At 27.8% G+C, this 117,818-nt stretch overlaps 6 protein-coding genes across 10 annotated transcripts; 4 read left to right on the top strand and 2 right to left on the bottom strand.

Moving 5' to 3' along the window:
* The first annotated feature begins 10,055 nt into the window (after positions 1-10,055).
* On the top strand, positions 10,056-16,097 carry LOC132917718 (STE20/SPS1-related proline-alanine-rich protein kinase). 2 transcript variants are annotated; one of them, XM_060978598.1, is made up of 10 exons: positions 10,056-11,018; positions 13,515-13,627; positions 13,688-13,938; positions 14,015-14,180; positions 14,283-14,518; positions 14,587-14,701; positions 14,823-14,930; positions 15,031-15,131; positions 15,603-15,789; positions 15,849-16,097. In XM_060978598.1, exons 1-10 carry the CDS (start codon positions 10,862-10,864, stop codon positions 15,924-15,926), a joined length of 1,512 nt encoding a protein of 503 aa, XP_060834581.1. In that variant the 5' UTR covers positions 10,056-10,861; the 3' UTR covers positions 15,927-16,097. The 2 variants fall into 2 exon arrangements, with proteins under 2 accessions (XP_060834581.1, XP_060834580.1); XM_060978597.1 differs by having other exon boundaries at positions 10,066-11,018; positions 14,015-14,189.
* A 228-nt stretch (positions 16,098-16,325) lies between these two features.
* On the bottom strand, positions 16,326-18,421 carry LOC132917719 (O-glucosyltransferase rumi homolog). Its single transcript, XM_060978599.1, has 6 exons — positions 18,019-18,421; positions 17,746-17,902; positions 17,473-17,674; positions 17,097-17,375; positions 16,783-17,015; positions 16,326-16,719 (listed from the first exon to the last, which is right to left on the bottom strand). Exons 1-6 carry the CDS (start codon positions 18,107-18,109, stop codon positions 16,527-16,529), a joined length of 1,155 nt encoding a protein of 384 aa, XP_060834582.1. The 5' UTR covers positions 18,110-18,421; the 3' UTR covers positions 16,326-16,526.
* A 212-nt stretch (positions 18,422-18,633) lies between these two features.
* Positions 18,634-31,590, top strand: LOC132917717 (5'-3' exoribonuclease 1). The gene is given in 32 exon segments (XM_060978596.1): positions 18,634-18,989; positions 19,060-19,191; positions 19,267-19,740; positions 19,844-20,005; positions 21,760-21,880; positions 23,461-23,615; positions 23,674-23,736; positions 23,813-23,937; positions 24,001-24,367; positions 24,454-24,565; positions 24,644-24,822; positions 24,890-25,062; positions 25,125-25,250; positions 25,555-25,675; positions 25,737-26,013; positions 26,070-26,221; positions 26,282-26,454; positions 26,543-26,690; positions 26,692-26,736; positions 26,795-26,915; positions 26,979-27,193; positions 27,333-27,365; positions 28,518-28,604; positions 29,239-29,292; positions 29,413-29,481; positions 29,545-29,619; positions 29,679-29,843; positions 29,931-30,104; positions 30,186-30,667; positions 30,725-30,843; positions 30,907-31,016; positions 31,080-31,590. Coding segments are annotated over 32 exon segments (5,019 nt in total). The 5' UTR covers positions 18,634-18,914; the 3' UTR covers positions 31,215-31,590.
* A 3,959-nt stretch (positions 31,591-35,549) lies between these two features.
* LOC132918456 (uncharacterized protein CG43427) lies at positions 35,550-84,066 on the top strand. 4 transcript variants are annotated; one of them, XM_060979949.1, is made up of 15 exons: positions 56,453-56,477; positions 65,043-65,197; positions 65,886-66,031; positions 75,855-76,669; positions 77,110-77,624; positions 78,816-78,929; positions 79,009-79,120; positions 79,208-79,329; positions 79,761-79,914; positions 80,722-80,918; positions 82,040-82,095; positions 82,648-82,756; positions 82,841-83,046; positions 83,415-83,671; positions 83,772-84,066. In XM_060979949.1, exons 1-15 carry the CDS (start codon positions 56,468-56,470, stop codon positions 83,792-83,794), a joined length of 2,991 nt encoding a protein of 996 aa, XP_060835932.1. In that variant the 5' UTR covers positions 56,453-56,467; the 3' UTR covers positions 83,795-84,066. The 4 variants fall into 4 exon arrangements, with proteins under 4 accessions (XP_060835849.1, XP_060835932.1, XP_060835774.1 ...); XM_060979866.1 differs by lacking the exon at positions 56,453-56,477 and adding an exon at positions 35,550-36,007 and having other exon boundaries at positions 83,415-84,066; XM_060979791.1 differs by having other exon boundaries at positions 77,116-77,624; positions 83,415-84,066.
* Positions 83,847-87,113, bottom strand: LOC132918645 (CCR4-NOT transcription complex subunit 10). The gene is made up of 12 exons (XM_060980075.1): positions 86,656-87,113; positions 86,423-86,573; positions 86,164-86,357; positions 85,961-86,089; positions 85,782-85,885; positions 85,566-85,717; positions 85,284-85,489; positions 85,109-85,221; positions 84,778-85,041; positions 84,474-84,717; positions 84,265-84,343; positions 83,847-84,188 (listed from the first exon to the last, which is right to left on the bottom strand). The coding sequence occupies exons 1-12, from the start codon at positions 86,911-86,913 to the stop codon at positions 84,130-84,132; spliced, it is 1,953 nt and encodes a 650-aa protein (XP_060836058.1). The 5' UTR covers positions 86,914-87,113; the 3' UTR covers positions 83,847-84,129.
* A 10,298-nt stretch (positions 87,114-97,411) lies between these two features.
* LOC132917468 (dopamine beta-hydroxylase) lies at positions 97,412-112,534 on the top strand. The gene is made up of 9 exons (XM_060978217.1): positions 97,412-97,922; positions 101,629-101,781; positions 102,077-102,340; positions 102,808-103,005; positions 103,151-103,235; positions 103,324-103,490; positions 104,836-105,018; positions 107,831-108,018; positions 110,315-112,534. The coding sequence occupies exons 1-9, from the start codon at positions 97,575-97,577 to the stop codon at positions 110,556-110,558; spliced, it is 1,830 nt and encodes a 609-aa protein (XP_060834200.1). The 5' UTR covers positions 97,412-97,574; the 3' UTR covers positions 110,559-112,534.
* The last annotated feature ends 5,284 nt before the right edge of the window (positions 112,535-117,818 follow it).

Below are 117,818 nucleotides of genomic sequence, written 5' to 3'. Positions count from 1 at the left end.
TTTTTTTCATTATCACTGTACTATTTACTGACTACTTCCACAACTTGTTATACATAGACGAATACCGTCGTATTCCGTACAAGTGTATATCTAACTTACGTATGTAATATGAATTATACCCATAATTTATTATAGATTAAATAACACTAGTGTTTTTCTATAATCTATATTGGATTACAGTATAGGTAGCACTTATAATAGTTCAAGCTGTTTAATGTATTGTGAATACCAAATTAGGTACTCAAAAAGTCAAAAATGCTAAATAAATATTTTGAAAGTAATGTTAAATATAGTAAAGGCAACCTACTTATAATCATAAATAATATCCATGTAAAATAATAATATTGTTTAAATGCTTGGTGCAATTATAATATAATAACAAAATACTATCAAATATTTTTTTTATCATAATATTTATTTTAGAAATATTCAAATGCATTTGAATAAGATTTGAATTTAGTTATTAATCAATAGGTATTAGAATACGTTTCTGTTATTTGGGACTCTCCTGTACACCCGATACATGATTACTGCAGTACTTACTACAGACGATTTATACATTTTTTGTTAATATAATATTATTAAATAGTAAACTTAAAAAAAAATGGGGAAAATGTCCACATCAAAAATATCCGCGTTTCATAAAATGTACCAACTTTTACTTGACTCAATTTTTAAATAATCGCGATTATTAATAATAACGCGTTAAATTTATTTTTAGCTGTAAGACTAGTATTATAAAATACTGATTGCATTGTACTATAAGTGCCTCAATATGTTTTAGTTTGTTAATATTAAATATGTAATAATATTATTATAATTAATATTAACAAATATTATTTTATTTAATTTATTTTATTATTATATATTTTATTTTATACTGTAACCTATCGATTTTACCAATATATAATTTATATTTTTATAAGTTACTCCTTAACTTAATAATTATCAATTCATTAAAATTTAAAATACATTTATACTTGATAAAAGATTGCTAATAATATAATATCAAATGAAGGTCTAAATAAATAATACCGTAGTTATATAATATATTATTTTAAATAGCGTCTATGTCACGTTACTTAAAAACGAAAGATTAAATTTCATAACTTTTAATACGAGTATATTTTCCCAATACTTTCCCAATTTTGTAAAGTTACAATTTCAAATTGGTGAAATTGATAGCTTGTTTTATCGATTAATGGGAGGACAACACATCAATTAACCAAGTTTCCTACCTTAATAGGTAACAGCATAAGGATATGTAAAGAACATGTTTCACGGATAATAGGATATCCTTAGACATATATTACAGACATGATATTACTAGGACGTCAAAGATCCTAATCCTTTCCACCTATTTAGATCTTCGAGAAGTTCCACATGGGACGTTGTTTACACAGTATTAATTTCTAAAGCCTAAAATATTATATGTACGTCATGTAAAACTATATCATATAAAATACCTTCGTGCGGTCTATAACAAGATTATGTTATTTATTATCAAAAGTTGCAGATTATTTAATTCCACATTTAAAATGTTTGCCCTGCTTTTATATATGGAATTTTTTTTTGGTTACTTTATAATATTTACTGAAACATTTTAAAGCTATAGGCTATGGCCTATGGCGCCGCATAGCCGTAACAAACTCATTTGACGCCTGAGGCAAGTTTGAGTATATGCGCCCCCCTTCCGTCAAAAAAATCTAATTTTGAAAGTGTTAAACTATTATATATTTGTTTATTAGAGAAGTATTTATTTTAAAATTAATTTTAATTGACACATAAAAAATAAATCTCAAAATAATTTATACTCTTTTTGTGCAAACGTCGTTTGAAATTTATTTTTTTACTTATCTAGTATGCCTCTTCAGCAGTCTTGTAAAAAAGTATACTGCTGTAATACTAGTGTATTCGCATGAAAAAGTATTAAAAATACTTTTAAAATACTTATAAAATAATGTATTTTACGAATACTCACAAAGTATTTTTTTTTTAATTTTTACAAATCTACATACCTAAACCGTACATACCTATATAATACTGTACATTTTAAACATTTTACAATTAATTCTCTGAATACTTTTAAAGATAATAGCATGTTGGCCCAAAACAGTTAAAATATGTTCTTTTATAAAGTCAATTTTTTTCGAAATTTTTTATCTAAACTTTTTTTTTAATATTTAACATTTTACTATTTATTTTTATAAGAAATTGATAAAACTGATTTCTTTATAATATTTAAATACAAGTATTAAGTATAAAAATATTTCTAAAATGTATTCAGAATACTTAAAAATACTTTAAAAAATTGTATTTGGAATACCATAAAAATACTTCAAAATGTATTTAAATACTAGTTTCCAAATACCTGTATTTGAATACTTTACAAGACTGCTCTTAAGTGTTTTGTGCCTGGATGTAATAGGATTACATTTCGGTTATTGCAGAGTTATAGTAACTCTGGGTTACCCAAACAAAATAAAATAAATAAACAGCAGGGATTAAAGCTGCAGAAGACGTGAGCTTAAAGTAAGAATAAATGCTAAAATGCATTATGTGCCATACAAACTTTAGTATGTTATTTGAGCCCTCATCGGGTAGTTATAGCGGCTTAGCGCTCCCGGTGACAGTTACAAGTAGTGTAATTGAATAGTTAAATATTTTTTTTACGTAAAACATTTTTAAATGCTCCTTAAATACTATATATTGGTAGAATAATATTTTAATTTAAAAAATGTATCAAAGTTTAGCGCCCCCATTTCATTGGTGCCCGAGGCAAATGCCTCAGTCGCCTCACCCTTGCTACGGCTAATTACCATAGCCGCTATGGTAATTTTCCTTGATAGCAATAACATTTAATTTTCATTGTTGAATTAGCAATTATTTGGACTTATAGACCAGAGTAGCAAAAAATATATATTGATTTTACAATAGTGTGTTTTTTTTATCTGGAAACATTTTTTATTGCAATAGAAAAAAGTTATTAAATTATTATCATTCAATTTCAATTTAAGTAATAAGAACGTACATAATAATTTACTCAATGGCGAAAAATTATATTCAGCACTTACTATATAACAGAGCGTATACTTATTTTTATTTTTAAAATATACTGGTTTATGTATAGGATATATATATTATATTATATAACAAATCTAAATGATTAATTTTATCTATAAAAAAAAAATTAATTCTATTTATAGGGATAAAAAGGATATTCTCCTCGGGGGAGTATATTTTAATATAGCCAATATAGGTAAAGCGAATTCGAAGACCTGACGAGCGGCTGAGCTCTTACTGACGGAAAGTCCCTTGTGGATAATTTTAATAAACATATAGTGTAGAAATTATGGTTTACCTACCCTTGCCCGATGCAACATTGCAACATAGCATCGCAATTCGCAATAGTCATAGTACTCATAGTTATTTCATGTTTATATTTTTTTAATATTTTTATTCTATTGAAAATAATATATGATATAAATACATAATTTTTATTAATATGTTGTATTAATCTGTTTAGACGTAAGTACCTAATTTTTCGACATTAGTTATGTATGACAGCGTCTTTTACATTCATAATTTATGAACTCATCACAGCACAAAATACATTTATTTTCACTGGATCTGTGTAAAGTCAGTAAATATCCGTCGTGTGCAAGTAGTTTTTTACCTTTTTAGCCATTTAAAAAAATTAAATTCGACATTTTTCTATTATTCCATTTTTGATTCAATATAACAGTTGATAAGAAACACTAGAAACAGTCAAAGCACATGTGTAATGCCGTTATTACCTTATCGAAAGTTGCAACGGTCTGTTTTGACGTATTTTATCATTTTTATTATTTCATGAAAATTCAGGTATTCGTATTACAAGTACTAATATTGTAATCGATTACGTGTTTTAATATAAAGATAGCGAAAATAGGATAACCATTAACCATACATGACTATTATATTATAATCAGAATACGAGTATGTTAGTATAACTAACATATTATATAGTATATACGTTTAACACTAAAAATATATAGGTATAGGTAAGTTGAAATATACATTGCCAAAAACACCGAATTATTTATATTGTTAATCAATAAAAATTATATATTTATATCATGTACTATTTTCAATAGAATAAATAATAATAATATATAAATATGAAATAAGGGATAATATTACTGGAATATTTTTAATTAAGATATTTATGACGGAGTACGGAGATGCTTTTAACAAGGGATATTTTGATTCACGCGATATTTTAAGGGTGCACCCTTATCTAACTCGGTATAGAGCGTAAAAAAAATATTTTATCTATATGTGCACTTTTATCAAATGTAGGTGGTTCGGGAGAAGAAATCATACGAAGAGTGGGTATGGCTAAAACCGCGAGAATACAATGATATTCCCTATACAGTATACTGACATATTTCTTTCAATCATAGACCCTAAATTCACTGTACCTATCAACGAAGAATATAAGCATTTGAAATGACTGCATATAGAAGAATGACAAAAATCCTATATGGACTGACCGAATGCCACCGAATGAATCTATAATACAGAAACTTAATAACAAGCCTAAGACTGTCATCTTGATCATAATTCAGAGGAAAATTTTTAAAATTCTTTAGCCACATATAATAAGAATAAATGGTATTGAAAAAGATATAATAGGTACAAGGAAAAGTCGAAGAAAAGAGGAGCAGAGGCAGTTTTTCTATTCGTCTATTTCTCCTAATAGACCAAATTAATAAATCCCACATAAATATCAATATCAAAAAGCATCAAGAATACAGGAAATATAAAAAAAAATTGAATTAATTAAATTTAATGTATCATATCGGAATATACTTGTATGAAAGTCACGACGTTCAAAATCGAACAACGATCAGAAAAAGAAAAAAAGTATGTAGGTATAGCATTTAGATTATATACAATTTATTAATCAATTAAAAATTGAAAATTTGAAAATTTAAAGGTTGTGATAATCAATATAAGTACACACAAATAGGTATAGTTTAATAATAAACTAATGATTTACATTATTCATTAAAAAAGAAATACAATTGCTTATGTTTAGACAATATTTTATCAAATTCCAATTATGATAATTAGAAATAATTTGATAAATATTATCTTGTTTCCTTATTTTCTATGTCATATTAACATTTTTTTCTTATTTTATTCGTTAATTGAAATCATATATAAACTCATAATTTATAGGTACCTAATTATAAACTACAAGAAACAAAATTTAAAAAAAAATGCTGCAGAGGACAGAGGTATCGCATCTAATAATTTATATTATAGCATTTAAAATTAATACACCTATGAATTATTATGATTATAATTATTAAATTTATTATAACTTTTATATTACTGCAAGTCAGTTTCAAATTTCTAAATAATTTAAATTATTAATTATGATGCATATTATATTTCAAATTGACTAAAATAAATTAAATCAGAATTTATTACTGATTAATTATATTATATTTATAATAAAATGTATCTATTGCAATTTTTTAACCATTATGTTTAATGAATATGATTGAATGAAATTAGTGTAACATATGTTTAGTATTGATTATATACAATACGGTTTTTATTTGGTATAGGAATGGCTATATAATATAATATATACATTATACCTGTATAATTATTACGAATTTACAATATTAAAGTCATTAGTTTATTCTTTAAATTAACTATACAAAATATATATTGATTAAAATAGAATACCTAATATAGATTTAGCCTGTATTTTAAATTATCAAAACAAATAGGTACCAAACATTTAAATTTTCATGAAATGTGTCTGACTATTATTCAAGGTTAATTTGCTTGTATAATGCATGTAAAGGTAATTTACATGTAAAGTTCAGCTCGTGTTTTACTATTTTAAATGTTAAAAGCGCATTAATTATTTGGACTCAGTCACTTAGACAATATAGTGATGAAAATTGTACCTATAAATACTTGTTATATTTGTTATACTTATGACTTTATGAGTTATTAGGCATAAGTCATATGTATTATCAATAGTAGGTCAAATACGATAATATTACAAAATGTGTGAATAATAGTATATTTTTAGTCAATTGTGTATTGACTATTAAACATACATTATGGAATACAGACCTGTTGATTAGGTATAGGGTATAGACACAGAATAGACCATTATAAAATATTAATATGTTCTACACCAATAAGTATCTACAATATTTCTCTAAAATTCTAAATAATACATTTTGTCATAGTAATAGAAACTTTCTATAGTTTCTAAAACATATGATTTAGGATAAAACGTAAGGGAAAGTTATATATATATATGCTAATTAATACAAATAAAACTTATAATACCATTGTAGTTATAAATGTAGAGAAAACAGATACAAATAAATAGGTAATTATACGTACCTATAAATGTTAAAATGTATAATATTGTTTACCTGACAGCTATTATTTAATAATTATTAAAATAATATAGTAATATAGTACACTAACATGTGGATTATAAATCAAAAGTAAATAAACAATAAATTTTTATAATCTATAAAATATTATTATAATAGCCAAGGTATGCCACCGCGCGTAAGAATCATTATGCGCAAGTATTTTTAGAAAATATTATTTATTTCTCCTATTATAAATTATAAATCGAACGGGGTTGGAGGTTAGAGTTACAATATAATTCATAGATCATAGCTAATTTAATAATTTATATATACTGTAAATCAATAAATAATGCCATTATTCATAACGTAACTTTTTTTTTAATAGAATAATATCGTTATAAATGTGTAATTTACCAGACATACCTACTCATTATTCATCCCCATTTTTTCTTTTAATAATAAATTTATTAAAATTCTGATTTTTAGAATTTTTAAATACACTTATAAACCATATTTTAAAATTCTAAATATATTTGTACTACTTAGTACTAATAGCAATTAGGAATATACTGTGGTTAGAAAAACGTTTTGTTGTTAAATAAGAATACCCTTTTTTCTGTTAATTATTTAATTAATAATATTTTTGAAAATTCGAATGAACCTACTTGTAATAATGTAATTAAAAATTTGAACGAGTAGATTTTCAGCCATTAAGAGGTTTATACTAAGGGTAATAGACCATAGTCCTTCAAAAAGGTTTTAAAAAAATAGATAGATGTAATATTGGATGTATTATTAAATACTAGAAATTAAAAAAGAAAAAAAACTTCTTATAAGTAGTAAATAAATTCTTGATATTTTTAAATAAATGTATTTAATAATTTAAAAAAACTGCCTTGTTGAAAAAAAATAATGAGTGAGAAATGAGCTTGGTGAATTACTCTGTATAAATGTGGAACAACATGAGTAATCATCGCAACTCATTACTTTTAAATGACATTACAAATTCTTATCTACACTTCGTAGTAACGTAGATACATTCATAAATATTGTACCTTTACTACCTACATCGTACAAATGTACAATTCTAAAATTGTATTTTAGTTTTAATTTATTAATGTTATAAGTAACATCTGGACACAATAGAAATAGCATCAAAAAATGTAATCTATTATTAGTATTTTTATTTTTTCTAATTATTATAATTAATTCTAACGTCAATATATGTTACAATTGTTACAAACTTACACATTTGATCTATAAGGATTGGACATTATGTTATTATCAGTCAATAATTACAGTAATAATTTTTAATTCAACACTTTAGTAAAATTACCAAAATATGCACATTACTGATTATATTATAGTGATTACCTAATGATTATTCATATCGAAATAATCACACCAGCACGTGTCTTACAAGTATGTAACATAGCAAATTTATGTTCAGCAGTTGTCGTTTAGCTTAGCTAGTTTAAATATAAGAGTGAATTTACCTATCACTAAACTTAAGAGTAACAATATTTTCTACGTTGGAAATAATTTGTTCGAAATTTTAATTTTGAAGCGAATAATCTGTATTTTAAAATTGTAATATTTAGACATTGATAACTTTCTTCAAAATTAAAGTAGCGATAAGAAACTTACAATTAATCACATAAAATGTTATTACCTTTGTCCTTTAAGTTTAATAATAGATTAATTGAAAAATCATACCTATATCGGCTACATCAAAATGATTTATAAAGCTAAATAATAAAATGAACATTTTAAAGTTATAATATTTTACATAGGCACATAGCTATAGCCTATAAGCATTGATTTTAAAATATAATAAAGTATATTTTAAAATCAATGCTATAATTTATAACCCACTTTATCAAATGATAACATCAATAAAAGCATATGACATTTTCCCAGTAAACTTGGCAGTATAATCTACGTTTATATTAAGGATAACTTTAGTGTATGTATGTATATACTACGTAGTCACTAGTCCTTATTCGTATAATAATGGTATAATAATATAATATAATATTGTATAAGATAGATTTTACGTTGACAATACGTTTATACGTACCTATTCGTACATTTTTCGTGATAAAATTACGTTTATTCTACGTTGATCGTTCATTGATTATTGGTTGGTCGAACTTACATCGAATATCGAAATATAGGTAATGATTTGACAGGTATCACGTGTAATATTCGTGAAATATCTGTCTTGACACCACAATTAAACTATTCTTAAACTAAATATGTATTATGTACGTATAAATGTTTACTGGGTTCTAGAAAATATTCTTACCTTTAAATTTGATGATAGGTAAATTTAATATAACATTATAGCTAACCTCACAAGCTCACAAAATGTGTTCTGTTGAACGCAAATTTGCTATTATGTACGTTAGTAAGACAGACAACACATGCGGGTATAACGTCCTCTTAACGTACATTTTTTATGTTACGTACTAGCACTTGTGCGACTGAGATAATACGTCCTCCAAAATAAATGTAAAACGTAAATGCTCGCTTAGTGTTTACAAATTTACAATATTATAATAATATTATACTATAGTATTTATAATCAGTGATAATGTTTATATAATATTATATAATAGGTACAGACCATATGGGTACTGTAGCATAATTGCTACTGGCTATTTTATTATACCTATATAATATGTAATATTATTTTTCAATTTATACATAATTTCCCACATTCCACTTAATTAAAGGACGGTCGCCAATAGCCAATACACTCTGTGCATGCTATTGCTGTATACGTATTTAGTTGTCCACCTACTTTTGGAATCGAACACGCGTCACTATTAGAGTATTACTATTTACTAGTATTAGCACAACCTCCCAACGAAATAGTTGAGATTCAAATCAACTGTAAATTTAATGCGTTGTATACACCTACATTATAATAAACTATTATTACACAATAATATAATATATTACGCACACGCATACACAATAGTATACACATGAGGCCTTTATTTAGGTGTGTGTTTAGGAAAAAGTCGAAAAACGCACTATATAATCGAGATAATAAATGCTATTGTAAATAAAATATACATTGGGTATCTAATATCACGTGTAAATGTGTGCACTAACAGCAGTCGTAATAGATTATATTATAATTTATAAATAAAAAATAAGTAAATGATATTACTACGGCGCATTTCGTGTTAAACGAAATAATAAATTACACGCCCGTGGCCCGTTAAATTGGATTGGATTTGTCGAAAACACGAAAAAATTGTCAAAAAACCGCACCGTGCGTGCGCAAAACGAATTACGACAAATTGAACGTCATGATACATAAAAATAATTAAAACGCGCGTTGGCGGGGGTGCCGACGTCGCGTGGGAGTGCGCCAGGGCGGCGCGACACCAACTGCAGTGGACGGCGGATCGGACGGCATGCGTACATTATAATATATGTATTGTGTACACGATCACACGACCGGCCACCGGTACGACACGGCGACACGCTTTTTCGGTTTTTTACTTAGCGCCCGTCAATCGTCGTCACGTCCGCCTCTACTCGTGGTGCGGGTGACGGCGGCGGCGGTGCAACAACTGTGTGCGACGGCCGTCGGGCAACGAAAACGCACGCGCATCAATTGAGTATCGCACCGGCCGCCAATCGTATATTATAATTTATAATATGTTTTACTATTATAGTTATTAGTCCATTACTATTAGAGAATACTATTGTACACGCGTGCGCGCACGCCGTCCCGCGACACGTAATAATTATTCACATTTCACGGGCGGAGCGTTGTTGTTTTTTTTTATTCCATATCACACTCAACACTCCTCGCGCCACGCTTGACGCGCTACACGGCCGCATTCGAGTAGTGTTGTACGTCTGTTTGTTTGTGATCAGCAGCAGCGGAATAATAATATCCGAACGCGAAGTAACGACCAAACGACCGAGTTTAATGTTTCACGCGCGTATGACTGTTCGAGAATATATTGTATATAAATAATTCGCAAGCACCATCGTGTAATTTTATAATATATATATATATATATATACATACACACACAGCCCGGTTATCGTCTGTATATATATAAGTGTGCGTGTATATGTGTGTGTACATAAAATAATAATATCGTATTATTTATAAACGCGCGCGCGTCAACTGACGACGACGTCGCCGACGCCTGCATTGCGTGAGCGCTCCAACTGAGTTGGAACGACGTCGACCGCCGCCACCGCCGCCGCCGCCGTCGATATCACCGCAACCACACATGACCAAGCTGCGGCAGCCGCCGCCGCCACCAGTGCATTGTCGTCCGCACTCCGCCACCAGTATTTCGCCGTCCGCCGTACTGCAGACAGTGCAGTTGTAAAATGCCATTGCGCCTGTTCGGTCGGCGTCGTCACGGATCCTATCGGAATATCAACAGCACCGGCACGTCGTAGTGCCAGCTAGCGGTAAAATGGCGGCGCCGTCGTCGACGACCACAAGCACGACCAACGCCACCAACAACAATGCCACCGTCGCGGACAACGCGCCTTTGACGGCCGCCGCAGCGGCTGCGGCTACTAACGTGTGGCCAAACACCCGAGACAGTTACGAACTTCGCGAAGTCATTGGTAATCTTATATTCTTATCACATTCAGCTGTTGGTGGTGTCCGATTGCTCTCGTCCGTCCCGTAATCCCCAAATCCTAGCCGGTGCGTTTCCGGTGTGTCGTCCTACTCGTCCCATACCCGTTTCGTGTTCGCCCGATCGCCTCCCCAGTGCCCTCGAGGACCCGGTGCGCACTGCCCGTGTACAACACCTGGTCTGCTCCCCACTCGCCGACGCCGGTAGTCGTCATTATTTTGCATTTCAAAAGTTATTTTTTTTAGGTTATATCGTCACAATTTCTAAAACATATACAAATAATTGTTATTATTGTTTTGCGTTTTATTACCTCGGCAAACGGGTTCGATAGCACCGAACTCGATGATTTCTACAGATGTCTCGATAGTGTGTCTGCCGACTGCTCACTCTGTCCCGTCAACCCGAACCCGCGTCGTTACTTTGTCCTCCCCTCCTTCGTGATTTACCTCCACACGACCACATCGCTCTGCCATCGCACTTTTTTTGGCTTATTCAATTATCGACACTATAATTATCGAGTGGTATATCATATTATTATGATAATATCATTTCCGAATATTGATTACCGTTGACCACAATGTCCGGTGAGATATCAGATTTTTGTACCTGTTCAACGTGTCTTCAGTCTTGTTGAATTGCCAAAACGATAGAAGTAGAAAATCCGAAAACCGTTTTTTGATTTTTGCACATAGGTATAATACTCTTGTGTTGAATATTGTTTCTTATCTCGAGTATAAAACAAATAGGCACCGTGTACACTATCAAATCCCCGAATCCTCTCGTCAAACATTTCGCAATTTTTATTGTCTCATAGATAGATCGTGTTATATAATGCATTTGAAATACTAAGAATGAAATTTCGAATTGTGTAGGTAGATCAATAAACTTATTATATTTGCATTGAAGTCAAACATTATTTTCACCAGAATAATAATTATTATCAATATTGAATATAAATATAAATAAAAGTTTAAAACTAAAATCTATTTTTGTATTAATTCTAATTAAAAATGTACAAAGCAATATTATAAATCTATAATATATATCTACCATGAACTTATATTGTACAATATAATATGTTCTTATTAATCTTATTATCTCTAGGAGTATATATTAAAGTATTATTTACCATAATAATTCACTTTCATAAAATGAAAAAAAAAAATTAAGAAATAATTTATGTAATACACTATAGTATAGTAGGTACTTTAGAAATATTCTTATTTTTAAAATAAAAACTAATAAATTACTGAATTTACTAAACTTTAAGTCTTAGAATACAATATCCTTTTATATTAAACAAATTCAAGTAAACATATAAGATAATGAATTCAATTTTTAGTACTGTAAAAGTAAATAATGAATCATTTATACCATCATATTAATTTAATATTTTAGTATATTTGTTTGTTGTACATAAAATATCATTAGGTACCTTATACCTATATAACAATGCTACTTTTTGAGGCCAGAACAGATTAGCCATTATCTATGCAAATCATCATTTGAATTAGTATTCCCTGTATATTTGATTGGTCAATTTAAATCTAAATGTATTTCTTTCATTTCTATAAGATGTATACAACTACCAGTGCTGGTTAAATTTTAATAATATTCAATAAATATTGTAAAATCAGTGCATGATATTGATATATAACTAAATAGGTAAATAAATCAAACATATTTTGTTAAAAAATATAACCAGTTACAGTAAAAAAAAATAGTATTTTTATAATTGTATCATAGTATTTTATTCAATTCACAATAATTTATCAAATTAATGATTAAATAAGTCTTAAGTTGATTAGCATTTTAATCAAATTTTATGTAAATTATGAATAATATCTAATGACTAATTGTAATAAATTACATTTTTGTAATATTTATGCATAATAAATTGGGTTTTAATTAATGGATTTAACTCAAATTTTAGTTATATTGAAATAATTTTCATTTCAAATTAACTGAAAAGGAAAGTAAAATATTATTGAAATATTTTATAATTACAATATATTATTTTGCAAAATATATTTTATATATTTTTTGGAAATAGCTTTTAAATATTGGTGATACTTTTTAAAAATAACTTTTTCAAAATTTGTATAGAAAAATTGTTAGTTCTAATATTTAATACATACGTTGAAATAAATATAGTTTTATAGTTTGTATTAGTAATGTAACACACAAACTTATTAGATAATTATACAGTATTAATTTTTGTTATAAATATGCACAATTTAATATATTATAATACAAAGTTTATTATAATTTATAACCATGCCTCGTTTTCAACTTCCTAAAAATAATATACATTTCTTATATCAATTTTTTTAATATTATACAATTTCGTAATTTTAGTGTAGGTTAATATTTACGTATTTTCTGTCATGAAAATAATTAGTTAAATTAAAAATGAATTATACCTATTGTTATGTTTTGAGTATTTATAAATTATATTAATAAATAATTGCTTACATTTTAGGCGTTGGCGCTACAGCTACTGTTCATTGTGCTTTTTGTAAGCCTCGTCAAGAAAAATGTGCCATAAAGAAAATAAATTTAGAAAAATGGAACACCAGCATGGATGAATTAACAGTAATGATTTATTTTTATTTTATAATTAACAATTATTTTAATTTTTTTTATTCTATATAGAAAGAAATACAAGCCATGTCATGGTGCCAGCATGAAAATGTTGTAACATATCATACTAGTTTTGTAGTTGGTGATGAATTATGGTTAGTATTACGTTTGCTAGAAGGGGGGTCATTACTCGACATACTAAAACATAAAATGCGCACAAGTGATTGTCGTCATGGTGTTCTTGATGAAGCTACTATTGCAACTGTTTTAAGAGAAGTTTTGAAGGGCTTGGAATATTTCCATTCCAATAGTCAAATTCATAGGTACACTTTCATATTTGGCTATATATACACTATTCAAAAATAATTTAATAATAACTGTTTATTGCTATATTTATAGAGATATAAAGGCTGGCAACATTCTTTTGGGTGAAGATGGAACAGTTCAAATAGCTGATTTTGGAGTAAGTGCATGGTTAACAACTGGTTATGATACTAATCGTCAGAAGGTTCGACACACATTTGTTGGCACACCTTGCTGGATGGCTCCGGAAGTCATGGAACAGGTACACACGGTAAAAGCAAAACATTTAACTAAAATTAATGCAATCGGTAAACACCGACCGCTAAGCTCGAAACCCTAAACTGTCCGACAAAAAATACATTAGGACCACGGATATGACTTCAAAGCAGACATTTGGTCATTGGGAATTACAGCCATTGAGTTAGCGACTGGAACAGCTCCATATCACAAGTATCCACCAATGAAGGTTCTCATGTTGACACTTCAGAATGATCCACCAACATTAGATACTGGCGCTGATCAAAAAGATCAATACAAAGCTTATGGTAAAACTTTCAGAAAACTAATAACTGATTGTTTGCAGAAGGATCCTACTAAAAGGTAATTAACTTTTTTCTTTTTCCAACTTTACTCACTAGTTTAGTACTAATCAATGTGTTTTTATATAGGCCTACAGCTACTGAACTTCTCAAACATCCAATTTTTAAGAAAGCCAAAGATAAAAAATATCTCCAATCAACTTTAATTGCTATTGGTCCTAGTTTAGAAACCAGAGTTCAAAAGGTAAATTTTATATTATAAGATTAATCCTTTAATATATTTTTTGTCTTTAGGTTTTAAATAAAAACATTAATTTTTAAGTTCTAAATATAATATATTATATAATATAATCTATATGTAATAGGCATCAAAAAGACAACCGGGCACATCTGGCAGATTACATAGGACAATAACTGGAGAGTGGACTTGGTCATCTGAAGAAGAATGTGATGGACAGTCATCGGATGATGAGGTAAACATTTTGTTTTGTATTTATTATTATTATTAGATTAGTAATTTTATAGTGTAAATAATTTTACTAACTTTTCAACTGTTTTGTTCTATTATTTTAGTGTCAAGAAAAACCATTAAATAAATTAATTGAGGTCCCTCAATCATCTGATAGTGAACATGAAAGTGGTGATGAACACTTAAATCTTGTCCTACGTATGAGGTTTGTTTTGATTTTATTTTTTATAAATCTAAATTATTATTTGTAACAATATTTTTATTACAATTATTTGTAAATAAATATTTAATGATATATAATTATAGTTAGTTGAATTTAACTATTTAAGTGTCAAATTTGAATTATAACATATATAAAGTATAGGGCTACTCCTTTCTTTGAGTAATTTATGTCAAGTACTTATTGTAAAATTAGTCTACAGACTGTTAATTAGTGATAAATAAAAATAATAAAAAAATTAAATTAAATGAATTTGATTTAATATTTTAAATTTAATTTTGGACACTGGCTATATTAATCACCAAAAAAAATATTATCAAGTAATAAAAATGTTTATAGAAATATTGTGCCAAAATCTATATTTAATATTTAAATAAACAATTCTGTAAAATTCAACAGCTATATTAAATTTATAAGTATAAACTTAGATATTATTAATAGTTTTATGTTTTTTAGAAACTCCAATCGTGAACTAAATGATATTCGATTTGAGTTCTTATTGGGAAATGATACCCCTGATGGTATTTCTACTGAACTTGTGGGAGCTGGATTGGTAGATAGCAGGGATGCTGATGTGATAGCTATGAATTTGCGTGTGCTAATTGGTAATCAAACTCGCGATAGACCAGTTACTTTTGCTCTAGTAAGTATACATTTTATAGTTTGAGGCATGGAATTGTATTACAATTATTTATCACTTAGGTATCTGGCTGCAACAGTGATGAAATACCGGATGAGAAAATGCTAGTTGGTTATGCCCAGCTGTCTTATGCAGATTAAAAGCTTAGTTACTGAATGAGTTTTACATCTGTTGTGCCACTAAAAAATTTAACTCTGTATGTCTTAATAAAATTTTGTATGCATATATATATTAAAATAATATAATTTATTTTTGTACATAGAATCTTAGTTCAGATTTTGAATAAAAATATATATGCTTTAGCAACAACATACTCGTGTTTAGTAAATCGTGTTCAGTGTACCACATTTTCATAGTTGTTACTTAATTCCAAATAAATTGTTTCATTATTACGTCAGTTTATTATTATTATTACTTACATCATCTTTTTTTAAAAAAAAGTTTCTGTTTCAATGTTTGTTTCTGATGTTAGCATAATATAACAGTATCAAACATTTCTTAAATTATTAAAACCGAAGTCAGTAAAATAGCACTACAAATCATAATAAACTGTTTTTAATGAAATATTTTTGAATTTTTTTTTAAATTTAAATTAATAATACTTTTTTGTTATTTTTAAAATAAATACAATTTTGTTAAGTACAACAGTCTTTATAAATTTCAAAAATTGTTAAGTTATATATTTTTTTTTTCATACGGTATGAAAATTGAAAAACATTTATTTTATACCCTGTGGATGATCACCTATTAACTAGGTTAAGTTCATTGTCTAATTTTGGTTTGTATTTCAATAATTTGGCATATTCTTGCAGCAGTGTTTCCCAATACCATGTTATATCTTTCATTCTCAAATGGGTTCTGATAAATCTATAACCTCGTTCTGAAATTTCTTTGGCTAGATCATCATGTTCATTGAAAAACAGTAAAATATTTCTGCAATATAAGGATAGAATAAATTCTTGTAAAAGGTAATTATATATTAATAGAATAAATTACTTAATATCTTTTTCGGATGCATTTGGGTTTATTGGTACATAATGATACCAAGGTTTCATAAACTGATAGAAAAATTCCTTCCAATCTTCCCCAACATGAAAAACCAGACTTTTACATAAAAAAAGATGTTTAAAACGAAAACTAGCTGCCACACCTCGAAAATTAAACAAGTATTTGTATTGACAATGATTTTCTAATGATACTTCATCTGCCGGTGGAGCAAATAGTGTATCCTACAAATATTAAATGTTATTAAGATATTATAATTCATAATAAAATCATTATCATAAAGATATATTAAATAGATACTGTACCTTATCAGATTTCCAAGCTTGATTTTTTGTATATGCTGCATCAACTATTTCTGGTTCATTTCTCGATAAAAGTATGAGCGAATCACGTTGTTCACTGGTTCTAGAACCTCGAAAAAATCCTTTAGAACTTTTGTTTTTCCATGGCCACTGTTCAGATTCTTTCAGAATAGATTTTCTCAGAGAATCCCATCGGCCAAGTCCTGATGGATGTAATTTGATAGCTGGTCCTCCACTCCAAAAGGACCATGCAGGATACATTATATCAGCATAATCATCTGTCTAGGACACAAATTAATCAATTTATTAAAATATTTAATTGAGTAGTTATAAAACCTATAACGCATCAATTAAATAATAAAAAAATAAATACTCTCACCTTGCTAAAAGAAAAAACAGGTTTAGGGTCTCCGTAATGTTTTATTATTTGAGGCCAATCTCGTGTATTTAAAATGAACTCTACATCTGGAGTATTTAATTGAATTTTACTTAAAAAATGTTCAATGCCTTCGCAACGGGCTGGAAACATGCACTTTGTTTCTCTGTATAAGTCATGATTAAAGATCATATAACGAGTTCCTCTAAAAATAAAAATAATGATTGAGTATAAAAATTACAAATATAATTGACACTTGTACATTTTTATATTTACTTGTCTGCTGCTGCAGTTATCATTTCATGAGTAATACCATCTTTAAATGGCTCAAGATCTTTCAAGATGTTTGGAAAAAAACATGTTCCATTCTTCGTTTCACAGGGAGTGTATTCTTTTTTAGCTTTGTTAATTTTGCTAATAATTTGGTTGGATACTAAATAAATGTACAAGAACAGCAATTTCATAATAAATTAATGGCTATTTAAAAGAAACCACATTTTATTTATAAAGCAATAGAAATAAAACTATTGAAGATAAATTAATACTTACATTTGTCATACATTGATTTGGAATGGCCATGATCAAGTTGGCATACAATAACATTGAATAAATAAAATAAAACAATGTACACAGTGTACATAATTTAAATAATATATTCATTTAAACAAAAACGAGAAATTATATAAAATATTTAATTTTTTATTTACGACATATCCTTTTATGGATAATTTTTAAAGTCCTATTTTTAAAAAGTATTGTATTACTAAGGTCATTAAAATATTTTAGATGCGTTAAATTATAAAAACTATTATAAATTATACAGTAAATTTGTACTAGATGATAAATTACTAAAAGAAATAATTTAACTAGAATTTTATCTAATAAACAAAATGTAAATTTTAAACTTAAATTAAAAATAAAAACTTTCAAAAACCATTACACGGTACAAAACAAAAAATTCCAAAATAAAATAAATATTGTTATCATTATCCATTTGTTAGTTATCAGTTAAAAATAATATTTAAGGTTATGTTTACAGTTTGTCTAGTTGAACTACTCGTCCGTCGACTCACTGACTGTAATCCTACTTTGTGCTCTGTAGTCCAACCACGGTTGTAAATATATCTATAACCGAGAGTCCAACTTACTCCGAATTACTCCGACAGTCGTGTAATAGTAGATATTCTGAAATCTACTATCATGACAAATTAATTCAGTGTCATGCGTACTACAGTTAAGTCATACTCGTATTTTACTACTGTTTAGTGTTTAGTGTTTAATGTTTATATTTTTGCTATACACAAGTACACAATAACACAAGTCGATGAGCATTGAGAAACAATTTTTATTTACTCAATTTTGTTTTGACAAAATCAGTTTGTACTCATTTTTTATTTTTTAATGAAATAAGTTTTCGAATTAAGTTTTAATAGGTTTTATTCAGTATGGGTGTACCAAAGTTTTTCCGTTACATGAGTGAACGCTATCCTTGCCTCAGTGAACTTGTTAAAGATTATCAGGTATTAATGTCCTAAAATGAATGAACTACAAACTATAAATTACTTCTATTGACTGTTTAATGTGTTGCAGATTCCAGAGTTTGATAATCTTTACTTGGATATGAATGGTATTATTCATAATTGTTCACATCCAAATGACGATGACCCTCATTTTCGTATATCTGAAGAGACTATCGTTAAAAATATTTTCCACTATTTAGAGGTTTAATAATAATAATTATTTTAATTATAATATCTGTACTAACTTTTATTAACGTTTTTTTTGTTTTGTGTTTAGGTATTATTTCAAATGATTCAACCACAAAAATTATTCTTTATGGCTATTGATGGTGTTGCTCCTCGAGCAAAAATGAATCAACAACGTGGCCGACGTTTCCGATCAGCCCATACAGCTGCTGAACAAATGAAACAAGCGATTTCCAGAGGTGAAACGTTACCTTCAGAAGAACGCTTTGATTCTAATTGTATTACACCAGGTACCCCATTTATGGTACGCTTGCAAAATGAGCTTGAATATTTTGTCGCCGATAAAATGTCCAACGACCCATTATGGACTAAGGTTCAGGTGATATTATCTGGACACCAGGTTCCTGGTGAAGGAGAACATAAAATTATGGATTACATTAGATATATAAAGTCTCGTCCAGGGTATGACCCTCATACAAGACACTGTCTCTATGGTTTGGATGCAGATTTAATAATGTTGGGACTATGTACACATGAACCATATTTTTCATTGCTTAGGGAAGAGGTAATTTTTTTAATTGAAAAATAAAGTTATAAAGTACCAACTGATTATTTATATTATGCAGTAATAATATATACCATATTTATTGTATTGTATTGTACAATAGGTCAAATTTGGACGTAAAGCAAAAAAAGAAACATCTGTAGATGAAACACAATTTTTTCTTCTACATTTATCATTAATGAGAGAATATCTTGGATTAGAATTTCAAGAACTGAAAGAGACGTTACCTTTTGAATATGATTTGGAGTCTATTATTGATGATTGGGTAAATTTTGTATATTATTTATAATATTTACATGATTGTAGTAGATATAACCATAGCCGCAAATAAGAGGGAGCTTAGGGGGTATTAACCAATTTTAAAAGTAGCACCCTTCAAATACTTTTTTTATAATATTACAATCAGTAGCTATTCAACACTATGCCCGGAATATGTAGAGCTTAAGCACCCTCAGTTTTTATATTGAAATTGCACCTATGGATATAACCCCTTTTGTTCTCCATCAAAATAATCCTAACAATATATATATATATAAGTATATAAGTATTAATAATGAATTATTGTTCTATAAAAAGAATAACATACTTACAATTAAATAAACTATTAAGTGGACATAGTACCCACTTAAGTTTTAAAAATATCATAACTTACTTAAAAATAATAATATCAATAAAAGGCTATGTGGTGTCCTAGATAATAATCTTATCTTTAAATTTTATAATAGGTCAATAAACTCTAATATCTAAACTAACAGCAAAATATTGAAATTGGTGAACAAAAATTTGCTATGTCATATATGTATAAGACAGACAACATATGCGGGCACTACGTCTTCTTAAATATAACGCCAATAATTTTTATGAATGCAAGTTCCCACAAAATTTAGATTTCATATTTTTAACAATATTAAAAAGTACTTAAATATTTTTTCTTACTAAACTGACAGATGTTTTGGAGTATTTAAAAAAAGGACGCTATATATCTTCATCTCATAAAATACATAACTTAACAAATCGTACATTTTGAAGAATCTGTTCAACTCCTTTATGCTTAATATTACAGTGAATTTATTATAATATTAAGCATAATGGAGTTAAATGGATTCATTAGAATATATAATTTACTATAATATCTGTTTGTAAGATAGAGAAAATGCATGCAGGTACATTTGTAACTTAAATGGATATTAGTTTATTTGGTGGTTATATTTAATAGACCAATTCACCAATCATAGTTACCTCATATTTATACTTTAATTTAAACTGGTTTTTGGAATTAAATACACTTTAAGGACAAAGTTGAAAGACTATTTTCATATTATATTGTTAATTTTATAAGATGCTCCAAACTCATTATTTTTAAATCATTACTAACCATGTATTATAGTAAATCGTTAAACTGATCTTTTTTGTACATTTTAATGTAAATAAATTGAAATTTAAACAAGTAGTTTCTGAGTTACACTTTATGTTCTAATTATATATTCATGTTATTAAGTTTTTAAAGTTATTGATAGTTAATTAAATTTTAATAATGAATGTGATAACTACCAGAGAATAACAAATTTTAGTTAACATTTTACACCTATTTTATATTTGAAGTAAAACCGTGGTTAAGAATTATTATCATTGGAACATAAAGTTTAACAATTTAGAATTTATTCTTTAAATTTCAGTTTAGACCTATTATAATAAAATAAAAAACAATAAACTAAATAAATCCTTCAGGATTTAATTCAAACTGAAAGTGTCATCACTGAGTGGCTTCTTTCCCCAAATTATGCACTTCATGCTCTATTATTTTTTTTTGCTTTTTCTATCTTATAGCACATATACTTATTATTTCCATGTCATGATATAGATTGTATATTTTCTTGTAAAAAAAAAAAAATTCAATTTTATACATTGAGAAATGTATAAAAAAAAGTTATTATTAAGGGAAGGTAGTTCTGAACTTGAAAACCATTACCTTATAAACTAAAAATATATTTGCATTTATCTTAATTACTGTTTTTTTAGGTATTGATGGGTTTTCTAGTTGGTAATGATTTTATTCCACATCTACCTGATCTTCATATTTCAAAAGGAGCATTGCCAATATTATACAGAGTTTATATGGATGTTCTACCTAAAGTAGAAGGTAATTTTGTATGTTCAAATATTATTTTATCAACATTAGAGTTGACAAATGTATTATCCATTCAAGAGATTATACCAGTAGTTTTAAATCATTGTACCACAAACATCCTTGAAGTGTGCTGCATTGTTTTAAGGGTTTAAAACCACTGGGTTATACTATTTATTTTTTCATTTAATATGTCACCAAATAACCTTTTAAGGATATTTTTAAATATGCACTAAAAATTAAAAAAAAATCGTTGGACATTTTAATATTATTTTTAATTATTATAAATATACAAATTAAATTTCTTAAAAATTGGTTTTTGAATGTAAATATATATATAATATAGATAAATATTTTCTAAAAATTTGTTGTTAATAAAATTTATATCTACGATTGTATTGAACTATTAGATGTTTTCAAACATTTCAAATAGGAAAGCTCAACTAATATTGGCTAGAATAGACTTATAAGCTGAATATAAACTTTCCATGCTAATGAATGTAATAAAACCATAATTTCAGTAAACCAAATCGGATAATTACATCATTTTTGATCTTTTAAAATTGCTTTTGTTGAGTATTTATAGATCACATTAAATGTACAACATTTTTATGAGTTACGATAGATAGCTACTACAACTGCATGAATAGTATTACTATGCTCAAAACCATTTCTTGTGATTAATTGTTCAATATTTTAATTATTATATTTTGAACAATTATACTATTCATAAATTGTTAAAAATCATTAAATATGCATCAATATAGCAAAAAAATTTAAAATATGCAAAAATAAGTAAAATGAATTTTTTTATTTAAATTCTCTGTACTATTAAATGTATTTTTAAATCACTGCTATGTTTTACTACATGTATGATGGATATGCAAATGCTATAAGTCTCTAACTAGTCATTTGGTATTTATTTTAATTTTAAGTGAATTATTGTCCCCAGTTATTTTAAATACATTTTTAATTTAACATAGTCAAATTATTTCCTAAAAATGTTATTATATATTGTACGAACCATTTCATTTTATACTTGAGTATTTAAATTATAAATGGGAATCTCCAGTACATCAATATTAAGTGAAGAGATCTCTTATTCACTAATATGAAATCTCAACTAAAGATGTTACTATCTGTTAGATATTCAAATAAACTGATATCAAGTTTGGTTACTAAAAACACTAAAAACAAATTAATAATTGTATTGTAAAATTAATATTTTAACTGAACCGCTTTGAAATACCTCATATTTTGGTTCAAATTTATATTTGAATGTAAAATTATTCTATTAATTATTTATTTTAATAGTTTGATATTAAATTTACCTAATTAAAAGGTACCTAAAAAATCTCTAATGATTCATTAGTAACCTAACTGTTTTGACTTAAAATTAAAATAATTTTTTTTTTACTATGATTTGATATGAGGTACTCTATATAAACATTTTTATTTTTATTTTTGTTTAATAATAGTTGAACTTTTGTAACAATTTAATTGAACCACTGTTATATTAATAATATACATGTTATTTTTATATTTCCAAGAGTTATTATATTCATATTATTGTAAGTATAATTGAACATTTTCAGGCTATTTGAACGAAAAAGGTACATTAAACCTAAAGCGATTTCAAAAATTTATGGAAACTTTGGCTAATTTTGATTATGATCAATTCAGAGATACTTATGCTGATATAAAATTTTTAGAAGGCAAACGTTCTGCAAATACTACAACTTCTAATAAAGTTAGTTTATTTTATGCTAAAAAATTTAAGTTATATGTGTTAAAAACATTATTTTTAGATTAATAACGATCCTGCTTACAAAGATGAATTAGCTGCATTAATAAAAGACACAGATAGAATTGTAAGAATTTTTATCTTTTTTTTTTTTATTAATTGTAAGTAGTATAATCAAAAATTTTAATATAATTTAATGTTAGCTTTTGAGTGATGATGATGAAGAAGATGAGTTTGAAGAAACTGAAGATGAATCCATTATGGCTGAATTTACTTTGCATAAAGAAAATTATTATAAAAACAAACTTGATTACAATGTTGTTACAGAGTAAGATTATTTGATTTTTTTCTTTAAATCTAATTAAAAGTTAATTTTATTTATTTATTTAAGTGATGTAATGCGTTCACAAGCTGAAGGATATATTAGGGCATTGCAATGGAATCTAAATTATTATTATAATGGTTGTTGCTCATGGTCTTGGTATTATCCACATCATTATGCCCCATACATATCTGACATTAAGGCTTTTGAAAATCTTAAAATAGAATTTGACTTGGGTCAACCATTTTTGCCATATGAACAGCTGTTAGCAGTATTGCCATCACTTAGTAAAGAATTGTTACCTAAACCTTTTCAAGATTTAATGACTGAAGAAGCTAGTCCTATAAGATTATATTATCCTGAAAAATTTGAAACCGATCTTAATGGCAAACAACATGAATGGGAAGCAATTGTACTAATCCCTTTTATTGACGAAGTAAACATAAATTATTTTAGTATATAATGTATAACAATTATGTTTTACATGAATAATTTATTAAAAATTAATTATTCGTTATCTAGGAAATTTTAATCAAATCTATAAAAATGGTTGAACATAAATTAACAGCAGATGAGAAAAGTAGAAATACTCATGGTCCCATGCATCTTTTTATGTACTCAAAGAAAAATCTTGGTATGTGTATGATATTGTATATATATATGTATATTGATGAAATCTAATTTAATATATTCTTATGTAATATCTATTTAGGTACGGGTTCGATTTCAAAATATTTTCCATCAATTGAAGAGAGTCATGCTGAAAAAATAGCTATAAACCGTGAAGATATATTTGTTAACATAGGTGATCTAGTTAAAGGCTTATATCCAGGTTTACAAATGGATGTTTATCATGTTGGATTTCCATCACTTCATCTTATTCCAATTACAGTAAATTAAAATCAATATTTAATTTAAATAAAATTGTTGCTAATATAGTTTTATAATATAATATTAGGCACAATTACAAAGGCGTAATGTAAAAGTATTTCAATCGCCTAGTTTGGGTGAAAATATGATAATAAAAATTGATAATAAAGATGAAAATGATAATGAAAGTATACAACATATTGCTAAGGAATTGCTTGGAAATACTCTTTATGTTAATTGGCCTCATCTTGAAGAAATTAAGTAAGTTATATTTTATTAATTTTAAACCATATAAATAACTAATAAGTTTTAAACATTATTAGGGTTACCGCTGTTTCAAATACAACAGTAAAATTATCATTTAATGAGGATGAACAATTGATAGTACGAGAAATGAATGAATCAGATATACAAGAGTTTAATCTACTGGCCCAAGGCATTGCTAAGATGTTAGTAATTATATTAATTTGATTAATTCAACTATAGTGGATGTTATTAACTGTTCAATTTTTGAACTGAATCAAACCCCTATTAGTTTAATTTTATAAATAAATATTATATTTGAATATTTTAAATTGTATTCTGAAATTTATTTGAACTTAATTATTAATTTTTTTTTAACTAGCCTTGGGTTTATAAAAATTAATAAAGTTCTGTTTGACTTCTGTTTAATCTAAAAATTCAGAGTTCATGTCATTATTAGAGTTAACCAATAAAATAAAATTAAAATTGTTTATATTATAATTAAATCAGGTTTATTACAACACGTGGCATTGATATTGGTAAGACTCATGTATTATTGCGTGGTCAAACTTTAAAAGGAACCAAATATGTGCCAAGGCAAGATGGAAGTGGAGTTGATCTTATAAAAGTTGTATGTATTTTGTTATTACAAAATTTTTCCTGAATATTATATGTTTTAAATTTTTAAATAGTGGAATGATATCTCATCAACAATTGCCTATCAAACATCCATACCTGGCTTGGAAGTAATCGATCCTAGTTTGAAGGAAAGTTATTTCACTCTGGAAAAATACTTTCCTCTGGGTAGTAAAGTGTTTGTGCTGGATGCTCCGTTTTATGGTTGTCAAGCAGATGTTCTCGGAGGTTTTATTTCTTCACGGGTTAAGATTAATATAATACTTGAACCAGAACCCTACATTCATGATTTGAAAGAACGTCTAGAATCTGTTTCTACTGAACTTTTTTATGGTAAATTAAAAAGTGATTTTATTCTGAGACATTTAAAAAATATTTTTTTCCTCTAGCTAATACTGCAGCATCTAAACTTTCAATTAATTCACATTTACTTGCTAAAATTACTGGAACAATATTCTTATCAGTTGAAACATATGAAGACAGGAATGAAAAAAAAATAAATATTGGAATGAACCTTAAATCAAATAAACGAAATGAAGAAGTATTAATTATAATTAATATGTTTATAAATGTTTTATTTATTTAAATATTTATTTTATAGGTTGTTGGATTTACAAAAAAATTTGAGAATGTTTGGATGTATTCACAAAAAACAATAGATTTGTTAAGTGAGTATATTCGAAGATTCCCAGAGTTAATAAATGTTTTATTAAATACAGAAAGTGCCAAGGATACTTTTAAGTCTGAAGATATGTTTCCAGATCCAAGTACAAGGTTTGTTATTATTTTTAAAGGAGTCTGATGATTAACCTTATTTAATATGATGAAAATGGTACAGTTATAATTTTTAATTGTTAAACAGAAAACAAAAATTAGATGAACTAAAAAAATGGCTTGGTGAAATCCGTTCATTAACTAAAGATAAACAAACTTGTGGATCAATGGAACCATCTAAAATAGCTGCTGTGGTAAAATATATGGACGAATTTATGACAGAAAATTTAAAACACAAAAAAAACTGTGACATTAAGTGTGAAATCACAAAATCTTTTTAAAGTAAATTAATTGTAATTGGACATTGAAGAAATGTATTATCATTAAATTTATTTTATAGCCAATAACTAAACTAGACAAATTAAAAGCTGACGAAGGAGCAGACACACGCGTATTAGACCGTGTAGTATGTATTCGATCTTCATATCAAGTCCCTCTTGGTTTCAAAGGCACTGTAGTTGGTGAGTATTTTTAGTTTTAACTTATAAATAATGATACGCTGTAATAAACTGTATTTTATATAGGTATTTCTAAATCAAATATTGATACTGAGATTGTATATAGTGTTATATTTGATAAGGAATTTCCAAATGCTGTATCATTTGGAGGTTCTACTAATCGTGGCTATAAATTGTGTAGAATGTCGTTCATAAACTTATCACACGCTATACGTAATGGGTTATACAAACCTTTAGTTGTAAAAAAAACTGTTAATCAGACTCATAATTCAGAGAAACAGGTTTGTTTTTTTTTACATTTACATTTTTACTTTAAAAATGTATTAGTTATTTAGACTGTCTTACTATGTGCCTTTTAACAAAATAAAATTATTAAAAAATTAATTAATTTATAATATTAATTTTGTTTATTATTTTAAGAACACTCAACTGAGTATATGGGAACACTTGCAGGTTAGTTATATTCTTATATTTTTGGTAATATATTACATTCAAAAGAATATTCACGACATACCTACATATATTATCTGTATTTTACAAATGTACAACATTTATAATCATTATTGGCTTATTTTCACTTAATTGTAAGAATATTATATATGTTTTTATAATATTTTAAGTTTTAAGAAAGTATAAATGTAAAATATGGCAATTTAAAAATACTGATAATATTCTTACCTTTAAGTTTGATATTGGTTAATTCATTCTAATATTAAAATTAACTAATATTTCTACTGAACACAAATTCTCTATTTTGTAAATTTGTTGGAGACGCTGCTTAATGTTATATTATATTTTTTACCGTTTCAGTATACAGTGGCATCCAAAACATTTTTTTTTTTTTTAATGACCTAATTTTAACCGAGCTCTTAACCTTTAAGTTAAATTGAACTTTAATAATTTTTTTTATTCCATTTTTAATCTGATTTTGTCAATATTTGAAATTGTACCTATGTGAATAAAATTAATTATTAATATGTTGAATAAATTCAATCATTGATACTTGTGCAATATGCTACTTACCGCTACTTTATTGGTGTAGTATGTGCCTATCAAAAATTTTTATTAGAGTTAAGATAAAATATATTGGTAACATATTTTAATATTTATGTTTATTATTGACATCTTATTCCCAAACCATTAGTATCAGGAATTTTAATCTGTTATTAAACAAAGTAATAATTTTTATTTATCACTGCTTACTGTTATTTTAACAGTATACTTGCTTGCTATTATTACTAGTAATGGGTTTGGGTGCTGCTGTTAGTATAAACTATAAATGTATTGTTTTACATTTTTATATTAATATTCTTTTTCTTTAAACTTTTCAATTATATTATTATTCATACATAATGTATTTAATCTGTATTTATGTATAATTCGTAAACTGCACTCAATTTCCCAATACAACTAATATTTTATAGGAGATGAGTAACCTATTTAGTAGTTGACATGTTTACATATGTTATTTATTGCCTTATTGGATATAACAATAAAATATAAAAAAAACTACTGAACGATATTTGCAATGTAAAATGTTACTGTTTTTTTTTTTTTTAATATTTGTATGCATACATTTATTAATAATTACATTTTTAAAAATAGTCAAATAGTAATGGTTCTGAAATCAAACTTAAATCTCGGGAAGAAAAAATCACATTGGCTCCAAAAGAATCATGGCGACGTCAACAAGTAAAGTTTAATATACATTACACTTTTTTTTTACAAAAATTATTTAGAAATTAATCAATTCTAGAAAAATAAATGAAATAATGATGATTACTTTAATTATTACTTATACTTTTTAAATATGATTTATAAATTTAAATAAAAATCTATGGTATTTTTAGAAATAACTAAATTAAATTCTATTATGTAAAACCTTAGAATTTTTATTCATTATATTTGACTAAATATTTGCATTCATTTAAATTATTTAAAATAGCACAATCATATTATTTATGAATTTATTTAATTATTAGATTAGTAAAGGAGAATATGAACGTTTTCTGAGCAAGGTGTTTTATTTCATATTATTTTTTATTAAAACAAATTAATAAATTTGAAATTTGAAATTATTCAAGTACTTATAATTCATTATAAAATAAAAATTACAAAGAAATAAATCTTTGTTCAATTGTAGTATACAAATTTGCTATTATGTTAACTATAAATAAACTTAAGTTGATATCTAGTGTAAAGATTTATTATGTAACACTTTTGATAGAGAAAACTCACGCAGAAACAACATACTTAATTTAATAAATTATTCAGTTATTTAAGTAATTAATTTATTTAATGTACAAGCTTTTTTTATTTTTTTTAGAAAAAAGAATCTCAAGGTTTAAACAAGATTAACAAAATTCTCCAAGCACCTACTGTAAGATTTTTTTTTGTATATTTAATTTATTTTTATTGTAGAATAAAAAATATTTTAATTAGTTTGATGTAAAATTAAAATTTATTTGCCACATTTAATTATTGTTTTTATTAAATTTAGGAGACAGTTAATGATGGACAGCATATTAATAATAATTCCATCAAAATACAATTGAATGCTGAAGCATGTGTTAGTATTTAATTTTAAAACCCTTTAATAATAATTTTAATATTATTTTCTATGCTTAATTAGGAATTTAAAACAATTGCATTAAAGAAAATGTTAAAAATCCAATCAGAAGATAGTTTTGTTCCATCTTCAAATGAAGTAATGATATATTTAATATTCTTTATTTTTTTTTGCTAAATTAGTCATTTTTTTTCTAGAATGAACCAGAATATTATTCTAATAAATCAGTAAATTATATACCAGAAACATCTTTTCGTGATTTAAAAACAGTAGAACCTCAATGCTCTAATTACAATACTAATGAACAAATTAATGAAAATGTAATTCCAAAACTCAACAACCCGGTGGAAGGCATTGTTCAAGTAACTAACATGTGTTTTAATTCTATAATTTTATTGTAATATAACAATTTAAATATAAAACATATTTTAATTAAATAAATTTTCTAGGAAAAGCCAATGGTTATGGCATTGGAAAAGTATTATGTACAGAAAGGTTATAGTCTTCCTAAGTATAGTTTTATAAATTCAGTAGACGATAATGGTTTTAAAATGTATAACGCAGAAGTAATTTTACCAAGTGGTGTTACAATACGAGGAGAAGCAAAACATTCATATATTGAGGTTTGTGTTTTTTGTGTTATTTATAATTATTAAAAAAAAAATTATAAAAATATTTACTATTATGTATAATAATTTATCTAGGCATCTGAAGAAGTTGCTTCTCGTGCATTGGTTATTGTTCAACAAATGGATGCTAACAAAAATAATGAACACCATACACAGAAAAAGCCACCCAAGTCAGATCGAAGAGCTATGTCTCAACAAGCATCATCAAATGTGTTTATGAATTGGATTACATCTTTCAATTCTCAACCTTCTTATCAGCCACAACAACTTCATCAGCAGCAGCAGCAGCAACAACAACAGCAGCAGCAACAACAACTACAGCAGCAGCAGCAACAACAGCAGCAGCAACAGCAACAACAGCAGCAGCAACAGCATCAGCAACCCCAACAGCCATATCCACAAGTGCCCCAATATTTTGAGTATTCCTCACAACACTACCGACCACCATTTCAGCAGTTTCCACCTGGTTTTCCAGTTCCTGCTCAACAGTCATTTCAAGTACCTTTTCCACAACAAGTCTATAGACAACAAATTGGTTACCCACTTCAACAGCAACAGTATGTTTCCTAGTTTTAATGATTTATATTTTTTAAATCTAACCACATTTCTTAAAGGTTTTTGAACTATCAACAAGAATTGCAGTATTCTAAAGCAGTACCAGTTTTCACAAGTTTAGTAAATCCATCACAATTACCACAACCACCTGTCCATTGGCAACCCACAAACAGAAATTGTAAATTAATTTTAAATGTTATTTTAATATATATATATTGTTAATGATCTTATTTATTTTCAGTAATAAATAATGAATATCCAATGAATACTATCCCCAACGTCTACCATCAACCTCAACAAAATATGAATTATCAACAATATATGCCAACAACAACGAATGATATGCCAATGGTAATAATCAAAAAAATATAGCCACTTTAGTACATTCAATGTAAATATAAAATAATTTTTAAGAATGAACAGTACATGTCAAGTAACAGAGTAATGATTCCAAGTCCTTCGAGTGCATTTTCACCAGCAGCTAATGACCAGTCCACATCCAATCGTAAAGTAAAAGTAGCTGCAAATTTTAACTTTTCACAACCATAATTGCTCGTTCTTTACTTATTATACTAATCTTTATTTTCATATTCATTCATAAATTGGAAAATAATTTGAAATTGCAGTTTGTTTGTAGGTATAACATACATTAATTGGGTATTTTAAAATATTTATAAAATTTTAATTTTAAAAATTGACCCAGTCTATTCCTACCCTGAAATATTAGGTTGATACTTAGTGTTTTAATTTATGTATCTGTATTGATTATTTAATTTAAGATTGTATAATTGGGTTAAACATTATTTTAAACTTGATGTTTAATTTTAATTTATTCTTTTTTGTATTTTAAAAAAATTGTAAAACAGTGTTTTTATTTGTAAATATTAAAAATATAAAGTGTGAAATAAATCTCACATGAAATTAATTTAAAAAATATTTATTTTTACAACGTCGATATAAGATTTAAACTAACTAGCATTATTATTGCAAGCCTTAATTTTCAGTTAAATACTAAAATAAACAACCAATTTATGTTTCACACACACAAGAAAAAATCTACTCATATGTGTCAATTTATCTATTTAATTTCTAAATTTCAAATTCCTGTACGATTTAAGAATCTGGTTGTTTGTAGTTGCATTATACTGTTTCCTATTGTTTCAATATATAGAATTTAAAATTTAGTATAGTAAAAATGTAAAAGGTAGGAATTAACAAACAAAATTATTTTAATTTTATTAAAAGTTATTATTTTTCATTAGTTAAGTTGTGTACATGAGTACACATAAGACAAGTAAGGATGAAGTTATTGAAATGTATGATTTATTATTATCATGTATACTCATATACTATTACTTGTTACAGAATAGTAAAATATAAGGTTTAATTTTGTAAGTTTAGTCAGAATGAAGATTTAAAACTTAAGTTGAACTATCCAAATTTGACCAGACATTTGTAGAACCACACGTATTTAACCTGTTTTGTGAGATTTATTCTAGATTTAAAATTCAATTTTTTGGTTAATAGGTAGTAAATTATAGACTGGTTAAAATTTCAGTAGATTATTAAATAGTACTATTTATTATAAATACTAGTATTTATAATCAATAATACAACCAAATTAAATCAACTATATTTTAAATTTTATACCAGTGATATTAAGGCCATACATTTTGTGTTCCATGGCGGGTCATTTTTATGCTTTTAAAGTATAATGATAATTGATAATTTATATATAATAAACACACAAATTAATAAAATAATAAATATATTATATTATAAATATTAAAAAAAATGAATAAACTATTTTTTTATTTCAAAATAATTATTACTATAATAGACAATAGTAATTTTCTATTATGACTGATATAATAATAATTAATAAATCTTATAATAATATTACTACTAAAAGTATAATATAATCGATTATTGATTTATGATTACTATCTTCGACTGCATATATTAAAATATATGATTTTAGTAGGCAGTACCTATGAAAAAAATATTTTTGGTTCATTCCAGTGGTTTATAATAAGGTATTTTGTAAGTAATATTGTAAAATTGTTAGCGATTTTAAAATTTTCCTTTAACTGACGAAATTATCAGAAAACAAAACACTTTTTTAATTTTGTCCTCTCGGTGTGGCCATTCATAAAACCATTTATTAGTTATGAATGTTATGATTGTGTTAGAAAAAGACGCGTTTACTCCTTTGCTCTATCTAGTCTATCTAGTGGACCCATATAACCCATAGCCTTAATTTGATAATATAGTCTAAAAGTTATAATAATTGTGGCATCTGTGCAGAGATTTTGTTAATATAATAAGTATAGCCATATGTACCCATCTATATCAGTGGCGTAGCTAGAGGGGCTGCCCCCCCCCCCCCCAAAAAAAAAAAAATATCAAGACAATTTTAAAATTATTTAAATTTTTAATGGTTTATGAAAACCGCTACAAAAATCTTAAATTGTACTTTACAAAAATTAATCAGCCCTCCCCGAAAATAAATCCTGGCTATGCCACCGGGCTACTGATCTATATATTTATAACAATATGTGATGTTCTATATTATACAGCTATAGCCCGTTTATAGGTGTTTACGTAGGTATGTATTCTGCAGTCGGTGGAACTGTTATCGTACTAGCGTCGTGTAGGCGTAATTAACGAGTTGTTTCCAATAAATTATTAGTCTTTATATTGGCATTCGAATACCGATTATTGAGTAGATGCGTATTACGTATTCGTTCATAAATGAGCAAGTGTATTGGAGGTCGTCGTATCCTAATTGGTTACCGAGTTATTACGAAGGGTATATCATAGGGTATATTCGAATTGTTTCTCAGATTATTTTTTTCTATTTTTTTTCAAATCAAGTCAATCGACAACAGCGGTCAGTGAAACAATAAAAGAGGTCAATTTTGGATCTCTGGATCTCAGTCATACAGCACATTAGTGTACTGCGTAATACATTGTCACATCGCAACGAAATATATTTCTTACCTAATAGTAGCTGGTAGGTACAATGTTTAATAATTTTGATATTTAAATTTTGGATGAAGTGATCAAGTGAAAACTTTGGTGCGGACCACAATCCACATCTACTTATTTATTTGTACTGATATACGGACTACCGGAATATGTTTTATATTATATGGTTCTGTCGGTTTTGATGTAATATACATAAGGTAATGTAGTATCGACTACCGACCACATGGTTTGCAGATACTTTGGTTGCAATTACAATAATAAAAATAATATACTTGCAACTCGCGTAGCAACGCGATGCAAATGGACTATAGGTTGTATATTTTTACACAAGTGAGTGTGTGCCAGCCGCCATGAGACGGATCCAGAAATTCATCAAGAGGGGGGGGGGGTAATTAAAATATATCCATCAGATACTATTCATACCTACTTAATAACATACTTATTAATATAAACATTAATTACTTATATTATTTACTTATTATAATATTCACCATTTAGAATTTAAATATTTTAATTAGACAAATACCCAATACTTTCTCAGTCCCCAATGGTATCTATCTGACTTATATCTACTACCGTAATAAATATTTAGCAATAGCAATATTTAGAATTTGGGTCCTTTAAGTGGTATGCCATTGTTTTTTCTTTTCGTTCGAAATACATAGTGTTAAGTAGACATAATTATATTACCTATATTATATATTATATTATTTCACAAAAAATTGTTTTTTTTTTTTTATCAATAATTCTCAGTTTTTACGATTTACGATCATATAAATAATAATAATAATAATCAATTCATTTACCAAATGCTTATTTTCCAAATTTCCAATATACTTCGAAGTTCGAAAGACGTACCTACATAGTACATCCATTCATACTGACGCTTTTTCAAGCTCACCATAAACAATATTTGGTCGCGTTGCTTTAAAAAATCATATATAATAATATAATTATTATTCATATATGAATATTTTTTTTTTATATGTGCTTCAAATATTGTGTACTAGACAAAATTATATGATTAACTAAGTACTTGCTTACTGAAGATATGAAGGGGAATAAATGGTGCTCAAAAAATTATCTTTTTAAATTAATTTATCTAAAAGTAAGTACCTACCTACTTACGATAATTGATTACAAAAATATCATCAACAATTTAAAATATTTTACAATAGGTGAAGTACCTATTTTCTAGTATTATCGTTTTCAAGTTTTCAATATCATTCACTTCAGTTGTATTTTAACTTTAGTTGTAAAATAAAGAAAACTCGTCATCCGATTTATATATAAACATGCATATATATACATATTCCAATTCCATTTTTGGAATGTATTAATGCGTTGTTTGCGTAAAATGCGTCTTTATATTCATATTCATTTAATCCCTTCCAGTTATCACGTATCACCAATCACTTCCTATCATCTTAATTCATTAGTTAAATCAAAATTATACTAAATTTCAATATAATAGTCCATATAATATGACAAAGTTACTTTAATAAAATCATTAAAATCTTATTCTGGTTTTGGAAATATTGGCCAACTCGTGGTTATTATCTATACTTATACACAAATACACAATACACATTATTTAAATATATTTTTATAAATAACAAAATATGTTATACGTCATAATTATAGCAATTTTGTTAATAATTTTACTATGTTTTATCGTTTTATGTCGTACAAAAATTATTAACCAATAAACACTAACAAAGTGTTAATTTAAAATTATAAATTGTATTATTATAATAATAATATGGATGCTGTAGATGGACGTTGCCAAATCGTTTACCGCGCAACGTTCGGGCAATGTCCGCTAGATAGAGCTCGCCGTGTTCGTAACAAGTCGTGCCTGCGACCTGCATTTGCGTGCGCCACTCCGAGAATCTTGTGGTCTTTCCTCCGGGCGGCACACCGGTGCGTCGTGCATGTTTGTTTTTGTTGTTTGTTGTGGCGCAGTGTCTCGACGAATGCGTCGCTGGTCGTTGTATCGTCGTCGCCGTCATGTAAAATCTTTTTTTTCTTCGTTTCATTCGCGATTTTTAGTTTTCTTTCAGTCATTTTCACACCGATCTTTGTCGCCGTTTACTTAATTGTTTGTTATATTAAAATTATATTTTCTTACACTTTTTACATACTGAAAATATATTACACACACATTTCGCGCACGCATAATATCGTATTGAATATCCGTTGTAGACTCGCACACAGTGTGGTTCAGCCGAATGCGAATTGTACAAGAACTGACGAAGATCAGAACAGACGACATCAAACCGTGTGTATAGTGTAGCACTCAGCATCACCTGTCGGCCGAGGAATTTAAATGCTGGGCGATTGATCATAAGGTATTATCATAGGTTTTATTTCAATATTTCATCATAATTTATATACTTGGAACATAGATATAAGCATACGTTATTATTAGTAGGTACGCTAAATCTGCACAATTTTAACTACGATTTTTTGCTATGTGCCATCTCACAGTATCATATAATTTATATTGTATTGTCGTAAACTCGTAATGTCGCTAGCTCGTTCTAGTGTCCAAAATGGCTTGGTTTATAAAATGCTTAGTATAATTTGAAGAAAAGATCCAACCCTTGATTCGCAACCCTTTTTGAAAAATCGTCTCCAATTTTTTTCACCGATATCATCAGTTAGGCGTTAAAATGACGGAGGTAAAATGCACATTTACATTTCTTAGTTTGGCTAATAGTATTGACGCCAGTATAAAAATCAGAACTAACGGTTGAGTCTTCAAAGGACGAAGGTTTGAACTGAAAAATCACTGTCATTGTTTTGTAATCAACCGAGAGGCGAAGAATGGTAAATTGAGTATATGGTTAGCAAATTATTATCATAGAACAATAAACAATAAACGGAAAGGGTTGTAGAGTTAATAGTGCAAAACCTATGCGTAGAAAGTTATTAGTGGAAAACCAATTTGGAATTTACTTCAATCTTTGTCCGTACAATTTTGTATTATAGATTAATTAAAATACAGTAAGTACTTATATAGTTACATTTGCACATTCCTTCTGTGTTTTATAAAAATCAAAATCATTTATACCACAGTTGTCCCTTGTTACAATTATAAAAAAAATATTTGTTAATACCTACACAAATTAATTTATTGTAACAATAATATTTATTAAATTTTAGAAATCCCGGAATTTTTCTACTCATTATAAGAAATTTTCTATTTATATGCACATTTTCACTATCTAATTATATTGTGATAAATGAAAATAACAAAAAAAAAAAATAAATAAAATTATATTTAATTCAAAAAAATAAAAATAGTTTGTTATTCGGATTGTTTAAAGGATTTTTATATGGTTTCTTAAATTGTATTATAAGCTTGAAAAATAATAAACATTGCGTCATTGCCACATTGGTAATAATATGAATCTATTTTAAACACGTACTTTCGTCTTTCACGAGTACTTGTAATTTACATTATAAAATTTGAACTTAACAGATTTAGAATTGTTAAAAACATGTTATTATTTTTTGTTTCAATAAGTAAATAACATTTGCAAAGTTCAGTTATACGTGTCTTATAGTATTATTTATTTGTAGAATTTATGTACGCTTCAGAATAAAGTGTACTTTGTTTCGTTTAAAAATCGTTATTTAGAATTGAATGCTATTAAAATTATCAAGAAATTAAAAATTACATTTAAGAAGTAATAAGGGGATTTTATTTTTTATTAATCTGCTGCCTTTACCTTTAGTAGATATTAATATTTGGTTCAGAATCTCACGAAGAATGGAAAGTTTTTGACATTATTGTTATTGACAATAATTGTCTTCCAATTATGTATTTGGTGTTTGTCCAAAAGTATATTGTTAATGGTGAGAGTTTAGTTTGAAAACAATTATGCGCCAAAAAGTTAGAAAGCGGACATCAAAAATATTTTTATTTAATTACTTATCTATAATATTTATATAAATAATAATCTATAAGCATCTATTATGACTTTATGAGCGATTTATTCGTGTTTGATTACTCCAAAAAATGATAAATATAATAGTATTCTATTCGTAGATGCACAGCTATTAGTCATTGTATTTTAAAATTTTAAAAAATACGAATCAACGGTTTAGAAATAAGAATGAAAACAAATAGTCATTATAAATACATTAATATTCTACTAGTTTAAGAAGTCAGTATAATATTATCCCTAGGTATCTTCTTTAATTGACTAATTTTCAGTGTTATAATGATGACTGATACATTTTGTTATTATTATTTATTATCACTTATATAAAATAGCTTATATCATCCACTAGATCCTTTATAGTGCTTTTCTAAAAAGAGTTCTATAAAAAAATATATTATATCAGTTAACAGTTTGGTTCAAAATAAGAAATTATGTTTAAAGTTTAAACTAAAATATTGTATTTTTACTTGGTTAGTTAACTTATAGTAAAATTAAAGGTAAATATAGGTAAATTATTTAAATATTTATACTGTTATTATAATATGTATATTATTTAAATAGAAAGTCATGTGGAGTTATTAAAACATGAATTTCTTAATATTTTCACGAGCAATATGAAACTTTTTAATTTTTTTTTTATATAAACAGATATTTATTTTGTAATATTATTCAATTACTTTATTAAATTTATTTTCCATATTAATATTAATGAGGTATGTACCTTACCATTTAAATGTTTTTTATAATAAATATATATTATATAACGTAGTATCGTTTTTATTAAGTATTTTTTTTTTTATGGACATTTTCTACCTAATTGAAATTATATTTTAAAAATTTCAAGTTCTTGACTTTAAGAATGTCAACAGATTAAATGTTAGATAATGAGAGATTGGTTGATATTGCCGCATTTGCAAAGAATTTTCAAACCATAACATAATTATGAGAAAATTAACGTAATCATTACCACACATAATTTGTTGTTGTTATTGTAATTCAAATTGAAATAATCGTAGTATATACGTGGAATTTTTATCAAATATTTATATTAGCACTTTATATACATACCTAATAAAATGTTCAAATTATTTTGAACTTATTAAATTATTTATAGACAAAAAAATAGTCAAAAGCTCATTATTTTATACAAGGTTCTTTTAAGGTGGTGTTAAATGCAGTTAAAACATTGAAAATACAGTCATCTTGTTGTTTTAAACTTTTGAAGTTCAAATTTTAACAAAACTTGTCAGTTATCAGTATTTCACCTTGTATTTTATAAGTAGTAACAAAAAAATTTCACGTACATGTATTTCACAGTAAGATTTTTTAGTAATTTTAGTAATTTCGAATATCTAAATTATACCGATACCTCTATCTATATTTTTTGATATAATAAACATGTACGTATATACTACCGTATATTATTCATACATTTTTTACGGAGGAAGTGTACAAAACTCTTATACTGTCCAAAAATAGGTGTTTTAATGTATTTATAATGCCTGTTTAAAAAAAAGTTCATAATATATGAAATGAAAATTTCAAGTTTGACTCAATCCTCTTAATTCGAGGGTTGATACTATAAAATTTATAGTGACGCTTTTGATGCCTTGTGTATACAGTTACTATAGCCTATAGGTACTATCAAATTTAAGGTGTCACGATTTAAACTATGAACTATCACATTTTACAACTAATAATTAATATTAAAAAAAACACCGATAGGGTTGTTTATTAAGAATTTTTCTATATAATATATAATACGTACTTTATATAATCAGTGTTTGATGTTGTTTTGTTTGTTTTTCGTGGACTGAAAATAATCGGTTTAAGGTATAAAAATAGTGCATAATAATATGTGACATATTTTGTGAAATATAATATCCTTATCCTAATATACATAAAACAGGCCTTTCTTTAATTTATTTAGTATTTGAAGACACTATTGAAATTTTTTCACGATTTTTTTTTAAATGAGATGATGGGAATATTGTATTTAAATGTAATGATATTTTGGCGAGACTCTTGTTTAATTGTACGATGTTTTTTTCACAAAGTTGTTAAATTATAAAATGTATTGTACCTATATACTACTTATATACTCTGTGATGCTAAACTGGTCCGCTTATGACTGGGTGTTATTTGGGAATGCACAGAAAAATTGATTTTGGTGGGTCTCTCGCTGGACAGAGTATATAGTTTATTATTATACAAATAATTGCATTTTAGTTCAAAACTGCGCACTGGGAAATTCAACTAATGTTATATATATATATATATATATATATATATATATATATATATATATATATATACATATATTATTATAATTTGTATGAATATAAACTTTTTATAATATTGAACTGCAATATTATATTTAAAAGATTTTTATAAAAAAAAATTATTCCATAATATCCCTTTTTTACAAAGACCGTAAAGGTCCGAATTTATCCAAGTATACTTATGGATTTGTTGACTAGTTATTTCTAGCTACCACTTATCAATTTCTAACTAAAAAATTTCATTGTGAATCATTTTTCATTTAATTATTATAATAGGTACATATACATATTATTCACATTTATAATATTAACAAATAAATTACCTCGAATTATACCCACTGCTCCACCTTAATTAGGTAATTTCAATTATCATCTTCACCATGCCACTACTTATATTATACCAATACATCATTGCAGTATTAAAATGTCACATTAGTATATTCATATTTTATTATTAAACATTTCCGAGAATCTACTTTATTTAAATTTTATACTTCGTTTTTATTTAATTTTATGTTAATGTGTATAGTGTTTTCTTATGGTAGATAAAGTAAAACAGAACAATTATTTGTCTCATTACTTTAAATAAATAAATTAAAAATATATAATATAACATTAATACTTAAATACTTCATTATTTTTTTAAGTACTTTTAGTAATCATAAATATGATATTATGATAAATTATTTAAATAAAATAGTAAATTAAGGAAACCAGCATAAGTAAATAATCTATTTTATCCGTTTTATTTCGTAGACTGTACCTACATTTTATGCGAGCTAAATATGAGCAATTATTTAGCTTATATATACACTATTTAATTTATCTTTTGTGGTGTATCAAATCTTAAGTCTTTTGAGTATGGTAATTTTATCTAACTGTTTAGTTTATAATAAAATACCTTAGTAAATAATGCTTCCTACTTAATACTTAATACTTAATACGTGTTGATGCTTACTTATATGAAATTCGTGATCTTATCAGTTTTTTTTTAAATAATTAATCATTTTCTAATAATTCTAGTGTTAATAAAAAGATTAGATCACTCAATTCATAAACACTAGCTTAAGCTGCATTTTAACAATAATATATTGTATACATTTACTATAATCTAAGTTTATTGAACATTACTTATAACTTATAAGTCAATACTGAAATTTACTCGAGAATGGTGTGAAATTGTGAATAGATTCGTGGTATAAATAACCCAAAATTAGTTTGAATATTTTAAAAATATTATTGCGCTTCAGCCCCAAAGACCCCATCCATGGATGCGCCACTGAGAAGCTCACGTGTTATTATAGATTTACTTATAATTAAATAATAATAATAAATTAGTAAAAATAAAACAATTACGCAAATAATAGCCAATAGGTCCATCGTCCATCAATATGATATTATATTATGTATTATGTATTATTATATTTTGCTATATATTTCTATATGATGTCAAATGTTGAACAGTTGTTTATAGTGTATATTATCATCGTTTTACAGGCAGGTGTTATTTTGTGCTAGTTTCTCTGAGGATTTCCGCAATAGGTCATTACTGTCATAATCTAGTTGGTTTTATCATTAATTATTTAGTAAAATAGGTACTTTAATAGTTTAATATGTTATAATTTGCTGGAATCTTGTAAGTAGACAATTATTATAATACAATTTTATATTTCAATAAAATTAACAAATTCAAAAATTTAAATATCTGAATGCTAATTTTATTTAGAATAATACTTAGGGTAATCGTCATAGAAAATAAAATTTAATTATTAATCTTAAGTATTCACTACTTAATAGTATTAGTAACTATATAGTATTAGTATTTATAACTTATATTGTTAAATAATTGTGGTTAACCCTAGATTTATGATTTATTTTAGTAAAAGAAATATTTTAAAACGAAAAAGAATATAATATTTGTTGATAATGTTAATTATCATTATCTTTAAATAAACGTTTATTGTTTTCAAATAATAAATGTATAATATTACATTTAAAATTAAAATGTATGTTTATAGGTTTATAAATTGTAAGCATATTAAAACAATAATAGTAGGTACTAACATTCTGGAGAACTGGTTAAAATGTTGACATTTATTGGGAATTATACGTAATTCACTACTACTTATTGTGCATTTGAATCGATATGAATTTTGTTCGTTTTAATAAATACGTAGTTTTAAATAAAAAAAAGTTATAACTAAAATTTTACATGACTTGTATATAGCCAGGTTGTATTGGTGAAAGTATTTTTCGGAGCTTTTTCATTGTTTTAATGTCCCTATTGTTACTCATGACGATCGTCTAGAGATTGCTTATCCGTATTCTTATTTCTTTAGTTTATTTGTTTCTTGATAATAAAATAAATATTTTGTAATTTCTCAACGTCTGCGTATAACGTTACCGTTGACTGTAGCTTAATATCGTTTAAACTTTAATGATGTGCTAGTAGGTACAAAATAATATGATACATAATATAATATACTTTCTTAACATCTTGGTGGCTTAGCCACATTGGTCGAATTATTGTAATTAAAATCAGGTATAATATTATGTTCACAAGTAATGTTGCAGTTTTATCACCCGTCATCGTGATATTATTTATTATTATAATAATAAATTAATATCCAACATATAAACCACCTCTACCTCTCTCTAGTACCTACTAGAGAGATGGTATTGTGTGCCATATCATATCTATACCGAGATTAACTAAACTTTGAGTACATAGTACCGTGAGCGGCTTGGTATATAACAACAAGAACTACAATGACAACAGCAATAACAATAATAAAAATATCAGAAATAAAAACGACAACAGTAATTATTAATGAGTGGCGATCTGTGTGCCGCGTATTAGAGTGCAAACCTTATCGTCATACAGACACCAACTATGTATACCACCCGTAAAATAAACAGGATAATTATTATTAAATCGCACCGTGTGGCGGTGGCTGCGACGTTCGTGTGGTGTTGTGTAATACAATCCCGATGGCATTTGGGAAACAAAGACTGTCGGGAAACATTCAGGTCGTACGTTCGACGAAAGACGGAGGTGAGAGAGAGAGAGAGAGAGAGTGAGCGAGCGAGAGAGCGCCGCTGGTCGGATAAAATAGGTGCTCTCCGGTCGGTCTAATCTTTGGCGTGCGCGAGTGCGAGTGTAAGTGTGTGTATCTACGTGTACGGGTGCGTGTGTTGCTGATGGAAAAGAGGGAGTTAAAAATAAAAATAAAAGAGGAAAAAAAAATACCAATCCAGTTTTAATAATACCGTCGCGCGCGGTGCCGTTTGCGTGTGCCGTGTTCCGCGCGTCTACTTTAAGTATATACAATAAAAGTGTGTATAGTTAAATTGTCGCTGCGGCTGGACGTCGTCGTATAGCCGACACCGCCGCCGCGCGCTGACATCTGGCAAGCTACTTTTCCCCCCTATAGTTATGTCACAATGCCGTGAGAACGATTGTGGGCGGAGGGAGGTCTGTGTATAAAAAATTAAAATCACATAATTGTAGCGAAACGTACAAATAGCGTAATGATATACCCGTGGTTGTGTATTTGTATATTATATCACTATTATAATATTATACTCTGCAGTATTTCGATTTAAACTCAATAATATAATATAATTCTATTTTGGCACATGAGGTATCCTAATGGCTAATACCTATATTAAGCGTCAAAGAAGTATGCAGTGCATGGCGTCGACCTTGAATGACAAATTATCGTTTATTGGGACAGGTCGAAATAAACGTCAGTACGTATAATGTTATGTACACAGCCACACGACTACAGGTTTATATTATCATCCGTGTATACGACAAAAATTGTTCATGGCGCAAAAACTCGCGATTTTCATCACGTCGACCTCGCCCCCATCTGACCGCCAAACGTTTGAGCATAATAGTAATATAATATTATAATTAAATGTCGAGATAACCGTTGACAGATCTGATTTGTCGCCTATGTCCTTCCAGCAATGTTCCCCCGCGCTTATAACATCAGACACCCGCGTAACAGTAATTATATAATATTATACGGATTGGCCTTTGTCGAATAAGATGCCATAAAAGTTATATTTATCTATATGCAATTTAGAATCAAGACGACAGGGAAAGAAGCGAGATTCCGTTTTTACTTCTTTAATTCTTTAAGCCAATCAAAATATTTAAATACCTATTACAAATATATTTTCTAAGTCATTGAAGGTGTTTAATGATCATAAAATATCTTTGTATGCAAATTAAAATGTATAAAACTTTAAAAGTAAAACCTCTAATATATAGCATTCACATTATCTAGCTGAATATATGCAAATATTATATACATCATATGTATTGCAATTTTATTTAATACTCAAATTAATTATAACCATTATCAACTACTGCGTTGACAAAACACTGCTGATAACCCTGATGTTGTGATTTATTATACATATACATTGTACAGTGTCGTGAATATTTGGTTAGGATAGTTGTAGGTACCTACATCAGTTTTCAGCGGTGGAAAGATATATATTAAGTTCACTGTATATCGCGTACGAGGATAATAAGAGCGGAACGAAAGGCGTCAATGACTTATCCGGTCTTGTGGAGTTTTATTATTATTACCATATTATTATCATTTCGGTTTGGCGTTTCGGCCGTGTTTACTCTATACCATTAGGCACTGACTTACTGTTAACGTTGATGTCGTGAACATTATGTTTATACTCTACTTATATAGTATTATTACTATAGAAACACGGAATATAATCTTTCATTTGTCCAAAACGGATTATGGAACTACCATAATACGCGCGGTATGTATCAGCGCGCTCGAATAGCTGTAAACATAGTTGGGTACACAATACCTACCTACTAAAAAAATTTTCCGGGCTGGCGGTTGATTGCGTGGTGGTTTTTGAGTTCAGCAATTTATATTGCGTAAGTTATCATCATAGTAAACGGAGTTAGTAATATATTATATTGTGTAGATATGTTTTATGTATTACGTTATCATTGCGGCTAACAAATAACTGATGCTCTGTCTCTAAGATTTAAAAATTTCTAACTTATGTTGGCTAAACTATAGTTTTGATTGAAAACGATTTAGTTGATTACGTTTTCATCATATTTGAATGGAATGAGTTTTTGGTGTACCTATCATTTTATTTTCCATTTTACAATTATAATTACTTTTTACAACTTATTGATATTTTTAGTAAATATTTTTTATAGGTACACAATTTATTTGTGTTTATGTATCATATAATAATATAATACAATATTATTATGTAGTTACTTAATACTTATTTGTAAACAGTTCTAAAAAGTATAATATGGTATACTATAGTTATCGGAGATGTATTAAAAAGATCTGCCATACCTGGTACCTCACAAACAAAATTGATTTGAAAAAAATAATAATTAGTGGGTACCGAATACCGGTTTTGTATATCTAATAAAGCATCTATTTAATAACGATGCTCGATAGTTTAATACACATTAAGAAAAAACGTCATCTTTCGTATCTGTATGATTTACTATATTTTTTAGTATTTTATATAATAAGAATACTGAATTAATAAATTAGAAAATCTAAATTAATTAGAAATAGTATAGGTACACTGGTACACATGGATATAATATTTATATTAGAATATAGGAGTATATACTAATTTAATGAATTTAGTGTTTGGTTAATATAAGTACACTGAATTATGTTCTCTGTACCTACTACCTTTTTACCAAATACTACTATAGAAGATTATACTATAGAACTATAGAAGTATTGAATATTATATTATATATTGTGACCAAATATAATAAAATATTTATTTTTTAATATTATTTAATTATATTCATCTTTTGTAATTACAGCTTTTCTAAAATAAATAATGAAAGTTAACTATATTCTATGAGCATAATATAATATAATATTTTTGAATATGAAATAGTTTTGCTTTGAAGTAAAAAAAAATGTTTAAAAAATGTTTTCCCGTTTTTTTTTTGGGATATTCTGTGTAAGTACTAAAATAAGAGAACGAGAGTTAAATTTTGCTTAGGTTTATTTTGCCAGAATTCTGTCAATCTATGTTTGTGTTACAATTAGGAACTTAAGACCATAACATTTTAAATAGATACCTATGATATTATTTGCATAGTAATTTATTTTTAATTTTTTTATTTTGACCAATGAGTCATAATATGGATTATACTAATATAGTCACTTATTCATTACTATGAGTTATGTACTTGTGCCACCCACAGACTACCACATGAAAAAATAATAATATTTACTAAACCCGGATTCAATATTATAATTTATTAAAATATACAACTTATTTTATTTCTCGTCATTAAAGCTATATTTATTTTTATTGTGGGATATTGTTCATTATATTTTTATACTGAAATGTATGATTATAATGAATTACATTATAATGTGTAAATATATATATTTTTTGTATATATATATATTTAAGATTAGTGATTAAAATTTAATATCATTTTTAATTTAATTGAGTGTATTTTTATTCAAAATAAAAATAAAGTATTAATGTGTTGGGATTGCGTCTAAAGTATGTATAAGAACTTACTTGAGAAATATAAACGCTATTACTATTTTCTTCATGAAATTTAAACATCTATTAATACTATATAGTATATTCATTATAGTGCTTTAAAATTTCCTAATTAGGTATTTTTAAAGTAATATTTATTAGTCATAACTTATTATTCATTAAATTAATAGAAATAATAGAATTAATAATAGAATTTTTATATAATTGAAGCAGTCTAGATATACTTGTCACGAGGTCATAATGCATTTTTTTCGTCAACAAACTTTTGTCATATTATTCAATATTGTCGATCTAATTGGTAAATAGAACAATAGTTGTAATGATGTGAAAAATGCATTTACGGTATCCATCTTTATAGAATATGCTTGAAGCATAATAATAATTACTCATACAATAAAATATATAATAATAATATAATATTCTCAGAAATATACTTTGTGTGGTATATTAAAAATAAATAAATATTTATGTATTATGATTTTTAAATACGTTTGCGTTAGTGGCACACCTTTTATTTGGGCGTGATTAAACTTTCCGTGTATGCCTCAGTGTATGCTTTGTTAACGTGTACCCAGGCTCCGATTTACCTATTCATGGACCTAGTAAAATTAAAAATTTTAAAATATTGGGCCCCTTAATCATTAAATAAAATTTTATTGTTTAAAATATAATTATTTAATATACAAGAAAATTTTATATTTTTAAGTATACTTAAATATATACGCTTAATAACATAATATTTAAATTATAATTACACAAACTAATAAGCATTTTTTTTAAAAAACAATTTATACTTACTTTTGATTTTAATAATTTTTTTATAAAACTATATTTTTTAAGTTAAACTTTATTGAAGTGTTTACAAACATTTTCTGGCTTTTTGTTCCGAAAACTTTTCAATAATATTGACAAAACATATTATGTTGACTGCTAAAAATATAGTTAGAAATAAAATTAATTTTATTTGCTTGTTGACGGACTTCTTTTGGGTTCAGTGCAAATATTTTTGCATAATATGGCCCTGTATATTATAATGCCATTTAAGCTTCTTGAAAATATTCTTATGTATTTATATATTATATTATGTCTTGCAGTTCCGTCGAACGAATGCATTTTTTTCTATAACTGTTCCGTGCCATCATTTGATACATTCAGCAGCATCGGAGTTTTAGAATTATTTATTAGTTCTTCGGTAGCGGCGACAGCAATACGAATAAAAAAAAAAAAATGAAAAATAAAGTACAGGAGAATCCATCGTCGTCATATGACAAACAACAACAACAATAATAATAATAATCACGTTTTGTGCCTTACAAAATATTTTTTGGCCACGTCCCGAACAAAGTATTCGTTATGGAGGAGAACACAGTTTTAATAACGAAATAATACGCGTGTATACCAGTAGAATATAGTGTATATATAAGTATATAATATTTGAAAGAGAGAAAAAGACCAATAACCGGAGGAGGATTATTTCGACGGAACGCAGAGCACATGTCACGTTCACATCACGGCACATTATCGCGGAGACGGGTCGACGGCCAATTGACATGGCTACTAATCGAAAATATCGATCTACGTATATCATATCTATCATCGCCTTCGTTGAAATTATTATTATTATTATCATCATCGTCATCACTATTATCATTGTTGTGGTGTAGTACGTTGTTGTCGCCCTTGTTATATGCGTGCGTGTGTGTATTGTGTATTCGATATATTCTGTATCTTAAAATATATTATATGGTAGCGACGACGGTGGCGACTTCGACGATTATAGAGGCGCCAAATATATCGAAAAAAGCTTCTTATTTATATACACACCATTGATCGTCCTCAGTACCTATATGATTGCATTCCAAAGCTTTTGAAGGAATTGGACCTGGACGGTTTCGGGTTCATTATATTTGGGGCTATATATAATTGTATATTATTACGTATCTTTTTGATTAGCTATGCCATTACCATCGACCTTTGTCTATACTTAATGTATATTAAATATTGATACACTTAATACGTTGTCCGAATAAACCTAAATGAGGACAATAAATAACGTAGTTATTATATACATAGCATATAAATAGGTACACGTGATGTACCGGTTTAATTTTTTTCTAGGCGGTGAAATTTGTCGTTTTTCATATTCGAATGCGTGGTTATAAATACATGAAATTCGAGTAGAATTGAAACATAACAGCAATGTAGTTTATTTAAATAAAATCCATTTGCGGGAAGAAGTTAATGTTGCAGTTGTCAACTGACGCGATGCTGGTTGACGTTCGTATTTAAACTACATTTTTCGTGATGAAAATTTAGACTAGGGTTACTCGCCGTTATGATTATGTACATAAAGTTAGGCGTTGGCCACCGATTTTCATGTACTCGTAGAAACTAGTTGAATGAATTGTAAATTGTTCGTTTATAACAAATGTGTTAAAATTAGTCTGTATAAAACGGCCGTTCTATCTAGATTCTAGGAGTTAGATCTGCTGATTTATATATTAACTTAATTTTGATTTACGCTTATGTTCAATTTATTCTCTGAGTAGAATATATATAGTTGAATAAGCTATTAAAGTTACAATACGAACGTACTTATATATTTTATGCATTAGTCATTGGCTCCTTAGGAGTTATGTTGGTCATAGTGCTTTTGTACTTCGAAAGTTTCATAATTCATTGTATTAATCTAAATTTTAATATAAATCAATACATATATGTTATCATTTTTTTATTTAATAAAAAAATATGATGACTTTATTAGTTCAAAATCTATTAGTTAACAATAGTAATATTACTTGTGTAACGAATATAGTTTTAAAATTGGACTTGCACAATAGTTTTTATTTTGTCTTTTTATCATAATTTAATAATATAGTTAAACTATTATCTATATAATATCATTATCATACACTCTCTAATATTGCAGTACGTATTCATTTAAGATCATTTTATCATTTATTTAAATTAAAAATATAATAAATTTAAATAGTTTACGTAGTAACCAATTATTTAAAGTTTTGTTTAGACCTATTTCAAGCTAAATATTTAAATCATTAGTTTAAAATGTTTTTTTTTTAAATAAAATACTAAAACATTTGCTACATAAACTGTTATTTAAATTATTAATAAAACTAGAATAATATTATCATTGATACGTGGAATCAAATTAAATAATATAATAGTAGGTATATATTTACACATCTGTGTATGTTAAAAAATATCAATGTATTCATTTACACTTGAAACATGATAATAATACATTGAGAATATTAATATTATAATAAATATGATACTAAAAATGTGTTATTGTTTTTAGATAAAGAATGCATTTGAATGTCTCAAGTTGTATTTGTTTCTCTACTGCATAATTATATAATATAATCTTTTTGGAGGTACCAATAATTATTTAGTTTTGTGTTGAATTTATAATGATTAATAAAGGTGGAAGGGGGATTTCAATGAAAGTCGCATCTTTTACTAAATTTCTTAGAACATTATTCATGTCTAAGCAAACAAATTATTTTGTACATCAAAGAACTTAATAATAAACTTTTTTTAAAATACATTTTTCATATTTTGAGGATATTTTTGTAAGTTTTATAAGACAATTCTATAACAATTTAGCTTATGTACACATACCCTTATCCAAAAAAGAAACAAAATAAGTACCTATCTAGAAAGAATATTATCATTTTAGGTTTTTATATTTTTCTTGACATACGGTGGAAATAGTATATGTAATATTATATTTATTATAATAAATAAAAAATTATTATTACATAATTAGAATATATAAATTATAAATATAAAATGTAAAAAAAAATGTTAAGCAGGTAATCGCTTTTTTTGCTGTACAATTAGTGTTGAGATTCAATTTACTACCAGACACCACTCTCAAAGTTAAAGAGACACAACAATTAATAAAATAATACACATCATTGCAACATTAATAAATTAATTGCCCCGCTTAGAATCTAAAATATATATAACTATAGATTTAAATTTATTTATAAAGGAAATATGCGAGGAAATATGTATTTAAAAATATAAATGCTTATTATCAGAGAAAATTTTGTTTTTTTAATAAAATTCACATAGTTAGGAATCTAATAAAAACTGATGTGTTTCTGAGCGATTTGTATTCCGTCATTTACTGGAATCTGGCTCTTTTCGCCATAAACGATAAACATTCAATATTTTGAATTAATTGAATCTACATTATATTTGTGATTTACCTTTATAATATGACAAAATAAATATCAAACAGTTAGTCCAATAATGAAATCGAGATTTCTATTTAGGTACTCCATTAATATAAAAATGATAAGTTTTCTTTTTTAAATATTTGATATGAATGAATTTAGGCTTTCGTATTATTTTATAGATTGATCTAATGTTCCAATAAAATTAAGATTTAGATTAAACAATTATAATTTATTATTATATGGAATAAAATACTAATGACTTTTAGACTTAATACTATAATATATTTATTTTTTAATGATGTTGTTGATAAAAAAAGTCAATGAATATTAATGGTTCTGTCGGCCTACACTCTATTTATGGATAGACTGAAGAGAACAAAGCGAAACGATTTTCAACTAAATCCGTGACCTTCCGTAAGTGTGATTTATCTAATGAAGTGGCAAACTCTGGTGAAATAATTAAATTTATCATTTGTCATTTTAACTTATATATTTATATATCTTAATGGATTTTATTGTCGGCTATTGTTAGTTTATACTTCATTGATTACCATTAGATTGTTATATTTTATTCAATAATTGTTTATAAGTACTATAGAAGTATTGATTAATTTTATACAGACATATAGTAATGTAGTGTAATATTGTTTTAATATGATGTACATAAACATATTTTGTTTTTGTGAGATAAACACGACTGGGGGGGGGGGGGGAGAGAGAGATACCGGTCGAAATTTTTTCTTGTGGGGCATTTATGTATGGTTACTTGATCACCCATTAATTTTATACCATATTTTCAAAAAATTATTGCTAAAAATATTTTGGGTATAATATGTAGTTATATTTCTAAATAAATAATCAAAAAAATATACCTAGTTTATTATTATCATAATAATTGTAATACAGTGAAACTTCAAATTTCCTCCATTTAAAATCTAACAATACATAACTTTTTATTTTTTAAAGTATGAAATTTTATGAAATTGTGCAGTTAGTATTAAGTCTATTAAGTTCATTTATTTCTCAATGTGCAAAAAAAGCATATTTAATTTGAATATAACAGTCAAACATAATATAACTTAAATCTAAAAATCCTTTAAAGTAATTTATACTATTTTATATATTTATAATGATTTACAATTTATTTATTTCTTTATATATTTTTAACATTAAAGTATAAGGGGGTAGTGGAGGAGCAAAATCTAATGTTGCGGGGGGGGGGGACTTGCCCATCCTGGCCCCCGTGCATGTAGCGCCGCCCTTGACCCCAGCTTTTATTATTTAATGTGCCGTTTATTAGTATATAATTATATTGTAATGTTATAACTTACAACTCATGTAGATACTATACTATTCTATACTATGTACGGAACGGAAAATGAATTAGTTGATGATTTGTATTCGCGATATTGCAGTAAAAAGTTTAAACGTTAGATTTAGACGACGCGTATGGCATGCACACGATACACATTAATCTCGTGATCGTCAAGGTATATATATATGTACCTATATATTATGTGACGTAAAAGATTTACTTTTGAAGATCGGGGAAAAAAATGATATGTAATTTTTCACGTATGCTGCGAGAACTGTCATCGCGTGAAAGCCACTTGTTGCATTTTAATCTGTATATGTACACATTATACGAAGTCGATGATGAAAATTGCGTAAATACGTTACGCGGATAAGTCGAAGTATTATTTGTTTTTTTTTCATATGTACATCGTTGTCCATGATCAGGGACGTGATTGACTTGTGTGTAACTATATACATATATATATATTATTTTCCTTATAAAGTTCACATACACACGACTTGGTGGCGGGTAGATTGTATATATATACGTAACGAACGCGAATATGGTGCACGGCACGCCGTTACCCGAGAAATATGTGTGACAGTACGAACGACATCCTCGTCTGGTGGCCTCGAAACGAAACCGGTTGTGCCGTATATGTGACCCGGCGCGCGTTCGTTCGCTGGCTCTATAGCTCGCGAGTTTGCCGGCGTGGTAACGGTAGTGCTGCTCCGTTACCGGTCCATGCAAATATCTCGAACGCATTTTCTCCCCGTCGCAACGGTAGCCACCGTTTTAACGCCATACATTACACAAATTTTGTAAGATGATCGATTTTTTACTTTGTTTTTATTACGTTTCTCGTTATTGTGTGTAGTGTATACACATATTCACGTGGAATATTATAGTGTTCTACACAAATCGGTATATATAAGTACAAAATAGTAATTCTACCCCTTTTTACCACAAACTCTTGAAAAAAATAGGATCTCTCGTCATAGAACGTGACATAATTGTGTATAAAGCACTCCGCCAATTAAGATTTCAAGCTAAAAAAAATAAGCAAATGCTTAAAGTTCCGAACTGTTGTGGACCGGCTGGACTTGTGTAACTAATAACTATACATATATATTATATATATATATATATACATGATTTATGGATTATTATATGTAAGTAGGTACTTTTTAATATATATTATAAACTATAAAGACAATAATATTATACCGTAACGTATCGGGTGGCATAAAATACGTACATTATAATATTATAATATATAGTGTATTGTGTGTATAGTGGAACAATGAGGACGAAAAATGATCAAGAACCGGAACGTCGCGAATTATATGCGTGATCACTGATCGCGGCTGGAAGTGGTGGCGCGGGTGTATTATATATATATGGGTATGGAATAACATTAAGCAATGTACGACGGAGGTGACCGATTTTTCTGGTTTAAACGCTGACAAAATAATAATAAATAATAATAACTGCAATAGTAATAAATAATATTTGGCATTGTATTCCTATCGTGTCGTGTTGTCGCCACCATCAACACTATCTTTACTTGTCGGACGAACGGGTGCGAGAAATCGTAAATATTTTTTCGGCTTACAGACTGTAGTACATGCGTTTTACTGTACATCGCAGCCATCGCCACTGGACCGCGGAATGCGGGTCAAACCGTTCGACGTGTTTCCGTCATTCCTACAACCGATTATTAGCATTTATTATTACGGACTGTAGTCTACTGGACGACTCCGCGTGCGTATATAATATCATACACGTTTGTATATATTATTATTATTTAGTTGGTAATATTATTATAATAATAATAATAATTATTATTATTACTATAGACTCCGGGACTCAGCTGGAGCGATGCACACCTCCCTAGTCGGTATGCTATATTATGCATATAATGGGGATTTGTACATGGTCGAAACGGCATTTTTATGGAGTCGTTTATCGTAATTCGTATTACTATCTACAGACTGCTGATGATGGTAGGTAAACATATTATGCCGGGGGGACTAGCACCGGTACAGCGAGGGCACACTGTTGTTTCATAGGAGTCGTCTCCCGGTAGAGAAACAGCGGTAATCTTCACGATACCGGGCAGAGTGCCGCCATAGCCCCCCTCTTCTATAGCAATGTTAACAATTCGTTGTCCTGCAGTGCGCGCCCGTAAATTATTGGTAATATTCGCGTGAAATGGTAATTTTTTTGGTGTTTTTATGCGTGAATTACGCGAGAGAGAGATTACAAACGCCCCATAAAAAATCACTATATGCTTATAGAATAATAATAGTATCGAAGAATATATTTGCTTCTCTTTGCAAATTACCGCGTTGTATAATATCTTTATACAATATACATTGCACATCACTGCTGTGATATGTGATATACTGCAAACGTTGTTTATTATATAAGGACAATAAGTCGATGATAATTGTGTTTAAATAATTTGATTTCCTTATTAAGTTATTAAATGATTTATAATCCTGAGCTATATTATCAGCCAACACTAATAAATTAATATAATAAAATAATATGTCCAATCGTTCCTGGGACGAGTTTAAGGAAGAATTTCTGCAGGTTAAGGTTGCTGAACTTTTTGTGACTAAAAAATTAATCGTATTGTAACTTACAGGTTACTATATTATACATATATCAATATGTATATTACTATATTAGTAAATCACGATAATCATGACATCATATTTCAATACTTACCAATGTCCGTAGTACAGAGAGTTTATCTATTACTTTGGAGATTTATTTACTAAATAATTTATCTTGTTATGGATTAACCTATAGATGGTTTTGAAAGAATGAAATGTATATTTAATATTTATATTATATATCTTATATATTTTTACGTATCGCACTTCAATGTTGTGGTTATTTGCAATTATTTTTTCAAGTATTAGTTACACAATACATCATGTATTTATTTATTTAATTTGTATATACACTTAGCTACGACGTTGTCTTGTTATTCATAAGTTATTATAACCGTGTATAAATATTATAGTACCGTTGAACTCAATACCTGCACAGATGTATATATTTATACTTTAAATAATACCTATATTATGTTAAAAAATATTACATTTCATGTTACATCATGTTATGATTATTTTAATGACTTGTTGTGATGATGGGTCTTCGGTCTTCACGGTTTTCCTATTCAAACAAACTGTATATATTTTAAAAAGTAAAAAAAAATAACTATCGCAGAGCCAAACACGCATTGATTTATAATGCACGCATGTATTTTAAATATTCATAATTTCTGGCGAATGGCACACACGAAATGTACAGTGTTCATCGCTGACCGATATATTTAACGATTCTGATTTTTAAGTAAGGGCCCCGCCATGCCGTTTGTTCGTGAGCGGTGTTATTATTATTGTGTATAGGTAATAACGGAAATAAATTCGTGCAGTTATTTCCTTACGAGATTGGTGGTGGGGACCCCCGTAAGTTATATTATTATATTTGGTTATAATCATACGGATATAGACAAGTCATCTGCGAATAATGCCGGACTGTATTTATATTTTTTTCCACCTCTTGGCATACAAATGCCTCTTGGCTCTTGCACATCTTATCTCGTGTGTGTTTTCTTCAAAACATCCTTGTTTCTTGCTTAAATATTGGCAAAATAGTGGTTTTTTTATTTTATTGATCAAATTATGAAAAAATTTTAAATAAATATTTTTCTTCCTCCAGGCTTGATGTTCCTAACTGACTATCCGAGCCTCGTACTAAGTTAGGTATATTATATATCAGTAGGTATTGTACATGCCATAGCATCATAATATATTTCCGTGTTATTTGCTCGGACGACTGCTGTTGCAGTTTTACGCCTCTTCGAAACTCTTGTATGTCCGATGGTGATACTTGAATTGCCATAATTCCATTCTGACTCCAAATCGCCATTTCCCTATGAGTTTGACAAAAAGTGACGCGTCAGCATTTGGGATACGTAAAAAACGGTTAGTAAAGGTCAACTATATACACGAATAACAGAATTAGTTTCACCGTAGCTACAGTATTGAATTATCGCGTCTCCCTTCGCACACTAATAATTATGTGTATTAAATTCGAATAATGTAATGATATAGCGCTTGGTCGTTATAAAAACTAGTTTTTAATTCTGATGTTATTAGTTGAAAATGAATAGTTACGACGAGGAGTAGAAGTAATAATGTATAGATAGATGATAGATTGTATACCAATATCAAATGAAATTCTTCGTACATATATGAAGGACGATTTGTGATATATGTACCTATACTTGTAGGTATATTATATTATTAATAATGTACATTGTAGTTACAACTTGTATAGGAAAATAAACTTTTTCATATATTTACTGAATTTTTTTCTATGAAATTCTGAATGTTATCATTAACTTCTTTTTACGCATTTTATTTCCCGTTAGGTTTTTTTTTACCTTCTACGGAGAATGATCGATGTATGACGAACAAAATTAGAAACAATGAACGCAGGTCAGTATATAATATATAAAGACAAAATAGCGGAATATGAGTGTCAGTTTGTCATCACACGTAAGATATGCGTATTGTAAGTACGATGATCGATGTGTATGCAACAAATTTGAAAAATAAGACTAGCTTATTCGTATTAATGTGGTTACACGAGTTTATATTACATATTATATAAAAAAAATAATGACCGAGTCAATATTTAATACCTAGAATCCAAGACGCGACTATTATTTATAACATCTATTTTTTTGCCATAGTTATATTTTACGGATGATATGTGTTTATAAAAATCGTCTCGAAGGTAATTAATGTTTTGATCTACGGTTTCTAAAAACGTGATTACTTTTGTGTTCATCGCAAATTTTGATAGTCATTCATATTAAGTAATCGAATTCGATGACTGAAAAAAAAACAATTCAACCGTTACAAATTAAATTTTACTCATCATATATTAAATAAAAAGAATAAATAAACAAAATAAAATTTAGTATAAGAACTCATTTAATAATAAACGTGAGGTTAATGTTTTGCAAAGTTGTAATTCAAGTACGTTCAAGCACAGTAAAGTGAAGCATATTACAAAAATAAAAATGCAAGTAGAATTTTTATTTCAATAGTTTATTATATTAATATATTGAAATTATTTACATACTAAAACATTGTCATTACAAAAATCATTAGGAAAAAAATCCTTTGACTAGATGATTGATGTTAGATTATGATGTAATACTAATTTATTCTAATATATGTATGTAGAGGTACTGACTAATACAGTTGTATCTATATGCATTATATGTTTACAATTCTAAGTTATTCTGTTTTCTACGAACAGTTGACAACTTAAATCAAACATTATTATTATACACATATCTATACTCATTATAATTATTTATTGCGTTTTTATATTTCTGGACGTTGTAGTTGCAATATAGTTAATGCAAAAATGTAAAATAAAATGATATTCAACAGATGTGACTATTAATATGATGAGCACATTAGCTAATGAACTTAATGTATAGCAAGTATGTAAATATTGTTATTAAGTATAAATCTAGTAATTTTATTAATAATAAACTACCAAATCGATTTTATATCAGTTGAATAGGTACTAATGTTTGACATAGGTGGATTTTAATAAAAAAGAGAGAACAGATATAAATGATTACAGACTTATGGACTACAATCTATCGACTAATTCTTTGGTTTGCATCCTTATTAATAATCATACTTGATTTAATATTTTATCACATCTGTAAACTATGAATAATAATTATTCATATTATGTGTCGATGTATAGACATATGGTACTTAGTTATTTCATTTATCATAATATTATTAGATATGTCCTAAGCTCTGTTATTATTATTATTATTATTATTATATTGCGGAAGCGTGAATTAAGCTACCTATATATATATATATTTTTATCGTGTTTGACGTCTTTTAAAACAGGTGAACTGCTGTTATTATATTAGCCGGATTATATTATGTTTGTTGTGTTTAATCTTGTTAAACGGATTTAATTCTTTATCTATGACTACATCTTTTTCTACGATAAACCATTCTAAATTTAATAATACATTACGTATTTGTATAAATTAAATTTTAACTAATATATTAATAAAATGTTTCTCAATGAGTGAGCTTTAATATTTTATTTGGCTCAATTACAAAAAAAAAAAAAAGAAAAGTTTATCGTAATTAATAATGTTACAATTACATACTCATAATTCATATATTATGTATAGTTATTTAATTATTTATTATACTAGTAAAATTTATTTTATTGATATTAATATTATGCTAGACTAAACTATTTACTAAATTATAAGTAGGCACATAGCTCAATGGCACCTTAAATTATGAAAAGTGTCTCAGGAAAGTATCTGATTGGAAATGTTTATTACAAAAAGCTGCCTTTATGCATTGTGTAATATTGTACCCGTTTGCAACCCGATAGATCATTTTTGTTATTTCAGTTTTTTTTTTGTTTCGATCAATAATTGAAAATGAAAAATATAACTGTAACCAAGGTCTGTATGCCTATATTACCTACTTACCGACGAGCTTGAATCGTGTCGTCAATAAAACCCTCGACGGTTTTATTTTATATGCCCTCGAATAGAATTCATATAATTGCGTCGATGGTCAGTGAAAATTCGACTTTGACCTGTTATTATTTATTACTAGCAAAAGTACAGCCGTTCGTTTTCCGACGGACCTTGAACGACACTTCTAACGTCACAGTCATTATGTCGGCTTGGGCGATGTAATTTTTAAAGAAATGGATCGACTTCCTCTAATTTTCTATCAAAAAACCTTACATCGGGCCACCGCTTTGGAGAAGACCAACTGCGACGCACTATTGCTCTTATTCATGTAACGACTGTAACGGGATAATGTCCGCGTACGCTAAATCGTTCGGTTGCCAAGTGTTTATGTATAATGTACAGTAATAATACACAATTGGGAAATTCAAATTTTATACTTATGTACGCATATTATTTTATTGTTGTTTTGACAAGGATGCCTCGAAAAACGATGACGACGGTACACACGCTGATTCCGTTTTTCTTCGATAGTTTTGTGTTTTTTCTTTTTCCATTCCTTTCTCGTACTATCATTACAATTATTATTATTATATGTATCCGTATACATAGACCTACGGGGCTTCACGTCCTATACCTACGTCCTACCTATTGGCGAACACCCGAAAACCCATCGCACCGGAACGGAACGGTAGCACTGACAGGGTTTCTCATTTTGTCGTCGACAAGGTCAACTACACGGCAACAAATATGTATTATAAGTAATACACGTCCGATTGCATTGAACTCTTATACACGCACACATTTAATAATTTATATGTATACAGTACACACACACACACGTTCATCGCATGTCATTCGTATAATGTGTTCCACGAGTTTATGATGTATTATTATATTATATTATTGTTATTTTCATTATTTATTGCGTTTGCCGTTTCACGTATAAAACCTATTATTTTGTTTTTTATTTATTTATTTTTTTTTACATAATTTTTTTCCCGGTGGAAATCGACTTCCGGATTTGACAATGACGAATATAACGACTAATGCGTTCAGTAGTAACATTGAACATTCACACTCTGGATTTTCGTTTAGATTCGTTCATTTAAATTGGATTTTGCTTTTCTTGTTCCTCGCCTCTTTCTTTGTATTATATTAGACTACAGTGTTTGCCATCATCGTTATGACTTAACAACGTGTGTCACGATGCAGCAGTCGTTGTAAGACCACGAATCCGATAATAAAAAAATTAATAATAATAATAATAATAATCAACTGGAAACGGTTTGTATAGTTGGAAACGAGGCTATGTTATAAAATCTGTTGCATGTAGCCTACAGTTGGATTGGTTTTAAACGGGCCGTTTAATATAATTTCACGGGCACGCCGTCTTCAAGAAAAATGTGAATATTTTCTTTTTTTCGTACATTTCCTTAAAAATTCGGAATTGAGGTCGATTATTGTTAGAAATAATAAAACGACCTGGTAAGCAGTCTTCATTATATGAATTATTTGTATACATTTCAACATTTGTACGTTTTAAACAAACTTCGACCACATTATACATTTGTTCAAAATACAACACCTAATTTGTACATACATCATTATTTGTACAGTATATATTAGTATAGTTACCTCTACTAATATAAGTATTATTTTTGTTTTTGTGATCTTTGTAATGTATTGTGTTCCTTGATTGTAACAATTAGTTTTAAAATTTGTTCAATAGCACAGGCATAAGTTCATAATGGCTCGAGTAATACGGAAAATGTTGAATTAAATCGGATATTGAATAAACTGAAATACAGTTTTGTCATTGCTGTTGGTTCATTATGGTTTTAAAAAGCGAAAGTTAATGTAATAGTATAATCATTATATGCCATTATTATCGTATCATAAAAAAAGACAAAACAATTTCTCACATTATTTTTCGAAAACGATTACAAATCATATTTAAAGCATCTATTAAAATATGAAATGTATACAAAATTATATAGAACAATATTTAAATGTTTTCTAAAAAATATCTTCTGTAATTTAATAATACTCGTATTAATATTATGAACTAATGATGTGTTCCATAAAGTATTTACATTGAAGTATTATTACTGAAGTTAAATTATTATTATTATAATATAGGTATATAAATTTTAGGTACAGATTAAAATAAAAATTATTACGTTATCTTTTAAATTTTATAATGCTTCATAAATCAATTTTAACAGAGATTTGTACATTCTATTTGTATTTTGTATATTATTATCTTTTCATTTCATTTTATATATTATACAAACAATATATATATTGTATCTATAATTATAATAGTAATAAGTTAACATTTTTATTTATTTTTTTATTATGGCCAACACGAATTATTGTCATGATATTATTAGTTGTATACATTATTACGAACTATTGTTTGGATTAGGTGCATTTAATTTGCGTGCATGAAACTTACCTATCTATAAGTATATTAATACAATGTTATAAAAAAATATAAGTACGTAGATTTTTATTCATGAAAAACGTCTTATTAATATTATAAGCTTACATGATGCATTTTTGAGTTTTTATTATAGTTAGATAATGTACATGATGCACTATATGACGTGCAAAATAGGTAAAACTCGAAGAAAAAGAAACACTCAACCGTGGTAATGTCGTCGTATATACCTATTAATTATATAACGCATCTCATTAAGAAGTTATTAAAAGATAAATATTTAAATGTTAATAGTGGTCGCATAATGAATTAATAGAGAAAGCAAAAAAATACTACAGTAGAATACATTTTACATCATATATTTTCCTGGATTTAATATCTTTTCTTAGATTAATTAATATTACTAAAATAGCTTGTTTTAAGGTTTTTCAATTTTTAAGAGGACGTTAAACACCTGATTTTTGAGCTTATAGGTGTATAAATATAAAATTAATTTTAATAACATTTAGAGAAAAATTTATACCATAATTTTTAAATACTAATTTAAAGTACTTAACTTACAAGCGGTTCCATTTCCATGACAGTATTATTGTTAGCTGTTGCGAAATTATATGGAAAAATAGTTACTCGTGTAACAGAACCAGTCTTATAGTCTAGAAACTAAATTAATAAACAATAAATAAAATTACAATATTTAATGTGTCGTAGAATTTTATTTTTTTTTGATATTATAATTTGATAAAATTTTTATTGTATCAAAACCAGTTATTTTTATGTGTATTAAACTTAGAAATGTTATTGTATTTATTATATTAAATAAATAACAATACTATTCAACACAGCAAATATTGTCTTTTATATCACGTAAAAATTTAGTTTCTCAATAATGATTGTAGCTTGAGTGGTTCATTTTTAAGCGAAATTGTTTTTACAAACAATTTAAGGGCATGCGGCATCTTCTTATAGAAAATTAATTCATATCTATAAAACAATATTTAAATATAGTTCCGGTATTCATTTAACAGTCTGTTTTTGAGATAATTAATTTCTAAAATTTGAAATGGCCCAAAATTAAATCCAACGATTACTAATAATAAATTATAATATCTTAAAATGTAATCATATAAAATTAATATTATGATTGTCGAAACTCATTTTTATGGCAGTTATGTGACTATGACGTGTATACATTATATTATAGCAAAAAATTACATTTAAGATATAATGTTAAAAAAAAAAATAAGAAATTACTGTACATTTTTATACTGTTTTTGAATTGTTTAAAATTATGATTGCATAAAAAAAAATATTATTTTCTAAAATAATTGTATTAATCTGTTTCATCACGCGTTAGATTTAAATTTTAGATCATCTGTATTCAATCAAGCATACAATTTAGTATTTACTATATAATATAAGATATTTCATTAAGCAAGATTGAAGGATACAAATAAAAGAAAATATATGAACATAATACAGTGATTGGGTGTTAGGCACTTTAGTTTTGTCTCGCTTCGCTCATCTTGGCAATCAGCATAGTGTTTTAGACTTTATTTACTGTTTATATGTTTTAATATATAGTTTGAAAACAAGAATAAGTCATCGCATTCCAGAAAGATTTTAAAACGTCAAGAATACAATAAAACGTATTCGTCAATATTTATTTTTAATATTAATTGTAAATAATATAGAAACAACTTTATAAAATAGAATATTGTAAAGTAAACTACACCCACCATGCGTATTGCTATAATTAGACACAATTTACTATTCTCTACATAATGTATAGTTATTTGTCGAAAAATACATATTAAATAGTGTCAAATAAAAATAAATAATATTATATAGTAATATATTGTAATTATGAAATAAATGTACAGTTAAGTCAATAATTTCAAATCTTTGGATTAAATAAATGTAGTTGTAAAATAATGCAATAAGTTTTTCTTAATCGCTGCGAGGTATGGTATAAATGTTCATAGATACCTAATACAGTTATTTAGTGTTTGATTATTTTCTTAAAAATTTTCTAATTACTAAAATTATAATAACGTTGCAAAATATACATACTTAATAAGAGATTTAAAGTTTTGCTATACTTACTACTACTACTACGTGGATTACTTTGAGTGACAATTGCATTACATTACCTAATATATTTTGGTTTGAACATAGCAATGTTAGGTTGTGATCACCTCTCCAATACGCTCATATTATGTGTAATTTCGGTGCGTATATTGAAAAAAAAGAACGCGATCAATGCATTGCAGTTTACAGAGCGCTTATACATATATATAATATATTATACTGTATCTACATGAACAGCTGAATCCAATTAATCAAGACACTACGCGAGGTCTTATATTATGTTCGTATAGCGTATATATAAATATGATATGCATGCGTGCGGCAAATAAAACCTTATATATACCTATAGCAACATTCACGTTTTTACACCCACCGAATGTGTTAATGTGTTAAACTGTGGTAATTTATTTATTTTTTTCAATATAAAGAACTACATAATATGACGTACCTACATCATAATAATATAATATAAGTGGTTTGAAAAAAAAAAATCGTTTAATTCATATATCATCCAGACTCCGTAGTATATTTATATATCACCTCCGTGTGCATGGCACCTACGTCTCGACGGTGTGAAAAAAAGTCGTCTAGATGATAATTGTAATAACTGTGTGTAATTATAATAAATAAAAAAAATAGTTGAATGTGCATGTAAACGACGTACATTTATACTGTATATAAGTATTTGCTATATATTATATAATGTATATCCACCCGCAGCACTGGTTGACTGTACGACATACACAAGGTTGTCGATTCGATGGCCCTCGAGGCTGCAAACGAAATTTATCGAGTGGTCTTATACGTCACGGTATATATACCGTTTATATACCTATACATGTAGGGCCAACGTGTCGAGTGTCCCGAAGCAAATGACATGTACGCGTCGTGTGCAGGGTATATCTAGCGTTCTAGCTCATATGCAATATATGTATATATATATTATCTACACATGGAATGACCTGGAAAAAAATAATTCAGAAGTGCGTAAATATAGACAATGCATTTAATGTGTGTTATGTATTATGTATATGCTTACGCGGAATAGAGAAAGGCTTTGGACTTGGTGTAATGAGTTTTTGCTGCAGTCAGTACCTATAACTGGCTACCGGCTACATATAATATACCTAGTGTATAGGTAGGTACCACTAATATGGTAATGTATTCGGCGGCCCTATAGGACGGGTTTTATGAATTTCAAATACAGGGTGGCTCTCTAAGTCTGATCACTTCCATTTTTTCTTTCGATAATTTATTGACTTATTCAAAACATTATTTTTAAAATTTTCAAGTATAATTCTTCAGGACTATATTTTAAAGTACTTGGATTCCTTATTTCATGATTTAAGGTGTGTCCTTTGATAACACATACTTAATTTTTCATTCGAGTACTATCTTTTTTACTTAAATTTGTCTTGTATAAACCAATTTTTTTTGAAAATTTTGATGTAGATTATTCCTAAATCGAGTTTTTAATAAGTTGTTTTTTAAGTCATCAAATGATTATAATATAGTCATTAAAGAGGGGGATGCTCTCAAGCATGCTGTGTGAATCACCATGTACAGCATTGCTGTGTGCAGATCTCGTCCGGGATCGACGTTGAATTATTTAATATGATGCAGTGAATGTTTTAAATTATTCTTGTTTGTTATGCTATCTGCTCACTTTGAAAATGATATCTCGTGACAAAATCTACATAGTTGTTTGTTATTAATATTATAAGTTATAACCATATCTGAAGTATTACGCGTGTAAGAACGCGTAGTACACAGAACGGACTAATATTTTTTATTTGCTTCTCAGTATTGATATTTGATTTATCCAATTTTTTTGTTGTATGTTCTCAGTTTGCGTAATTATTTCAATGTTTATAATGTAGTATAAATGTATCATGTCGTATGTGTTTATTTAGAGATTACAAATTATTGCAATTTCAACTATATAATAAATTGTTAATGTATGGTTGTATTATGTGTTTACAGGTGATCAGATGATGTCGTCCATGAAACCGGCTCCACTGCAGTTTGTCAAGCTGGCACCGTCCGATCTCTATCGTTCGGCGCAAGACCAGCTGAACAAAACGGCTGCAGTGGTCGTCAAGCCAAAACCAAAAGAATTTGATGCCGACTGGCAATCGGTGAGCTTCTGTTATAATAATAATAATGCATTATTATGTAATATAAACTGCTTACAATTTAATATACTACTATGGCTTAAAAAATTATAAAAATAAAAATAAATTCTTACGAAACTCGTTAAATTTATATTTTATTAAATAATATATTATATAATATTATGTCTTAATGATTCAAACATTTTTTAGTTAATTAGTAATTTATAAATACTTATTAGTTATATTAAACTCGATTATTGTTTATATTATACGACCTCATTCGTAATTTAAACATATCAAACAAAAATCAAGAATATCTGGTTAGTATTAAAAAAGACACTGAAATAAATATTAAGATAATATTGGCTTAAAAAAAAAATAATTGGTAAATTATTTGAATTTTATTATTCTAAAATAATGATTTAATTTATAGTTATAATATGATCGCTAGAGTAGGGCGTATATTGTAAGTATTCTAATTTGTTGTAGAATGATAATACTGTATGATGTATTATAGATTTATAAATTTATGAACCTTTTTTATATTATGAAAGTAATAAAATCACTATTCAGTAGCTCTGCAGTATAATAATAGCGGTAATATGACAACTAGTATTGTAATAATTATCATCGCTGCGTGAATTATAACTGACGCATATATATATATACATTATATATATAAAGATTACACTAATATTATGTTTATTCGTAGGACTTGGACAATTGGAAAAGTAATAGGAGAAAACAACAGGAGCATATCATTGAGCGACTGGTAGAGGTGAAGAAATTTGAAACGGATAGGTTGGATGATGGGTTCCGGAAAAGGAGCAAAACGTTTAACGAGATGATACAAGAAAGGTAAGGGTAACCATAACTGGTCACATAATTTCACGGGTCTACGACACTTTTGAACGTAGCTATTTCATATTTTCCATTCGATTTTATGAATGATTTTACTTTTTATGTGACATTTAAAACAAAAAATGAATTTGTACAAAAAAAAAAAATATTGTTAAATTAAATCTATTGATATTTACATTATTATTGTGTGTACATACAATACACAATATATAATATAAGTATAGTCATTCAAATATCTATACCACTGTAGTCATCCTAAATTGACGTTTTTGTTTCGTAATATTTTCTATCTGTAATCGAAGTCATCATATTTATAAATAAGATTGCATTTAATATCCTTAGAATTTAAAATGAGGAAATCATTGAACTATAAAAAAAAATTATGATTGATGTAATAAAAAAATCTAAAATAATTGTATGCATAAAAAATGTATAAAATCTATCCTTCGAAAATAAGTTTTATGTGCTTAAACCATATAAATGTATGCAGTAACGTACTTTATTTCATAATTTTTTTTTTGTTTAATATTATATGTCCTAGCCGCAGTGAAAGTATTCTAAAATTGTCTTGTAGGTTTATTTATCTTTGATGACTTATTTCATGATTGTATATTAATATTATTTTATACAATGAATTGTAAAAGTAAATTGGCTTTTAAATGGCTTAAATGGCTATTCGGTATAATATATGTATAAATTATATTTATGTATATATGAATTATGTTATATTTATTCAATGATTGTTTTAACCATATATTATTTGGAACTCCGTGCAGGTAAAAAATAACTACATTTCAACATAATATTTTCTAATTACTATATTTATTAAATTTTTTATTTTAAACAATACATGACTTTCCCAAGATATAAAACTAACATGATAAATTATTCATTTTCATATTAAATTAATTCTACAGTTATATGTGGTCAAATAATAGAATAATAGTTGTAGATTACGTCGATTGTGTGATTTAAAAACTATTATTCTTCAAATCTTTATAACTGAAAATACAAATATTTTACGTTTAATGAGATTTGGTTAGATAATATAATAAATTATTATTTAATGTCTAATAATTAAAATATATAGTGTTAAATGTTAATGCAGGTTATGATGATTATTATTGTTTAGATATTATTGCTAAAAATATTAAATGATTGTTTATTTTTAAAAATTCTTAAGCATTGATAATGTATTAAATGTATGATTTATTTAAAATAATAAAAATAATAAAGGAACTTAAAATTTTGAAAATACAAAAATTAATTTTGAATTTATAAGATTTCTTTTCTAGAATTGTATAATACAAATATACAATGACTCATTAAATGTATTGCTATTACATAAACATAAATAATTATAACTAATGAATATTGTGGTGTCTCATAAGCGCTGCAGGTTAGTAAATAATTATGTTCAAATCATTTTGTTAAAAACAAAAATAATAATAACCGAAAAACTGAAAGCAAAAATTTTTTAATGAAACTATTTTTAGTCCATTGTTTGTTAAGTTTTCCTAGACCCTTTGCTAATGCAGACTGTAATACGAAATAGCATTTATGCTGTACGTTATATAAAATACACGTAGGTAAACTATAAATATATACATATCTTTCGAAAATGGCTGACTTACTAAAACCTATATGTACTATGTAGTAGTAGTTATCGTCCAACGATATACAAACGTTGTTTTTCAGGTCGAAAAACGATCCATTGACGTTCTCTTTCTATTCATTTTAAAAAGTGTGAAAAATAACGTCATATTATATCTCCGAGGACATGAAACGCATATTATGTATTTACAATTAATTCACAATACACATGCCTGAAAAGAAGAATATTATATGATATATGTGTAATATAACCACCGTGCGGTTGATATATCTAACTATCGGATATAAGAGTCAAATGTCGACATGATGCTGGTAGGTCCGGTAGGAAATAATATTATTAAACGTCAAATTCAAACGAGGAAAACCGTTTCTCGTTTAGATTCTGCATTATTAACACAAATATCAAAATAAAAGCAGTAGCTATAATTTACCTTCTAAATTCACGGGAATATAATATAATATATGTATGTAATCGTGAGGATAGTAAAATATCCATGTGTAATACGCCATATTTTACTATGCGTGTAATATTCCGTTTGATATAACATATAATATTATATAGGTACTGAGTTTTAGAATAATTTCCAAATAATTTGTTTTCCTTGTTATTCGAAAACCCAAAGCCTAAGGGCAGCGTGTATCTGTTGACTGTTTACAGATATACTCGTACATTATTTAGGTATTTTACGTCGTTCAGTTTTGGGCACGAGTTAATCATTTTGCATGATTATTATTATATTATGATGTAATATGGACAGACTAACGGTATTTTGCTGTATCTTTATTCTATAGTTGTATACAATAACAAAACCTGGGTAAGACGCTTTGCAGTATAGGTTTTAAGTGAACATCATCAACGAATAGGTCACTGTAATTGATACGTTAAATTTCAATTCAAATTTTAATGATAAATATTACACAAATAAAACATTTTTGAGAGAATACAGCGTGTCAGTATTTAATTAAATCTATAATTGTATATATTTATAGCTACAAAATAATTTTCAAGTTTTTACGACTTTTCAAAATTTAAACTTCAAATTTTGTAAAAACAATTTATGAGGAACGAATTTAATTTTAAAAATGTTTGAATTGCAAACAAATATTTTATTATATATTTATTAAGAAACATTACAAGTCTAGTAAATTTTAAATGTCTAAATAGCTCCAAAAGACTCAAAATAATTTTAAAAAATATAATAAAATACTTTAATCATTATCAAAAAATGTTAATATTAACGTTTGGTGAAATTTTCAAGTTTCTATAGTTATTTTTTAAATTACAACAAACGAAAAATAAAATAAATTTCATCGAAAACTAATTTTTCTCAAATATTTTTGTTTTCCGTAATTGTTTTTTCCAATTATTTTAAAAAAGATTGGAAACTTTTTCTTTTGACTCCTATAAAGTGACTAACCTAGGTACCCTAGATATCATTTAAAAATGATACTTAAGAATACTACTAAAAATCACGCTTAAAGTTAAAGTTTGAAGATATACTGGCCCTAAAAGTGATACCACACAAAATTAAATACACATCATTGTACATCATTGTAAAACTAATGCATTCATGGTCTTGAATTTTGTCAGAATTTAAAATCCAATACTAATTTTCTTAATATCAATTTTTATTTTCTGTTAGTATTTTTCTAATTTTTAGTTGGTCGATGTGTGATAATAATATTATCATTGTCATATTTAAAAATGTATCTATTGCTATTATGTTTATGTTCGTGTAATACTAGTGCACAACAGCAATGTTGGTGTCACATGTGTATATTTCCTAAAGGTCGACGGTTGCTACCGTGTTCATATTAAATTATTATCATACAATTATATTGATCGTAAATGCATTTTGAATATTTTATGAACAATTTTTCATTCGGACACGGTATATTGTGCTTTAATACATAGTTTGAATATAGGCAAAGTGATGGATAAAAAAATAAAACTTTTGTCGTAGTTGTTTTCGTATATATTGTGTTCCAGGTTATAATTTATACACACCTAATACCTTTATCGTAACGCTATTGATTATCAGTGTAAAAATATGTGCATATAGGTATTTTATTCGAGGTCGTTTTTTTTCTTATTTACTTATCACTATCAACTCAGACGGTTTTTTTCAGATTGGTTTATAATATTATTTACCAGATTTTCTCGCACGAGTGTATACTATTAATTTATCCATTACAAGTATCTGCTGCTGCAGGCTGTAACTATACTGTATCTGTTTTTTACTCGGTTATCGAAATAATAATTTTTTAATATTATTAGCATTATAATATAATTAATTCAATAATTAGGCATAATATTTTGTTTTATCGCTATGTTTTAATTATTGTTTAATAATATTTTGTTTAATTTCCATTGTAGTTGTTAACTTTGAGTTATGGTTTTTGATGAAGATGCTCCTAACTGCCTATATACCTAATATTATATAAATAATAATTATCTATAGTTTATTATACATTATGATTATAGTGTGAAATGCAAAAATATTACATTTCATTGATATAACTTATATATAATTGAACGGGTACAATCGAATGTGTGATTTTTGTTAACTGGGACAATGTACAGCTAATGACGACTAGGAAAAAAACTCCGTTCTAGGTATAAAAAAATGTATAGGTATGTTTTTTTTTGTTTTGGAAATTTACGCAAAAAACCGGTTGAGTAGACTCTCGTGAGAATCTCTACACTATATGGTTGTGTTGTACAACGATAACGCACTATGCATGTTAAATTACTGTAACAGCAGTAAAGCTATAAGTGCAGCGGTTATAGAAGCAAACAAACATTTACCTACAATGTATACTTTACCAAAAATCAAGATTGGAATTTTTTTTCGATTTTTAAATATTATTGCGTCATTCGATGAGAATTTCTTATATTTATTTATTTATTGACGCAGTATTGCATATACATTACATATTATATCAGTCATTACTCATTATTATTACATTTTATAAACAAATATATGTACATACCATTACCATTACCATTGCTCTATGGTAAATACCCATAATATTGATTATAATATAAATGTTTGGTTTTGATATTTGAGTTATTTAACGTGAATCTTAATCGTATTAGATTGTACAAACATCGATATTTTCATTACCGAATCATTAGAATACATGTAATTTATAATTTCTATTGCTTTAAATTATTTAGTTAAATTTCGGTGTTTTTAATTGCATTATTTGTTGAAATGTGTTTTAGATTTATTATTCTCAAAATTATGTAGGTCGAATGGAATGATAATAATTGATTTTTAGGTCGTTAAAACTTTAAAACTCGATTGGCGGTAGCTATATTTATGTAAGTATATGTGTACACCTGTTCAGTCGTACCTATATAATAGTGGACGTGATTGATAAATTAATTAAACTAGCATAATATATCTGGTTGATTGGTAACACAGTTATTATATTACATTCGTGCAAAAATTTGATCTATTTGTATCTTTATTCTTTACCCTCGCGTGGATAGTAATTTTGTTAAAAAAATAATAATAATTATTGTTTGGAGTTCAACGAACGCGTTTAACCTATCGGCGATACCTATAAAATAAATGTATATACTGCTTGTATAAGTATTATTGGTCTTGAAAGTTTTCAGCAAAATCGGACGTGTGTGCGACCTTGGATTGTCTAGAGGAAAATGTATTATACATCTAGTCTTGCACACAAAGTATTTAAATTAAAATTGAACTTTTTATTCACAGTATACCTTTGCTTTAGTTTTACTATGGTTTGAAAAAAATATCTAAAAAGTTTCAACAATTTTTCGGTCTTTTAAAACATTTTTAAATTATGGTTACTCAATTTCCAATTAACACATAATGTAAACTGGCGTGCAGCGTTATGCGCCACGCAAGTGTTAAACCCCTCATAAATATGTGGAAGATAATTTGCTTACGATAAATCGAGTAGTATAAAATTCATAATTTTATTTTTAAGAGTTAAAATTTAAACTGTATTAAAATAATTATAGTGCTTTAATTTTTTAAGAATCAATTTTTTCCAATTTTTTTTTTTTTTTGTTAACCGTAAAAAATTATAAATGTATGTTTTAAGTACAAACTTAGATGAAAATATAAATATTAGTAATTTAAACAAACTGTGATACAATTATAGATATATTAATTATAGATACGGAATTTGGATACAATTATAATATCTTTTATCGTACCATTCGTACCTATATTGCATTGATGTAGTATGCAAAATGCATTCCGCCTTATTATATCTAGTGAAATCAGTTTTTATACAAACAGTGACAAAAATACATAGATAATCAAATTTAAATATGTAAATTTATTAAAATAATATGTTTTAAAAACAACGAAATAATATTAAATTTTATACAACTTGGCTTTTTATAATTACTTTTTAAACTGTTTTGGTTATCATAACTTTATTAATTATTTATTGAAGATGTTTAACATTATGTAATATTAATGTTAGTAAATTAATATATTATCAAAGTTTATAAGTATTGTATTAAATAATTTTTACCCATTTTTAATTTTATTACAGTCTTGCGCATTAGTATATATTTATAATTTTGTTGCAGTTTATATCATGTACATTTTAAAAAAAGAATATTTTTATTACAAGTTTACACATGGCCTTTAAAATTCTCTCTATCTATATACATTTTTAAGATAGAACTATATACATCTTACCTAGTTAGTAGTTACCTAGTACCTACCTATATCTACCTATCTACTTGTAGTGTGATTGGAACCTTTCAATATAGGTAACGAAAGATGTCCGTGGTCTTGGCCGATGCGTGATTATGTAATAATTCCGCTGATATATTTCCGTCGCATAATAGGTATAATATTTTATGGCCGTTTATGGCAATCATCCTTGTATGGTGTATAATATTGTCTTTCTCCGTTTTATATTATCGTCTGATTGAATCCGCGAACACGCGGGCTAGCCTAATAATTTTTTTGCCACCACTTATAGTTATGTGTTTGCGCGTGATATTTTAGTTATATCCGGTATATGTACCAATATGGCAGTGTATACACATACTTGCTGCACGCGTGCATAATATAATATCTAAATTGAAATCGCGGCGATAGAGGCGTGGAAAAATTACTATATACACACCCGACATGCAAATAATATATATATATATATTCATATAATACTTCAACTTTCGGGGATAAATATTACGTATATCTATGTATTTCTATAATATACATTATACATACCTATGGTACCTGTACATTTTTTCCGTCCACAATGCTATTATGAAATTCTACACAAATTATATAGGTACATTCATCCGGTCATTCACCACTCTGCTGATCAAATAACAGGTATAGATTATCGCAGAGCACTGAAAAATCGTTGTACGATATGTTATGTTGAATATTGTTGATGATCTCAACAAAAAAAGGGCGTAATTTTGTTTTTCAAGTACCCAATTATGATAATTATTGCAAAATCCGTCAAAATTAACCAATAATATAAGGGGAAAAAAATTCAAATCCAGAATTTAACTTTGAAAACTTTATATTAATGTGTCATTTATTATTTTAATCCTGGACATTTGCGTGTGCAGGTACGCTGCAGCTTCTGTGTCAGTATCATACATAAGTTTTGGGTTATAACCGGATAGAAAATTGAAAAAAAAAACAATAATTTCAGTTACATGTGTATAGTATTATATAATGTTACTTATATTATATTAAATCCGTCGAGTTTGAATGACGGCTAAAATACACATAATACATATATTAAACAGATATCTCGGAGATCGTTGCTACAACTGACGTAGTCTGTATACCGAGTACCGACCACCTATAATGATTATGATCTTTGAGGCCTGCATGCGTTAATGTAATATAATATATGTATATTATAATATACGGTCAATTGCGTGTGGTTCTACACGCCATCGTCTCTTTTCTGATTTTCTGCGTTCTTACGTCTCTTAATTAGCATTATATATTTTTTTAGTTCTCACTCATTGTGTTTTCGTAGTTTTTTCTTGTCGAAAACCGTCGGCCCGTGCATACACACGCATTGCGGCTATGTAAACTTATGGCGAAATGGTCGTTGTGCAGTGGTTTTGATTAGATCGGCTATTCGATTATTGCAGTGCGCAACAACGAAAATCGAACGAGAACGGCTAGATGTAATATAGCCTTGTTTTTAATTTTCAATCCCATTCGAATGTATATATTATTATTATAAATGTTCGTTATTATGTCGACGCGTATATACATAATAAACAATACCGCAACTCCAAGCTTTACACATCCTATTCTCGTTACCGAATGATTATTCGAATAGAGTTAATCCTATTGGTCCGCCCTCTGGCCGTGACACTTTCCACCAGTATAGGACATATTATTACTAATCCAATTTCATAGAAAAATCGATCAAAACGCGACTAAATATTGTAGCGGCGATGACTTGTTTGGATACAGCTAGTCTATATAGTTTAGTCCATTAGTAGTTATAAATGTATATTTTTTATTGGGCTAGATGTATGTATTTTTTCGTTTCACACGATTTCAATGTGTTAAAATATCACTCGAAGATAACTTTTCAAAATCAAGTAATTTCAAGGATGGCGTAAATAAGCTGTTGAGTTAATACTTATTATTTTCTTTCATTGTCACTGCATATATATTGACTAAATGTTCGTAAAAACCAGTTTAAAAAACAATGTGTCCACATAATACATATTGCAGTGAAAAATAACTTGTCAAGTCACTTAGTTAACAAATTATAGTCATATGTAAAAAGTTTTGAAAACAATTAACTTTAAATTTATTATCAAATTGTCATTGTCCAGACATGTCTTTATATTCAATATAGTTTTGGATATACTGGAAACTAAAGTATAAACAAAATAATTGTCTCACGTACACATTAAGTACTAAAATCTTTTAAAATATCATAAAGAAAGAATTGCGTTTTAGTTTGAAAAGTTTCTATTAAGTTTGTGAAAACATGAAATTTAATATCTCCGGTTGTGATATTCCAATAATACATAGGTACATCGATAAGAGAGATTAATTAAACGTCTTCACGTCTTAATTCTGCGGTAGTTGTTGCATATAGTCGAACGCCGGTAGCTGTTTTTATGCGTTAACTATCTGTAGATAATGTCAATAAGTTCAATTAGCACGTTCGGTGTTTTCTATATATATATGTATATATTATATACAATACATTTTCTTTGTATATAATACATCTGAAATCGCTATTATTCGCGACTATTTGCTCTCGGCAGGAGATGCTGTAGATAGGTATATATTTCATTATTACCGAATATTTTCACATCTTTATACCATCTTAGTCATTGTTACTAATGTGTCTATTGATTGGCGAATTTCGTCGTCTTTACGCACGGTAGGTATACCTTTATATTATTAATATAATAATATATTGCTCATGTACATGAATGACCCCGCTTTCTTTCCGTGTGATCAATTATATACATATTTTATATATAGGAGCTGTTATATTGTATAGGCGCCTCGTGCGTATAGATCGGTCGGTGGCAAATTACTTTTGAGCTGACGTGACAATCAATAGATAGTGGAAGTGGGAGAGCAAAGAAGCAATTTTTTTTAATTTAATATAAAAGCATCGCGGCTGCGACGGCGATATTCAGGCTAACGAAAACGATAATGGGAATTAAATTATGTAAAGTTGCATTACTACATCAGGGCATATGCACTGCAGTGCAGTATACAATAGGATGCCAATTAAAGTGGCTAGGTGAAAGTTGTATTATGATATATCCAGGATTATGAGAGAACTACAGTTCACAAACGAAAACGACTCACGTTCTAATAATAATAATAACAACGACTCACGACGATACGTAGACATACACACATAATAATATTAAATATAACAGTATACATAATGTAATATACTATAAATATAAATCGGTCAGTGCGTTGAGCGCAAAACGACGAATGTTAACATATTACAATAATGTGCTGTCGGGCCAATGTGAGTTTCCAAAACGAGTTTATGCCGCCACTGTTATTACCTAAATGTTTTTTGGGATCACGACTCCACTTAAACACGTTAACGCCCTGATTAGTCTTCGTAGACATTTTTGTATATTTTTTCTGTTGACTTGTCTGAATTAAAAAATACATAAACAATTGATGAATCATATATTACTTATATTTGCATGTTGTTTCCACAGGGGTAGGAGCGGTCGATTGAGGAGTTTACCCGCACTGTACCAGGACGACGACGACGGTAATGATCTCAGCGACCTTGGCCTGAGTACGAGCAAGAAGAACTGCGTCGACGACTATGATGAAGATGAGATACTACGGAATCACACGACAGAAGACCAACGTAGTCGTTCGAATGAGAGTAATGCCGAGGAACGAGTGCAGCATCAATTCGATTGCCGAACCGAAGACCTGGCTGAAGAGGATCGCGAGGACGAAGACGTATTCCGTGGAGCCAAAGAACCCGCTGCTGTAGCCGTCAAAATGGCAACAGTGCAGACGGTTGCCGCTGTCATGGTGGCGGCGACCGAACCGACTGTAGCCGAGAACGGATACGACAGGGCCATTAAAGACTACGTTGATTTCGCTGAGTCCAAGCGGACTTCTGTGGCCAAGTGTGAAGAACAGCCGCTGCCGTCTCGTAAGCCCGTCGTGGCCGAGATAAGGCGTCGGATGTCAGCGCCCAAAATCGAAGAGAAAGTCATGTTGCTCAAGACGCGATCGCAGTCCACAAAAGACTTGAACTCCGCCGCCAACAATGAACTGCCCAAGGTAGACATTGTTAAGCGCCGCGAGATATTCGAGAAGATTTGTTCGGAGACTAAAGCCACCGATGTGCAGCACAATATTGTGGCTAGACAACCGTCACTCGCAAAAAAGAAATCTCTCAAAGCACCGCCGACACCATCGCCACCGGCAAGTGTTGCTGCTACTGTCGCTGATGATTTTCCGGAACAAATGGTCGAAGACATCATATATCCACCCGAATCGCCGTTGCCAGGTAAAATTTTCAAACGTACGCTATACCTATTTAACCGTAGCTTTTTTCTACCAATATAAAAAAACATATGAATTTTAATAAGTACCTATATTTTAATAAACTGTATATTGCCTTTGTATAAGTAATATTTTTTGAGTAAAAAATAAACAGTAATAATAAATATAATATAAATAATTGGTATACCTATACACTTTTTTATAAAACTGTTCGCAATGATATTAAAAAATTGGAAATGGTTTATTTTACTTGTATGATTAGTTATGGCTTGTTTAATTTTTAGTGTCATTGCAATAATTTTTTTATAAGTACACACACCACATATTACACTAAAAAATGTATACTTATACTAATAGGGCATTTTTTACGATTATTTAGAATTTTAGAATATTAAAATTTCAACCCTCATAATAATATATTTATAACGGTATTTTCGTTTTTAGCAACAGATCCATCTAAGGTCGTTGAGCCGCAAAGTGAACAGCAAATGACGTACAGTACCGAGGAAGAAATACTGCAACATCGCGATATAGCCGTTGACTCAGAAATTGAAGACGAAATAACCGCAGCGGTGACGGAGGAAGAGATGATGGCCGAAGAAGAAAAACCCATAGTAGCACTGGAGAAAGAACGTGTTTGCATGGTGGAGGACGAGTACCACCATCACCTGCAGCATATTCGTCATAATCAACAGCTTTCGTCCCTTTCCGATCTAGTCAGCCGGCACTCGATCGACAGTTTGGACCAGGAATGTGGTCACACAGCTGAAGACCCGGATGACGGTAATTATCCGGGTTCGTGTCTAAGCGCCGAAGACAGTGGCGTGCACACCGAGGACATGTCGAGTTGCGTGAGCCAAGCCGATGACGAAGAACGATCCAACTTGCAGCCCAGTCCTGTGCTGCTGCAGCAGCCATCGAACGTCGTCCAACAACACGTCGACGACACGTACAACATGGTATATATATATAAGAATACTATACACACATAATATCGTATGAGTTACATGTGACTGTTTTATATTGTATAACATTATTAGTACATATTGCACTATAGTGAGTTGTATACGGAGCTGTCTTATATATTGCGTTTATACTAATTATGGACTGGACGAAAAATTATATAGGAATGACCTGTGTATGCTTGATATAGTTTTAAAAAAATATCATTTTATATTTTAAAGTATAGGATATTGAGAGAATCCTATAAAAATACCAAATACTAATATTTAGGACATGTTACATTTTTTTTTTAAAAAATTTTTATAATATTTGTGACGAGTGGATCCACTTAGAATGGAAAGTCACAGATACTTATTATATATTAAACGACAAACAATTATACATAAGAATTAAACTTGCTCCGGTATTTCTATACTGCAGCTTGTAGGATAGATTAGGTTAGGTATAAAATCAGCGATATTCATCTCAAAGAAAAAACAGATTTACAACACCATGTAATATATACATACCCATACTATTATGCACTTTGTTATTTCAATTTATGCGACGTATAACAAGAATATCAATATTATTTTTTATTATTGTTAGCCTGTATAGCATACAGAGTATATACCTGTATATTTTACTATACTTATACATTTTTTTTACCTTTTCGATGCAAATAATTGTATTATTGGCAGATGTGGACCATGTTATTTCTATAATAAGGAAACCGCGAATCACAGGAGCTTGGAAACTGCTAGTTTAACATTTTAATATAGGTACCTATCTAATGACGCACGTGCTTTGTAACTACATATATAATATAGGAACTATCTATGTTTAACCAAAACCTCCACTCGAGTTTCTTATATATTTCAATACTTTATGCGGTGAATAATATTATAATACACCGCATCACGCGGTTTAACGGAACGATTACACGATTTGATCGCAAACCGTAATGTCCCTCGATCGTTTGGATTATATTATTTTAACCACAAATTTATAAGGCTTAGCATATTTTGTAGATCAGTAATAATTTGAAATTATATACATAATAGGTTCGCTCGAATTGTGCTCTCACAATAGACTGTAGTGATTTATTATTTTTCTTTTTTTTTTTATGATTGAGTGAATTCTTAACCACTTTTTTATTTAGCGTATTTAAACCGACTTTTGACTAATATCGATGATGTCTTTTTCAGGTACTTGAATTGACTCCCGTCAATGCACTGGAACCACCCAAAGAGAAACCACCTCCACCACCTGTAGACGCATATCCTGACGATGATAGTCAGGTACAACTTCCGCTGGAACCCGTAAGTATTAATTATTATTTATTACCTATAATTAATATATATGGTACTGAATGCGATATGTTATTATTGCGACACATAGGCCATGGACATCTTGGAGTCAGCCAAACGCATAAAGAAAGAAATGTGGATGAAACGTTCCAGTTTCCTTGGTCTGGAAGAATACACGAACGGTAATGCCAGCTACGAGCATGGTAAGTCTTCGATAAAACGATTTAGATATAAACAATCACACTTACAATTCCACAACTTATGCTTATGCTGTATATTATGTATTATAGATTTGGAAAATTTGAAGTCCAAACCCCCCGATTTATCGTTGTTTCTGGAAGAGGAGCGTCGACTAGAAAAACTTTTGTACAACCAGAACAAACCCGAACGGCAACCACATGATACCACCAGGGTTAGTGAAATTTGCTGTATTCAATACTTTATATCATACCATAAACGATAATATTCAATACACAATATGCAGAATGTTTCAAGGTTTTCCGTGCAACATTACAATAAAACCAAAAATAAAACCATAGAATCCATTTTTTAATAAAATAAAAATTCAAGGACTTATTAATTAAATATCTAATTTAAAGGTATCGTACGTAACTACTTTTAAAAATCCCGCATTTGAAAAACGTTAAATTGGTTTTTGATTTCCACTTACTAGCATGTGCAGTTCTTTCTCGAAGTTTATAACGAAAACGTGAAACCTTCAGGAAATATCCTTTATAGTGCCGTGCATATTATGTCGTAATCGTGGTTATCTTGACATTCATGTTTGCCATATATATTATATACTATAACATTTTGTCTGAGTAGAAAATTACGACGTTGCAGATTTACGAGAACGTCAACAATATTCCGTCACAGAACGTGTATGTAGACGACGGTGGCGACAGCGAGAGTAGTCAATATATGAGAGACATATTACAAGTAGAAGAACAGAGTCGATGTAATCAGTTGAAGAATAAAGCAGCTCAAAATAATATAGGTAAACGATGGTTTAAACACTTTAAACGACTTCACCCGTATATTACAACTCTTCCGATATCATCTGGTATTGACAACAAAATATTTTTTGTACTTACTATAATAACCCCCCGGGATTAAAAACGCAACGGATAGGACAATATTAAATACAATTAATACAAAATTACAAATAGCCTGTTTAGAAAAAGATAAGTAATATTAGCATTATTTTTTTATAAATTGTAATAAAATGTCATTACTTGACAATGATTGCCAAGTGCCACGAGTCAATAATAAATAATAATATATGTAGGTAGAAGGAGTAATTTTGTCTGAAAAAATGTACTCTATTAGAATAATTATCTCGTCTTATAAAATTTATTTTGATTTTTTTTTTAAGTATAGAGAGAAATATTTTATAGCCCTAATTGAACTCTGTTCACCAATCTTATAACCTTAAATTTTAAACTATTATTTAAAATAAAATAAAACTATCGGAGTTCGATGTCAAAAGTCTTCTTCTTTCGCATAAAAAACATTTATCATAATCCGAAAATTCTACGAAACCTGAGTTCCTGTGTAATCATTTTAATATAATATACCATACCTACCCCCCCCCCCAACCACAACCCAATCGTCTCGGGCAGTATATTAGTGGACAATTATCATAATTAAAATGGCAATGGTAATAATTTTTTAAACTGGCCGTTATTCAATTTTTTTTTTTTTTAATTGTATCTGTGTGCTATCTGTTGGTTTTTAACCCAAGATTTTTTATAAATATAATATTCGACATGATGAAACATATTAATTGTTTGGTTTGTTGTAGGTGAAAAATTAGTGAAAAAATTAAAAGAACTCGAAGAGGACCTAAATAATCAAGAGTGCGCTCGGGTAGGATCGGCTCACTGGTTGCCGCCGCCCACCCGCCACTCAATGCAAGACATCTCATCATCTGCTTCTGTCACGAACGCCGGACCACAGCCACCGACACTGGACCATACTCAGTCCATGCCAAACTTGGAGGTGAGCTTCGTTTGATAATATTTTAGTTTGCTCTGAACTTTTTTCGCCCGTCTATAAATTACTCCTAATCGCTTAGAGAGTCAGAGTTTTCCATAGAATTATAATTCTTATAACGACTGTTGGCTTGTTAATTAACACCCTAAAAAGTATACATATTATACAAAGGTAATATGTTCATGTCCTCATGTTTATTTAACATTTACTCCTCTAGTCCTCTACCAGTCTTTTACCATGTTGAACTTTATAACTAACTCAAAACCATTTAAATATTTGATGAAAATGAAAAATAAGGTGCTATACATTAATCTATTACAGTTTTCTAAAATTATATGTATAATAAAACTTATTACTATATTAGTTGTAAAGAATATTTATGTCTGAGACATACCACTGTGTAATATAGATACGTAATATACTAATATCATAACAATTAATAATTATATGAGTTATAGAGTAGGTATAGAGTTATATAATAATAACCTAACTGCATTTTTTAAGTTGATACACATTTTCAGTGTCGTTGAAATTATTTTTTTATTTTGAATTTACTAACTAAAGCTGACCCACCCAAGTTAGGTTAGGTTTATCGGCTTAGGTTATTTAATAAAAAAGTCTCTGTGCAATTATTATGATTTAAAAAATGTAATTTAATGACATATAATATGTATGTACACAAATATATACAGTAAAGTATAAATATTTCATGATAAATTACTTATCTACATATTATAATATTACTATATAATATATTAAGTACATTGGAGCCCCCACAAAAATACATTTTTAAATTTCCACCTTGTAACGTATAATAACTTACTATACCTAGCGTTTAAAAATTTGTTTTATTTTTCAAATATTTATAAATTGGATTCTATTTTGGGAGAAAATAATTTTTATCCTTTACCTTCTATTTCAACCACGAAAAAATTAAATATATTTTTTTTTGAAGATATTCAATAAATGAAACAACTTAAGTAAGTATACTCTGAGGATTTATTCCACTTACTTGTGTAGTTATGTAACTTTGTATTTTATCTATGATAATGGATATAAATATGTTAATTGCTTAAAAAATATTAAATACTTAATCATTAATCGTTGTCACGTTTGTGCATTTTCAGCAACAGCAGCCTGTTCATAGCACCAGTCAACACCATCAACCCGAAGATTTTACATGGTGTGTATCATTTTCGTATTATTTTAAGTTTTATACCTATTGATTAATTTAATACCTAAATGCATCTCATAACTTAATACTTATACAACGTGAACACGATACGTGTGTGTAAAAAAAGGTAGGTAGGAATACTAATTTCTTCTCTCTTTTGGCTATTTTCACGTCGAGTATTTCACATATTATTTACACGATATTCAACACCTACCTTTGACAAATTTTGTTTGGTTCTTACCTCGCAATAAAAAGCAAACAACCCACGGTGCCACAGTGGTGACGAATTAAACGAAAAAAAAAAATATATAAAATAAATATATCATATGCGCGCTGTAGTCGTGCGTTGTCTTGTTCGAATACTTCTAGTTGAAGTGCGGTGGGTGTTTGTTAATTTATTAATCACAATTTGGTGATCACACTTGTGGCGCGTTGCAATCATATAGGACCAGGACCACGCTCACACGCATGAAATTAAATATTCATAATAATAAACGTACACTATTCATTATACTGTTTAAATCGAATCCGTGTGTTTAACAAATTATGATCATATTTTAGGTCTTCTCAGAACGGTTGTCCTAGACCAGTCCAGCAGAACGTCTACGCCAAAAGAAAGCCGATTAATAGTCAGTCAGAAAAATATAATTACCAACATTGGCTTATTCAAGTAAGTCGAATCAAATTTTGTAACATAAACTATCTGCAGTGTTCGTACGATTTATATTGTTATGCATTATAACTTTGCTTTTAGGAAGCAGAACACCGTCGTCTAGTCGACCGGTGTAATCGTCAAGTGCCGCCCGGCGCAATTGCATCAAACCAACCACGATCGCGTACCAGGCCGGCTCTGCCGCCTCCACCACCGCCGGCACACAACAAAAAACCTTTGCCCGACTCAGTCATTAATACCTTGACTCAGCGCGTGCAAGACCGTCTATCATTCAACGATTTTCATAGGTGATTATTCACTAAAATTCCGTTTAATGTTATTAAAAATGTATTTTATCAAGCTCCATCTGAATTTCTAGAATTTTTATAACTTTCTTGAATGTTTGATACTAAATTTAAGTATTTAAATATTATGTAAAAAGTTAGAACAAAAGAATTTAAAAAAACATTCCTTGTCCAATGTTGTTCATCATTCTTGAGTTATTAAGCTTTAAAAATGTATCTTAATTTCTAAGTTTATATTCGGAAATACGCACACACACACATAATTGAAATTCAGAAGGGGTCAGCATAATGTACATATTCTAATTTTGTCTCTAAAATGACATGAGAACACTTGATTTGATAATGGATTCTGTCGGGTGTAACTTTTATAGACACGATCACATCACCAGTGATGCTGCTCCACAAGAATCGATGTTGAGCGTCAGTGGCAAGAAGAAGTGTTCGCACTGCGCAGTGGAACTTGGCCGAGGCGCCGCCATGATCATTGAGAGCCTGCAGTTGTTTTATCACATTGAGTGCTTTAAGTGTTGCGTTTGCTGCGTGCAGTTGGGCGACGGCTTAATGGGAACTGACGTACGGGTCAGGAACAAAAAGTTGCATTGTCACAATTGTTTTTCGAGTGATGATGGTACGTCTTGTTTGTTAAATGTTAATCACACCTACTTTTAATAAATCAGTAATCAAGTGGTCGCCGTGATTATAATATTTTGCCATTGATGTGTTTGCAGGAGTAAAATTCAGTTGCGTATAGGAAGTACGTTAAGTGAAATAGTATTAAAACATATAAAATACGAATTCAAGTGTTAAATTTTTAAAAATATTTTATTTAATATGTATAATGTAATATTATATAATATTATAAAGAGAACGAAGGAGAGAGAGAGAGTAAAATTGTATTTTGTTGTTGTTGTGTTTTTTTTTTTTTTTTTTAATTAATGTAAACAATTTATTTTTTAAATTTTTATTGATATCTATACTATCATATACTTACATATATAAAATAAAATATAATACATGCAAGTATGTTATTGTTGTTATAAGTATTAATATAATGTAATTTTATAGTAACTTAACATTTTATTTTACCTATCGTTTTGCTTGTGGACAATTTTGTTTTATTAAGGTTATTGCAATTTCTTTTTGGCCTGGAACAGATATTAAGAAAATATTTAAGAAAAAATTTAAATGAAATTTACCTTGAATAGTTTTATATTTTCTTACCTAATCGTAAGTGAATATATAGAGCCAAAATGACAACATGAACTGGTACTGAAACATGTTCGATTTTTGACAGCCATATCTAAAAGGGTCACAATGTTATACTTATTAATAAAATAATAATCTTCAAACAAGTTATACTCAAAATATTTTTAAAATAAGAAAAAGTTGATTTTTATATTTGTTTGAATTAAATTTAATACTGATCTTACTTGTTTAAGTAATTCTCCAGCTTTATCAAGGTCACCCCTTAGTGTTAACGCTACCGCTAAGTTATAATAAAGAACAGCCTTGGCAGATTTCTGTTTGTCCGGCTTCCATTGTTCAGTTTTAAGCTGTTCGTGTATTTCTGGTTCAATATCATCAAAAGCATTGGACTCTTTCAACATATCTATTGCTTCATTTGGTTTATCTGACAATATTAGTGCTTCAGCTGCATATAAATGACCTAAAAATCTATAAATAAAAAACATAATAGTTTGTAAGATAACAAACAATAATATTATACTGACTTACTTATGAACTTTGTTAATTTTGTCAGACTTAAGTAACTCTTGTGAATATTTCAATGCAACCACTGGATCTCCTAGACATAAGGCTATATATGCTCCAGCTGATTGAATACAGCCAAAAAGATAGTCTTTGTGAGGTGTGTTTATGGGTGTGTGAGAAGGTGAACAGTCAATAGTATCGTTTTGAATTAATAAAACTGCATTACGAACACACAGTGAGCCAAATTCAAGACTTGGCATTGGAATGGATGCCGAAACTGCTTCACAACTATAACATTTGAAAATAATTAAGGTTAAAAATGTTGAAACATACAACAATTTGTTTGTAAGCTAACCTGTATTTTGTGTCTGGAAACAACTGTGACTTCAAAATAATTTTTCTGTGTTTACCAGAGCCAACAACACCTTCAATATAAGGTTTCTTGAAATCAAAATCTCTGTCATTGCTCTAAAATCAAAGAATATACGTGGCATTTCCATACTTTATGGTTTAATTTAACGCCAACTAACTTTTTTATGAGTCATAATACAACATTCCGCTAATCTTAACCAAAGCCTAGGATTCATGTGATAAGTTTGTACAGCTTCAATTAGACAGTCAAATGCTTCTTCGGGTTTTCGAGCATGTAATAGACTTATGCCCAAATTGAACATAAGCTCAGTTTTAATACTTGCACCAATTATATGAAGTGGTTGACCTGATAAACTACCTTCAGCTACTCAAGATCAAATATTTATTATTGAATAAATAATTTAACGATTACAATATTTATTATTGGTTTTGCTTCATACCTTGAATAGGCTTTGTAACATCAACGATATTTTTTTGGTGTTGGACAATTGCTTTGTAAATAGATGTGAATGACAAGGTAGGTTTTTTAGCATAATGGTACAAACAAGCTACATTATTATTTATTAAAACTGAAGAACACTCTCCAGTCTCTCTGTAATAGAAATGTTGATGAACAATAAAATTACACTTAAATTTATAATGTAAGAAATTCTTACATAAAATCGTCTTTCACAGGAATTTCTTTTAAAATGTTAAGTGCTTCTTTATGATTGCCACGAAGATATTCTAATTTTCCTATTAAAAACATTGTAATTGAGTCCTGAAAAGGTATATAAAATAATTTGTTAATAAATTTTTTTTATTTATTTATAAAAATAATAAATTAATACACTACTTGTTTTTCTTTGATTGTATTTAATTGTTGACAACATTCATCAAATAAATTTAGCTCCATAAGAGACCTAACTCGATACTGAATAAGACTGACTCGAAATGCATCAGTAGCAGCATCTAAATTGGCTTTCTACAGAATTGGAATAATTAATTAACCTTTGGAAATTTGAGTTATTTATAACTCAGTCATATTATATATTATACTTTTTCTGTTTTCTCTGCTTCGGTATGAATTGGACCTCCTTGATCTGCACTACCAGTTAATATGTTAGTGGCATTATCTGTTGATACAAATTGACTTTCAATATAAGTAATCAATTTCAGTGCTTCTGCAGGTTTATTAGTGTCTATATGTAACTGGACTATCAGCAGGCATACTTTATGAGCCAAACTTTCCTCTATAACAAGTTAAATATTGATTACATGTGAACATAATTTAATATCGTATACAATAAATGATTACCTAGTGATTCAATAAATGAGTAAACTTTATTTATCATAGCCAGTGCTTTGGTATAATGTTTCAAGTGGTATAAAAATACAGCATAGTTGTAATAGTAAATGCAGTTTTCAACGTCTTCTAAAGAATCCAATAGTTCTAGATTTAATTCCACCTATAAACAATGACATTATTGAAAAACAAATTAAAAGACGAGGTACCTCATATAATTAAATGGTAATATTATAACAAGTTACCTGCTTACAGACATCTATAAATGACTTCTGAAATTTGTCAGCAGTACATAGACCGCTTTCGTAGAACTCAACGATGGCCTTGTTGAGCAGTACTTTGGGGTCATTGGGCCTCGAATCTTCGATTCGTTGCAGATGTTCTAAGCAAGATTTGTAATTTTTTTTTTCATACTCGGCCAATGCTTGCTGAGCCCAATCGCGTTCTTGATCTGTTATATTGGCAGCAGTCCCTTTGCCGTTCGATTCTTGTTTGTCGGACATTCTTTTCGCTTGTCGTGTTATTTGGTACTGTGTAAAACAAATTATACACTTACGATATAGACTTCAAAGCAGTAGAACAGTCGTGTTATGAACCTTATTTAAATATCAGTATTTATTTTAACGTTTCAAACGTTTCAAATTATGATCACAATCTATTACTATTTACTATTAGATTGACAATATTGTTTTGTCTTTAATCAAACAACATTGTTATCATAACAATATAAACAACTTTATTATTGAAATCATGGTCGAAGATAGTACAGTTGTACGGTTAGGGTTTTAACCAAGGTTTAAACCACAGAACAATAACAATGTTGTTTCTATTAGCGTAGTACGTGGCGCGCTCTAACCGTTTTCATAGAAAAGAGAATGTGATTCCTCTTCGGCTCATCCATAATGTTTCAATACCACAAAAACTACAAAGTAGAATATTTAGGTAGGTAATCTGTTCTGTTCAAAAACACTACAATGGAATCTCGATAAATCGAAAACCTTGATAAATCAAATCGCAAAATAAATGCCATTTTCTTGCGAAAACCACTCGAAAGAAAAACTGTAGATAACTTGAACATTCTGAGGTTTAATCTCTTTTCTGTAATTCTGAGCACGATCATTGCAATTCGTGTGTGCCGCGGCAATATTATGTTATATTATCTAGATGAGTCTTATTTTAATTGTGATTAGCGTAGGCGCGCGTACACCGTGGACCAGTGTTTCTCAACCGGTGTGTCACCGGGTAAGTCCAAACGTGTCGCGGGAAGAACTAATATTAAATGAAACAAAATGTACACGAAGTATGAACAATTTTAATAGTGTGTCGCCATAATAAAAAGGTTGAGAAACACTGCCGTAGACGCACAGAAACGCAGGGTAAATTACCGAAAAAAAATTGAACCAACTTACCGTAATAATTATGGTAAAATAAATTTATTTTATAACAATATCAATAGGTATACCATGAAACATAGGTACTTAATAACATAAGTGCTGACGACAAGTCGTCACCGCTCAGCATCGTTTTTCGTATATATTGAGAAATCATTAAATTCAAATTTGACGAGTGTCAACTAAAAAATAAAATTTAACTTTTAAAATATAATGTTATAAGTTATAACCAATATATGTTATATATCTGTGTTTATAAAACTTATAAGCTTTATAAGTATAATCTATGTAAACATCATTTGTTTCATAGCAATACGAGTGTATATTTAAAATATATTGGTGCATATTTTGCATATTTGATAATTTTTCATTTTTAAGTGCTTACCTATTTGACAATTATTTATATAAAAGTGTAAGTTTTATCATTTTATAAATATAAACTTAATTTAAAATAGATTTTCTGAACCTGAAAAATTATTATTTAGTAGGTAGGTATAATGGGTTTTATTTATATAAAATAAATATTCTAAAATTAGTGTTTGTGTTTTTCTCACTGATCACTTGAATTGTTACTTATCCGTTATCGGTACACAGCAAGTGTGATTCGAAGAAAATAAATCGGAAAATAAAAATAATAATAAACAATTTCTAATTTTGGCAATTTTGCAAATATTATCTAGATATTAATAAAATAAAAAGATTTTATTCAATACTATGATTTTGATTTTTTTTCAATGCATATTTGAATAGCATATTTAGTGGTTCTTTAGAGCCATTTTAAGGTTTTTTAGAAAATGAAGGTTATAATAATAATACACATAATATCTGTTTAATTCGTCCATTTATTTTAGATTCTGAACGGAGTGATGAATGTATTGATTTTACAATGATGTGTGTTTTTATTTTATTTTTATTTTTATGTCTGTCATCATGTTTTGGAGTAGTAATAATGCTTCGATTTTTGACTTCAGCCTCTCTTTGAATAGGAAAATTCATCTAGTTGGTACTTTGGGGGGTCAAATATTTCCAGTAGTTTTTAAAAGCGTCGGGAAAAATCCTAAAAAAATAACGGAAAAACGGGAATTTTTACGCATAACCATTTTTTGACAAAATCGATTTTTTGATTTTGCTGTTACTCAAAAACGAATCATTGTAAATACTTGAAATTTTCACCAAATGTTTATATAGTTATCTATTTATGATTAAATTTTCAAAATATTTTGACCTTTTTTAAGCTACTTATAGACAATTTAAATTTTCGACTTTTCTAAGTTTTTTTTCTTAAAATGCCAATAAAAAAAATTTGGCTATCCAAAAAATCTTTAAAATTTAATACAATGTTTATTATAAGTTGTACCTATCGTAGTAAAAAATCAAAAATCGTTAGTCACAATTTTTGTTTATAACTTTTTAAAGTTCAAATGTTTACGAAATATATCAAAATTGAGAAAATTTGCAAGGAATTTTGAAGTTGAAAATTCATAAAATTTTTGTGATTTATACTTAAGGTTCAAAAATCCAATACAAGGTTATGCATAAGTTTTCCTACAAGTAACTGTAAAAAAAACTTCCAGCGTCAATATAGAAAACATTTTATGAGCGTATGCAATTTAATTTTTTACGAAATCGCGTAAAATAACGATATATTACAATTTAAATATAGGTAATAATATAATATATCCAACTAATTATCATTGACTGACAAATCATATCCGTTCAGAATCGTTTTTCGTATACAATGATACCCGTCATTGCATTCAAATTTAACACATCCATTATGGTGATCAGTGACCTACATCTCTACTATACAGCAGAGCGATACCCACTTGCCCACTTTTTTTTTTATAAGTATTGTGTATTAACTATTATTGAAGTAAAAATGTATAACAAATTTTTTTATATAAACTAATCTATTTATTTCATTACTTTTATTTTTGTCCATTTCTGTTTTTATGTATAATATATTTCCTTATTTTAGATTTAAGATTTTGTAGTTTCTCTGTACTTCAAAATTTTACATATGTTTGAATTTGTACTTCTTTTAATACATTCATGAATTGAAAGATGTTTGGAAGTGCGGAATAGAAGCAATTATTTCACTTGCTGTTATTATTATTTATTATAAATATTATTATATTGTATTTCGTCTTTTTCGAAAGTGTATTATCTAGAATATCGGGAAACGATTCGGATGATGTGTGTTGCTTGGAGTGTCGGGAACCAATTCGGATGCACCGCATTATTAGCATTTATTTTAAATTATAATATAAAATATGAAAAAATAGTTTACGTTTTATCATTGATTATTAAAACTTAGTATTTATAATCAATGGTTTTATATTATGTCTATAGCCAACAATCAACATACGTTAATAAGAAATAATGCAAATTACTGAAATACTATAAGTATAAGGGTATATAGCCAGTGGCGTAGCAAGGGTATGACAAAAGGTGCCTACAAGTATTTTTATTTTACCTTCAAAACGACAATTTTTTCATTATATGCATTTTTAAATGTGTATGGTTTCATTTATTTATACACACTACGTGTGAATTTAATAATATTATGCAAATAGCATAAGGGAAATCCCAAATTATTTCATCAATGTTTTATTAAATATTGTTATTAATGAGTACACTGTGTACATTTGTCAGTTTGATTAATTGGTAAAAAGGCACTTTTTTCTAAGATACCAAGGGCGCTAACGAGTCTTCCTACGCCACTGCTAGTCTGCCAATATGTTATACCTATAATAAATTAATCACTCGAATATGATTTAAATTTTTTTTACTCGTGTTGATGTTATCCATCTAAAATAGATAACGATGAAATAGGTGTATGAATTGAAGAATGTGTGGCCGAGTAGTCCCAATTAGAAGTAGGCATTTTATAAAACTTTAGTTTGGATAATTAAGCGACGGTCCATTGAAGGCTTGAACATTGTGTATCACATTACTCGGCTTGTCCGGCGTACTGTACAGACAATTTGACTACATTTATGCGTAGAGGGTAGAGCAACACATTAATGATAATAATATATTATAATGTCCTGGGCTCAGTACTTATAGCATTTAAAATCAATAAAATCAACTTTAATTTGAACAAAAATATTTAATCAAAAAATAAAAAAACTTATTTTTACATGATAAAATAGATACTAGACATATTTTATAACTGTGCTAAAAACTAAAGTAGAAATAAGCAAAAATAATAAGAAAAACATATGTTAAATTTAATTAGATATTAAAAAAAAAAAAAATAGTGTACCTATATAAATAATTACCCATTTACCTCAGAAAATTGTTTTCAGGTACCTATTTTAGTTGTGTAGCTATTTTATACTTGTTGCAAAACGATATGTAAATGTTTTTATGACTAGGTACTTTGTTCTTTTTCTTAGGCAATTTGTTTTGGGAATTTTAGTATTGTCCACTACCTACTCATAAAAAGCTGGAAATATTTCTAAGTTTTTTTTATTTTAAACCAATTGAAATAACTCCAAGTTCCTAGGATATTCAACCAACCTAGTATTTTTAAGTTTTGGTAAATATGATTTATTGATAAATATTCTAAGTCCAATTACAGTTTCTGGTTCTGACTAGTATCAAGAAAGTGCGCGCACTAAATTTGAAGTACCTATTATGGTGTAACTACTAACTACCATTCGGTAAAAATTAAGAATCCCTGATAGCACATGTTGCCGTACTCTGATAATGTATGTCCCATGACTAATTCCTTTTGTCTGCATTATATGCAGCTGCATTTGTTTTGTTAAAGGTATTCTTTTAACGCATTTTGTTGTATAATTTATGCTGTTGATATTTAAATTACAAATATATGTGTATATATTTTGATAGTAATACCTACGTCCTATATGTTACAATAGAAAAAAAAATAATCTACATACATATTTATTCAATATCTTAAATAATCATTATTGTTTTTGGTATTAAAAACTGTAAAATTCATTATATAATTGACGTAAATTTAAATCCATATTTTGATAAAAATTATTTTGGACATAAGATTGTGCCATTTCCCCGTTCCAGTGAAAAAATATAGTTGGGATACACAAAAAAAATAAATAGTAGAGAAGCTTCGTCCCCCTGCCCACTCCCCCTAATAATTCGACCACTGAATTATATGATAGACATGTTAAAGGATAAAAACACATTAATATTATAATTAAATGATATGTTATATAAACATTATAAACTTATATATTATGATTGTCGACTGTCGTTATATTATTAAACGAGCAGCGATAATGTTTTATTTTTTATGCGGTAATACTGTATCTATAGGTATTTATAATCAATATATGGTATTATTAGACAGTAGACATGTCTTAAAATGGTGATTATTAATCGAGCACAACTCAGATACAACACATAGTAGTATAGTACCTAACATAAAGTAGCTAGAAATCGTTGTATTTTTAAAAATTGTAAAAATTTGATGTACCACAGAATAGATTAAATACCGGTAAATAGTGGTAGCCCGTAGGGATAATCTAAGTATAATTTTATTGATCGCGTTTAAGACAGAATATATATTAAATAAGTTTCGTGATCGTATAGGTAATATATATAAATATGATTTTTTCGAAATAAAATTACTCGATTATTATATTATCATTTATAATAGAACCTTTCATTTTCACGATGCCAAAAGTTTTATGCGGCGAACAATATCGTAGTTTCACGGTCTTTCGTCGTCATAGCACGCGTCAGGAATGCGAACGAAATAACTGCATCGACCGATGAAGATATGAAGATCTGTAATGAAATTCTTCTCGGGATTCCGACGCGTTTTATATTTTACCATTACAATACAATATATATATATACAGCAGCCACGTTTTCTCATCACTTAATATAATTTATGGACAGTTCGCATACAGCATAAAATATATAATATTTTGTACACCAAACTAATCGTTGATCTCACTATCTCTCTCGGTATATAATTCCACATACCTACTTTAGAGTGACGCAAATTGTTCGTAAACTTTTTTTTTTATTATTTCTGAATTTAGTGTGTTTATAACAACTATTAAACATTGAACATCGTACGAATGGTTAAAATAATTGACGAGCATTATATTATTAATTATCATACATCAATTAGTGGCTATAAATGCTATAACTGTGCCTATTTTTAGTAATTATATCTGCTTTTATGGAGTTGTATTGCATAATCATATACAATAAAAAAAGATCTACTATTTTTGACATAGAATTAGCAAATATCATGTGGAAATTTGTGAACTATGATTTTCAAATTTTGTCTGCAGACTGCAGAGCAAAAAATGATGTAATAATTTTAAAATCTATTTTCAAATCTAAAATATTGTTTAGGTTATTTTTCTAACCAGAAAAGACGACATTAAAGTTGAAAATACAAGTATACTTAATAGTTAATGCTCCAAAATGTGATGCCAGAAAAAAAAGTAGGTAATGTGTCATGTTATGGGTGTGTTAAATTTAAATTCAATGATATATCGTTTTATGCGAAAAACTATTCTGAGTGGAGACGGTCTGCCAGCCTATATCGCTAAGCATATAGGCGTAGAATAGAGAGGGCTAAGGGGGCTACATAGGGCCACTGCTACAGTACAAGTTTAATAAAATTAGTTAATTTTATTTGTCCAGTATTAATGATTATTTTACATTTGAGTGTGTATTATTTTTGTATATAATACATAACTATACATCATATATTATAAACCTATACTATGCATTTATTAGCTGTTATTCATATTATACTCACTAATCGGGATTTAAGGGTCACAAAGTGATTTATGTCCGACCGATTCGAACGTGGTGTTAATCATTTTCATCTGACAGTTTATAGCTAAGCCCAATGTCATAAAAATAATATAGAACATGAGGAATTATATTGCCAGAGAGATGGTGACAAAGGCCTTAAACCAAGTACCTAATATACGTATCGTAGTGCGCATTGTATACGTTTCGTCGGATGCGATTAGATACAAATTGGATTACGTTTTGTCGGTAACGGCTGACTAAACCGTCGTGATTTTTAATCATTATTATAGTATCATCATGGAATGCCGGGATACGTCCCTCGAAAAATGTCAGTGATATCAAATACATGCTGGTTACCGTGGTCATGATCTACATCGAACGTGTTCGCTAATAATCCAAAATATGTCTGTTCCAGAAGCTTTACGCGATACAAAACCGTACCTCGTGATCGACAAACAGTTTCATATAATAATATGTAGTTCGAGTGGTAGACGATGATCCATATCTTGAACGTCACGAACAACGAGGCTACTTCTTTCCAGATATAATTTATGTTTATATGAATACTACCTATCCGTCCAACAGTGCAGACCACTGACGTTCAATATCATCGAAATGGCGCACACGTACCATACGCAATAAATATCATCGCAATGTGGCAGACGTTTTGGCCACAATATTCAATAGTTCCGGGATCCAATATCTGATACATAAACCTGTAAGTTTTATTAATCTAATGTTGAAACATGGTTCTTCTTGTCCCAAATAATAATAGTACTATATTAAAATGTATAACTTTCGGTCGTTTGTTGACAAATATATAGGTACGCATCACATGCAATCCAATTTTCGTAATATTATACACAATATAGGAGGTACCCAGGTAAACTTTTAAAGAAAATTATGTTATCTTTGTTTCGTGTACATTTTACATACATTATAGTGGTATGTGTAACAATGTTATAAACAAACACTTATTTTTCACAGTTTACAATTTGTAACTTAAAAGTGATTTATAATACTTTTAGTCGATGATTTTTCACCGTTAATATTTATATTCCACATGGGTATGATTTTTTCAAATAAAATTTATTATAAAATACTTACAGGCGATTGATGGCAAAATACTGTGCACCACTTCAATCATTTGAATTTTGAATAGCTAATAGCCTGCTAATCGTATGAAATAAACTAAAATATATCACGTCATTGATTTATACAGGTTGTCTCCTCGACCTATTTTTGCATGTTGGTTAAAGGTTTAAAGTAATTATTTCTAAGAAATTGTATATCTATCAATTATTCCGTATTATTTTTACCTTAGATTTTCAGTATTGCTTATATGTTATTATGCCATATAGAAAACATTGTATTATGCAACTATAATTTTAATAATTATATACATATATGAACTATTTTACATTTGTGTAATATTAATAGGAATGAACTACTTTTGAACGGTTGATAAAGTTTTTAAAAATTCAACAAATCAAAAAAGGGATGCATGACATTTGCACCTGCAAATCGATTTTGGATTTTACGAGCTATGGTAGGTAGGGTATCGGTGTACATTTTGGAATTGTGGTTAAAAATGTGTACAAATTGTATAATAAATAATAATAAATATAATAATAAATTACTGATGTGGTTTTCGAGTTGAATTTCAAATTTGCTGGTGCCAGCGTCATGCACCTCCCAACCAAAAAACCTACCAAAAAGGGTTAACTAAAAAATAAATGGTCAATGTTGATGGATATAGTATCGTTATATACATGATATTTATTAGACCATAAATTATAATTTTAATTTTGTCAATAAAGTTGGTAAATAGAAAAATTAGAAAAACCAGCAGTCCGCTTAGAATCTAAGCCTTAGATAGATGATGTTTTTTATTTATTTATTATTTGTTCGGGCAAAGAGTATGAAATAATGTTACAAACGCGTAATTAGCTAGTTTATACTAATGGTTACTGGTAACCCTATTTATAAACAAAAAATGATTCAATTTTTGTGAAAACTAAATTCATGTGTGAGTAACTTGATATCAACTTATTGAAAAAATAAATTTAAAATACCACTAGTTTCAAGGAATCTATTGATATAACTTTAATTAAAATTGGTCTAATAGTTTCTAAGATTCTAAGATTTTCTAAGATTCAAACACACAAAATCTTACAATACACTGTAATATATACTGTATACACTCATGTGCTAGTATTCTGATTTAGTGTAAAATATTTATATTATTGCTTATTAGTGATGATATAAATTATACTTTTGTGTTTAGTGATAATAGTGATATTGAAAAGTATAATAATATCATATAATATCAATATTACTAGTTATATTACTCATCTATATGAATAATGTATGAATTTTTCAGTTTCTTGTTGTTTATTATATACATTTCTGTAGAAAATTCAATAAGAGTATATCGTCCAAAACTGAAAGTTAAGAAATTATTCAATGCATCATTATTAATAATATACTATACTATAGTATCAATATTCACGATGACAGAGTTTTATAATTTATAATAATATTTATAAAAAACAATCATATGTATATACATCGAGTTTGGTATTTAGCTGCAGTGTTTGTAGAATACCACAATAAGTTTATCTTTTAAATAACAGAATATAATTAATTATTTAAGTTTATGAACAGTTTATGTGTTTGAAATTAGTTAAACTAAATACAGTTGCAAAATACAATATGTGATGATAATACAAAAATGTATTGTGTATAGTTGATGAAAACTTTACTTTTGAAATTTATTGAATAATAATATTATGTTAACGATAGTTTGCCGTTTGATCCTTATATATATAGATTATGACTATAATTATATAATTTCTAAGATGATTGATAAATCGAAAATGTTTAAAGAATTAACTTTAAATATATATAGCCATATAGGTAATTGTAAGAGTGAATGTCAGCTGTAGGTTTGTTATGATCTATGTATAATTTATAATAGACTTTATCATTATGTTAGAAAATTGCAAAAAAAAAATAGTCTTAAAAGTTAAAACTATAAAAAGTATAGAAATAATTAAACAAATATTTTGACTTGCAAAAAAATTTTAAAGTGATCCCTGTAATCCTAAATTAAACGATAACTTATTAATAAAATTGCATATTTTTAAATTAATAATAAGGAAGTTAGAACTAATAAATTAGTAATGATAATCTATAAAACGCTATTGAGTCTCGTAGATCCTGTGGGGTATAAATTGTTTGTAATTGACATGCTGGGAAAGAAATTGGCTGAGAATTCAAGTAGTGTAAAAAATTACGAGTTAAATTTATGTAAAAATATTTCTTCTAATAGATTATTTTCATATATTATAAAAATAATAAATAACACGGTTTCGATAAAACAACAATTACATTTTTAAAACATATTATTGAACTTATAATTTTATTAATAATTAATTTATAGTTTAACAGCTAGTTTATATTGATAATTTTTATTTTCAGCAAAGTATATCTTTATAATTATATTCATAATTCTCCATTTGTAAATAAAATATAATTTTTAATACATATTCATTGATTTATATATAATACTTTACTAATTATTTATATATTTTCTAAGCAATTCCCGTGTTGCCTATATTAAAATGCATATACATCACACAGGTAGTTAATGCTATTCCATCGAGTATTTCTCTTGTAATAATGGCGATGTTATCTCATAAAGGTACACAGTGCACCCTACTATTTTTATTAACGTCGAGGTGGTGTACCGCCGCCGGTCAAGACGTGACGCGTTTCACTCAGAGACGACGCCGCTGCCGCCTAAAATCCCACACTCTCTTGGTCCAGCCGGCAGAGCGTCGCCGTTGACGAGTCGAACTTCGCGTGACAGAGCGTCACGTCGTCGTCTGCGGGTCGCGAGCGTGCCGCTTATCGTTTATCGCGCATCAGTCGCACCGTCGACACGGCACAGAGTCGTATATGTACGCATAGTATATATTTGCTTAATCAAACAAATCATGTCCATCATGAAACAGCGGTCCTCTTCACAGCGACCACGGCGGTGGTGCCATCGGTGGACGACCGTCGCAGCGGTCATCGTCGTCTTTCTGTCGGCCACAGGTTGTGACCCTGCCGGGGCCGAGGGACGTCGCGTGTACACCGCACCGTTGGACGATACGGGCCGGACGGCCGTCTACTGGACGGTCGACTATGGATCGCGGACCGTAAAGTTCGAAGCGCACTTCGCGGCCAGCGATGGCAGCCCGTTCGATTGGTTCGCGGTTGGCTTCTCGGGCCGGGGCAACCACTCTGGAGCCGATTTCTGTATCATGTGGGTCGACTGGAAAGGCGTCACTGGCATGTTGGTAAGTGTTCGGATAGGAACAGTAGGAACACGTAGTATGATGAGCAATGATGGTGTATACTCCTACGAGTCCTACGGAAGTAGGCAATCATCTATTGGCTAATCCTACATTACGGTAGTGATGACTTTTTTGTCACATTAAATTATGATTATAGCTCCAATATAAGCGTTTATAAAATGAAAGAAATTTTGAAAATAAAATAATTATTGCTATTATATAAACATATTATTATTTAAAAATAATAATCTTATTATGTGATTATCATAAATAATATAATTACATAATCAAAAACAAATACAGCAAAATAAAACAAAAAGTACAGGTAATAATTTATAATAGTATAAATAATGATAAAGTTAGCAAAAATCAGTGATAAAGAATTGTATTTGTGACTATATATTTTTATATTTTTATAAATTGTGTAAAATACAATAGTTATTTGTAAAAAAAAATTATCAACATAAACTGAAAAAAGTTTGTAAATAGTACAATAAAAAAAAAATATTATAAAAATTATAATATGCCAAGAAAATACTAATACATACAGGTATAAATATGTATATATATATATATATATATATATGTATTTTGTAAAATTTATTTCGACGGTTTTCATTAGTTTAAGTACTGTATAGTATCAGTACATAAGGGTAACAATGTAAAAAAATATGTAGCATTGAAAGGGTGATTTAATCATAATATTTACTCAATGTTAGTTAAAATTGATCAAATATTTAATGTTTATAAAATCTCTTACAAATATGCATAAAATTAAACGTTATATTTTTTTTACTAAAGGCAGAGCTCGTAAAATTGTGCATAAATGTCATGTTTATAAAGTGTGAAATGCTGAACATTTTAATTTGTTTAGTTTATTAAACTACCTATTACAAGGAGTTAATAAATTGGACATTTTACTTCCCGTAAAAATATTCTCCTCTTTTCGGTAAAAAAAAAAAATATGTTAAAGTATATTAAGTGAAAGGCTAGAAAAGAGAGTTAAACTAAAGCTCTTCAAATTTTCATGAGTCAATTATTTTATATTTTATTATTATTAATTGCAAAATGAATTAATTTTATGGTATATTGACATTATATACACATTGTAGTTCTACAACTTTGTACTTTATTTTTATAATGCTAAAAAAATTATTATGTAGGTACCTTTTAATATTTAACTTCAGGATTAGAAGTTTTTTTTAAATAATACAAAACAAACTTTTTAAAACGTTGTCTTTTGTTTTAAACATATTTTAAATGTTTTTTTTTTATTATGTTCTAAGCAATTTATAAGAAAACATTTTTAACTTATATCAATGCTTTGTTTCAAGTTTAATATAAAGTAACATCATTCTAATATTATCTACAATTTGATTGTATATTATATTATGATTTACATATAAGATATATACTTCATAGAAAAATTATGGTACAATGTTATATACATATTTAAAATTTTTTTTTAGATAAAACCATTGGTTTAAAATTTATAACACGTCATGTTTAAAATACATTCCAACTCTGGTTATGGGTACAACGTACAAACATACCTTCATCACGGTAGTTTGGCTATCAACTACTTTGTAATGCTTATTTTTTTAGTTATATACGTTTATATATGTATAATATACCTAAGTAGCTAAGTAATTAAAATGAAAGTGACAAACTAAGAATTGATTTTTTAGAAATTCGTAAATGAATATAATAATGTATGAGAATTATTGACGAGCGCATTCACAATCTTTATCATACGTTGATTAACTTACAGAAAGTAAATAAAAACCAGGTGAGGTGAGCACTATAGCTTTTCACCATCAAATACTTATTATATAACAATGGGAGTAAATAAAAATAAAAATTAAACACGAATTGTAGTTTTAACATAATTTCGTAAAATTCAATAGACAGCTTATATTTATATTTATTTGTGTGAATACTTCTACCTATATAATATTATAGTATAAATATTTTTTTTTAAATTTATTTTTGCCTGTGATTGATTAGTTATTCTTGAAACTTCCCAAATATTTTAATTAAAAAAATGATTACAATGGTCAATGATATGGGCCAAAAATATTTTTTGAAAACGTCTTTCTTGCATCATCTAATTGTATTATATGAAACCACTGTATGTATGTTTGATGAAGATTTATGAACAAGCGTCTTGGGTTTCGAATGACTTTATTGGTGCTAAATTTAACATTAATTAATTTATATCGTATAAAATCGAATGTTGAACTGTAAAATTTAAATTATTTTGTTTTCTCATTGAAATCTTGCTGTTTGGATTTCACGGCGATATGTATAGATAATATCACTGCACATATGTCGTTAGAAGTTAATGGTGGTGTTTCGTGTATTTATTCTTATAGGTAGAGGTAGGATTTTTATTTTTTTAATGTTTAAATATTATGTTTTCATATCGTTTAAAATAGGTAATACATTCTATTAAAATACCAGATATATGATGTTTTATGTGCTTAAAAATGAAAAATATTCTTTTAATATCCAGTATATTATATAAAAAAAATATATAAAAATTATTCAGTTTAATTTTTTTTTTAATTTGTATACAATAAATATTAATCGATGCATAAATGTAGACAAATAATATGTAATATAATTATTAATTATTTTTTTTGGAAAAATATTTACAAAAATAAAGATTATGTTTTTTATTTTTAAATATTCTTCAAATTTTCTAACGTACTGGATATTATCTAACTCTTAAAATGATTTTTATGCAAAATAAATTTTTTCTATGAATTCTTGTTTCAGGACTCGTAAATTAATCTTACTTTCATTTAACGACATACTCTAAAAACAGTAAAAACAAATATTTAAAATCATGAAAATACAACTTCAACTTATAGGTACATTTTTTTATAATTTAGTTATTAATATATTTAAGTGATTGTGTATGGTAGATGTGTATTACTGTGATACTATCATACATAAATTGTATGCTATGATATTAAGAAGATTTAGAGTATTTAGACCCAAAAAAGGTTTAAAAAAAAACGGGATTATATTTTTAAGTTTATAATATATTTTTCTTCGAAAGAGACTTATCTATAAGAAAATAACTTCAAACGTATTTTTTAGTGTAATAAAACCTTATAGTAATTAAAAATATTTTCAGAATAAATATAGGATTATTCAAACTATGCAGAATATTATTCATACTACGTGGAATTTACAGATTAGAATGAAATAATTATATTTTTATAATATAGGACTATAAATTATATTTAAATTGCACCGTCCACATGTGCATGCGAAATGTGTGTATACAAGAAATTTTATTGTTCTGAAATTCCACTACGATCGTTAACAAATTATTTTTCTTTTGTAAATCATTTGTTGCAACGAATTGCTGATAATCTATAAATGGTGATATTGTTCTATCACGCGTATTTACAATTTAAAATATATTTTTATATTAATTGAATGAAATATTTTTTTTTACTTATAAGTGGCCTTTTTTATGTAACATTGTATATTTTTTTTTTTAAACAGCGCTATATTATAACCCGAACAATATTGGTAATTTAAAGTTTAAGTTCATTTTGTCATAAAATAAAATTAAAAGTATTTAAGAAGATCAATTCAATAATTAAAAAAAAATATTATAATTGTTTAATTTTAATATAAGTAATGTGTGGCTATAATTTAATAAAATACACAATTATAATTTCTTATAAAGGATACATGGACTGACAATACTGGAAGAATTTCTGTGGATGAGCGACAGGATTGTGAAGAGTTTGATGTGGCGCGATTTCACGGAGGTGGGACTGCTTTGACATTTACTCGAAGATTTGATACATGTGATGACGACCGCGATTATTTAATCCAAGCAAGTGATAATTACATACGCAATTAATTTTATATTAATATATCGAATACTATACTTTTAAAAAGTTTTTTTTTAATTTATAATGTCATATAAAATATTAAGTTTAAATCTGAAACTTAAATGTACTTACTTTAAACAGTTTAAACCAAGAAAATATTTTTTTGAAAAATTAAAAAATTAATTGAGGTTATAACCATGAGTTTACACAATTTAAATAAAATTGGACTATATTTATAATATAGAATAATATTATAATATAAAAATAAATAATATGAAAATTAATAATTATACATAGGATGGTACTACTCACATTGTGTGGATGGTGGGCGGTGGTCCATTATTTGCAGTAGAAGGACTGTTGGTGTCGCAGGCCAGAGAGAAGGGTATGCAAAGAGTTCAGTTGTTAAAACCGGAAACACCACAAGTCCGATTGCCGGATAAAGTGTCCAAAATAGATGTGTTGACATCCAAGGTAAATGTTCCTGAGGATGAGACGACGTATTGGTGTCACGTGATGAAAATTCCTCTGGATTTATCGTTCAAACATCATATCGTCAGAGTAAGCATCATTATGTTAACGTACTGTTAATAATAAATATATAATTAATATTAAATAATTCACTTTTCCAAAATTTTAAACACTATTCCAAACTTTAGCCGTTGATGTGTTTATAATACCATTTACAATAAGGGATGTGTACCTTTTATTTTCTCGGATCCAGTAATAAATTATTTTATTAATTACTTAAAATAATAAGTTTTCGAAATATTATAATATTAATTAAGGCTCTCTACCTAATTACTTTATTATTCATTATTAACATATATCATAAAATAAATAGGTAAAAACGACATATTAGGTATCTGATATTTGATCCAAAATGTTGTCTACCAACCTTTTTTAATTGTATAGGTAATATATACTAATATCTAAATGTTTTAGCTTTAAAATCGCACTATAGAAGCAGTAATTCGTAATAGACGATCTTCGGCGTTTACTTATTTTACATTTTTATTCGAAAACAGTTCGAGTCGGTTATTGAAGAAAGCAGTCGAGGTGTAGTGCATCACATGGAGGTGTTCCATTGCGAATCCAGTGCTGACAATCGGATACCACTGTACAGCGGTCCTTGTTTTTCGGAAAAACGGCCGTATAAGACGCAAGTGTGCAAAAAAGTGATGGCTGCCTGGGCTATGGGTGCAGCTCCTTTCGTGTATCCCGAGGTAATGAACCAACAAATTTACTTATTCATTTTTAGAAGTACTCACGCTCAAATCCGTTCCCGTGAGACTATTTTATATTTTCGAATATCGATGTCGACAGTAAGTTATTATAATATGCTCTGTATTATGTATTTTACCATGACAGGAGGCCGGACTACCCATCGGAGGTCCTGATTTCAATAGCTATATCATGTTGGAAGTACACTACAATAATCCCGGGCTAAGAAAAGGCAACGTTTCTCGTCAAGATTTTGTTTAATTTTTTCCACCGCTCCGAAAGTACCGGTTTTATTGTAAATTATTGCTGTGATGTTGCAGGTATGGTAGACAGTTCTGGCATACGGTTGTACGTAACGCCGGATGTGAGAAAATACGACGCAGGAGTGATCGAACTGGGCTTAGAGTATACAGACAAAATGGCGATACCGCCTAAACTAGAGGATTTCACGTTGAGTGGCTATTGTATTGCTGAATGCACGGCTGTGGTAATAATAATATATTACCTCTACTATGCAGTTATGTTGCCATTTCGCTTGTTTTAAAGCATTTTAATCTTAATGTAACATCAAATTATTATATCAATATATTGTGTAGTGGGTATATTTAACATTTTACATGATAAAAATGGCAGGGGGGTGGCATAATTTCCACCATTTTTTTCACTTATAATTTGGGATAACTTGTATAATATATTATACGTGACGAAAATATGAGAGTAATGATGGTTATTATTTCACATACATGTGTTGGTTATAGATCAATTAAATATTATAATGTTAACTAGTTAAAAATTTAAGTGAGTGTTGTATTATCAATCGTACAACATAATGAGTTTTAATAAAATTGTTTTTAAATGTATAAATAATGAGAGGTTATCAGAACTTTCTAATGAGATACAAGTAGATGGATATTATTTTTGAATGAATATTTTAAATTAGTTTTTATTTATCTAGCGCAATCTAGTTGTTAAATGTTGCCGTATAAAGGTGGCTTATAATTATTATATCTGAGAAATTCCGCTTACCAGTGTAGGTATAACAATTATTAAAAAACGATATTTAATTTTCAAACAAACAAGTCTACATATTATAGTAAATGATTATATGATATAAAATTACTTTGTTATGTTTTGTCAAAAAATTTTAGGTGGCTATAATCATTAATACTCGAATATTATATATTTTTATATTATTCTTATGATTCATTTTTTTTGTAGTTATAAAATATTCATGATTAAAAATATGATTTTTTGCTTTAAATTAAAAAAAAAAAAAAATTAAAGGTTTTTATTAATAACAACTATTTTATTAATTTAAGTAAAAAAAATAATAGGTAATAAATGATAAATAATTTAGGTTATATTGGTCTTAACTTGTTTGAAAAATAACGTAAATTATAAACTGTTATAGTTGTGTAATAAAATAAAAATAACAACATTGATACAAACAAAGTAATATTTTTTAGATATAAATAAATTATTTTTCATTTTTGTAACTTTAAAATGGAATACATAATGAAAGTAATAAAAAATTACTTTTTCTCTATAGAATCCATAGAATTTTATAGTTTTATAGTTAGAGATAAAACCACTAGATGTCGTTCGTAAATATATTAGTAGGTTTTAACAGATAGAATTATGAATCATTTGATGAAATTGAACATTCTTAATCTCAATACTAGGTATAATAGTCAAGAAAGTTCGATGCTTTGTAATAATATTATTTCTTTTACTTGAAAATTTTTGACACGTTACAATTAAATAAAGCTACTCAGTATTTATTTCCAACGATAAAAAAAATTGTTTAGCACTAAATCTTTTTAAACTTTTAGAGTATCCCTTCGGCTGGGATTGAGATCTTTGGTTCACAATTGCACACTCATCTTACTGGCACCAAGATTTATACAAAACATGTACGGGACGGACAAGAATTGCCGGAACTTAACAGGGACAATCATTACAGTACGCATTTCCAGGAAATTCGTTTACTTCATAAACCGGTGCGAGTGCTTCCTGTAAGTCATGATTTTCATATTAAATACGATATCATAAGCGTGCGTACAGGGAAGGCAAATATCTTTCCTGAAAGGTTATCTGCACTCTCTCCTGGGATTTTCCATCAAAGTATTTAATATTTAAAAAAAATGTTTAACATTATGCATTATGTGAACAAAATACTAAAACAATATCATATAATTATGTATAATTTTATATTTTCTAATAATAATTAATAAAACAGCCTTATAAAATTGTTATACAAAAAACTATATTATATCCTACACATAGGTAATGGGCATGTATAATAATGTCAGATAAAAAAATGCACATAATACAATATGTACCTAAGTATAGGCGTACTTGTATTTATTTTCAATACCTAATCATTATTGGCAGCGGTCGTTCGTAGGTAGCAATACTAATATAATATTATCTAACTATATAGTTGTACAGGTACCTATACTATTATATTGCATATTTGTTACTATTGTCTATCTTTAAATTGTCTTACAGGTTAGTTACTCTATAAATTAATAATAATTAATAAATACGATATAATAATAATGATAATAATGTATATCGTTACTGCGATGTAGCTGCTGCGGACGTCTATCGTCGACGTCGCGAGAAGAAAACACAATGGCGGACTCTCATCTTATAGATAGGAATTTCGGCGGCGGCCGGGGTAAATGTGCAGTGCCTATAATACCGACCAAGGCGCTGGAAAATATTATAACAGTGTGATAAATAATAATAATAATAAAGTACAAATATAGGATAAAGCGCCCAGCGCAAACACCCTCGGGTTTCGCCGGTGTGCGATCCAATCAACCAACGACAGAATGGCGTAATATATAATTATTAATTATATTATGTTATACACATAGATGAGTACATACTGCATAGTCTATTCGAAGAATTTTTTCCGTTTTAATTAATTATTAACAATGTCTCAGCGATCAATAAACCGAAATCAATCGGTCGTCGGCGGGTTATCCTCATCGCTCATATATACATTACTACATATAGTAATATAAATATTTTATAGTATATTATATTTAGGCATAGTATAATAGACACAGAGGGATTTTCAGCATTATAGAATTATTTGGATAGCATAATTGATATAATATAAGATGGGTACATATTGGTTGATTCACCAAATATATACGATAAAAATTTAATTTTTTTTCAAAAGAGAAATAACATTTTTACTGAAGATTGTTAAGCAAATTATTTTTTTATAAAATGTTATTTATTTATATATTGTATTTAATTTAAAATCCAAACGAGTACTTTTTGAGCTATTAAAATGCACCTACATACTATAAGGTCTAATATTTAAAAATAGTATTACAAAAATTAATATACGAGTATAGTCCTCATGGCTTCATATTCACCAAACCTAACCTCGTATTATCATGGATCTACTATTATCTTTATTATTACACAAATATGTTAAATATCCAACTTAAAAATTACTCATCGTTCGGATTTTGAATAAAACCATCAATATTTATAAAAAATATACCTGCTTAACAATTTACAATTTACAAAAAAACAAGGTGATTATTATTTATTATTAACTAGTATCAAGTTAGTATAATCACAGGTCACTCAATGGTACCTATACACATCTAAATATTTTAAAATAAACGATTTCCAATACTTGAATATCCCAAAAATTATAACTTAAATAAACTTATTTTTAATGGAAAAAAATGGTGAATTACTCTATACAATGTATACTAACATTAGACAGCGGTGTGTTTGAAATTTAACTAAAGGAAGAAGGATTACAATTGTTTAATATACAATATTATGATATATATATATATATATATAATCATAAATATTAACTTCTTGAATTTTTCTAACAATTATTTATTACCATTTGTAATGGTATAAGTTTGTATAGTTGCATTATAATTTCCGGTATGAATTAGTAAAATTATTTTATACATACATATAACAATATTGTATTTACTAGATATTATATTAAACTGACGTGGTTATATAATATAATACCACCGCTAATGGAAATGTTTTACAAAACAAAGTTATAATGATTACACATTTAACGAGCTATGAGAATTAGGACGATAAATAAAAAAAAACAATAATCCTTATGGTGTTTGAAACACGAAATGTCATCAAATACCTAATTGAGTTCATGCAGGTATATTATTAAATGTAAAGTGTAACGATGGTTGGCTTATTAATGAGCTTTATAAAAAATTGTAGTTAAAAATGAATACCTATAATAAAGCCATGAAGGCACAATATATCAATAAGTTGAAAACTAAAAGTCAATAAAATGATTTCGTGTAATAAAATAATAATTAATAATACCTATATTTATTTTTTATTTATTGGTAATTTGTGATGCGTGTACAATAGTTGATTACTGTTGTAAATATTAATGAAATATATTTAATAGGGTTCTATATAGGTTATATTAGTAATAATTCAAAGACTATTTTTTGTTGGTTATTTAGTTTCTATTTAAAAACAATTAATCTACACTTTACAATTTCAATAATCAACAATTTATATTTAAAGACCAAATAATGACTTTAAACTATGATAAAATAAATATATAAAATATTATTATTACTATTTAAATAATGTATGTTATTAGTTATTACTAATTTATTGATTATTATTAAGTTAATCATTAAATGGAAAAGATAGAAGTATTAAACTTAGTGTATTAAAATTAATGTTGGTAAGAAAACAGATTTATGAATGAAATAAATATTTTTTATCATTAGTGTACTTAAAAAGTATAAATATTGATCTAAATACAATAATGAATATAATTTATAGGGGGATGCATTAATAACTACGTGCCATTATAACACCGAAAACAGGCAAAATATTACACTCGGTGGTTTTAGCATAACCGACGAAATGTGCGTCAACTACGTGTATTACTATCCAAAGATAGAGTTAGAAGTGTGCAAAAGTTCAATAAGTGATCAGAACCTCAAGAGCTATTTCAAATTTCTGAACGAGTAAGTATTCAGTTTCAGTATACTATTCTCAATAATAATAAACTATTGAATTTATACGTTCTAAATTTTAATACATGCGGTTATTTTTTCGATAAAATACATTTTTAGTTATGTAGTATAATTATATTAATGCAGGTAATATAATATTATATGATGTTTAATAAGTTTTGAAACGATTATTAAACTGATTGGGACTGATAAACGTTAATATGATATAATTGAAAAGGTTATTAAATATTTTAAATTATAAATGTACAGCAGAGTTATTTACTATTGTTCTATGTAGGTATTAAATATGGATACAGTAATAATTAAGAGTTTCCAAACTCATTGAACACTTGATATAATGTGCATAGGATTATTACATATTTGTACTGTGATTGGTCGCTTTAATATGAACGTCTTCGTTACATGTAATACATATCTGTTTTGTCTTACATTTTAATATTTCATTATGTACCTAATAATAATCTATAAATACAAATAAAATGTTAATGTATTATTAATGACAGTTTCGTGTCAAGAACCATGGGCATTTATGAAAATTATACTTGGAATAACAATATGTACGACTATGAAAATAATATGGACATTTTACGAGTAGTAGGTCGATTTTCTTACATTCAAACTGTAGATATTAATTTCACTTGGTATAAGTTGTTCAATAATTGGAAAGTCAATGATCGTATTTCAAGACATTTTCTCTGTAATCGAGTGTGGTTTTATCGTGTGAATCAATAATAATAAAAAAATACACGTACTTATATTATAGTATAAGTAGGCAATAATGATATATATTCTAGAATTCAGCTGTTTTATTAAATGAAAAAACACTGATAAAAACATAATTTTTTTGCTAGACATGAACTATTAGTATCTAATACACTCGATCTAACGATTTTCAATATGTACGTAGGTATACAATACAGAGTGTTAGGTAGATTTCTAACTTTCTATGTGGATTTGAATTTTTTATTTATCATGAAAGTTTGGTGTATTATATTATAATTATTTTAGATATACTGTTATAATTAAATATAAATTGTAAATATCTATAGAATACTTTATTGTTAAACGATGATCTATCAAGCACTACTATATTATTATGACATGTATATTGTACATTAGTATGGTTATAATATAATATAAATAAAATTTAATTATTATATAATAATGTACCTAACATAGTATAATATATTGCTGTTAATGCATCAGTATCTATAATATATGATATACAGTACATATGCACCAGTTTGTTTCAAGAAGTTATTATTTTTAAGTTTTTTATTTGATTTTTATTGATTTGACCCATGTAATAGTTGTTATTCAACGATGATTATAATTATGAACAAAACTTCTCACTGCAGTTTTAAATATATACGGCCGTCTCTGCTTATTGGAATTTATAGTTAATTATTTAATTGATTCATTCATCGACTGGATTTAAACAGGTTAGAATATTTAAGAGTATATCATACAATAGTTAATCCATTTCATTTATTAATTTTTTTATTGTATACAATCAGTATACAAACCTCATAACTGTTTTCATTCTTGGCACTTTCGTTTTATTAATTTATTTGGTAAATGATTCAAATGGGTTGGTCCCAAAGCTAGTCTAAATGTGGTGGTTACAACTGTATAGTACAATTTTTTTTATATTTTTATTATTCAATAACGTGTTAAAATCCCATTTCGATTGATTCCAAATAATATCATAAAATTTATATGATGCATGCAAATAAACACTGAGAAAATTAATATTTACTATAGTTATTTTGACAAAAAAAATGTATAAATAATGAGTAAAAATAAATATTAAGTTTTACCTATAAAGATGCGCTATCTAGGGTTGTTGATAATATTAAAGAGTAAACTGACGTTCGGTTAGTCGAAGTTGTACTTCTAAATTTATAACTTCTAAGTTAAAATTAAATATTATTGTATTTTTGTGCCGTTGAAGAATTGAATGCAATTATTATAATAACGGTTGAAAACAAACTGAAATATTTTAATTTATTCCCATTTTCTCCCAATTATAATTTATTTATAGTTTTAAATAATGTAATATAATAATAATACTCATTACACAACAGTTTATACTTTAGCCTTTATAGTCATGTACCTATCATGCATTTAATAATTATTAACAATTACTAGATTGTATATTATTTATAATTTACATTTGTCCTTTGTTGCACCCACTTAATTTTATAAGATGATAAATAGTAAAATAATAATGAGATTAGATGTTAGCATATTATACAACACAACAATATTCGTTACATGTTCGCAGGTGGGAGCGACAGCGGACGTCGCCCGAACAGGCGGTGAGTGTCAACTACAACGAGCCCGAGTGGACACCGATGCGGAGTCGGGTGTTGCACCAAGTATACGAACAGAGTACGCTGTCCATGCAATGCAATAGAAGCACAGGCGAACGGTTCCCAGGTGACTGGGAGAACAGGCCGTCTACTAAAGTGCTGTACACGCTGCCGCCGCCAGCCAGGAGCTGCAGTAGAGTGCCGCCATCCTCATAATTTCGGTGTCTTATACTCCTGTATTATTACATAAGTAGATACTTGAAAAACCCCTTTCTAGGGGCAGCACCCTCCTCGTTGACGACCTCGAACGATTGGTGTGCCCATTCAACGCAATCCATTTAGTGGCTACTAATTGAATAATTTTTATCGTTCATAGCATTTAATAGTATATACAAAGAACAGTATTCTGCTTCCAATTAGGTATATAATAATTAAAAATGCGTAGATATGTTGTCGTTATAAATATTCAAATACTTAAAAAAATATTGAAATGTTAGGTTTTTTTGTTAGGATTCAGTGTCATAAATAAAAACGAAGTCTAAACAATAATATTAAATAATACAATTTTTAATTCCGAAATCATGAAAATCGACAAAGAAAATTACAGTGTCTCTGGTTATTATAAATCAATCATCATCTCAAATAATATTATATACCTGCATACGTTTCATAACTTGATGTTTATTAATTATAATATTATGTTGTTACCATTAACTATATTTTAACACCTGTGACGTCTTATATAATAAAGACTATATATTATTATTATTACACTATATAAGATATAAGGTAGTACCTACATCATCATCTTCATCACCCTTTTGCGCTTACAATGGACTTTTTCAAGAATACGAAATATATTTTATGGATGTGTGCCCTACGTGTAATACCTATTATATACCTATATCTACTTATTTCACCTATTTCTTAATCACCATAACATTGTATAACTGTTTAATAAATGAAGAAAACATCATAAAATATTTTGATACCATGCATAGAAATTACAACAAATTTATTTTTCAAACTATCATGATTCGTAACACTATTTCGTTTTTCGTCAGTTCAAAATTTCTTGAAAATTTTTCTTTACCCCTTTCGATTTTTAGTGTTACCGATAATTGTAGTGTGTAATTTAATATAAATTAAGTTTTAAAAATTTTGATTCTGATGCAAAGCTTTAAAGACTACAATGCAGTGTTAATATTATGTCTTAGGCTGAGATTTAGATAATGAGCAATGAATTCATTTTTTCGTCCTTTAAATTTAATAAAAACTGTGTGAATATATTATTTCAAGTAAGTAACATATTATTAAACACATAGTTTATATATATATATATATATATATATATATAAAATATATTCAATAGATTTCCATACTTTTCTTTAAATGTTATGATTAAATGCGCAAATAAACGTATTTAATAAAATACAATTTTTAATCAATATTATAAACAATACCTACAATCGGGAGTAGTGAATAAGGGCATTTTGGTTGCTAACCACGATAATTAAATTGTTCTGAACTACATATAGCCCAGAGTTATAATATATAAAAATATTAATCGTTAATTATTAAACAAATAATATTTGAATAATATTACTTAGATCTAAATATTTATTTTATTTAATCTATAAGATTGATGGAACATTATAAAAGTCCATAAATATTAAATTATTTAAAAATTTGATTTAATATTTTATAGTCTGAAAACATTTTAAAAATATTCTTGAAATGATAAATAAATAAATTGAAACTTCTAAAAGCTTATTTATTTTAAATATGAACGTAAATTTTGCCAAACATAAAATTGCCTAATATTGAATAAAAAATGCATTTTCCGTCGAATTTAAAAGCCCATATAATATATAGTTATGAAACTATTGATCTTTTTAGCAATATATTATCGGAAAAGAAATTATCAAGCTTGTATCGTTCAATTGCAAAATATAATAAAAGTATTAAAATACCTATTGTTTTTACCACGCTAGTGGCTATATTAATAAAAAAAAAAAACTATGTAGCTTATAATATTGATATGCACCTTTGTACGCTTATCTATATCATAATAATATTTAATGTGAATAATCATAATACGTGTATACAATTATTTTATTCACAAATATTTTATAAACGGAAACTGAATATTTGATTGATGATTTTAATAAATAATAACATAGCGTATGTTATTTGTTATTACAAATTTTTTTCCTGTGTTTAAAATGTATTATGACATAATATAATGTGTGAAGTGCAATGTATAAAAAGAAATACAATTTTTTATGGAATTAAATTTTGTTGTAAGACATAACGTCTTAAGGAATAATTTTGAGTACGTACGTAACCGTGAAAATAAAGTATTTATAATTCTGCTTTGATAATAATTCTTCCTCCTTAAGTGATGGTTTTGTTTATTGTTTTGTAAGTTTTTAAGGCATTAAATCATATATGTGTAGTCATGAAATGTTGTTAAAAATAAATTAATAAGATATTAAACATAAATTTAATTTAATAAAGGCTTTGAAAAAAGTCAACACTGTATAATATTTAATAATTATTATTAATAAGTCTTAATTATTCATCTGGTTTATTTGCCTTAGACAAGTCATTTCAAAATATGATTTATGTTAATTACTGTTGGCAATAATAACGTGTAATTACTTTTTTTTCAAATGACATTATTTTTTAAGTAAAAAGCCATGTTTACGACGCACTCTGAAATACTATACAGTTTGGGAGAGGATAAAACAGAAAAATTGACCAAGAGCACGCTTCAAAGATGTCGTATATAGTGTATTAGGTGTGATTTAATCTTTTTACAAAGCTCAAATCTATCCACAAAAAGTTTAGAGCCAAAAAAAGAGGGAGAGGAAAGAATATAGCACGAAATGTCGCTAAAAATCCCTGGTGACCGACCTCGTCAGGATTTAGCGTGACATTCGGCGTTGTTTAACTTTCACAGCATGCCAAACTTCGGTCAATTCTACAAAGTTTGTATCGAGTCGTTTCAGTGTCCTTAAAATTTGAACTACAATAAATAAGTAGGTACCTACACAAGAGAATACAAATAAATTCACTGCGTATGTATTATTCAATAGTATATAATTTTGTGTAAGATAAATACAATCTACAAACAGAATGTAATAGGTGGAAATTTAATGGAGTAGTGGGGTGGGATTTTTTAAGGATCAAGTCCCTCGCTCACCACCCCTATTTACACTTTTATATGAAACACTCGACGTTTGAATTTCCAAACTTCAAATTTTTTTCTCCTAGTTTGACGATTAAAGTGGAGTTTTTCTCAATAATTATCGCGAGATAACTATATGTACAACACAGCTAATAATAATATGTAAAAATCGTTGCTACTGTATATAGTTACTCGTTACTGTTATTTTGTGTATTTATAATTGTTTATATAATGAGTTATCGTCAACTGACAAGTATATAATATGATAGTTATACAATACGCACTATTACAGTTACATAGTATATTTAAATCAAAATTTAATTAATTAAATTGCACTACCTACCTAAAAATTAACAGATACCATCGGAGCTATGTTTTTCAAAATCGAAGTGGCCAAAAATTTAATAAATAAATATTATTATTTATCATCAATGCTAATACATATCAATTAGCTGCGACGGGGGTGGTATCTCGCGCAGTATATAATATATCGCACGAGATCACACCCCTGTCAGAAATACATGTGGGTAGCTTGAATGGGATAAAGTTGCGCGGTCAAATGACTAAAACGTGTTCGGGATGTAATTTGCTGTTGAATACAGCTCGGCGATTTAGCTGTTACTATAATAATATATACTTTTTTTAGATACACTATAAAGCCACCGACGTTCCATAAACACCTAATAAATTTCAACGTTTTACGCTCAAACCCGTATTATTATTATAACAGTACTTACGGGACGCGTTTGTACGTGTTACTGTGTTGAAAAATATTGTTGCGAGCGTATCTCGTACAATACGTTTTGCAGGCGGTTTTACGGCTACAAATCCTTTGGCTGACCATTGAATTTCATAGGATATTTATGGATTTTCCTCCCTGTGGTTGCAGTGTCGTTTTTGTTTGTTTGTTATTTTTTTTTTTTAAATGTATTTTCACCGTGTTTTTATAAAATAATTAATTAAAATTCATTGATTAATACTTGCAAATTATGGATAAAATAAAATCATATTTTTACTCTATAGATTTTCTTATGATTATATAATATATTGTATATAGCATAAAAACCTATAATGGCTATATCGAAATGAGTTGTAATTTTTTTAGCCAATATAATAATTTAAAACTATAAAATAGTATTTAAAGTATAGATTAGCGGAGTAGTTGACCAATATTTTGTGGGGTATCTTATATGTGCCATTTCACTCAGATCATCTAAATATTTATCTATAACTGTTCAAAAACTCGGTAAAAATTCAATTTTCATAGATATATCAAAATTCTTAGAAAAAAAATTGTATTTTGTAACAATTTCGTATTATATAAAAATTAACGTTAATAATATTTTTGAGTCAATGAGTGTTTATCGTTAAAAGAATTACCCTGAACGACCTGAGCATATAGTAAAAGTATTTAAGTGTAAGCGTTAATGTTTGACTAACTATTTCATGACCGTGAGTAACTGTATGATAATAGGTGTTTACTTTTACTATATGGTTAAATGTCGTTACAAATGTAGTGAAGTAGGTACTTTACAACCATATTTAGTTAGTTATTAATGAGCCATTGAGCGCGTTTTTTTTTAAAATCATGTTAGATATATTTAGTTATTTGTTAGGTTTAACCTTGTTGTAATATTATTTAAATACAATAAAAAATTACATCACATTTTATATTTAATTTATAAAATATAAATCGAAGTACTAATGTAAATTTAAAATAGTTTGTTTTGCTTTAATCTGTATTGTGACTTTTCATATGGAGCTGGAACAACTACAGTATATTAACATAAAATATGTGTATATAAATACACGAGGGAAGGTATTTAGAAATAACTGTTTTAAAAGGAACAATTTATGTAAAAAAAGGGTTGTTACATTATTGATATAAAAAATTCGTTAACATTTATATAGGTTTTTTTTAGCGTAAATTTCTCGAAACGTTGAGTTGCCTACAGATTAACGATGTTCACGACATCGCCATCGTGTGTCGGTTTAAAGTTTAAACGCATACCACATGAAATAATAATATTATATGTAAGTAAGTATTAAGTACCTACTCACCTACACGATGACTTAATGTTAAATAATATATTTGAGTAAAACACGTACACCTATAATGGTTGTACATCTTAATGTAACAATATAATTTCTTTGTTCAGACACGATTTTTATAGTGAACGTCATTGTGATGGGTACATTCAAACGTATGTAAAATATTATTTCAATTATGGAAATCATTACACGGATAGGTGATGCGAGACCCACTTGTGCGGAAACATCGAAAGACTCGTGTTTTACATAATATATACCATTTACAGTAGTAATAACTATAATAAGCAAACATTCTAAGACAAGTTTATGTTTACCAAGAATACATTTCCTCTCCTTATTGACTATTGTACTTTGTACTACATAACATATTAATAATTATTTAAGCGGTGATCATCGTTAATCCGTAATTAAATTTGATGTGATTTACCGACCACTTCGTATAATAATCAAATATTCGGATTCGTACAAATAATGTGTATCTCAGTAATAATTGTAATTATATATGTGGTTATTAAAACGAGCACTGATTGACATGTCAGAAGTGGACATAACTGCAGACTTGCAAATTATATAAAAAATGACTTGAAATTACTTGCAAATATTTTCATAATATTGATTTATTATTGTGTATTGTGTTATTAGTTTTTAGGCCGAGGGCAAACTTTACACGTGTCACTGTTTGCCGTACACTATATTTTTATCAAGTCCACGGGAAATTTTCCTCTGAGGAAAATAATAAAATCCAACACCAAAAAGTGAATAAAAATAAAAGTTTATTGTTCACAATCTACGAAATAAAGACAAAAAGAGCATAAAAAAAAATTAATCTATACTGAAGTGAAAATATCAATTTATTTAAACAATAATAAAGGTTAGTATTTTCAAAATTATATTTGAAGTCCAGCGGGGTAACATTACAGGACTTATATGGAGTATCCATAAGTATCTATATACTTTGGGAGTCCAGCGTTTATAAACTCGTCCCATCAATGGCGAGTAATAAAAAATTAAATTATATAATTAATAATAGTATATTAAGTAATTATTATAAGTAATAATACTGGGATCCAGGTTTTCAAGTAGTATAATTAAATTTTTTGATGACATGTAAACTGTGTTCTCTTTTTTATTTTAATTAGTTATAATTTTTTATTTTAAAGATTCATCTAGTATTTACGATTTATTCAAAGTACATGCGATTCTCGTTATGTAGTGTATAAAAACCATTTTATAAAATGTATTTAATCAGCGATCAAGTGTTATATTTATTAATTTGAAATTGATTCATTTATTGATATTTCGTTAAAGGTTTTTGTGTTTTTTAAGCGTAAATTATGATATATTTTTTGTTGTTTCAATTTTTTAGTTTTATTTCTAAACTGGTTCACTAAGACTATTAATTTTAATATCGGCTTCGGTTTATACTTATTGTGTTTCGTTGATGACGAAATATATAATTATATAATATTTTAGCGTACTCGGAAGAATTTAATTAAAATGAATAGGTGACGACTGACTATTTTATTATCAACTATTGCCAAATCAATTAGCTTATATTTTTTTCGGAAGTTGATTTATATAATATAACTAGCTGATCCTACACGACATTGCTTAGGACAAATTAAATAATGCCAGTAGATTTAATCTGTTTTAAAATTATAATGATTTTTATAGATTATTTATACTAAGAAAAATAAAAACTGATCAAGAAATAACTTTTCCATTTTTACCCCTTTTTACATCTCCTTAGGCCATAAAGCTAAGGAGATGGACTTTTGAAAATATTTTGTTAGTGAGTCTCTTCTAAATTATAAAACGAAACTACTGATCAAATTATATATTCATAGCTTCAATGGTTCCGACTAGGCGATGATAAATCAGTGATATATAAATATATTTAGTACCTACGAGTTAATATAACTATAGATAACATTATAATAATAATAATTAAATGAAATATAATATCGCATATTATTATGTATAATTAACATAATATTATGTAAATCATTGTAATTGAAACTTAAAATAATGTTAATTAATGCATATTGTAAGTTATAATCACAGATATCACATTTTAATAAAATATATTGTTATATATCAATATGATTAATAAAGGAATACGATACATTGTCACCAGGTCAATATAAAATTCCATCTTCTCATTAATAAGCCAGTATGTGTCCTTAGTAGCCAAATTCTCATGATGCAGCTCGTTTTGGCTACTGTTTCCG

The sequence above is a fragment of the Rhopalosiphum padi genome, chromosome 1 (assembly GCF_020882245.1).
Source record: "Rhopalosiphum padi isolate XX-2018 chromosome 1, ASM2088224v1, whole genome shotgun sequence".
Classification (NCBI taxonomy): domain Eukaryota; kingdom Metazoa; phylum Arthropoda; class Insecta; order Hemiptera; family Aphididae; genus Rhopalosiphum; species Rhopalosiphum padi.
The sequence above is the reverse complement of the archived record's forward strand: the minus strand, read 5'-3'. Positions and strand labels throughout refer to the sequence as shown.

What these genes read in the sequence shown, in the direction of transcription:
- LOC132917468 (XM_060978217.1), top strand. Translation starts at nt 97,575, where the DNA reads ATGTCCATCATGAAACAGCGGTCCTCTTCACAGCGACCACGGCGGTGG. An exon ending in AAGGCGTCACTGGCATGTTG is followed by an intron (nt 97,923 to 101,628) that starts GTAAGTGTTCGG and finishes TTTCTTATAAAG; the next exon opens with GATACATGGACTGACAATAC. An exon ending in TTGCTGAATGCACGGCTGTG is followed by an intron (nt 103,491 to 104,835) that starts GTAATAATAATA and finishes TTAAACTTTTAG; the next exon opens with AGTATCCCTTCGGCTGGGAT.
- LOC132917719 (XM_060978599.1), bottom strand. Translation starts at nt 18,109, where the DNA reads ATGTACACTGTGTACATTGTTTTATTTTATTTATTCAATGTTATTGTA. An exon ending in ATAACTGCAGCAGCAGACAA is followed by an intron (nt 17,675 to 17,745) that starts GTAAATATAAAA and finishes TTTTATTTTTAG; the next exon opens with AGGAACTCGTTATATGATCT. An exon ending in AAGCTTGGAAATCTGATAAG is followed by an intron (nt 17,016 to 17,096) that starts GTACAGTATCTA and finishes TAATATTTGTAG; the next exon opens with GATACACTATTTGCTCCACC.
- LOC132918456 (XM_060979719.1), top strand. An exon ending in TCGACGACACGTACAACATG is followed by an intron (nt 77,625 to 78,815) that starts GTATATATATAT and finishes TGTCTTTTTCAG; the next exon opens with GTACTTGAATTGACTCCCGT. An exon ending in AGCAGCTCAAAATAATATAG is followed by an intron (nt 79,915 to 80,721) that starts GTAAACGATGGT and finishes GGTTTGTTGTAG; the next exon opens with GTGAAAAATTAGTGAAAAAA.
- LOC132918645 (XM_060980075.1), bottom strand. Translation starts at nt 86,913, where the DNA reads ATGTCCGACAAACAAGAATCGAACGGCAAAGGGACTGCTGCCAATATA. An exon ending in CCTGTGAAAGACGATTTTAT is followed by an intron (nt 85,718 to 85,781) that starts GTAAGAATTTCT and finishes TTTCTATTACAG; the next exon opens with AGAGACTGGAGAGTGTTCTT. An exon ending in ATATATTCACTTACGATTAG is followed by an intron (nt 84,189 to 84,264) that starts GTAAGAAAATAT and finishes TATCTGTTCCAG; the next exon opens with GCCAAAAAGAAATTGCAATA.
- LOC132917718 (XM_060978597.1), top strand. Translation starts at nt 10,862, where the DNA reads ATGGCGGCGCCGTCGTCGACGACCACAAGCACGACCAACGCCACCAAC. An exon ending in CCAGCATGGATGAATTAACA is followed by an intron (nt 13,628 to 13,687) that starts GTAATGATTTAT and finishes TATTCTATATAG; the next exon opens with AAAGAAATACAAGCCATGTC. An exon ending in AATCTTGTCCTACGTATGAG is followed by an intron (nt 15,132 to 15,602) that starts GTTTGTTTTGAT and finishes TATGTTTTTTAG; the next exon opens with AAACTCCAATCGTGAACTAA.